This window comes from Sardina pilchardus, chromosome 8, assembly GCF_963854185.1.
Source record: "Sardina pilchardus chromosome 8, fSarPil1.1, whole genome shotgun sequence".
Taxonomy (NCBI): Eukaryota; Metazoa; Chordata; class Actinopteri; order Clupeiformes; family Clupeidae; genus Sardina; species Sardina pilchardus.
Genome location: NC_085001.1, coordinates 35005731 through 35115930, shown reverse-complemented (window position 1 = coordinate 35115930; position 110200 = coordinate 35005731). Strand labels below are relative to the sequence as shown.

Sequence of the window (110200 nt, the reverse complement as noted above, 5' to 3'; positions counted from 1 at the left end):
GTAAGCCTATATTTTTTTGTTGATAACTTTGCATGTAAATATGTAGCATGTAAGTGTAAACATTACAATGACTAACCTTCCAGTCTCTCAATTCAACAGCTGAAAAAGAAATAGTCCCACCCAAAAAGATTTATAAGGGCATCCCTGCACCGCGTGGTAAGTCACTGATCTGCATTGAGCTGCTCTGGTTTGAGCGATGCCAAGCCTTGGTTTAACCAATGGCAGTAACCTATAGCCTTTAACGACAGTAGCCTATAGCCTATATTTGTGATGATAATGCATGCATCCAAACATGTAGCCAGTGTACATTACAATAACCTGCCTTTCTCAAATCAGCAGCTGAGAAAGTCCCACCCCAAAAAAATAAATAAGGCCATCCCTGCACCACGTAGTAAGTCGCTGATCTTCCCTCTTACATTCATGTCATTGAGCTGCTCTGTTTTGAGCGATGCCAAGCCTTGATTAACCAATGGCAGCCTATAGCATATAGCCTCGGCTATATTTGTGATGATAACAATGCATGCAAACATGTAACCTGTGTACATTATGACTAACCTGCCTCTCTCAAATCAACAGCTGACAAAGAAATAGCCCCACCCCCAAAACTGACCAAGAGTTTCCCTGTAGCACCACTTTGTAAGTCAATAATGCTGTCCTCTTCATGTGATTAAAGACCTACCATACATTTATACAGCCTAACTCAATTTTCCCATTGCCAGATGCACAGAACAACATCCCAGATACTCCCGAAATGGCCGAGTTGCAACCTTCTTCAGATGGTATGGCTAATGTCTGCATATTTTCTTAGCGAATGAGTGCTGTTGAATAATCTTAAAACACAAAAAATACTGAAATGCATACAGTATCTATATAACTAAATGTGTAACTCACAGAATTATCCAGCACTGATGAAGAAATTGTCCCATCCAAAGAGATAAACAGCCCTGCACCACGTAGTAAGTCACTGATGTCCTCTTATGTTCATGTCACTGATACCTGCTCTGTTTTGAGCGATGCCAAACCTTAGTTTAACAAATGAGATATAGCCTGACAGTAGCCTGAGGCTGACCTATATTTTTGATCATACGTAACCTAACGATATTACTACATGTGTCACTAACAGAAATGGCCAGCACTGATGAAGAGGAGGTAGTAAATTATGGTAAACATTGTCCATGTCTACATTTTCCATGAACTCAAAGTTCACCAAGTCCATTGCAAATGAACATTCCATTTTTTCCCTGTAAATTTTCACAGCTGTTAAAAGCCTTATCCTCCAGTCCGAAAATCGCATTTTATTGGCCATTGAGAGAATGCAGGCCGATATTGGCAACTCCATAAATCGGCTGGTTCAAGCCTTGCAGAACCTTCCTCCACCACAAGGACAACCTACTCAGCCCCACGACAAAATTGAGAGGCCTTGCCAGTCTGTGCAGGAGCTAGAGGAGCTGCGGCTTCAACTGGAGGACCACCATTTCAAAAAAGGAGTAGTATGTTGATCTGTCTACAGTTTTTAACTATTTGTGTTTGTGATGCAAAAGATGTAGGCTTATTTAGAGTATCTGTTTCAAAGCATTTGTTTATAAATCTTTGCAATATCTAAGTTAGTTAATTCATTATTAAGTTAATTAATGTAACTAAATCTCACATAGATACAGTTCCTCAGTCTAATGGGAGGAAGTTCCCTTGGTGATGCGGTCAGAAGGATCCTACGAAAACTGGCCATCAATGCAGTGTGGGACCACTACAGCCTACGGGGAAGGAAAGGGAAGCGGGCCTTGGGAAACACCCTGCACCATGTCATTTTAGGTAAGTCCTATATAGAAAACATGTGAACGCATTTCAGTCATCTTTTTGTGTTTTTACAGCCTGTGGGTTATTACCATAAGGAGCTATTGATCCCAGTTACGCCAATTAACTCTTATGACCCGACCCACCTCCTCGTGCGCTATAACGTAACGTTACTTTGCACAAACATGCATAACTTTGTTCGACTGTCATACATTATTAAAATGTCCATTTACATTAATTACAAACTAGAAATTCAATTCCAAGGAATTACCAGTGCACGAAAATGCAAAAAAAATGTATAGATAGATAATGTAGATATGGTTACTAAGGTGTAGCTAGGGTAAACATGGTGGTTGCATAGTTTAAAGAAAGCTGATAGTGTGAAGGTAGACAGTTGAAAGCTTAAACATTCCAGTTCTAACCTAACTAATGATTTCTAACAAATGTTAGAAACAGATGCTGTAAACAGATGTTAACTATGCTAACAATGATAACCAGGTCGATTGGTTAACTTAGCTAATGATTTCTAGCAGTTATGGTAAAAATGCTAACAATGTCAGCACTGCTAACTATGTTAACAATGCTAACCAGGTTGATTAGCTGACTTAGTTGATGATTTCTAGCAGTTATGCTAAAATGCTAACTATGTTAACAATGCTAACTATGTTAACAATGCTAACTATGTTAACAATGTTAACTAGGTTGATTAGCTAACTTAGCTAATCATTTCTGGCAGCTATGCTAAAAATGCTAACCATGCTAACTAGCTAACTTGCTACTGAGGACTTCTATTTTGAAACATTTGTTGATGGGGTTTCCATGGCTGCCACTATCAGGAATAAAGAAGTTACTATAGTAAAATCATGTTGGTTGCTATGGAAACGGTCATCAATGCTTAATTTTAATGGTTGCTATGTTGGTTGCTAGGTACATGGAGGTCTCATGTAGTTGACTAGAGGCATAGTTGATAACTGACAGTTGGAATGGTTGAACAGTTAAATAGTTGAGTAGTTTCAATGGTTAAATGATTTAATAGTGTATTATTGCAGTGAGGACTTTTATTTTGAAACAGTTGTGGAAAGAGGAACCAGTTAACAGGATATGTAGTCTTCACAGAGAGATTGTATGCTTAAAGCCTGAGAGAGAGAGAGAGGGCTGCTGCAGGTGGGGCTGGCCACCTGGCATAAGATTCTAATTGCTTAACGACCCGATTGTGATGTCATAGAGGCCAATGTTAAGCAGTGTTGGGAAAGTTACTTTTAAAAAGTAACTAGTTACAGTTACTAGTTACTACTTTCAAAAAGTAACTAAATTAGTTACTCAGTTACAAATGATAAAAGTAACTAGTTACTTCAGAAAGTAACTGGTGCGTTACTTTCAAGTAAATGTTTAAATGCGAACCCACCTCTTTAACGGAACTTAAAATACAGGTGTATGTTCTATTGTTAATAATAAATCTCAATATTGTAATGAAATGGGCAAATGGACATTTCATACAGTACATTATAAAGAGAAACAATGTACACACATATTTCTAATGTTGCTGAGGGAGTGAGACTCCAATCAAATGGCATGTACCGGGTATGTAGATATTATGTTTGTATAGTGGATCGATACAAATAACACAATAGATGTCTTTTTTGATATTTATTGCCCCTCAACAGGCCAGAACCGGGCAGAATTAAAGTAGGCTATGCCTCTAAAACGGATGGTTCCAGTCCTTGATTATGATTGGCTGAATCGCGTCCGATGCTGTTGTTTATTCCACCATAACCTTACACCTTGACCGCATTTCGTTAGTAGGCTAATGCGCTACCACAACCAGCACAAAAGTTCGTGGCTTATTCTTAATTGTTAAGCTTCTGTTGCTTTGGTTTTGTAGCCGTCTCCTTCGCTTTCGGCAGTCTTGCCACTAATTTTGTGGAGGCATGCGATGTTGAGAGATGTTTGAGTGAGTTTGAATTAGGCTACTCGACACTGATGTTTACAAGGCACTTTTGACTAGGGCATAATGTGCATTTGACGATTACATTCGTTCTTTTCATTTCATGGAAGAAAAAATAATGACTGTACTTCCATTTAGCGAATGCTGTTTTTGGAGTAGCCTATTTGCGTTCGCCATACCGATTTCACTTTGACCAACTCGCTTGTGATGCGCCGCGCTGTGTGTCGAACTAGGCTACTATGCAAGTTTAGGAACACCCGCCCAACTCTACCTGTGATTGGCTTACCATGAAATTTTACTCAACCTCAGCCAATCGTCAGTATGTATGCGCTTGTCTCGTGCGCACTACCCAAGGAAGAACAGTAAAATTAATCTGCCCCGCCCTCGGCTCTGAGATCTAGCTGGTCTGATGGAGAGAAAAAAAATAATATAGCCTATAGTAACGCACCGCATTTTTTGGCAGTAACGGTAACGGCGTTATCAAGATGGGAAAAGTACTCAATTAGATTACTCGTTACTGAAAAAACTAACGCCGTTAGTAACGCCGTTATTAATAACGCCGTTATTCCCATCACTGATGTTAAGTCTATGGGGACATTTTTAATAGTTTTTAATTTGTAGTTTAAAAAGTATAAAAGTTACAAAGTTGAAAAATACATAGCAGCATTCCCCTATTGAAGACCTACGTTACAACGTTTGAATGAAGTTTCTAGGTTAAACGGTTCAACCTGAATAGAAAAAATGAATTTGATCAGCGGAATAATAATAAGAAGCCTAGGAAGAACAGTACAGTGCATTTTCATGCACTGTAATAAGTCAGCCAAAGATAGATGAATCTTACCTGTCCAGGTGAAAATTAGCAACGTTGGCGTCTGTCTTCAAATTCTTCTCCGCTTCAGTCGTCTCCATCTCCATTTGGCTTATTTTGAGGGCCACGCAAAAACAATGTGTGCCGAAGGTATCAATCTTTAAGTGCAGGCCCCTTGCCAGACACACGGGGCCCATAGCCTAGACCATAGACTACATATACAGTATAAACATGTGGTATTGTAGTTGAAATTCATATTAAGTTTACATTATTTATGATCTGCGTAATTAGCTCAAATATAGTAAGTTGACTATTTCATATTGATTTTTTGATTTTGACATATTACACAATTGTCATATTCACTAGCTTACACTCATTAACTGACTTGACTTGACTTTTGGAATCAAAATAAATATTAAAAAGTAATTATTGCCTATGTTTTAAGTGTATCCTAGCGTAGACGGAAGGTGTAGCTTAGGCTGTCTCATGAAATTATTTGTAGGCTATCCTTTCACTAGCCTAAAAAATTTTCCCACCACAATAACATGTAGCCTAGCCTACTGGGTGTGATTACCAAACAAATATGGCATTGTCTGTTCAATCCCATTATGTTATCAGGGGACGTTCTGGACATTTAAAAGACGAAATGGGGACGTTATATTAATAGTTCCCAAAACGTCCCCAAGACGTCCCCAACGTCCCCTAAAAGTTCCCAAAATAACGTCCCCTGGCCATTTAAAGAACTCCGCATCGGAACCGTCTGGGGACGTCTTTAGAACGACACAACGTTACGTTCGGTCAGTGTTGTGCACGTTCACACTCTTCAGTAACTAGTTCAAAGTTCAGTTCACACACGTGCAAAGTGAACTGTTCACGTTCATAGTTCACCATTTTTAATTTTGAACTAGTTCAAATTCAGTTCATTTGAATGAAAATCTGTTTCTGACGGAATATAGGCTACAGCCACCTGTTGTTCTCATCTAATTGAGAATATCCGTAAATTGGGCTTTATTTCGCTGGGCAGATACATTTCTTTTAGGTCTATGGCAGATACCGACGCCTAATAAATGCGGCCGCGCATTTATTAATAATTAATAATAAATGCGTCAGCTGTGCATGCCTGACGGCAGAAGAGTGTAGTTTTTACACCGGGGGTATGGAGGAGGCTGCCTTGCTGCATTACCTTACCAGATGGATCAGTGACATACTGTAGGGCTCTTTGAACACGTTATGCATCCCTCTATCATCACTGACAAGTGCAGAATCTTTCCGCGATTGCATTCATATAGGCCTAGCAGCGGTTCTGTGTACAATGCATCATGCGTAACGTGATCATGGGTAATGTAGTAAGGTAGTGCAAAGCTGTAGTTTAGGAGTGGCGCCCGTGGGCAGTGAGTGTGACAACGACATACTGTTTCTGAATTGCCAGCAGATAGTGTCACTCGACTTCTCAGGACAAAATAAATTCTGTAGGCCTAACGTTTAATTGGACATCAACAGTGACGTTCGTCGTTCATTTCCCAAAATCTGAGCGAATTCACGTTCAAATTCATTATTTACAAATGTGTTGCGTTCAGTTCAGCGTTCACAGAAAAATGAGCGTGTTCAATGAACACGTTCTTTTGAACTCGTTCATGCACAACACTGCGTTCGGTGCACCACAGGGGACGTTCTAAGAACGTCCCGGGAACCTAACATTTCTAGCTGGGCCTCTCTCTCTCGTGCGCGCTCAATGGACACCCGCCCCTCGACATGCTCATTAACAATCGTGAAAGCAATGACGCATAGAAGACGACTAGCTAAATTATAATAAAATTCGGTTAGCATCATAGCATACTGCACAAACTTGATTAAAAGATTGCATTCAAGTTGACTGATCATCTCAATGTTTTCCAACTCCAAGACTGGAAAGGGGCTGTCCCAAGGAGAAAAAGAATTAGCCTACCTTGAAACTTAAACACACGTGGGGAAACTGAATTCAAGTCCAACCAGTAGACTATGATAAGCTAGCCAACTATGCTAGGCTACTTTGTTTACAATATTTTGAGGCTTCAAACCGACAGCTGGATTAAAGAGGCGGAGTTGTAATATGAATAGGCCTAGTCATGAATGTAATGAATATCAGAAATTTCAATATAGCATATGTAAAGAATTATATGATACACACACACACACACACACACACACTATAGTATACTGTATGTGTGTATACACAGGCGCGTAGGAACGTAGTAAGCATTGGGGGGGACAAGAATCTGCGCGCGCCGAAATTTTTTTATATTAATAAATATTTTTTTTATATTAATAAATATTGCTGAAGTTTTAATGGCCCTCTGTAAGATGCCGCTTTGAAAATATGTATTTCAGTCTTTTTATACTTAACCTATTTGGAACTGGGAAGAACATCTGCACATAGGCTGTTCAGAACACATTTCTTCCCTGAAAACGCACACAGCTAGTCTGTAGGACAACTGACTCCCCCAATGCTTCCCTTTACGTGGTTGCATAAACGTTGCTTAAATGAAAATATGTTTCTTCTTCTTGACTTTTCATATGCCATCTAAGTAAATTTTATGTCAGCTGACAGATGGATGCGCGTTTTGGGCACAATGAATGGGTTTGCCCTTAGTTTAAATGGAGACGCAGGGAGAGCGCGCTGTGGCTATTGTTACCTGTATGCAGCCAGCTCAACAAAGTAACGTGGTTAGAAGATTCCTGTATGCTGCATTGCCGTGACCATTTCCTTGTGGATTTTTCTCATTGGAATACAGTTAACGAACACGAAAGCTGAGATTGCCTTGCGCATCAGTGTTGGAACGATACTCAACAAACTGTGAGATAAACATTGTTTTTCGTGTCTGGGAGATCTCGTTTTTGACTGTCGGCTTCTTATGTTTATTGTTTGGACGTATGGACACTGAACTTTGAGGGGGTGTTTGTTTGTGCATTATGAAGCTTTGTGTTAATTAGTATGTGTCGGGCCTTCACCTCAGCGCGTAAGTTGCGCGCTAGGTGGCCACGAACGAACTCATTGCTTAATTTGTGACAAAATACAGTGAGTAGCCTATTCATCTTTCATTTGTGTTTTTTCATTTGTTAGATAATGTTGCATGTTTGACGTAGTTTGTAAACAGGCATTCTGCCCGTTTATCTTAAGTCAACCGAGGCCTTCGGTTGCTCATATCCGCCCGTAACCTTATGTGCGTCGTGACAGTGTGTAGATTATAATAAGGGGCAAATTGTTACACATTTAATTTTAAAAGCATAGCCTATAATAGGATGAATAAAGTGTATGGACTTGCTAAATCCAGGTAACCAGATAATTAGGCTATGTGCCGCGTCAGATTTCGCAAGTGATAAGCCTACATTTAAAAGCGACAGCCATAAGACTATATTTAGGCTATCGTAGACTACTGTATTCACCCACAATAGGCTATCCTCTTAACTATTTCGAAAAGAATGAAAGAAGGCCGTACACTAGCCTAAATATTTGGACTGAGAGAGGAGCCTACATTAGCTTTCAGACACTCAAGGTGAGGAAGTGCTCCATGCTGCATTATTGAGACGGGCTTCGTTTCGGGAAACATTCTTAAAACACAATGTAAAAGACCTCCGATGCGCAGCGATAGCTATAGTTATGGGGCCGTAACTCAGGAGGATATAATTGAGCTAAGTAATCAACAACATCTGTACTTTGCAGCGTTTTTCTTTCGGGAGGGGGTCCAACATTGGGGGTGTCCCGACCCCCGCGGTGTATACATAGCCTATGTATAAATCTTTAGGCCTATACTTTATAAAGAATAGGCCTATGTATATTTCTTTGTATGAAGACAAGCTTTTTCTATGCCTTATTGTAAAATAATCATTCACACTATGAAGGAGAGCGATAAACGTTAGAAAGCGTTAAAGGCGATGCAAAAATGTGGGTGCACCTACATTTTGTGCTGGTGCACCTAAAAAAAAAACCTAGGCGCACCAGTGCAACCAACACAAAAAATTAGTCTGGAGCCCTGCCTAACTGTGCGTTCAGACCAAAACCGTCAAAACCGTCAAAGTCGCTGGTGAAGCTCATTCTCGATGTCAAGTTCCTACGTCACAGCCCTCCGCCATATTGGAATGGGGGAAAGAACATCGTCTCTGCCATAGGAACCCATTCAATTCAGCGTCAAAAGGTAGTAGTCAAACTTTTAATTAATGTGTCATTTTTTTAACTTTGAGTCATTATCTGGAGAGACTAAGGCCTGATATATGCACAAATCAATGTCAGGTTCATGGCCGCAGCCAAATTGAAATGGGGGAAACAAAACATCTCCGCCATGCAGCGCCACAGGAACCCATTCATTTTTGTAGTGAAGATCCACCGGTCTTCACGTACCTCGTACGGGCATCTCGTATAATCCAAACCGACCTAATTTGATTTGTGTATATCAGGCCTTAGTCTCTCCAGCTAATGACTCAAACTATAAAAATGACACGTTAATTAAAAGTTTGACTACTACCTTTTGACGCTAAATTGAATGGGTTCCTATGGCGGAGATGATGTTCTTTCCCCCATTCCAATATGGCGGAGGACTATGACGTAGGAACCTGACATCGAGAATAGCCCGACGCTCAACCCAGTTCGGCGCCGAAAGCGTCAAAGCCATGACGTGAAACATTTGAACAAACCACAAGCAGCAATCCTGCGAGTTTGACATTCTGATTAGTTGACGCCGAACCGTGTCATAGCTTATCACCATAAAGTTAACTGAGGTTCAACCTTTTTTTGACGCCCGTGAAGCTCATGAAGCCACGCTCACGCCCAGAATGCTTTTGACGCCGGTAACGCCGACTCTCCATAGAAAATGAATAATTTCCGGCGCTCTTGACACTTTTGACGGTCTTGGTCTGAACGCACAGTAATGCATGTCTACATCGACTAATGAACTAATTGGCTGCATCTGAAAACAAACACTTGCTGTTCCAGAATGGACGCGACCGAATTAAGTCTGCTCTTCGCATTCAAAACCCTGCGACGTCCTATTACCAAAATTCTAAAACAGAGAAGGAAGAAATGGGCAATCATATCAGCATACACTTACGCTGCAATTATTGCTGCCACCACAATTGAGAGGGAGATTTGGGTCCTCGAAAGGACGCAGGACTGGTGGGAGCTAGTTGCCGCTGGCGGCTAACATCATTAACAGGCGCAAAATTGTCACAGATTAATGACGTGTGGGACGCATTGTACTGGAATATCCGATTTGTCTGTTTAGACTGTAGACACATGAACAAATATCCGATTCATATCTGATTTCAAACCACATAGAAAAGGGGCCTGTATCCGATCTGAGGAAATCGGAATTCATGTGTGTTTTTACTGTTTACACTGTCGTGGCACAGATCGGATACGTGCCACATGAGGGCAAAAAATCGGATTTGGGTCACTTCAAACTGTCAGTGTAAGTGCAGCCTTAGATACACTGGTTCCATGAGGCCTCAATGAAGAATTTGATCTCAGACCATTTCTTTAGTAATGTGTGAACTTTTATATCTTACCTCTTTCCTGCATACCTCAGCCATTATGTAACAGGGTGAGACCTTTCCGAGATACTCCGATGAAAGTTGAGGGGACATTTGAGTGTGGACCTTGCTAAAAACAGCATAAGTTGATGCTATGTTTAAATGTAAATTATGTAAATGTGTGGATGGTCACCTGACATAACATAAGAATGGTGTGCAACATGTAGACTGGTGGACTCAGTGTTACACAAAGTCTAGGGGGTGTTGGGGAAGCAAAGGAGACAACAAACTACAATGACTAAAGACAAGTGGGCATGGTGTGTGTGTGTGTGTGTGTGTGTGTGCATACAAAAATTGAAGAGGTAGATTAATTAATAATTCAATTTAATTAATATAACAAAGCCATCCAAGTTCAAGACTCAATCCATTTTTTTCCGGGGTTTGGTGGAGGATCATGGCAATAACTGCCATCCTGAGAGAGAGAGAGCATTTTATGAGACACGCTACCTGTGTGTGTGTGTGTGTGTGTGTGTGTGTGTGTGTGTCTCAACCTCACTGAGATTGACGATGGTCAGGTTCATACAAACCAGCTGCTTCCACATCTTTCCCAAACTCTGGTTAAGAAATGCATCACTGGCCCCTCCTGGACAGATTATGTTAATCGGAAATCCTTCCACAGTCTCAATATCCAGGTGTGCATCAAGGCCACTTAAGCATACAGTGCAGCCACAAGAAATTTACTTTTGATTTATCTTGTCACTCAAGCAGTTATTCATACGGTAAGCCCTTTTTAAAATTAGCTTTAGGCAAAGTAGTTTGTGCAGTTAATGTTGCATAATTAAAAAATAGTACTGGTCACTGGAAAGGCAATAACAATAACAATGAACAATAATAACAATAAGAATATTCCACAAAGGAACAGTGACACTAAGAAAAAAATGTAGAAGACGTGTGGGTGAGAGAGAGTGATGCAGTCTGTTATGAGGGATGAGGTTAAGACAGTCTATGTGGCATGTCTATGTGAATTAAAGAAATGTGTGAGGGAGGCCGAGGGGAATGGAAAGAAGAGTGGGGGGTGGGGGGAGTAGGTTGTCGGAGTAGCCCTGAGGAACTCCATGCAAAGAATCACCCCCCCCCCCCTCTACCTTGAAACTAGAGCAAAATGCAACTGTCCAACACAACTGCTTTGTTAACTCATGAGGAGAAGCAATAAAATAAGCGTACAAAAGTGTACAATGCGTGTGAATTGGGTGTACTCATTTCAGTGAGATACATATTGTTCATATTGATTGAGATGAGTGTGCAACAATCAACTTAATAGCCCTGTGTCTATTCTATGAATTAAAAGAAAGGATCCATTTATAAACTCTAGGCAATTACCCAAAGTCACTACTGTCAGTTACAGTAAATGTAATGGTTGTATTTTACAGAACAAAACCTTATATCATGATCAACTGCACAGCCTTTGGATGCTCCAATCGATCTGAGGGGGACTTCCGCATGTATGGCTTTCCTCGGGACCCTGAAAGGAGGAAAAGGCAGTCAGTGATGGTCAGTAGGAGGAGCTTCAATTTAACAGCAACAACAAGTAACAACAAGAAACTGTATTAGGTATGTTACGTTTACAGAAATCACAGAACTCTCAGGTGCTGAAAAGACTGTACTCCCAATGACATTAAACTCATGAGCCTCTTTACAGGAACACTTTGAAGAAGACCAAATGAAGGTTTTCATTTTCAAAGAAAGGTGGATTGTGCTTGAAACCTGATGCATTACCAACCATCTTTAAGCATCGGGCACCACCAAAGAGGAGGAAAGGGCCAGCAACAAGAGTCTCTCTAGGAGAGCCTCCACCAGGGTTTGCTGGAACATTTGATCACTCCTATTGCAAACAACACATTGGTACGAAGCAAGAACACAATATTCCCCCATTGCAAAAATGACGACAAAAACAAATGCACAGGCAGATTACAGTTCTAATACAACCATTACTTAGTGGATAGTGCCTATTGCAAACTCGGACATGTGAAGTCTGAGTTAAATATGGGGTATGGAATTCTCAAACACGTGGTCCCATCCACGTTTCTGACCCTTACCTCCAATGGTTGAGTACGACCATTTGATTGACATGCAACTGTCCAATGGGGAATGTTGGTCTTTCAAATGATCGGATATAGTTTTTCAAGCTCTCGCCATTCCACAGATAATTGAAGTTTAATTTTTATATCAGTGTTTCCAGCTCAGTGGCTGTGAGTGGGTGATGAAGAGGATTTCAAGTAATTTCACAAAAATGGACAAAAATAAAATTCCGTACTCCACCTTTATTGCCAAGTCCTATAGAGGTTCTAATCCAAGTTAAATCCAACATTTCAGTCATATTATAACATTAGGGCTACTCAATATATTGATAATACTGTAATATCGCCTCCATATGCTATATGAGGCTGCACTAGGCAAGTCAACTGTCAACATGATAATGCAAGAGCAACAATACATGCTGTTATTACAGAGTCTGAGGGACAAAGCGAGGTAGGAAGGGAGGGTACCTCTTTGTCAGGGTCTTTTGAGCCAACGATGCTTGTGCAAGGACCAGATCAGGATGTTGAGGCCTCTTTCTCAGGAGCAAGACAGTCAGTGCTCCCAGATCAGGGTGTGGAAGACCAGTTAGGGTCAGGTCAGAGGAGCCTAGAAATCAATTAAAGAGGAAGAGGTACAACAAGAGAAAGGCTGTTAACAACCTGGCTCAACAGAAAATGAAAAATTTGAGGTTACAAAGGAAAAATACCAGTCTTGAACGCAAGATCGCCCCAATTTTGAATATGGACCAAATAAGGGCTTTGCAGGTAAAAAAAACATTCGATGGGGGAACGCATCAGTAAAAAAAGGGCATTAAACTTTTGCTGCTGCTCAACCAGGTACAAGGCTGTACATGACATGGGAATTTGAAGGCCAAGCCTGCGCACGCTACAATGGAGGATGCAGCACCTGAAGTTTGAGCCGGGCATATTGGGGGAGGTATTTGAAATGTTACGTCTTAAGGCTGAGGGCATGAACATCATGGAAAGGGAATGCACACTTACCCTTGATGAGATGGCCATTTCAGAGGGAGTGGAACTGCATATGGGGACTGGGGGACTCTTTGGGGATGTAACATTACCCAAGGGCGTAACTTTGGTTCTACCATTGGGGGGTTAAACTTGCGGCATATTTATCAATTTATTTATTTATTGAATCATTTTCTTGTGCAAAAGCATACTAATTTGCCGTTCCTGTATTAGAAATACATCATGATACTTTTACTGATTTAGGCTACACTTTACGGTATCCGCCGTTCATTCCGACATACCAGCACTCCGACATTGACGTCCAATTGTCCTAGTGGAGGCATGTCTCTTTATGGGAAAAAGTCCCACCACTCCGACATTTTTTTTTTTCATGGTCGCAGTGGCGGTATTTAACTTTTTTTTTCAAACAACGTGCCATTCCGACATGAGGCTATTAATAGGCTATTAATGTCATAACTATATCCAATTGTGTAAAATATAGATTCACATTTAAAATGTCATTGTGAATAGGCCTACTTCTTGATATGGTTACCGGTATGTGTCTGTTGCGTGCGCGACTCGGGGAAGTGAGAGCAGTTCTGTAGGCTATGGCAAGTTGTCATTATTCGCGGACTAAGTGGAGCTGAATTAATTAAGTTATTATTTTGATGTCACTTCGTCTGTTTTATGGCCTAGAAGGTTGTATTTGGTATCTGTGGATAGCTCTAGCTCTCCTCTTTTATCTGACATGCAAGCCATATCTTTTTGACCACAGTTTCACGAGTAAATCAAACGAAAGTAGCGGTAGCCGAAATATGACATTCTTATTTGTTTGTCACTTCGTCTGTTTGTAGGCCTATAACACAAAAGGATCGATGTGTTTGGTATCGATGGAAAGCTCTGTTTCTCCTCTTTCATTTGATATGCGTGTCATGTCTGTACGATGCCTAGTCCCGGAGTAATTTAAGCGAGAGCAGTGGCTGCGTGGGTGAACGCAGAGCAATATAGACTGTAAATATGATATTTGATTTAAATTCATGATTATATTTTATTTTCATACTTGATCGTACAGACACGTGTCTAGTCTCGTTGGAAAGCCCCGGTTCTGCCCTTTCATGCAATATAGGTCATCTCGATGTGACTAATAATCGCAGAGCATGTAACAGAAGAATGGGTGTGTTTTTTGATGCACTTTGCGTCCGTCGGGCTCATAGGGTCCGTTAAATTGAGTTGGAAAAAAATAGGATTTGTAAACTGTCGGAATGGGGGTACTAAAATGTGTCGGATTGGCAGCATGTCGAAATAGCAGCATGTCGAAATAGAGGCATGTCTAAATGGAAGCATGTCGTAGTGGTGGCATGTCTGAGTGGCAGCATGTAACCACACTTTACGTAAATGCAGCTGTTCACTTGACTATTTGTGCCACAATGACACAGTAGTTAAATTCAGTGTTTAATAAGCACTAGCCAGCAGTGGCAGATTCCATTTAATTGATTGTGCGTGTGTGTTCGCTATCTCAATTGCTGTAGGCTACCTCCTGTCACCACCTTCTCTCTCTCTCTCTCCTTCTTTGATTACTGTACCTCCTCTGTCGCCTTCTCCCTCTGGTCACCTCTCTCTTATCACCTCCTTGGCCATTTCCCTCTCTTTCCCTCTTCTCCTGATATATAAAAATCTAAGTTAGGCCTAATGGTCAAATGGTTTGAGAGAGGTGGTATATCCTAATCAGTTTTGGAGAATGTGTCCAAAATGTATAACTATATATTTCCTATGGAATTACTTTAGCAATATGTTCCCCTGTCCTTCCTGTTCGTTCGTGCTCGTCAGTGAGAGAGGAAACTCATCCATATCCGCCTTATATTCAACACATTGGACAAGAAAGGCTTAATATACAAAATTGCCCAAGGGATATCACCGGGCACCCTCTTAAATCTTAGAGGTACACCTACTGTGTTCCTTTAAGGTACTCGTGAGCTTTTGGCAGACCAGACCAGTCACTAAGCCAGGGATGGGCAACTGGAGGCCCGCGGGCCACATGCGGCCCGCCTCCTCACTCAGTGCGGCCCGCGGATGATCATTTTTACTGTGATTAAAAATGCGTGTGTTTTTTTTTTTTTTTTACCGCACCGTCATTGTAATTATACTGTTCGCCGATAGATAGCGCCTCCTATGCAAACCATCTCGGGCCCTCGGACCTTTACAATCGCTGCGGAAAAACAGTGCACACATAGAAGAAAAGTAGAAAACTCATTTAGAAAACCGTAGGCTACTTTTCAGTCAAAATCGGAAGCAGTGTCACTCTGTTCATAGAATGGAAAGGCAAACCCATGTCAAGTTTTGCTAGAAACTATATCAGCCATGAAAGATTTAAACTTCAGTCGCCACTACACTACAACACCTTGCGAAAAGTTATCAGAAGTAGGCTGCCCTACACACAGGAGCTTCTCGGCCGCTGTCGTAGCCGACCTCAAATCAAAAGTAGGCTAGCCTACACTAACAATAGCGACTAATTGCCAGAACTACACAGGAATCCGTCTTTTGCTGTTTCGCTTGAGCTTGGAGGGAAAGTAATCTCATCGCCATCTGGTGGTTGCGTTCCTAGAGGCTAGCGGGAGTGGATGGGATTTTCTTTTAGAAAAAATATATCTCGGCCCACGATGGGAAGTTAGTTAAATGCCTTCAATATGCTATGCATGTAGGACAGCTCTATTGCTTCGAGTGGTCATACTTTATTTTTTAGGATCAGTTAAATCGTTTTGAGTTTGTTTGTAACATGGTGATAACGAACTACAGTAGCTAGCTACAGTAGCATTTGACGTCACCAGTTTGGGCGCTTCATCTCCAACTGATCAAAACGGCAATTTGCTTAACTGGCTTATCATATTTTTGTAATAACAGAGAGTGATGTAAACCGCGTGGTAATTACCTTTATGTTGGGATAACTTGTGTTGTGCTCCTACTCACACAAGAGCTGGCAGTAAGTGTGATTGTCTACTAACTAACCAACTAGCTAACAGGCTAATAAACAAACCATGCTAGGCGAGTAACGTCGTGGAAGGGTGTCATGTCACGTCACTTGAAGTTGTAGTCCATTTATGAAATGAAACGAGCAATTACGTTTTTTTTAAATAAGGCGAAATAGGGTCTGATATTTTCACAGTTAGTAGATTATTACAGTATGCAGACTGAAAAATATTTTTGGTGGATAAGATTGCTGGTATAGCTGCGTAGTATTTTTTTGAAAAGTCGGTCTATGGGACTTAACATTGGAGCTGCTCTTCGATAGGAACGCAACCACTTGGGGCGCTGGTTTTCACTTTCCCTCCCTATATCAGATGGCGAAATTGTTTGGGTGCGTAGTGGAGGTAAAAACTTCGAAACGGTATATTTGTCCCGACGCACGGTGACGCGCATAATTGTTGACATTCTGATAATGTCGAGGGGGGGAGCTGAGACAAATCATGCATGACTGCAAGTAGGCCTACTGTAGCTTACTTTTTGGCGTTGGATGAGAGTACAGATGTGATGGATGTTACAGTACATGTTACATCTGTAGGCCTACTCATTATGGACGTTAGGGAATGTCTATAAATTCTTAAAAATGGAGTGGGAGCATAAATGCATTGAATATGAGGCTTGTTGCACTTCATGATGGGCCATTGTTTTTCAATTCTGTGCCATCATTGAATGGTGATTTATGTGAGCCCTTTGCACTGAAAATAATACTTATCACTGGCTGTAAAATATTTGTATTTGTTGTTAGGGAGTCTATGTAAAAAATGCATTTGAGCATGAAAATGACATATTTCGTTCTTATTCAGAATTATTTTGCAGCATCAGATGTGCGGAAGTGCGCGGCCACATTTGGCCCTCTGATGGTGATGATAAAAAAATGTGGCCCTCTTAGTCATGAAAGTTGCCCATCCCTGCACTAAGCCATGGGGTCAGTTTGCAACCAACCCAGGTCAGACCTGGTTTTGTTGGTTAAAGTTTTTTTTTTTGCTGAATCTAGTAGAGTAGGTGTACCTCTTTAAGATTTAAGAGGGTGCCCGGTGATATCCCTTAGGCAATTTTGTATATTAAGCCTTTCTTGTCCAATGTGTTGAATATAAGGCGGATATGGATGAGTTTCCTCTCTCACTCGGAGAACAAAATCTCCACTTCACAAGCATCTACATACACCAAACTTTTCAGTCTTATACCTAACCATGTTTAAAAGGATTTTGCAGAGGGGTTTGTTGATATATGATTCTTAGCCTGATTTACATGACATTTTATTCCAAAAAACATGGCGAAAATGGATTTTTTAAAGGCTGGTATAGTATTTTCTGATTTACTGAATAACTAAATGAGATCCATAATTCCCTCTCTAAAATACTTTTAATCTCTTATGTCAACAAAATGAAAAGAAAAAAATTGAAACTGGCTTTATCCAATGTTCAGATTTGATCAGCACATATTTAATTACATCATACCTAATTTGCATATTCAAACATTACATTTCAGAAAACTTGTAATACATTTATTTTTCATATTGATCTAAGTAATCAACTGGTGAAGTTTCATAGTGATATCTGCTTGTTAATTCTTTTACCCTATTCACCTGTATCCGCCTTATAGTCAACACATTGGACAAGAAAGGCTTAATAAACGAAATTGCCCAAGGGATATCACCGGGCACCCTCTTAAATCTTAAAGAGGTACCCCTAGTCTACTAGATTCTGCAAAAAAAAAAACTTTAACCGACAAAACCAGGTTCACCTAAAAATTATGGCATTTGGCTCCCGGACTAGCCTCCGCCATTCATTTGAATGGAGGGCGGGACTTAGTCACACTCTTCAGTTATATAATACCTCCATGGCCTCACTTCACCTCGCCTCGTCCTGCGTTTGAGTCCAACTCTCCCAGCTAACCGTGACAAAACCCTAGGAAATGAATAGCATTCAAGCTTACCCGTAATTTCCCGACTATTAGCCGCGGCTTATACATTGATTTTGCAACAGTTCTTCAGCTATGAGGTTAATAAAGGAGGGCAGTTAATATGGTGTTTATATGGTTTTAATCCTCTTAACTTGCATAAAACACTGTCCTGCGGCTTATACACAATGTGGCTTATATGCAGGAAATTACTGTACCAATTGTGTAGAAGGGGTAATATTGGTCTGTTCAGGGATAAAGCTGTTCTGAACTTTCCTTAAACTTCATCTATGTCAAGACTAAGCTAATATGCACATACATGTGCCCTCTAATGGTTGATTTGAAACTTTTGAAGACAGCAATTGAGATCAAGGTAAAACGTTGTAGCAGATTAAACCAGTCATGTGACATTTGTCTAAAGGGATATTCACACCAAGAACGATAAAGATAAGAATAAGCATCCACACTGACCAACGATATGCAAAATCTTTCCTCGTGTTAAAGGTGGGGTAGGAGATGTTTGGAGCATGCTCTCTGGAGCATTTTTTTTTTTTAAACATATTGCTTGAAATACTCTTCACACCCCCATTGCAACCAATTAATTAAAAGTTTGGACACAAAAATTGAAAGTTTTACCGTAGTGGCCTCTAAAACAAACAATCCAGGAAAAACCCTACCCAATCATACTGAATGGACTCCCGCTCGTGCATAAGCATTGCACGTTCCTGTACTCTGGAGGTGTGACTTCGGGGGAAGTCTGAAGAAAGGGGTTGGGACTTTTGACATGTGTATTTTCAAAATGCAGCATTGCTGGAATCGTTTTCTCGGATCTTCTACCAGGGGGTCAGGATTTGACTGATTAGCTTCGCCGATTAGCAAGGCACTTCCTCGTCGCCATTTTCCAGAAATACATCATGTCCGGTGCCGTTTTCCTCATGCTGATTGGTGGCTGTTCCACTCTCAGCTCATGCACGAGCTTAGTGTGGGCACGAGCTCTCCTTCTGTACCTTACGTCAATCAGTAACCTGGGGCCTCATTTATAAAGACTGCTACACACTAAAAAGTTCCGTGAACGGGGCTGAAATGTGCATACGCGCCTTTCACCGTCAACGTCGGGATTTATAAAGAAAATATATGCGTGAAAAGATGCGCAATTCTACGCATCCCTTGGACTGTCCGTAAAGCTTACGAAAAGTTTTTCACGCATGAAAATAAGCGACATCTAATGGCTGAAATCACAAAATAAAGCTCAGAGGGCATTGAAAAGATCTTAACACTTCAACATTTTATTATGTTACTACCTTTGTGATCACTATCATTCATTCACATGATAGGCTATGAGGTTTGTAGCCAAGGTTGCCGACAAATAGGCCCAAGTCTAAACTAAACTGCAAACGTTTTCATTAAATCACGTTTAGTAATATTGATATTGATATTCCTTAATAATAGTAATATAGCCTAAATGCCTCTCCCGACAGTGCGAGGCTACTTGCGCTGCTAGTCTAGAAAAGTAGGCTACTCCGAGAGCGCCGATATCTTGCAAACAAACAGGCAAACATGACGCACAATTCAACTCAGGTTGGTATTTATAAACAGCCGCCTGCGTAAACTTGTGCGCCGCACGGTTTTATAAATCAGAATATTTTTTTGCGTACGCAAATTGAAAGGTTTGTGCGTACGCACTGTTTTAGGGTGGAATCTACGCACACCTTTATAAATGAGGCCCCTGGCACTGGAAACAAGCCCCTTGGAAACGCCATGTTGAAGCCTGAAAAAATCGTTCAATTTTGGCAATTTTCACTAGCCTAGCATTCCCATTGAAATGAATGGGGGCGGGACTTGTTCACTTTCCCCAGTTCTTATAATACCTCCATGTCTTCTACCCTACCTTTAATGAATGTGATGGCTAAATTGTGATGGGTTCTGATTGGCTGTAAGCTCTTTATCATTTTCAAAATAGCTCCGAGAGTGATCCCCAACAATATTGTTTTTCATATCGTTATCATTATAGTTTATGTGTGATTGGTGTCAGTCATATTAATGAGAGCAATAATTCTTTATTGTTATTGTTCTTATCATTCTTGGTGTTAAAGGTATACTATGCAGGATTGGCGATTTCATCGCCGGTTTCGCTTTCACTTTTAATTTTCGCTCGTTTTATGCTTGCATATTTCTCTGCAGAGCTTCCCCTACAGCTTTAGCGTGTATATTTGACAAAACTCCTCAATCGGTCAGTCTGCCGTGCCTTTTCATGAGACTTTACATGACACTTCCTGGAGTAGAGCATGGGTGCGTGCCCGGTGTCTCCTGAAGTTGCAAGTGTGGTTTTACCGCTACAGACCACTAGAGCGGCCAAAAAAAACACTGTTCGATCGGTAATGACTCATTTAATCATATATAACAGTATGGAACGAATTGATTAACTGAAAAACGTTGCATAGTATACCTTTAATGAAGTTTAAAACCATGTTAAACTCTGAAAAGTGTCTAAGCTAGCAACAGAGCAATTGCCCCATAATGACCTATGGTCTGTGAGGACAAGGCGGACACACATTCAACATTTTGCATCAGGTTTATTTGAATTTTTACATGCAGTGGTTGGGATTACATAAAATTACTGCATCTAAGATTTTTTGCAGCATACTACATTATACAGAATATCAGAAGTAAAAAAGTTAGATGTACAGTTCCTAAATAGCCTATACCTAAATAGTATTTGACCTCAGACCAATAAAATAAATATTATATAGTCTCGAAATTGAAGAAAATTGATGTCAACACACTTCAAAACAATAGTGTCAGTGATCATTTGAGTTAACTGTTAAACTAATGTTAATTAATTGAAGTGTAAATGTAGAGCTTGTCCCTGCCAGAATCACCATAGCTCACAATTAAAATGCCAGACAGAAAAACACTGTCACAATCATATAGCATCACATAGTTTTGCAAAAGACACACTTTTTAGTATACAAATATTTTCTAATCAAGAAATCAATATCAAATCAATATCAATAATCAATATCCTGAAATAACACCAGAGCTGTAAATCACAATTCCCTGAAGATCAATTTGCTTGCAAAATAACTAAGACATTTTTCAAATCAACATGCAGAAAAGCATGACACATATCATATGGCTCATTAATAGAAAGGAAATAAACCACTGAAGGCCTAATGGAAAGTGCACCCATTAGAGACGTTTATGTTTCTGAGTAAAATGTATTGATTTCTCCCTGATGTTTCTCAGAGACATATGGCCTCTTCAGCTTCAATGTGGGACCTGAAAGATAATAGAGAAAATTGTCAATTTCTCAATGAAATTACTAACACTATTCTTTTCTGAGTTTTTATTATTATTATATTTGGGGGCCAAGCAGAAAGCTGCCAAGTCACCTATTGTGACTCCTTTCCTTATAAAAATAAAATAAAATATAATATAAAATATAAAATAAAACAGTGCTAAAGAGCCATCAGTGCATAAGTCCATTTACTAGTATGTCCAATTTTGAATATCAGATATAATTGGAATCCTTGGATGAGGCCGAACTCGATATCAATTTCCTCAGGACCGAATTAGGAGGAGGCTCAATAAATTTGATGACTTTTGACCACTATGGGGGCACTATAATAACAGGAAGTAGGCTCATATTTCAGCAACGCTTTCACATATAGTAACCAAACTTGGTATATGGACCCATCCTAAGGACAGAAAAAAAATTGACCTTCAACCTCATATCTCGGCAATGCTTTCATGGACTCGTGATCACATCCTGAGAACGCACACTAAACACTAAACCTTTGACCACTTGGGACACTGTAATTAGCAACACTCTCATGTATCATACTCGGGGCCAAATTCTGAGGATGTACAAGGGGGTAATGGGGAGTGTGGGGGAGGAAGTCTGTGTGTGGAGGGCTGTATGATGTTTGTGTCTGGTGGCAGGGGGGTTAGGGGTAATGGGGTGTGTGTGGGAAGAGGTCTATCTGTGTGTGTGTGTGTGCGCGCATGTAGGGGGGTGCAGGGTAAAAAGGTAAAAAGAGAGGAAAAATACAGAAAAACCCTGATGAAGTGTGAGCTTGATGAAATTGGGTATGAGAAAGAGTAGTTCAGCATCATGATGGGTTGTAGTTAGAAACTGTCTCTGTGATACCGCCACCGGTCTAACTCTGGAACGTCTGGCCGGAAATTGAAGATGGCATCACCGACCCTTGTTGTTCTTCCGCCATATTGGATTTAATAGACATTTGCGCAGGTCACAAATTGTATCCAATTCTCGCAAAAAAATATGTACCTGATTTTCAGTCCAAAGCCTCACACAAATTAAAAGAAAGATGTTTGATGATGATTTTGATCGAAAGCATTTGCCCGTTACAGCCAAACAAAATCAGTGGCGTAGCCGCCAGACAGGAAATAGATCATGTATCAGGAACTCTTTCACATATTGAAACCGAACTTGGCACACAGACTCGAGACTCCATTGTGAGAATGCACAAGAAATCTGATGCTGTTTAACCCCTAGGGGGCGCTGCAATTAGCCAAGGCGTTTTTTTTTTGCATTTTGGTCGTTGTGTTGATGCATGTAACTTTTGACCTGTATGCCTGATTTTGAAAAACGAGATACCGTTGGAATAATTGGATCAAGTTAAGAAAACAGAACAAAACCGAACAAAACCCCATGCCAATCTCTAGGTATGGTGAAGGGTGTGTGATGATGTGGGGCTATTTTAGTTCCAAAGGTTAAAGGAACTTTATCAGGATGCATAGTATCCTGAATCCATGAAATAAGTGGCCTTTAAAAATAATTTTAAAAAACCCTGCCTGCCGCTATGTTAACCCTATGTGTTAAATTCCCATAGGGTTACACAGGGGTGCCAATATTTTTTACCCCAGTATTTTGGGAAGAACAATTATTTATTTATGATACATTATTCATTAACAAAGAAAATGTCCTTAAATGTTGGATTTTTCCTCATTTTATTACTTAAGCCATTAAAATCAATTTCCAAAAGATTTTATATTCCTCTTTTTAGTCAACTTTAGCATGAGTGCCAACAATTTCAGCAATACAGTAAGACAGGTCTGTAGTTATTCACATCAGTTGGATTAAATTGACTTTTCTTTAGCAAAGGTATAACCCTCGCTTACTTAACACTAGAAGCGCCGCGCCCCTCTGACCCACTTATACCTAGAAGCGCCGCGCCCCGGTCATTTGACCGCTTTGACGACCTACTAGAAGCGCCGTGCTGTTGGATCTCGAGATCCGTAACCCGCAGTTCGGGTTTGGGCAGATAATCTAAGCTCTAAAATGAATGGGTGGCTAGTTCTAATTCACTCCCCAAATACACTTCTATTCATTTAATAGGTAGCTATGTTCGCGCCGCCGAAAATGACCGGACCGAACAAAGAGCCTAACCTAGTCTGGTTTCAATTACACAGTAGCCAGGATTTCATGCCGCATTTTACAGGCTACCGCGGCTACTTTCTAAGACAATGACATAAAATGACATAAAATGTCATTTATGTTACATAACTCATTTAGATACATGTCTGTGCCATGCGTTTCTTTAGGAATTCACCGTCTTGGTTTGTATAGAAATGAATATTAGCCTAAGTGACATACAAATGGACAATACATGACTGACTGCACAGCATAGGAAAGCCTACGCGACTTTCTGCTTATCCTGCTTGAAAAGGTGTGGTAATGGTGACGTTTTCACAAGCGAGGGCGTGTCGAGGTGTAATGCGGAGAGGCTAATGGCCTGACAGTCTGAACGCAAAGGTGAGGCTTGTGGACCCGGGCTATTAGCACCAGTTTGGCCCGAAGTTAGCCTGGCCCAAGCTGGCCCGATGGTCTGAAGCCGGCTAATGTTCATTCATTTAGGGAGAAGCATCTAGGGTCTACCTCGGAGGGAGGGAGATAGAGAGAGCAGAAATGCTGAGCAGGCAGGCGCGAGAAAAGTAGCCTAGGCTAATTAAAAATGATGAGTGAAAAAGATATTCTCCGTTTTGCGAATGTGTAGGCTATGTTTCGATGTCTGCTGAAAAACAGCTATAGGTCTATTGTTTCTACAATTTAAGCTAACTTCTATGTGAATTCGTGATTATGGATTGAGACACAGATTAACGTCAAGAAGGGACAAAGCCGTGGCCCACTGGTTAGAGCCTCAGCCCTTACTCCCAAGAGTTGCTGGTTCGATCCCCGACCTGTGTGGACTATGGCAGAAGTACTTTTGAGCAAGGCATCAATAAAGTATATTCTGTTCTTTTCTATTCACACAACTAGGCGTAGGCTACACGCACGCTGGCGAATTCGAACATTCTAAAACGCGCATATAGGCCTACGATGAAACATGATTGCGCATTCTTCCACGAGTTGCATGTAAACAACAAACAGCCAGCCTACAGCCATGCAGTGGGGGTGGGGAGGCATTTGCCAATGCCACAGTGATGTCTGTAGCCTAAAATCATGTCCACACGTAGCAAAACGACCCCCACCCCCTCCATGAACTGGTTAGACGTGTAGGCTATGGGGGAGGGGGAATGATCGGTTTCAAATAGGCTATGTTTGCAATGTGTGTTATGTAGCCTATAGACCCCGAAGCCATTTGCTTTGAGAATAACGGCTGGCTGAAGTTTTCATGGCTGATGATGGCTTTAGTTGCCACTTCATGTCTACAGAACATGCAACTGAGTCCTGTGTAGCCTATCGTAGCAACGAGCACAATACTGATATGGTGTATCCAGTGGGAATCGTTTATAGGCTCGCGTTTATTTTTCGCGTGTGTCTGCTATAATTATTTTTAGATGCAAAAAGTCTAACTGGCTTAGCCAAAGTTTGTCAGATGGCGGCTCAATTTGGCTTAGAAAATTATTGGCTGGCGAAATTATTTTTCGTTAATGGTAAACAAATTTCAGAGAGTTATTAAAAAACATTAACAAAAAATAATTATTCGTCGACGTTCAAAATCGGTCAGTGAATTCAGTCAATGAACTATAATATCCCGTCCCTGCCAGGATGTGAACACGGGTCTTCTGCGTCGCAGTCAGGGAAGTTACCGCTGCGCCACTTGCCGTTCTAATATCAGAGTGATGTAACTCAGTAATTCCAGCAAACAAGTAATGTCTCAGTTTTGCTCTCAGCAAAATCTGGAGTATAAAAGAGGGCCGTGTGTTGCTCTTTACATCCACCAACGACAATGAGAGTGGTTGTGTGGCGATGACGTATTTTGACAGTTCAGTCATTTGTGCGAAGTCGTACTCAGAAATGAAAGCCTGTAAAGTTTGATTTCGTAGCCTACTTGTAATTTTTGAATTCGTTTTTTTTCCCATCCGTATTCTGATGGATAAAATACACACAATATATTTTATGCACGACTGGACTCATTTGAGAACTCACAAATATTTATTTTATGCACGACTACAGACAAATACGAACCTGCATCAAATCTATGACACGAATATATTGACAGCTATCTCACTCCATACAAATACAAGATAAGATATACAACTATGAATGTACGTAAGCATACGCGCCCTACGTACATAAATAGGCTACGACGGACGAATTTCAGCTGAAAATATGTTTTACACATGTAGGCCTGCCTAATAGAACGTCGCAACATTTTCAAAACAAACTCGCATTTTACCACTGTAAATCGCCTCCATAGACTATGCCATGTAAATGAAAAATAGTTATTAAAATAAATCACATATAATACATATTGCACATATATAAACTATATGTTTTATGGTAAAATATTATTCTCATGCCCGACTGTCAGGAAACCCTTGCGACATCTGCTGTGAGAAAAGAGAATAGCAGCCTGGACAAACATGGCCGAACGCGAGACAACCTAGTGTTGTCACATAATGAGCGCAAAATATCTCTAAACTAGCTTGTACCGGTGTGCTTTCGATCATGTAAAAATTCTGGGTGACAAAACACGCGTATTTAGGAAAAGTCGTGAACGTAGGGTCCTGGAATTTAATCGAGTGAAAAGATTTATTTTTTTTTGTAATCGCTGCGGTCAAATGACCGCAGCCCGGCAGTTCTAGGTATATCTAGGTCAAACCCACACGGCGCTTCTAGGAATACACGTCAGCGGTCAAATGACCGGCGCTTGGCGCTTCTAGTGTTAAAAGAAGAAGGAAGTATTCCAGAACTGAGTGTTACCCACATGTAGCCTGGATGCCAGACCGAAGTTTAGCCCCGCCTACATCCTTTTTCTGCAGGGAACTTCGGTCTGGCACTTCTCCTTTTAGCTGCTACTATAGAGCTCGACAGTCCCGCCCACAGCCTTGTCCGGAAGTAAGAATCCAATACAATTTCTCCATTGACAACTGGAGAATAAGCCATAAAACCAGCTACGATGTGACTAAGCGATTATACCTGCTCATATAGATGTCAAAAGTTAATGGGGCATCAACCTTGTTTTGAGAAAAAAATGTTTTATTCATGATTTAACGAGAGAGTACTACACTACCCAACACCCTAACGTGTAAAACTGGTGAAAGCAGAGCCTTTGATTGGTAGAGATCACCGTTGCCATGGCAATCCCAAATAAACTGTCTCAACTTTTCCAGTGCCTATCGTCCAGCTATCGTCTCGCTGGAACTTCAAAACTTAATATAGCCGCAAGCGGCGATGGCGGGCCCGAGCACCTGCGGTGCGGACCCGTGACATTTGGTGGAATCTAACAAAGCAACACATACTTGTTGGTGGGCATGTGCATGAGCAACACACATGCCCACCAAATTTGGTTAATTTCCATCAATGTATGTGTCAACCACAACAGACAGCAAGCTAGGTGGCGCTATAGAGTCCCAAAGCCACACCCAAGGCAAGAGCTCTGTCTATGACTAGTGGCAGCAATAACACACAAGTGTACCTAATTGTTGTGAATGTATGTGTCAACAATAATAGGCAATGTGCTAGGTGGCGCTATAGAGTCTCTAAGCCACACCCTAGGCCAGAGCTCTATCCCTGACTAGCTGTAGCAATAACACTCATGCCCACCAAATGTGGTTCATTTTCGTGAATGTGTCAACCATAATAGACAATGTGCTAGGTGGTGCTATAGAGTCCCTAAACCACACCCTAGGCCAGAGCTCTATCCCTGACTAGCAGTAGTAATAACACACATGCCCACCAAATGTGGTTCATTTTCGTGGATGTATCAACCACAACAGACAATGCGATAGGTGGCGCTATAGAGTCCCTAAGCCACACTCTAGGCCAGAGCTCTGTTTCTGACTTCCGGCAGTAATAACACACAAGCTCACCAAATTTTATTCATTTTCGTGAATGTATATGTCAACCACAACAGGAAACACACTAGGTGGCGCTATAGAGTCCCTAAGCCACACCCTCGGCCAGAGTTCTGTCTCTGAATAGCTATAGCAAAACACATGCTCACCAAATTTTGTTAATTTTCGTGAATGTACGTGTCAACCACAACAGACAATGCGCTATAGAGTCCCTAAGCCAAACCCGAGGCCAGAGCTCTGTCTTTGACTAGCAGCAGCAATAACACACAAGCCCACCAAATTTGGTTCATTTTTTGTGAATGTTTGTGTCACCCACAACAAACAACGCTCTAGGTGGCGCTATAGAGTTCCTAAGACACACCCTAGGCCAGAGCTCTGTCTCTGACTAGCAATAGGAATAACACACAAGCCCACCAAGTTTGGTTCATTTTCGTGAATGTATGTGTCAACCACAACAGACAATGCACTAGGCGCTATAGAGTCCCTACGCCACACCCTAGGCCAAAGCTCTGTCTCTGACTAGCCATAGCAATAACACACAAGTCCACCAAATTTGGTTCATTTTCGTGAATGTTTGTGTCAACCACAACAGATAACGTGCTGCTAGGTGGCGCTATAGAGTCCCAAAGCCACACCTTAGGCCAGAGCTCTGTCTCTGACCAGCAGAAGCAATTCCACATGTAGCTGCCAAATTACATCCAATTCATAACCTTTTTTCTGCCTATAACACCAACTTCCTGTTTCTTAATAAAACGCCATAATTCAAACCCTCGCCATTTCAATATACTTCCAAAATTCAAAAATCTGGTCGCAATTCCTCTCGGGCAACCCCTCAATTTCATATTAATGCTTATATGACATGATTTTGATAAACCGTCTAGGAGAAGTGTTTCAAAATACGTGATGTGCAAAAATCATAATCATAACTCAAATTCTTTTAAGATTCACTATGTAGTTCAATTGTAAAACTTGTTCAGATTCATACAACACACATGTCCACCAAATTTGGTTCATTTCCGTGAATGTATGTGTCAACCACAACAGACAGTGCGCTAGGTGGCGCTATAGAGTCCCTGAGCCACACCCTAGGCCAGAGGTCTGTCTCTCAGTAGAGGTATCAATTCCACAGGTAGCAGTGCAGAGCACTCCATACTGCCAGACGTTTTACAGCATTTTGACTGTTTTTCCAAGATCCACCGAACGGTGAGCTTTATGACTATGTAAACACCAAAGGTACCAAATGAAAGAGTAGACACTCTTCTTTCACCAGGAAAAAACGGTTTGTTTCTACCGTTTTCCGGTCTTTAGTAATCGCCAGTAGAACATGGGTTGGTTTTGCTAAAAACACCTGGAGAAAACGATCTTTTTGTGAAAATCAACTTTTTAACGTTAGCGTTTCAGTAGTATGTCAACCACAATTGCACTGTTATCTCATCAGTCTTGTCAAGGTTGCTAGGGACTATGATGGTCGCTATAGACTCTGAACAGGACGGTAGACTTAGCAAGCTAGCACTAGCAAAGTTGTTGTTGGTAGCACTTTATAATAACCATCCGTTATAGATGGTTAATTGATGCTTTATTTTGCAACTATAATTAAACATTTAATAACTTAATAATCATAAATTAATCATTTGTAGATAACAATCAATGATTACTAAACACATAACTTACACATACTTTATTATCAGCTTATGAAAAAAGAAACAATTTATTTATATACAACATACTAAAAGATATCTGTTTAGTGATAACTTGGTTTCAGTTTATTTTATATTAGTAAGCTACATTATTATTGCAAATATCATGTTATTAATAGTGATATATTGAGTTATTGTTAATGATTATAATGTTGATTGTAGGCCTTTCCATAGCCATATACACAACGCCTATGCATATTACATAGGTCGATTAACTATTGAACTATTAATGATGTTCTATGGATTAACAGCTGGTTAGAAAAACAATTACAATATCTGTTTTTCAGATGGCTATGATAAAGTTGGGCCTTAGTCTTTTATTTGTTAGTAAATCATTTGCAAACTATCTAAAAATGTAAATATCATTCATTGATGGGAAATGACTTGCATCAAACCTTTTTTGGAGAATAATTTGGATGGCTATTATAAAGTTGCATCTTAGTCTTTTACATGTTAATAAACAATTTGTAAATGATCTAAAAATGGCAATCAATAACTGGAATGCAAACCATCTATGAACACAATGTTTATTTGAAGTTTCACCAAAACATTTATGAAAGTTGACAAAACAATGATCATGAATCAAATCAAAATGGACAACTTCTGTTTACATTTCTTGGCAATGTCGTGGAGTAGGCGACCCATTGCTATGTTTTCTGGCTAGCCATTCATTCAGGCTAACAAGTCTTCTCCTCTGCAACCGCCATCGTCGTCGATAGGGTTACAGGCGATTTAGTTTCACCATCTAGTTTCCTGATCTTCCCCGACCTTGTAAAATGTCTACTTTTTCTTTTTAATATTTCGTGTCTCAGATAAATGACAATGAAATGTAATTATATGCTTATTTTCTTCTTATAAGTCCACATACTTCGAGATCATGTCACTAGCGACTTGTTAACAACAACATAACCTGACGAAAAAAGAAAGTTTAGTCACCCTCAGACGTAGTTTCCTGAATTCATTGACTTCAAAATAAGAGTTTGAGATCCCTCTCTTTGGGGTCGCAACTTGCTAGGTTGATTTATGATTTGTACATTTTATAATTCATAGCATATTACTGGAAACCAACCATGGTAAATGGAGGCTGATAAAATTATGGCAAGACAATATCATCGGTCAATGCTTGTATTTTGTATATTGACGTTTCCCTCCAATCCATTGCTGCTAGCTTCACAGCTACCAATGCACTTCTGTTCTGGTGTGTATTTTATGGCACAAACGCAGAGAAATGATATTTCCTTATGGAATCAAAATGCCTGGTTTAGCAAGGGAGGTGCAACTAATTGAAAGTAAAAAGAATTTAAAGAAGTTTATGAAATAGTTGCAGAGGAGAAGACTGATTTAGAAAGATTAAATGCAACTGGCTTGAAAAGGAAACAGGTGCGTGTTTTTGGGATGCTTTGGGATGATGTCGTTTGTTCTAGTGCCATAACGGACAAGACAAGCTGGTACCTCTCATCGTCCACAATATTAGAACAGGGACCTTATAAGTTTTGAGTGATGAATGGCGGTGAGCCTATCGTCAGCTACTGCCTGCACTTGGGTAGGAGTACGTGAACCTGACACAGTCAAGCATTCGTCAATGCAGATAGGCTGCAGGTTGCCACACAGCACAACGAGAGGGCCTGGCAGAGTTAGCCTACAAGGAGAACATCTCAAGAGGAGGAATCGGATAGCTGACTTGCTACAGATCACCTTAATTGAGTGGAATGATCGCAATGGTCCACTCTGGGTCGCCTAGCCTACTCCACCACATTGCCAAGAAATGTAAAAATAAATTGTTCATTTTGATGTAGGCTAATGTTTTCCATTATCAAATTGTCCTGATCATTTTGTTTTGTCAACTTTCAAAACAGTTTTTTGGTGAAACTTCAAATAAACATTAGCCTATGTTAGATGGTTTTCTCTCCAGTTGTTGATTGACATTTTTAGATCATTTACAAATTGTTTATTAACATGTAAAAGACTGAGATGCAACTTTATAATAGCCATCCAAAAAAGGTTTGATGCCATCATTTCCCATCCATTAGGCTAGTGATATGGACATTTTTAGATAGTTAACAAATGATTTACTAACAAATAAAAGACTAAGGCCCAACTTTATCATAGCCATCTGAAAAACAGATATTGTAATTGTTTTTCTAACTAGCTGTTAATCCATAGAACACCATTTATAGTTCAATAGTTAATCGATCTATGTAATATGCATAGGTGTTGTGTATATGGCTATGTAAAGGCCTACAATCAACATTATAATCATTAACAATAACTCAATAAATCATTATTAATAATATGATATTTGCAATAATAATGTAGCTTACTAATATAAAATAAACTGAAATAAAGTTATCACTAAACAGATATCTTTTAGTATGTTATATATAAATAAATTGTTTCTTTTTTCATAAGCTGATAGTAAAGTATGTGTAAGTTATGTGTTTAGTAATCATTGATTGTTATCTACAAATGATTAATTTATGATTATTAAGTTATTAAATGTTTAATTATAGTTGCAAAATAAAGCATCAATTAACCATTTATAACGGATGGTTATTATAAAGTGCTACCAGTAAGGATATTTATCTCCCTCAACAATGGAATTCTCTTCTCTGATTGGCTAATGGGGTGGCCATTAACTTCGTATAACCTGCTACCTTCGAAGTAGTTCCCGTTTCACACTTGAATATTAATTCGCCAAACTCGTTGCGAAGTTTAAATGAACTGTCACGTTGCATCCAAGCTGAAATACAGACGTGCAGAACCATAGTAACATTGTAGCATATGACGGAGGTGGATTGTAGCTAGTTGGATGCCATGTAGGCTATAAAAGTAGCGATCTTTCAAAGTTAAAGTTAATCAGAATCCTGGGAAATGCCCGCTTGACAACGGCAGAGATAGAACTAACGACTGGCTTTTGGCCGTAGCAACCAGCCATTTAGAACTAACGACTGGCTTTTGGCCATAGCAACCATCCATTTAGAACTAGTAACGGCAGTTTTGTCCTGCAAGTAGAAAGTTGATATGTGGCGGAAAGTAGTCCCACAGTCAAGGCAGTTTTAGCGATGTTAACGGACGCAACGGTGGAATAAAACTATGTTCTAAATATACAGGTTATGGATACAAACGGGAGATAAGCGGGATAACGGCCTTCGAGGTCGACCGGTTCGATGGAAATAATGGCACGGCGGAGGTAACTCCGTCTCCGTGCTTCACACGTCGCCGGAGTTCTAGACCTCCACCTAGCCATTATTTCCATCGAACCGGTCACCTCGTCGGCCGTTCTCCCTTACTTATTCGCTGGACCACGTGCAAACTAGATCCACTGTGGTCAATCTTCAGTATGTTAGCTTGCTGCATGTCTCTGCATGTTGGCTCTACAGGCAGATACTAATCATCCAAATGGCACTGCTGCCATCTAGCGGTTCGGATCGCTAGTACAGTCTGTTTACAAGCCTGAAACTCTGCCAGATCGTTCCCAAGCCCACTCATGAGCCCTCCCCATTGAAAAACGCAATGGCAGTCAAGGTATGCGTCTAAATTGACATTTAAAGACGTCAATGGCAGTGAATGAGTTAAAGATATGTACACAGTCTTGTACCTTTGCCTTTTTTTTTTCATTTTTCTTTTTTGCTTGAAATGATGTGTTGTATAAGTATGAGTCACGCCGTAGCTGTTTAGCCTAAGGCATGGTCTAAAACTCTTTACACACAGATTTTTCCAGACGTCAATGGGAGAAATGAATGAGAAATTTACATCCGGACAATCAGCTCTCTCGGAGGAGGGGCGGGACTGTCGAGCTCTATTCGCGATACAGATCTGTTCGGACCAATCAAATTGTCAATTTGTCAAATTTCTGTGTTGATTGACAAATGAACAGCAGTGACGTTCACGGCTGCATGCTTCTGCATGCGTCCTCGTTCGACGAGTTGGGTGTGAGACCGTGTTGGGTGTGAGACCATGTTGATTTTGATTGCAACAGAAACGCTATGGCTATGAATACATCATTTTTTCATGCAGTTTGGCCTTTCGTTTAGTTTAGCTATGGAAACGTGGATATGAGGGAAAACTTTCACTTTCACCAAGTTAAAACGGCATGTTTGCATGATGTTGTTCCCCTTTGTTTGAAATGTCTGTTTACTTGTTGGATAAACGACACACTTCCCCAGCTGTTCATTCACTCTAAAAAATGCTGGGTTAAAAACAACCCAAATTTAGTTATTTTCAACCCAACTGCTGAGTAAAATGGGGTCCAACACAGCATTGGGTTATCTTAACCCAGCAAATTGGGTTATTAAATTTAACCCAGCGGATGGGTTGATATTTTAACCAATGTGTTGGGTTATTTTGACACGAATGTTTAGTTAAATTTACATAATGTTTGGGTTATATTTGAAACCAAATCCCAAAAAAATCCACTGGTTCATTTTTAAAACACTTCACTTAAATAGCCAAACTTAAAGTCACACATTTTGTTGACAGCTTGGATACAGACAATATATTATATGAGAAATGGGCAAGAATAGCCATGCAATGAAATAAAACAGACATGATTATTTATTTTATACTTTTCTTTATTTTTGAACAGTCTGTGATAGGCTACTTCCATGAAGGCAGGCAGATTCCACGGTCCGTTTCGGGGGTCAGCCCTGTCAATCAAAGAAAAAAAAAGAATCAATCAGTTATTTACAGAGCTTTATATCAAGACTTCCATGAACCATTATCAATGAATGATGTTGACAAACATTAAAAATCCACCAGGAGACCTAATATTATGGCGTTGTTTTAATCCTAATACAGGTCATACAAAACGTGCGTTTGGAGATGAGCTGGATGCAGGCTAATAAACGTAATTTCAGTAGTGGCGATGCTAACGTTAGCTAGCCAATGTTAGCACGTTATTCAGTCAGTGGATCCAAGGTGTTTGTAACGCTACTACCAAAATACACCCAATAAGTAACATGGCTATAACATGAAGCTACCCTAAATTAGTTATATTATATGTTGTTTGCCATGATTATTACCGTCAGTTACGTGTGTTGGGCAGAGACTACTTCGCTGTAGCCTAGCTAACATTAGCTGATAAACCTCAGCTGCACCACAAAGCATAATTTTGTTACTTGTCTGCTAACATTACCTACAGCTGTTATGCTAATTTTAGTTCGTTGTAAAAGGTTGTTTTGTTTCTGTTCAGCGGTTCATACCCAGTGAACACAGAACTGTGTTTTTTATGAGTCTGTCTTTGTGTAGATTTAACATGAACAGATATTGTAAGTTAATGTTAACTTAGCTTAACTGCTAGCTAATATAGCTGTCATGCTTGAGGCTGAATGAAATCGTCAGGCAGAATATTCATTCATATCACAAAGGGTATGTCTCTGGGTGGACTTTTAAAATCCGTCTGGATTTCTTTTTAAAATGCAGAAGTTAAAAACAGATACATACCTTCCGAAAATCGCCTGATTTCCATTGCATTTGTTGGCAGCAGCTGCTGGACTGGACGGTTGAAAGAATATGTCTACCGATTTTTTTCTTCAACCTCTCAAATAACTATGCAGCTGTGTTAAATTCACCCAGGTGCTGGGCAGTGTGCTCCACATCAGGTGGGGGAGAGGAGGGGCACAGTCCTAAATGGTCAACCCAGCAGCGCTGTACTATCAACCCAACAAGTTGGGTTACAGAAATGACCCAATACGAGTTAAAACAACCCAATGAAATGACCCAGCAGCCTCAACCCAGCGGTTTGGTTGAAAAAATAACCCAGCATTTTCTAGAGTTTAGAGATTGCATGTTTGTACAGTTTGAAGGAATTATTTTAAAAAACGAAGGAGGGGAAATGTTTTCCATATGGCCTACCCTGCTAGGCTACATATTTCTTTGTCTTAGATTTCGCTATAGGTGTTGTAGTACAAGATAGATACTGACAGCGCAATAACTTGTTCTGTTTGGTTTGGTCCATCCAATGAGTGCAGAGCTATCCCCCCCGCCCTGTATCGGTTGAATGACGTCCTCAGGCTAACCGACATGTGTGAGTGCCAGTAGAATAGCAGGTGCAATAATAGATTATAGAAGAGTAGAAGGGACAGGATCCAAAGGGCATGATGTTGAACAACTTCACTGAAGCAGTTGAGAAATTGCTTCCTCATCAAGAGGAGAGTGGGGCTGTTTCTCAAAGTCAAGGACGGGTCCTTCAAAGTCAGTTTTTCAAGGACATTACGTAATCGAATCTCGCCAAGCATTGTTCCAATTTCAAGAGTGCTTTAAAATTCTATCAAGTACTGAGTCCTTCATTCTGAGAATTTATGCATTGATGGACCCCTGGCACTCAGAAAACACCCACAATCCTTTGTGTACGGACAAGGCATATTTTAAATTCTCTGGTGGTGTGCTTTTCTTTAGAAAAAGAGAGTGAGATGGAAGATGCAAAGAAGCAGTACGTGTTTAAATGTAGGCTAAATACGATTTCTGAAGTGTTTTGTTATGTCGCTTTCTGCGCATAGAAAAAACTTGGTATTAACCCTTTCTTTGCTTATCCGGCCCTCAGTGTCAGAGTGGACATGTAAGGAGCAGAATATAGCAGACGAAGGGATTACAACCCAGCTCCACTGAAAATAAAACAGTGCTAAAGAGCCATCAGTGCATAAGTCCATTCCTTAAAGGGGACATATCATACCTCTTTTTAAACTAGGTTAGAATTGTTCTCTCCCAAATTGAGCCGTTTCTGGGCTGGCCACGCCTCCGGCTGCATGTATTGATTACGCTGCTCCTTTCACAGGTGAAAATGACTAAAACAGAGCTGGCATCCAACCACATATGTTAGACCCTGGTGCTAGGGTTGGTCTATGCAAATTCCCTTAGTATGACATCAGAATAAGGGAGCCATCCAAATGGCTCAGAGCATACTTTCTTGATACCAAAGTCTTTCTACTGATCTACAGAAAACGGATGGATGGGTTTTTTTCGCGCTTGGAGTGTTTATAAGAACAGTAGAGGCCTAAATATGAACACGAAGGCCCGCAAAAAGTGAGTTTTGCATGATATGTCCCCTTTAAGGTAAATGGTATAATGAGATTCCCATTCTATATCCATGAATATAATAATATGGCTTTTACATGTTTCATGCAAATCTTAATGCAAAAGAGTACCGCACGCACATCCAAAAAGCAATAAAAACTGGGTGCTGGACAGACAAGCGTATGTCAGGAAAGAGAACAAGAAGTCTGCACACCAGGATATGCTCCTCAGTTATTTTTTATGACAAATCACCTCGTGTAACATGAATGTGACACGTGATGATTTACCATTGAAAATAACTGAGGAGCATATTCTGGTGTGCGGACTTCTTGTTCTCAGTCGAATCTTAAAGCTTTTTACCCACCCAGTTCTCCTCCTGGTATAGAAAAGTCTTGCAGTAGAATAGTCCACTTCTGAACCCTCTGAGCATTGGAAGTGGCTTTACTGTTTACACGTTCCATTCCCTCTTGAATGGCTTTGTAAATAGCATGCTCCTTGTTCCTGACAATCTCTGAGACTTTAGTAGCACTAACACCATGCTGTTGACAGAACTCAATCACTAACGGGCTTAGTTCGTCTGTAGGCTCTCCTTCATCATTCATGACACACTGAGGAAGTGTATGGCAGTGGGTTAATACAATATCATATTTTGACACAAAAACAAATCAAGAGGAAAAATATGACTAGCAAGCCTTAAAGCTCTCTTACTTTCATTGTGAGAAGCATGGAAAGGAACTTTTTCTTGTCACCTATTAGCATTGCATTGCTAATGATTGGAATTTCCTCCTTTACAAAATCTTCAATTGGCACGGGAGGAATGTTTTCTCCTCCAGCAGTGATAATTATCTCTGTAAAGCAAAATGTCATGGTAGTCAGATTTTTTAACCGTTTAAGATGGGCATACACTGCGCGATTTTTTTCAATCGCGGTATTCAGCTGCTGCTCATACTGTACGAGTGAATTCGCAGGGGCAGCTCACGATTCCTGTTCTCACACTACACGATCCGATGGTCGGATGCGATCTGACTGCTCACACTGTACGTCCATACACAACTCGTCGGACTCTTCTATCCGGAACTTTATCCACTGTGCTGCCATGCGGTTCTGTGTTGTCTACTTGCTTTTAGGGTTGACAGGTCACGTGAGGAGAAATAAGAAGCGAAAATAAGCCCTAAGCAATCCCAAAAAGTTAGCATCCCCTCCCTGAACCCCTGTTGCATTTCTGGGGTGGTCATGTTAGAGAAGACTACAGTTAGGCCTACAGCGTAGAGTCGACACAGAGACGTAGGGGGTATTCACACCTGCCTTGTTTAGTTCGATTAAAACGAACTCAAGTTCGTTTCTTGCTTGGTTCGGACCTTTTTGACTGGTGTGAATACAATCACTCGAACTCTAGTGCGGACCAAACAAGCGGACCGAGACCCAGCTGAGGAGGTGGTCTCGGAGCGGTTTCTATCGAACCCTGGTGCGGTTCGTTTATGATGTGAAAGCAGACCGACCTCGATCCGACCCAGTTACAGAAATCTACCTTTTTTGGATTTGACGAGCCCCCCCCTAGGCTAGTTTTTGCGCATTATGGGAAATGTAGGATAGCTCCGTGACGCACAACAGCTGTACGCAGCAGTGGGCTAACGCTTTTTTGCCAACAATAATTTGATTTTGCATCTCCTACCCGTTCCGTCTTCCGTAGGCCTGCTGTTAGCATGTTGGACACACATGAGAGCTCTTCTCAGCTGTTTTGTTGCATGTCTTTGTCGTTGCAAAATTACGAGCATGATATTGTTAAACTTGCATCAAACGGTCTTGACGCTCAAGCACTTCTGCAAAGCTGTAACTGTATAAACTATATTGCTAAGATAATAACGAGTACAGTCACAAACATAGTATTTACGTGGGCCACCTTTGACTTTGGTTTCCTATTCTTCACCCCACCTACACGTTTACCAGCCAATGGTTGAACGACCTTAGCACATGTGCTTTTGTTTATAAATTCTGGTCCGGTTGCAATTAATCACGGTGTGAAAGCGAACCGCACTAAAGAAGAAAAAAAGAAAAAAAAATTGGTCCGGACCAAATAAGTGAACTAACGGACCTTCCTGGTGTGAATACGCCCATAGGTTCAAAATGCTCTCTGTATGTGTAACCTAGACGCTGCGTGCAACTCGTAACTTCGCGCCCAAAATCAAGCCCAAGTCACTTAGGCTATAATAAGCGGACTATGGAAACACTGTTTGTTTTGTCATCCGTATCTGTGTTCACGCATGTGTAGTGTGACAGGTTGAGGTAAATCGGCTCGTAGCCTCACAAGGGGCGACCAGGATTTCAAACAAGTTTGATTTTCATCCGATCGATCGGGAGGTGGTCGTGAGGTGGTAATCGCTTCTCGTTACCCCATGTAACAAAATGGGCCAAAAATCGTACAGTGTATGCCCAGCTTTAGGTTTTCAGGATTGTCTTTCAACCATTATACTTGTTAAATACAACATTATTGCACATTATCTCAAGCTGAGGAATTGATAGACTGACCATTTCAGACAAGGAGGGCAGTGTGTGTCAGACCCGGCTGCAGAGTGCAGCGATAAAGGGGGCATTTGAGATTTTCAGGGGGGCACTATTTTCAATCCTAAAATTAAACGTGATTATTCAGGCCCTGCAGCGGGTTCACAAGTGAGGCGGTCCGTTATTTCAGGGTAGCCACAGGGTTTATGTCTGATAAAAAAAAAACCTGGACATATCGATGACCCGACCAACCACTTTGCTCACAAGTGAAAATGTCCATTAGATATTACACCCACAAGACAGAATCGACCTTTGTGCAGTAAAATTGTGCATAGCCCTGATCATTTTAAACATCTCAAGTATTCTCATAAGAGGAAACTTATCCTACTGGCCTGTCAGTCTTCTGAACGTGCTGTCATCTTCGTCCTCCACCTGGTCACCCATATTAACGATAACGAAAGACGTTGAGTAGGCTATTTGACGCTAGGTAGACTATTCAATCTTCACTGCTTCTACCACCTGAAGTACAATAGCTGCCAAGACAGACACGCTAGATAGGCTATCCACGTCCCTACAGAGCCAATGATAGCGCATTCTACACATAAGAAACACCGACCGCAGTGAGCACAATGCATAAGCTAATTCAAGTAGGGAGAAAACACTGCTAGTAAATTGAACTATTGACTATTAAGCCCACTGTAAAAAGATTGTCAACCCCGGTAAAACTGGAATGGGTGGAAACTAGAGCCGGGACTTTAACGCGTTAATTACGATTAATTAATTACACAAACCTTAATGCGTTAAAAAAATTGACGCATTTTAATCGTATGCATATTTATTTTTGCACCGCGGAACGTTTCTCACGGGATGAGTTTCAGACGGACCGATTATACTGGAGCACCAAGTAACGCGAATGAGTTCGGTCAGTTCAGACAAAACAAACCACAGTGGCACAGTGAACATGAACAAAGAAGCTGATGTGACTGCGTTGGTTGGCCCCGTGGATGGGAATGTTGTTACAAAAAACGAACGGATGGAAGCGTCGATAAGAGCATGGTTGTGTGCAACCTATGCAACAAGGAATTCGCGTATCACCGCAGGTATCTAGCGTGGACAAAGTATTGTGATACTCCAGACACTTTAGGGAAACCTCTGAGCTTTATTTATTAAACAAATAGCAACCGAGTTGCTGTTACAGCCACAACTCACGCTTATAACAGTAATCCACCGCACCTAATTCCATGTCCAACTTCCATAGACCTAAAAGAAACTTCACACTCAGAACCGCATACAAGCACACACGCACACACGTAAACTCCACCCCCAGTTACCCTTAAAGGGACACACACAACAATTTCATGAACTCAACTCAAGGTAACAGGTGACACACAATTAACAGGATATCACAGTATTATAGTTTACAGAAGGTCTACCTATCTATAGGCTACCTGAATTTCTGAAAATGTAATATTTCTAAATATGGTATTGCTACACTTTATGGCAAAAATTGCACTGGTCTGTTGGACTTATTAATAAACAATATTTTTGTTGCTTAAGCTTAGGCCTATGTATTCAGTCATTATCCAATAGTAGGCTATAGCCTACTAAAAATCCATGTGAAAAAAAAAATGCTTCTCACTGTTCTCAGGTTATATATTTATATGCGATTTAAAATGCGATTAATTTCGATTAATTAATTACAAAACCTCTAATTAATTAGATTAATTTTTTTAATCGAGTCCCAGCCCTAGTGGAAACCCTAAACTTTATTTTATTTTCGAACGTATGGTAGCCTATGCGCCACCATCACGTTTGGTGTAGCCAGTTCCATCAGTTACATTATAAGCTAATTGTTGCTGCAGAGTCGAAAGCGCGAGCAGAATTTTTTAGTTGCATGCCTGGTGTGTTTTCACGTCATGGTCTGACTTACCTTTAATTCTTCCTGTGATGAACAGGAAACCATCTTTGTCATGTTTACCCAGGTCCCCAGAGTGTAGCCAGCCCTCATTGTCCAAAGCCTCTTCTGTCTTCTCAGGCATGTTCAAATAGCCCATGAACACATGTCGTCCATAGAAGCATATCTCCCCATTTCCATCCTTATCAGGGTTATCTAGCTTGGTATTGCAACCAGGCACCTCTTTACCGCAACTGGGTCAATATAAAGACACAACACTCAAACGCAATATCAAACACAATGACAATATCAAGACACTCCATGGGCTACTTTTGACACTACACAATTTAAAGTTAAGAATTAACAATGACACTTTTTAAATGTTTTACATTTACATTTACCATATCCTCACAGACACACATGGGCGCATGAACAAGTCTGTCTACCAGTTTCCAAAGGTTGACTTGTTTGCTGCCCTTCCATACCTTTGCAAAGATTGCCTACAGCATTTGAGATGGCTAAACTTGTTCACCTCCATGCCTTTTGAGTTTTTGGCCTCCCCAGGACATAGGCACAGGTTGAGCGTGTACTGAGATCACCTACTCATGCTTGTGTGAGTTGCCTTTGGAAAGCTTGTGTGTGTGTGTGTGTGTGTGTGTGTGTGTGTGTGTGTGTGTGTGTGTGTGTGTGTGTGTGTGTGTGTGTGTGTGTGTGTGGTTGTAGATCACTTCTGGCTGGGCAGCCATCTGAGGGTTAAGCTAACTGTATCTGTGTTAGGTCTGGCTGCAGAGCAGTCACCAACTTACGGGGCATCTCAATTTATTGTTTTATGTATTACATTTTGTTTTTGGTTATTTTGTGATGTATATTGTGACTGTTTCTGTCTTGTGCACCCCTGCCATCCATTTTGAACAAAGAAAAGAGATAATAATACATTGTTTATATCACTGTCTGTATCAATTTGGTTGGATAAACCTGAGGGTCCTGTCACAGTTATATCTCTCTGCACCAGATAGTTCGATTGCATGTTGTGAATGAATTAGCCAAAGGAGGTCAAATAGTACTCATTGCATGGTGTATTGAATGTATTGAATTGAATTGAAACTGAGCAGGACCTATAGCTTACCTTGTGATGCGGACGCCCTCCTGGCAGGAGATGGTGTGGGGGCCATCTCAAAAAGGGGAATGTGCAGGCTCATAAAATACTCAAGGGTGTCCCTGGTGATGGGAGCTGCCCCTGTATAACATGCCTTGCAATTGCCAAGGCCCAAGGCAAAACGCACCTTTTTGAAAACCAGGTTGTTGGCAACAGAGAAACCCCAAGGCACCACATTAGTCCTGGAATGAACACAGACACAAACTAAAGATTGGATGGATTGATAGAAATTCAGATTATAATTTTAGCCTGATATCTTATTTTGTTGCTTTCATCAGTATTTCATTGACTGAAAAAAAAAATGTTTCATGGTTCATCGTGCAAATGGTGAAAAGGTGTAGTATGCCACCCTGTAGATGGCTTAAAAGGGATATCTCTAATTTGTGTTATTTTACTGTAATCTAATATCCTGACGAGTCAGATTCATATCAAGATGTAGGGTCTGGGAACTCACTAAGCAGGGCTCAATCAGAGGGGTGGGAAAAACGGTTGTCTTTCAAACTCCCTCTCCACGCAATAGGTTAGCGCTACAACCAATCAACCAACCATTCTTATTTTCAAGTAGCAGCAATACACCTCTGAAGTTCGCCCACAGAAAAAGCTACCATCTTTGCCCAAATAAGGAGATCCTGTATCTTGAGATTTTTTCTATGGGAAAGGAACATGAGGATTTTCAATTATCGCACTTGACTCTCGCGGGGATGATGACATTGTAAATGCAGACGTGTCTCACTAAACAGTTTTGTCCACTGCCGTCTAGTGGATACTGTGATCTTCGATCTTTGCTACCCCAGAGCTAACTTACAATGAAACTAGGCAGTTAGCTTCAAATAACTCCCGGATCTCCTTACATGGGCAAAGGTGGCAGCTTTGGGTCCTTTTTGTAGGCGAACTTCAGAGGTCTGCAGCAGGATGGGGAAATCACGCAGTTTAAATGATAAATGTGCAGGTTTATTTACTGTGTGCAGGTGCTCTAGATGAAACAAACAGAATACTTTGAAAAAAGTAAACAAAACCAGCCATCTTAGGCAATATAAACTGACACTATAGACTATAGACTTAAAACATATCTCTTTAGTGCTTCCTATAGTTAGGTATGGTGCAGTGTGGAACTTCAACCACCTCAGGGTCTTATTGGAACGGACCTCTGCTGTGGGCTTGTGTGACTGGTGCCCCAGTCATGCGTCCCATGGTGGCTACTGACCACACCTGTGCTGCTGCTGACTACCCTCCACCATGCCTTAGTTATGCTGCTTTAGCATTGCGCTGCGAGCAGGGTCAATTGTGAACAGGTGTAACTAACTAAATCAGAATGAACTGGCAATAGAGGCTGTTCTATCAAAAATAACAATGTTATTAATACACATGGATGGCAGTCCATGAAAATAAACACAATGAAATGACTAATGAGAATGGGTTTGTACTACGCTAGGGAGATCATGGAGGCAAACTCTCTCAAGACAGGCAAATCACTCCAAAAGGTTTTTAGCACATCACCAGTATCATGGCTATTCAGCCCACAGCAACAGTAACACACTTGAAGGGCCACAGCAGGCCAAGGTGACTCAATGCAAGCACACGTGGACTAACCTACCAGATCCCCGTTATTGTAAGCACAGTACCCACCTACACCTAAAGAAATAAAACCAAAATGGCCCATGCACACTATACAAACAATCTTCTTAATTAACCATAAAAGTTGACAATGGGAAAAACAGTGGTTGGCTCCTTCTCTGGTGAGACTTTTGTTTGCGGGTAGGACAGTTCCCTTCCCTGGCCACATGCAGGTGACTGGCATCAACTCGACTGCAAACAATAGACCTCTGAAGTTCGCCTACAAAAAAGCTACCATCTTTGCCCATATAAGGAGTTACGGTATCTGACGATTTTTCCTATGGGAAATTAACATGGGGATTTGGAATTATCACACCTGTTAAACTCTCGCGGGGATGACAAAATCGGAAATTCAGGTGTTTTCCTGAACACACTTTTGTCCTCTGCCTTCGAGAGGAATCTGTGATCTCCGGTACGCGAAGGCGGCAGACTTTGATTTTCGCTACCCCAGAGCTAACTTGCAATGCAACTTGCCATTAAGATAGTTAGCCAGTTAGCTCTGGGGTAGCAAAAATGAAAGTGTGCCGACTTCACGTACCGGAGATCAAAGTATGCACAAGAAGGCAGAGGACAAAAGTGTGTTCAGGAAAACGTCTTTATTTAAGACTATATCGTCCCCGCGAAAGTTTAACAGGTGCGTTAATTCAAAATCCCCATGTTATTTTCCCATAGGAAAAATCGCCAGATACCGAATCTCAAAGATGGCAGCTTTTTTGTAGGCGAACTTCAGAGGTCTATAGCAGGCCTCAGGTGCTCAAAGCTCAGGTGTATTCAGGAAGAGAGAGAGAGAGGCCCAGGTAAATCCCCACCCCTCTATATAGACACTGTTCCTCCCCTGGGTCCTAGTGCCATACCCATTACCTTCCCTGTCACATCAGTGAAATTAAATTGAATTGAATTGACACTGAAAATGCAGTCTCATACACGCGACGGAGCCATTATACAAATTGGTAGTTTAGACCCCCCAGACTATTTCTGTTAAGCACTGCCTTCATTGTCCACCTACAAACCTTCCTATTATGTCAATATGTACCTGATTTAATTTATTATTGTTGTTGTATTACTGTTTATAAATAAAGGTTGAATGAATGAATGAATGAAATCAATGAATGAAATCAATCAATCAATCAATCAATGTCAACAAGCCTTATCAGAATTCACATTTTGTACTGGTTTAGTTCAAGTTAGTTAAGTAAGTTTGTAAATGCTTTCACTCACCTATTCATTTCATTTTGACTGGCCTGAGAGCCTATTGCTTTGGCCCAATCAACCACTCGTTTTTGTAAAACTGAGGACTTGGCACCAACTTCTTTCATCCTCTCATGCATCTTCTCCCACACTCGTGGTACCCCCAGAAAACTTGTTGGCTGTACTTCTCGTAGAGTCTCCACTAAAGAGCCCTCGGGATCAAGACAAGATGACAGTAAAATTTGCTGCAATTTTCTTTCAAGGATTCTAATGTTTATGACTAAAATGAACAAACAAACCTTCAGAGCATCTGGCTGAGCAAAACTGGTTGTTGCTGCAAAGCGCATAGTAATCCATATGTCGTTGACCTGAGCGGCCACATGACTGAGGGGCAGGTAACTGACAACCTCTTCCTCAGACATCTTCAAATTAGTCATGGTTCCTACAGCATTAGCAATCCATGTGATCTACATGAATGTTTCAACAAAAGACAAGAGTAGAGCATAAAGCTTGGCTCTGCCTTTGGAATAAGAACAGCTCTGCCATCGTAATTACATTAGGCATGGGGTTCATTCTAGGCCAAACACTACAGTAGCAGTCAATAACGTAATAATGGACAATAACATAACAACCAATCGCGTAATAATTTTAATGTAATAACTTAATACATTATTGACTGATTATTATGTTATCGGCTGGGTTAAAAAAAAAGCTTTGCAACTGCAGCTAATGTAATAATCACCTTATTAGAGGCTAAGCTGCTTCCATAATGTTTCTACCTTTTCTTTCTATTGTTATTATTATTACTATTATTATTATCCATCTTTACATAGACAGAATATTTTGGATTGAAAAACGAGTGCAGTCTGTTTGGATGGGGCACGTTCTATTCCGGCCAGGAGCTCTCAACCGCTTTAGAATCTTTAATCAGAATATCCATTGTTGCCTGCTTTTCCCTGAGAAGATACAGCAGTCAATCTGAATGACCATACATGGCTGTTCATTCAGAATAGGTGCGGACTACACCACCTCCTTCATTCTGGTTAAAATTATGATAGGATCAGGAATTTTCATTCCGATTGAGGTGTTTATATGAACAATTTTTATTCCAATTGAGCCGTTATTCCGTTTCTAATCGGAATAAAAGTGTCCATGTAAATGTGGGTTATGGCAGCCAATAGAACTGTCTGGTAAACATTTTGAAATTGGGCCAGAGGTGGTAAAAGTACACACTTTCCATACTTCAGTAAAAGTGTAAGTGGTGATTCAACTTCTTTACTCAACTAAAGGTAACAGACGCTCTAAAATGTAGGCCTACTTAAAGTATAAAAGTAATGAGTATCCTTGTCTTTTTGAAAGACTATTTTACAATTTCTTTACAGTGTTATCCGTGTTGCAGTCCAGTTGTTTTTATCAAGTGGACTGCAGCCTACCAGTGGTGGAAGAAGTACTGTAACTCAATACTTAAGTACAAACAAGAGAAATATTTTCTGTAGTAAAAGTAGAAGTACCGGACTGACAACCAAGTAAAAGTAAAAAAGTAATGTACTTAAGTAAAAGAACTTGCATAATGATTTATTCTTTTAATGTCTATTCTGATCATTTTTTAAAAAGGTATTTGTTAGATATTCCATGAGAGGAGGGAAGATACATTTTAGTGATTTTCTAGGACTTTTCAGATCTGGGGTTATTACCTAACAGTAGGCCTAAAATTAATTATAACTGGTCTACACTTCTCCCAATGAAAAAAAAGCGTAAAATCCAACCTTTAATACAAGTGCATTTATTTAGAAGGAAAAAAATCCCACATTAAGAAATAATTATTCTTCATAAAATCACCTGTTCCACAATTATTGGCACCCCTAACAATTCCTAGGAAATAAATGTAATTAAAGTATTTCTGTCATTTCTGTCATTTCTACAGTAGTTTACAAAGTCAATCAGAGTATGTACTGAACATTTAATTAGTAATTCTTAACATCCTGTTTCCCTGGGCTATCAATATGACGTGACACAGAGGCCATTTCTCTTCAACATGGGAAAGACAAAGGAACACACTGTTCAAGTAAGGCAGATGTGTGTCGACCTTCACAACTAAGGCAATGGCTATAGAGAATGGGAACGGAAGTTAGCGGCGCAGTGCATTCTGGGACAAAAAGGGCGTTTTCCTCCATTAGGTGAGGCCGCGGCGCGAATTATAAACAAGAAACCTATGGAAACCTATGATATTTCGAACAAGATCGGCTAGCCAAAACAGTAACACTAGATGTAAACATTTAGGCTACTATGCTAAAAACTAGTAGTAGAAGTAGTAATGGACCGTACAGAGACAAGCTCCTGCCAGACGCGAGGAAACGTTATATAGAAAAGATATCTTTGATCGGTAACATGGATCCCTATGACAGACCGTCTGAAGAGTGGACGTGAGACCCTGAAAGTAATACAAAGACACTCCGTTGTTGATTTTTTTTACCTGACGATCGTGGGCACGGACGTTACATCCAACAACACAACAGGTTCGTCCCATGATGTGTGAAAAACAGTGTTAGAAACAGCGAGTTAGCAATGTTTTACGATGTTTACAATGGTACAGCATTGGCAGCAGCGTACAAGTGGCCTCACGTATGTATCCCAGACGCCACCGCGGCGCAACCGCGAAATGTCCGCGACGTCACATTCCCATTCTCTATAAGAAAATAGCCACTCGCACACCTGCCCATATCTATGGTCAGAGGAATCGTTAAGAAGTTTAAAACAACTGGAACAGTGGTAAACAAGCCTGGGAGAGGATGCATGTTTATTTTGCCACCACGCACAGTGAGGAGGATGGTAAGAGAAATAAAAAAATCTCCAAAACTCACTGTTACAGAAGTGGGTCTGGCGTAACAAAAAGATGAGTATGCAGAACAGCACCTCATGCCCACTGTGAAGTATGGGGGAGGATCGGTGATGCTGTGGGCCTGTTTATCTTCCAAAGGGCCTGGGAACCTTGTTAGGGTGCATGGCATCATGAATGCTTTGAAATACCAGGACATTTTAAATCAAAATCTGGTGGCCTCTACCCGAAAGCTGAAGATGGATCGTCACTGGGTCTTTCAGCAAGATAATGACCCTAAACATATGGCCAAGTCTACACAGAAATGGTTCACCAGACACTGTATCAAGCTCCTACCATGGCCATCTCAGTTCCCAGACCTCAACCCCATTGAAAACCTGTGTGGTGAGTTGAAGAGGAGAGTGCAGAGGAGAGAACCCAGGTCGTTGGATGATTTGGAGATTTTGTGCAAAGAGGAATGGTCGAAGATCCCTCTTTCTGTTTTCTCTAATCTTGTGAAACATTATAAGACAAGATTAGGTGCTGTTTTATTAGCAAAAGGGGGTTGTACAAAGCATTTACATCAGGGGTGCCAATAATTGTGGCACACATGATTTGATGTAAAATAATTATTTCTTAATGTGGGATTTTTTTTCCTTCTAAATAAATGCACTTGTATTAAAGGTTGGTTTTTACGCTTTTTTTCATTGTGGTCCTGCATTATTTGGAAAAAAAATGAATTTATCAGAAGCTAAAGAACACATCTTAACCAGGGGTGCCAATAATTGTGGAGGGCGCTGTAGGCCTATACTTGTTTGTGACTTCCGAGCAGTTTTTGTGAGTGCTATTTTGTTAATATTTGGGAAACCGGGGCTGCTACCGCACAGCCAAGGCTGGTTCCACGAGGGTATATAGCCTGCCACTAAAAACAGTCTTATACGCTCCACAGTACAATACCCTCAGCAAGTCAATTTGCCAGACTATCAATGTAAACATGTTAGAAATAAAACTACAGCCTAAGCACACTGGCAGAATAGGCCAAGTAGAAAAATGACACATTTTTAAGATGGAAAAGCAAACAAAGAGTATGATTTTGCATCTGTACACATTCTTATAAAGCACTCAAATTTACTATGTTTCCATTATCATCTGTTCTGAATGTAATCTGTGAATTGCCCTAAAAATGCTCACATTATCATGACTCAGCATGACACCCTTTGGGTTTCCTGTGGTCCCGGAGGTGTAAATAAGAGTGCAGCATTCATTTGGTGCCTGCTTTTTAATCACATCATCCAGATCCCCATCCGGCACCTCCTCACCCAACTTCATAAACTCTGTCCACTGAGAAAACAGCAAGATGTTTAAATGCTGTGAAATGCTGTATGAAATGTTTTATAACACCCTCTTATTGTATTCAAACTTACCGTGTACACGTTTGGAAGCTTCTTTTCTAGATCACCTTTGTATTGAACAATGGCTTTCAAATGCGGCAGTTGATCTTTCACCTAATAGGGCAAAAAAAGCAGATACAATATACAGATAATAATGATTTATTAAGATTTCTGTCGACCAGGTATGTATTTGCATTAATCCCCGTGTCATGTTAGGCAATCTGTTGCACGGAACCTGGCTGTGTCTTCATACACACCTCTACAAATTAACTTAGCCTAAATTAGCAAAAGGGAGACAGACTTAAGGCAGAGGAAGGGGCCAGTCAAAGGAACTCTGAATGTTTCAGCATTAACCAAGAGATTTTGGACAATTCATGCTCCCAACTTTGTGGGATGTTTGGGGATGGTCACTTCCTCTTCCAACATGACTATGTACCAGAGCACCAAGCAAGGTCCATACATAAATGGATGACAGAGTTTGGTGTGGATGAACTTGGCTCCCTGAGTCCCTGATCTCAACCCAATAGAACACATTTGAGATGAATTAGAGCACAGACTGAGAGCCAGTCTCCTCGTCCAATATCAGTGTGTAACCCCACAAATAAGCATCTGGAAGAATGGTAAAAAAAATCCCATAAACACACTCCTAAACCAACTCCAGAAGGGTTGTAATAGCTGCAAAGGGTGGACAGACGTCATATTAAGCCCTATGGATTAAGAATAGGATGTGACTGAAATGTGTGACCGTGTGTGACTGTGTGGACAAATGAAAGTGCAATCAATTTGTGGATGTAATTAAATATTTACCTGAAGAACTTTGATGAGCTGCTTCTGGTTTTCTACCACCAGTACATTAGCTTCACAGTTGTTAGCCACATACTGACATGCTTCAGGAGTGTTGGTGGTATAAATTCCTGTGGCAAGGCCCCTTTTCACCCAAATGAAAATGTTATTACAGTATTTGCCAATTTGTGGATAACAAATGTACATTTTTGTTTTGGACAAAATGACATCAATCGGTGCAGTTCTGAGTAAGACCAGTAGGTAGGCTAGCATAGACCTCTAAAGTTCGCCTACAAAAATGCCACCATCTTTGCCCAAATAAGGAGATCCGGTATCTTGAGATTTTTTCTATGGGAAAATAACAGTATTTTGAATTTTCGCACCTGTTAAACACTCACGGGGACGAAGAAATTGGACATGTAGACGTTTTGCGCAACAAAGTTTTGTCCTCTGCCTTCAAGTGGATACTGTGATCTTCGGTAGGTGAGCATGGCACACTTTGGTCTTTGCTACCCCAGAGCTAACTTACAATGCAACTTGACATAGGCTTGACATTAGCTTCAATTAACACCCGGAACTCCTTATATGGGCAAAGATGGCAGCTTTGGATCCTATTTGTAGGCGAACTTCAGAGGTCTGCAGTAGCCTGAAAAGTTGTTGGTTCAAAGATTGCTAAGGCGGAGCAAGATACTTTGTCATAGTTTGTGTCTATGGCCGCAAAATGGGGATCGCTTCCTCTGCATCTGGAGGCCTGTCAGTGACATATTCATGGGTATCATCAGGTCCATTTCCACAGATGTATAAAATCAAGCACCTTGATTATCAACGCAATTGCTATCAATTGCTTGATTAAAGAGGAACTATGCAGGATTGGCTATTTCATCTCTGGTTTCGGTTTCGTTTTTCGTTTTCGCTCGTTTTATGCTTGCATTTTCTCTGCAGAGCTTCCCCGACAGCTTTAGCGTGTATATTTATACATGTATAGGCTATATTTAAATATATAAATTGCAAGCGTGGTTCTTCGTCTCAGACTTCCAGATGTAAACAAGGAGCGATCGTCTCCTGCAGAAAGTTGCATAGAGTCTCTTTAATACATCTGTGGAAAGGGTGAATTGATAATGTTCCAAAATAATCTTGCCGCTCTTTCACACCTTCTAATAACATTTACTAATTCTAATATGGAAAATAACACACACAAAGCATGTATACTTTCAAGGAATTGAATAAAAACACCAATAGAATAATAGAAATATGTCACTGCTCTCATGAAGTTACCCCAGCGCCACCTGATCATTGTTTGTTTACATAGCAGGATTTGGTTCAGCTGGCCGGCGAATATGTTGTCAAGGTAGAGTGTACATAGCAACTGGCCAACAGCTGAATAAATAACAGGGTGCGCTTGATATAAAGTTGATTTTCTCCAGACAGGAATGCTCAAAAATGCTAAAAATGTATCTGAAATGGTCAGAAGGGTCTGAGGGTCATGAGTCCGTGCCCAAATTCACATTCTTAACTCTAGAGAACCAAGATTTTATATGTGGTGAAATTCTGATCTATGCCCATAGACTGATCTGCATAAAGGAGGATTTTTTTGGCGATTTGGGTTCCAGGAAGTGGCTTCTGATGAAGTACCTTGGCTCTGCCTTAACTTATCTTTGGTTCAATTCAGTGCTTCAACCGTTGTGCCCTTAAGGCACTTAACCTCAAGTTAATTCCAGGGACAATGTAATCCCTTGTTATTCATATAGGGGGGGAATTCTCCCATGCGCGTAAGGGTGCGTAAGTCCAAAAAAAACGCGCATTTCCCTCTAAGCGGATTCTGCCATCCACTTAAGTCGGCTATTTACGCGTGGTAGAGAGAGTTGCGCGTTTTGGGTGGAGCAACCCCAAAATCTGGGCGTTTCTTATATATACAACTCTTGCGCGCATTCTGCCATGGCTTAAGCACTTTTCCCGCTTGCGCACTCTGGAGGGCTGGAAGAAGGTCGAGCGCCACTACAAGGTGAAACAGCATATTGCTCATGTCGACAGAAGGCCTAGTTCTAAATACATGTAGGCAACACGGAATTTACAAATTGACATTACAGTATCAAATGTGATGCTTATACGCTGATACAGCTTCATGTTTTCCGCATTACAGTGTCACACGGTGCCATATTGCGCCATTACCTTCACTGGCTTCATAGGCTACATTGTTAAATAGTGAAAATCCCGTTATAATCACCCACTTTCTGTATTGGATCTTACCGATTATGTATCTTCAGTTTTAACTTGACGAGAAGTCATTATCCCATAGCATACTTCGTTCGACTCTGTCCGTTTCTTTCCAACTTCACGATGCTATGGGATTATGACTTCATGTCAAGTTAAAGCTGAAGATACATAATCGGTAAGATCCAATACTGAAAGTGGGTGATTATAACGGGATTTTCACTATTTAACAATGTAGCCTATGAAGCCAGTGAAGGTAATGACGCGATATATCCCTGCTGGAAAAAACAGCCTGACCAGCTAAAGGTGGTTTGCTGGTTGACCAGCTTGTTAACCAGCTTATTTGACCACCCTATGATGGTTGACCAGCTAGACCAGCAAAACTCTCGCGAAAACACACCTTCAGCTGGTTTACCCAGCTTACGATGGTCATTCAGCTGGTTTTGATTGTCGTACCACCTCAAGCTGGTCATTTTAGTTGGTGTTGCTGGTCTACATTGCTGGTTTTTACTGGCCATGCCAGCTTATGTTGGTCATTCTAGAAAACCAGCTTGACCATCTTTGTCAAGCTTGACAGGCTGGTCACCAGCATGACCATCTCAAACCAGCTGTATCCCAAACGACAGGCTGGTCACACCAGCACGACCAGCTTCCTCAGATGGTCATGCCAGCATGTCTAGCTGGTGGCCTAACCAGCTACACCAGCAAAGACCAGCAATAGCTGGAAGAAAACCAGCAAAGACCAGCTAAAACCAACTAAAACCAGCTACCAGCCTAAGCTGGTTTCTTGCTGTTTTTTTCAGCAGGGATGCCACTGTGTGACACTGTAATGCGGAAAACATGAAGCTGTATCAGCTTATAAGCATCACATTTGATACTGTAATGTCAATTTGTAAATTCCGTGTTGCCTACATGTATTTAGAACTAGACTAAGAATTTGTGATCAAGACAAGGTTTTTGAAAATAAATCTAAAGAAACAATGTCAAGATTTGTAGAATGGGGATATAAGAACACTACTCTCCAAAAAGCCTACTAGAGCTAAGCACACTGACAGAACATCACTACTGAAAAGAAATAGGGAGAAACAGACAAAAGACAGATCAATATTTGTCACTACATGTAGGTACAGTACAGAGGCTGAACAAATTAAACAAATCATAAGAAAGAACTGGGGTATTATTGAGAGTGACGATCTTTTAAGCCAGTTTTTTCCTGATCCACCTCTGGTAAGCTTTAGAAGATGTCCTACTCTACAAGATAAACTGGTCCACAGTTATCTAAAACCAGATTCCCAACAAACATGGTTGACCCCCAACCCAGGGGTTGTTATAAATGCCACCACTGCAATCATTGTACAAATGTTGTGCAAACCAAAAGGATGTTGTCTCCCAAAAACATTTTACGATCAATCACTTCATGTAAAACTACTTTTGTTATCTATAGATTAGAGTGTCCTATGTGCAAAGTGGTATATGTCAGAAGAACTAAACAACGCCTACAAGACAGACTGGCTGAACACAATATGCAATTCGCATAGGCAACATGAATTACCCAATGGCAAGACACTTCATGGAATACCATAACAGTGACCCGTCCACTTTACAGGTTTGTGAGATTGAAAATGGAATGTTCGGGCAGTCAACAAAGGGTTAATGTGACCAAGCCGCTACAACAAAGGCTTTTTAACTTTTGTTTTGTGAGAGTGCCTTGGAGTTCCTCTTGCTTTTTCAATACAAATGCATTGCTTTGCTAGCATAATAAAAATAAGACACACAAGGATAACAGTGCATTGCATGTACATCATTGCAATAATTTCTTCATGTCAACAAATGTATGAATATATTTTATTAAAGTTGCAGTCAGCGATTGTGCAGGAAGTCATGTTTGTTTGTGTTTATATTTAAATGTATTAGCACATACTTTTATCTAAAAGAATGTACGTTATATTATCACCCCTACCTTCAATATTCTGAGAAACTCCAGGCAGAGTTTCATTTTCACGCAGAGCCTGGCCTGCACACAGACTGCTATTTTTGAATGAGCTGCTAGTGGTAGTGAGGAGATGATTGCTGAATGTGACAAAAATGTTATGGGCTTGACATCGTATACAATCGCTGACTGCACTATTAATGAAATGTAACACTTGTAACTCCCAATTCTATATACAGTGCCAAGAAAAAGTGTTCTTCCCCCTTAAATTGAATCTTTGCAATAATTTCCAAAAATCCCCTTGCTTATTTTGCATTATATATTTTGAATGAATTAAAATTACTTTGTATAAAATGTACTTTCACTACAAAAAAGGGATTTTAGCAGAAAGGCTTACCCTGCCATGATGCAACCAATGTCAGCAATAAACCACTCAGGGGAGTTGAACCCTAAAATTCCTACGCCATGGTAACGTTCTAGCCCCAACTGGTAGAGGGGGGGACAAAAATCATAATTAATGTACACCCAATTACTGTTGACCTACATATCTTTTTGTAGACTGTGTTCATGGTGTAGGTCTACAAACTTTGCGAAGAAAGAAGAGATGTAACTCAAGCTCCATGACAAGTTTCCTGTTGCTGAAGTGTGTGTAAAGCAGTTACGTTTGTGTACAGTAGGCCTATGTCACTGGACAAAAATATCGTGAGCTGAGAATTATAAGGTTCTATCTCCATTTTGGTCGAAATTGAGTTTTTGACATCATCTGATCCATTAGGTGCTTATTGATGCCTGTGTGGTGTTATGTTCTTATAATTCTAAGCTCACGATATGTTGTTTTGTCATGCTCAAATGACTACATTGAAAATTACATTGACACATCATATTCAAACATCTGTGAAATAATATGTAACAGGCATATTACAGGTTACATATCAAGTGACCAAAGACTAACGACCAAATCCCATACAACCATTTCTATTTTGTCTATACTTTAATGACAACACATTTCAAATAATGTGTTTTGCATTACACAGAAAGCAAAATCACTCACTTTGATGAAGCTCTTGGCAGCAGACCTGCACTGAAGCAGGTATTCGTTATAAGTCATAGTCATCCATTTTCCATCTTCTTTCCACTTCAACGCAGGCTTATTTCCGTGGCAATCCACCGACCTCTGAAACATCTGATGGATAGTTATTGGTGTCTCAGAACCAGGGCCTGATTCAGACATGCGAAGTTTTACAGGCTTATGCTTTTCTGTACTCCAGAAGAGCTCTGCTGGCTTCAGGGAGACATTGTGTTGTTGGTATATTGGTATTGGCTCTCCTTCAGAACCAGGGCAACAAGATCCACAAGTACGCGACATTGATTCCTCAGGTTAGTCAAGTGTTTTGATCTCCGTTATTAATGTGTTATGTGCGTTGGCTCAGGCGTAAAGCATTTCTTCTCCCACTTCTGTGCATGGACACACACAACACAAATGTGAGAGCTGCTTCCGATTTCAAAGAAGGAACCTCTCAGATTACTGCCAAGACAAAGCCTATGGAATGTCATGATCCACCCACCAGTCAGGTGTCTAGATCATCAACACAGATCAACACACACAAAAGATAATGTAAAAATGAGAAGAATTCAAACAAGTTAAACTTCCTCATGTTAGATCTATCTGTCTGAATCGAGGACATGGCACAGTCAAAACAAGAACAGAATCTATCTAAAAAAAAGTACTCCAATAGCAAATAAGTTATTTCTACTTCTTGCAGATTCTAACCTGTTTCTCCACGGAACAGCTATATTGACGGCAAAACCCTGAATTATATAATGTCACATATTAAATAATCTCAATTTCTCGGTTAGCGGTTTATTTATTTATCCTACAGATCTATGCTTGATTCCGATTTCTCTCGCACACCAAGCTCAGTTTGAGGCTGCGCAGTACAACATGTAAAACTGGTCCTACGGGGTCCATTTCTAGGATCTGCACAGCACTGCATGAAGTTGAATGAGCCTTGGTTATGGTTATGTTTATAGGATTTTTGGTCAAAATCAGACACTTTTATTCAAAGCGACATACCAATAAAAACAATAGGGCCTACAATAATTCATTTAACAGTGAAAAATGTAAACAGTTGGTCATTAGGGCAATTTGGCCTAATTAGGCTAGCAATAATAAATAGTAAAATGTCAATTCAATCAATAGCCAAATAAAAACTAGAATGCATTTCCGGAAGAAAATTTCAAGTGTGCTTGCTCCGACACGCCGCGACAGCGCCCCGGCAGGAGACGCTCATTGCCTGTATGTTTAGGGTGGAAATGTGTGTAGCATAGCCTACTCGCGCGAATTGATAATAAGCTAATTTTCATTGATTGTTGACATGGAGGCTCAGGCAGCTCCGGGACCTGATGAACATGCCGCTAAAAAGCACAAACGAGTGCACAACTTGCAGCTGTGAGGACAGGGAGCAGCCACGAGAAGTGATTGTTGGTCGTATAAAATGAAAGTTGGTGATGTCTGGGTTACACAAACAACAACTCATTTGTTATGTTTTCTTACATTATATGACATTATAGGTTACCATGCTAGGCTTATTACAACAAGTATTATGGAAAGATCTGACAACACACACTGTTAAAGGCTTTACCAAAAAAGTGTGTGTAGCCTACAATAAGCTTTACATTTGTATTTGTTTTGATCACATTGCTTTAAGTTGAGATTTAGGCTACACTAAATGATTCATTTAACTGCTACTGTATAAACAAAATGCTGATGGTAAATGTTTGCAGAAAAGATGCTATGGCACTTTCATTCATATGGCAGCTCATTTCAAATAAAAATGTGCTATATACTACTTTTGAATTCATTATTGAGTTTTGCGTAATAATAATGCAATTAATCATGATTAATCAGGGTAATCATGCAATTAATCGCAATTAAACATTTTAATCGTTGCCCAGCCCTAGTTGAATTATGTACAGTATGAGTTGTTCACGTGTAGCCAGCATGAAACATGTAACACTGAAGGAAGGAAGGAGCCTAAGGAACTAGGCACTAGAGTAATTGCACTAGAGTAATTGCACGTGTGTACTGAGAGTTGCTTGCTGTGGAGAGCTGCACACTGCTTGAAACACTTTCATTGTAGACTTGCTGTGTTTGGTATTAACTTGTCAAATTTGATATTAGCCTGCCCCCTCAGGCAAGCTCTGCCTGCCTCAGTTGATGTCTGTCTTTTGTGTTCAATAAATGTTTTGTTTAAGGAATTCATGTTTTGTTATGCTTATAGAACCTGTGCAGCTCTGTTCCAATAAAGGTCTCCATCTCCTAAAGATTCCCTGAGGCGCTAGGCCCCAGGGTGGCGTAGTCAGGCTATAGACATGGGGTGTTTGGGCGTTTGCCCTGACCACCCTGTTATATGAATATGAAATCGATTTTGGATCGGTTGCATGTGATAAAAGCTATGCCATTTCCTGTCCAGACAGCATTCATATTCAGAAATACTGTAGGCTACACCTTTTAGCACAGCACAGCAGAGCACACACAGGTAGGCTACAGGAATAATAATAGGTTCTTTGAAAATCGAGCTTGAGCAAGCACACTAATAAACAATGAAAAAGAATAGCAAATAAAAAATAATGTCCATTCAATCATAACAACTTTTATTTTGAAGGCATGTCGAACGGCACCATTTAGTTTCTTGTTATTGTCGCGGGCTCTACGCAGCTAAATAGGAGCTGAAGTAGGCTAAGAATTTCAAAGTTGACGATCAGAATCTTTGGACTGATCTGCTTTGAAGATGTTACGAGGCATTCGATTTCTGACATTGAATTCAGTACGGCATAACGGAGCGCTTTCTATCCAGGTAGGCTTATGTGATGCATGTGGACAAGATTTTTTTTTAAATGGGCATATGATTCATGATTATTCATGTTTAATAACATTTTATCAGGATCCTTTCTTCAGTGAAGGCCTAGGCTACTAATGCACTTGTGCACGTTAAAATGCGCTATACAAATAAACATTACTGAGGCTACTTAGGCTACTTTACTTACTAACTAATCACGCACCATGCAGTTTGCATAATCTAGGTGCTTGACTTTACACACCTGGAATGGACAGGAAACCCATGACATCTGTCACCCAACACAGAACGAGATATCCAAGATAAGCGATTTGTAAAGCGACGTTTAAAATCAGTCTGCGCTGGATGATTTAGCCTACCAGTTTTGCACAGGTGAGCTAAACTTAGCACACAAGTGAAAAGTCTTCTGAGGTCACACACTGTCGCATAATTACTTTTCAAGAGATGGCGATTTCAAAGGGAGTTGGACCTTATAGCCTGGATAAAACCAAACTGTGAACGAGTTATAGGTGGCCATGGCCAGCGTAATTTCTTTCCCCGGTTGCTGACATATTATATATTATATATCTCAAAAACAAGGAGGGAATAGCAACAGGAGTTAACTGGCTGTATTCGGATGGCATATCGTAGCCAGCTAACTGTGATCAGTTGAAGAACTGTCACTGTAGCTAACGGTCGTTTGCAGACATTACCATTGAATGCATCATTATTGCACTTCATGAATGAGCTTGTTAAACGTATGAACCCTAGACTATTTTCAGGGCATTCTTTGTGACTCTCAGTGACACCCTTGCATTGACTTCCATTATATTAAAAGAGCACTACATGTGGTGCAAAGTGGTACTGCAGATCCAGTACAAAGTCATATCTCAACAAGGAAACACAATAAGCCCAAGTTTTGGACAGATGATCATCCCCATAGAATGATATGGTAAAAAACAACAACTGTTTTTTGAATGAGAAGCCCTCAAAGGTGATGCAAATTATCGATTAATTCATGAATCATTTGTTGATTGACCTTATCGATTGATTAACGATTGACTGATAAGTGCCTTTTTTCCTGAGAATGTACATTTCTCATAGTATCAATAGTGTCTTACCATAAAATGCAAAATATTCCTTTTAAACGGAATACAAATGCAGGGGGTGGGGGGTAGTAATGTTGGTATAGTGCAGGGGTGGCCAACCAGTCTAGCATGAAGAGCCAAAAAAAAATCTACAAAAGTCAAGAGAGCCGCACAACAAAAAAAAGGCGTCCATACTACAACAGCACAACATTAGGCCTACAGTTATAGCTCCTTTGTTTTTCATTTAAAGTAAGACACTTGGCAGATGCTCAATGATCATTGATAAATGATCATTGGAAAATGTAAAAAGATCAGACACACATCAAATCCCCCCTCACTGAATGACTTATTGGCATGAGCAATGCTCCAACACCTGATAATGCAATGTCAAGTGTTCAGTTAACTTTTAAAAAGAAAATAAACAAAAAGAAAACGAGTGACTGACGTCTATAGCCATTACCAGCCTACTTGCAAAAGTATGTAGGAAATGTTCAGGTTTGAAGCTTTATGAATCAGTGGCATACCAAGAACCAAACGAATGTGTAGGCTAGAAACATATCACCTCCGCAAATGAGGTTATGTTTTCATCGGGGTTTGTCTGTTTGTTAAGCAAGATGTTAAGCGGAGGCGCGAGATGTTAAGCAGGATGCGCGAGGCGGAGGTTTGCGATCTCAGAGTGCTTTCGTTTTGATTAGGCTACCGTACTTTGACATATTAACCAGAGGGGTTATGCTACAAAACGATAAATGGCCCTTTTCAATGGCACATGTTCCTTCTATTTACGATTAGCTTCAGGGTATTCCTGATTGCAACAGTAGCATTAAACCTGGCTGAAGAATAAACACGTCTGCTTCGTTTTGGCCAATTCCTATCCATATGACGGTAAAATGATTATTGTTAACTATTAAATTACTTTTGGCAATAGGCTACTATCAAATTCTGAAATTAGTTTTTATTTACCGGAAATAAAGGCTATTTCAAAAGGAAAACGTTTAGGTCCGAGGAGAAGTCAGAACAGCAGTTGAGCAGCCGCGAGCCGCACGAGAAGAAGCAAAGAGCCGCATGTGGCTCGCGAGCCGCGGGTTGGCCACCGCTGGTATAGTGTATAGGTGTAATTGAGTGCCTGTCACTTTAAGACGATGTTTGGGAACCCTTGCCATTTTAAAACAGTTAAAAGGCTGGTGTGTGCACCATGCAGGATAATGTTTTCTGCGTAGTTACACTGTAGTTAAAATAAAGGTTCACTCTAAAAAATGCTGGGTTATTTTTCTCAACCCAAGCATTGTGTTTAGGCTGTTGGGTCATTTTGTGGGGTTGTTTTTACTCACGTTGGTTGATTTTCAGTTTAGAACAGTGGCCCCCACTACATACCCAGCACCAGGGTGACTTTTAGGGCACTTTTACACCTGGCTATTTGAATCGGAATGGGGAGCATATCGCCCAAAGATCTGTTCAATTGGGTATGTGAAAGCAGCGATCGCACTCTGTTTCGGAACAAAATAAATGGTCCGAGACGCCTAGAGGAGGTGGTCTCGACTCATTTCCAATCGAACCCGATTGGAAGCGGTTCATTTGCAGTGAGAAAGCAATTGGGCCGGTGTAGCGGAACAACTCTCCCGTGCTTGCATTTTTGTCCACATTATATAACAAGTTTTTTTTTCTTATTGTAATTTGTTGCCTTTGTATGCTCAAATAAACCACCATGATACATTTTGAAGCTTTTTCAAAGCCATGCCCAAAAGCTCACCAGAGAAATTGAATGCATTTAGAATAAAAGCAGCATAAACAGTTTGCTGACAGCTATTTGGTAGGCTAGTAGCCTACTAACCTGTGGCTATAAATGTGTTAAAACCATATAATAATAATAATAATGATAATAATAATAATAATAATAATAATAATAATAATAATAATGTGCTGAACTGGGGCCTGTTGCACAAAAGCAGAATTAAGATATCCGGGATAAGTTACTGAGCTGCGCTCAATGAATCCAAAACAAGAGCATACCGGCTTAATTGGTTGCACAAAGACCAATTCAGGATGAGCAGACACAGATTCATCAAGCCAGGTGTAAGTTATCCGGTATGTGTGCGCGTTCTCGTTTCTCTCCCAAATAACTCACGGTTGGAATAAAAAAGACGCGAAAAATAGCGTCTTGCACACAAAGTGAACAACCGCTTTTGATATAGACTAACAACGAGGTAAAGTTTTACTTTTTTGGATGGGGGATCATGGTTATTTCTGTTACATAGCGGGAGTAGGTGTGGCAGATCAACTGAATGCAAATTTACGTATGCACCCACGTGTGAGAGCTTCCTTGTCTCGGCACGCAACGTCATTAAGGAAGCGCTTTGCCACCGCAAAGATGCACAAAGTATCTTAATTTGTCTTAAAAGCCGAATTAGTTGAAAACACCTTCGAAAAATGTCCCCTCCACTTCCAATCAACTACTACAGCAGCCTATTCATCAAACTGTCAAAAAAGAAGCAAACAACGAGTAGGCTATGTTATTAATTATAAGGCCACCATAATTTAAATTACATCCATATGGTATTAGGCAGACATTCTGCTGTGTTTTGCGAGTGAATGCATGTAGCAAATAATATATAAATGGAATCTACAGCTCTTTAAAAAAAATCACGTGGAGGTCTCATTTAAATGACAGCTAGCTGAACCAATCAGATAATGTAATTACCATTAGAATCACCTTATCTTGGCTGTTAGCCTGGTCAGGAGCAGGCTAGCTCCACAGAATAAATCGCCATGGTAACTTATACCATAACATATCCTGCTGCCCCCTATCCCGCTTTTGTGCAACTGGATCACAGATAACTTGAGCCAGGATAACCAAGATATCCCGGGTTAATCCCTTATCCTAGTTTTGTGCAATAGGCCCCTGGGCAAATTGTGGCATAACGTAAACAGCCAAAGTGCAGCCAAAGAGTGTAACAGCTAGCACTAGCCTACCTGTAATTAACTAAACTTTCGCTATAGCTACCAAGGTGGCAAACCTGGAGCTCCGGAGAGGTTAGACACTTAATTGACATCTGGGCCAATGAGGTGATATCCTCTATGTTGGATAACACTCGCAAAAATAGTGTTGTCTTTAAAGTCTTTAGCGATGGCCTACGAGACTGTGGCTTCAACCGCTCTGTGGACCAGTGCAGGGCTAAGGTTAAAAAACGTAGGCAGCTTTATGTGAAGACGCCAGTTGTTCAGCCCGTGGATGTCGTAGAGTCCACCGGAGGGGATGACAGCCTGGTAACCAACGCCATTTACACCACCAGCGACGAAAGTAAGCCGGCTAACAGTCCTAGATAAGATAGGCGTGTCATTGTAATTATAAAATTAAGACCATCCTCTGTTGCTGGAAATCAATACAACATTTTTTTTACTTTGCTCAACAGAGACTGATCCTGAGTCAGTCAACAATGTAGCTGCACCAAGGCCTTCCAGTACTGAGGAACAGGCTGAACAAAGACAATTTATGAGAGACATGATGGAAGCAGACAGAGTTCATCAGGCAGAGGAGACCTGATTCCTGAGACCTGGTTCTTGAAAACCTGATAGAGGCTGAGTAGAGGCGCTTTTTGGCCAAGCCCAACAACAGGCTACAAACATGTTTATGCAACTCATGAGCGGTCTCATTGGAGCTTTACAGCCACAACCCCAGTACCCCTTTCCCATGCCGACTCCACCGGCCCTGGCACCAAGGCCTACTCTGTCCTCTACCCAACCCGGTGATGACAGAGGAGGAATTTCTTCCATCTTACATAATATAAGAGAACAGCAGTTCTTTTGAAATGGATTTTTTATTTTAATGTATTTTTTTTTAATTGTTTGTGAAGAATGCAATAATAGTAATAATAGTAATAATATAACAACAACAACAACAATAAATTACAATATTATATCACAACAGTTGTTATCCGTCTTTTCTTTAGAAAGTGATTTAGATTCTTGAAAAATACTGACAGAGAGCATGTCTGATCTCACCCGCCCTTCCATTATCCTGCTGATATCCTATATTTCATTTTCTTCATCCCCTTTTGTCTCTAGCCAGAAATGTCTCCTTTTGTATTTCAAGTTGTGAAGGACACAGCAAGCTGACACTATTTGGCTGATGAATGTAATGTGTGACTAATTTTTTTTTTCCGCCACCACCCCCCCTACGTTATTTTTAATAAAGAAACAAAAAAAAGGATACATTATTTTGTACTGTAACTATACAACCCTTTTAGTGGAACCCTGGATACATAACGGGAGGGGGGATTAAAGCACCACTTACAGTGAGATACAATTAAGATACACAACACAGAAATACATATAAGTATACAATGGAGAAAGTGTAAAGTGGTGTCTAGATGGGAAGATTGAAAAAGAAAAAGAAATAAACTTACATGTAATACGTAACGGAAGAGAAAGGTATGTGGTTTATTCTGTATCCTGAATACCGGGTCTTGCCAGAGTGGGGTGAACTTGTTTAATTCTAGTGATGACTTTGTGAATTGGATCGTTTTCCACCAGGCTGTCAGAGTTGAATGGATGGCAATGCTATGGCAGAAGTTGGATTTCTTGATTGATTGTGGATGGAAGGGGAGGGCTTCAATTGGGATATTTGTGCATTGGTTTTGTTCCAGTTCCAGCCATGGGTAATTCTGATTGTGTATGTTGATCCATTTGACTAGGTACTGTAATTGATTTGCCAGGAAGTAGTGATGGAAGTTTGGTGCCTCAAGCCCCCCATGTGATTTTTTATTTTGTAGGGTTGAGAGTGATATTCTGTTTTTTTTGTTTTTCCAATAACATTGTGTTGTTAATGAATTGAGAGTTTTGAACCATTTATCTGTATGAGTGATGGGGATCATAGAGGAAAGGTAGTTCATTTGGGTTAGGGTTTTCATTTTGACAGCAGCTATTCTTCCAATGAGTGTAAGTGTGTGACTCATTTAATTTGCTCAGACACCTCCAATGTCCTTTCAGGTGCAAAGGCGCACTCTACTGTCATTCTAGCTTGACTGAGGCGATGGTTGAAATGTCCTTGATCTGGTCCTACTCCTCACTGGCTTCATTAACCAAGAGAGTAGAGGATATAAGCCAAATCACCCAGAATCAATAATGGCACCTCCACTCCCTCGAACTCTTCAGATATCCTTGGCAGGAGTGTGCCTCTATATGAGAGCGCAAAGACAAGGGCATCGTGCACTTTTCCAGGCCGCCCAACATTAATGACCCAGAACCTCAACCTGTGGTCCACAACCCTCTGATGGAGCTCTGATGGAGCTCTGATGTTTATTTGAGTACCATCTATAGCACCAACAGCCTGAGGGAATCCTTTGTCCTGGAAGCTTTGCACTATCAATCTGAACTCTACCACAGATGGTGTTTTAATATATTTAGGCTTCATGATCACATATTGGCAGTCACTACTTCCTGAGCTAAAGCACAACATGTGGACAAGCCAACGCCAAAAAAATGATAGATGGAGCGGTACTTTAGTGTGGTAGATAGATAGATAGATAGATAGATAGATACTTTATTGATCCCCAAGGGGAAATTCAAGGAATTGGTTGCCAGTCTCCAGATGCAGATAGCCACCTGAACCTCTACTGGAACTGGCTTTCTGTACCTGGTTTTGTCACGTATCAACCACGGCCTGAGGGTTACTTAAAAGTTCTGCAACCATTTTTTGTCGGTCCATGTATACAGGATGTGTGCATGGTACATGGATATACCCATATATCTCTGTAAGGAAAGAAAAAGACAGATTGTTTTTGTCAATAACAATGTTAATTTCCATAGATAGTACGTAATTGTTTTAGGGCGTGTTCACACTAGGAGGTTTTTTCTCCGGTTGCGGGTGGATGTTTTACATTATATTCCTATGATACAGAGAACTTTTTTTAAAAAGGTCTTGGGCACTTTTTAAACCACCGCCACCGGCGTTTTTGTACACCTACCCTGGGTGGTTTTCAAGTTGAGAAATTTCTACTCCAAGAAAAAACACCCCGCGTCAAGTGGTTTTTTGACAGCTGACCAATGAAAAAACCACAGGGACAGCGGATGAAAATTACAGTAGCAGTCATGCTAACTCCGGCGTTTTTTACATTTGTATTTATACTCATGTCCATGAAAAATGCATTGTCCCTACCAAATAAATTGAATAAATAAACGAGAGTTTGCGTCATAGTGAAACTTTATTGAAAGTTATTTTTTCAGAAAAAAAAATGCCGACCAAAACAAAGAAAAAAGATGCCAGCCGAACAAAGTTGTTCTTGAGTGAACACGTAGAGCTATACGACATGACCAACAAGTTATACCACAACATTTACCATAAGGAGACCATCTGGAGGTCGATTGGTGGGATTTTGGGCCATAATAATAAATATTAATTTTCAGTTTTCGTCCGCTCACCTGGCAAGCTAATGCTAACCAGTCGCAATGAATGTAACGTAACTGTAACGTACGCTACCGGTACTTGTGCTCTAGAACGGCACTTGTCATGGGAATTGAAATTAACGTTCGGTGCTGTTTTGGGGGAATAAAAAAACCCTGTCGGCTTTTTATCTTTTGAAAAAAAACACCGAGGTCAGGTGTTTTCTGTAAATAAAAACCTCCTAGTGTGAACACGCCCTTAATCATGTAAAACAAATAATATCAAATACTTTATTTTTTATTTCAATGTTGAGTTAGTTATTGAAAAGATTTGTACTTCTACTGACGAAGTTAGAAAAAAAAGTGTCTGTTTTAAAAGTGTATTTGTTTTATTTCTATTACTGCAAACAAAGTGTTGTGATGATGCATGCATCAGACAGATGCTTTCAGTTTGACTTTCACTTGGGTACAAAAATGAGTTTAGACCCTCAATATGGCATTTTGTTCCAAATCTTGGGCCTATAGAAAAACTGACATGCAGTAGGCTACTAGCCTGATTGCCATCGGCTTGAAAGGCTCTGCGAGACTTTAGTCTGACCAAGAGCCTGTGCTACACGGTTTCTCCAAGCGCTTGGTTGACCCGCCTCCTTTAAGTGCTTCGATTTGCTACTGGTCGATGTCAGAAAGGGGTTTGCCGAGTTTAAACCAATAACAACACTCTTTCCTCTGCCTTGAACACGCCTCTACCCAGAGCCGTTGGAGCTGCTCAAAGTTGATTGGTTCTCGACCAAAGGGGGCAGTTCCGCAGTTTTGGGGAATTCAGAAATCCTGCCCGATGAGCAGTTGGCCAGACCAGCGACAGCAACGCCGAAGGTGTTAGGCTACATCACTGGGAGGGCGTGCCAGGCTAGTAGGCTACACACTTCCAGTCCTACTGAGAACATGTTTGTCTTCCATCACAAAGTTTGGGCAGGCCATGAATAAAGCTTTTAAATATATTAACGTTAAAAAACGGCCTCTATGATGACACATTTTTGAGAGTGTAATATTTATGAAAAATCGATTGTAAAAAAAGGTACAAAAACATTGGAATGGAACAAATATATTTTACAGGTTTGTTGGGACCTTAAACATTTCACTGATGTAGATGTAGCCTCAGATTACTGCTAAGACAAAGACTATGGAATGTCATGATCCACTCACCAGTCAGGTTTCTATATAACCAGCACACATCAACACAAAAGATAATGTAGAAATGAGAAGAATTCAAAGAGGTTAAACGTTCAACTTTCGCATGTTAGGTCTATCTGTTGCCTGAGTCAGGGACATGGCACATTGGGAGCAAAACAAGAACAAACTCTATTTGAAGCCCCCTTTTGGAGAAAAAATCAGACCACAAGTTTAACTCAAAATTAGAGAAAGGCTATTCTTAGGAGAAATATGAGACAATGATAAATGGGAATGATTCTTTTACTTATGGCCCACCACTTCTTGGAGGAATATTTTGTTGTCGTTTTTGTTGTGTAAAAAGAAAGTCTTGCTGAAAAAAAGCTTAAAATCAGCTTTTGCTGGTAGCTATTTGTTGGTTTTCTTCCAGGTCTTTGCTGGTTGGATCACCAGGTGGATACATCTGTGTAAAATGGTCATGCTGATGACCAGCCTACCTAGCTTGACATTGTTTGTGTAAGATGATCATTTTGGTTAAGCTGGCATGGCCAGTTAAACCAGCAATGTAAGACCAGCTGGTCTAGCAGGTCAACCATCGGGTGGTCAAACAAGCCAACCCCAAAGTTAAACCCACTTTAGGAGAAATAAAGAGCAAACAAATTAGATAAACATTGCAGTGAGTATTTTAAGATCTGAAGTTGAATCAAGAGAAAGGCTCTTCTTAGGAGACATATGAGACAATGACCAAAGGCTTACATTGATGGTACAGTATATATGGCAAGAAGACATGGGATTTTCAGATTTTCACCCAGACATTTCTTGCTAGCATGCTTTTCTCCATGTCTGACACCCTGCACGTTGTGGGTTTGAGTCCAGTCTATGTTTATACGATATCGCCGGGTGTATATTTATTTTTTTGTACCACTTTCACACCTTTCACGATACCAGTGGGAAAAAACACGTTTATAAACAGGTGCGTGTAACCGGCCTGAAGAAGCACGCCTAGGTGATCCCGGTAGCTATGCAAATGCCTTTCCTTGTCGATGCCTGAGCTTATGGATAAAACCCAAACAGCAATGGAGCCTATGCATAACCATTGAGAGCTAATGCGCAGTATTGCTTTTCAGTTTTGGCCGTGTAATGTAATGTTTTATTCCCCCCTAGATAATATCTATCAGAATTATGCTATCAGAACTGTTCCACTGGTATTTTGCATGCATTGCGAACAGATACAAATTAGATACCATGTCTGCCATTTATTTGATAATGTGTGTGTGTGTGTGTGTGTCTGAGTCTGAAAGAGAGACGGTGTAGACCAGGGGTGGTTAACCAGTCCAGCACGAGGAGCCAAAAACAAATAAAATAAATAAATCCACACAACTCATAAAGCAGCACAACAAAAATATGCCCACACTACAATAGCAATAGTGACTTAGGGCTACAGTTTAAACAGCTCTTCTTTTTTTCATTTAAAGTGAGACACTTGGTAGATGCTACAAATTATCATTCTCAGGAATGTGTTGCAAGCATCAAAGATATCTGACACACGTCACAAATTCCCCCTCACTGAATAACTTGGCATGAGCAATGCTCCAGTGTTGTGTAACAACTGATATAATGCCACGCCAATGTGACCGTCAAACGTTCCGTCAAGTGTTCAGTTTATTTATTTACTTACTTATTTAAATTATATTTTCATATTCCTTTTTCAGTGAACATATTTGTGTGAGCTGGGTTGCAGTGCAATTTAGAATGAATGTAATGTTATCTTCTGAGAAAACACAAATTATAAATAGGAATAACACCAATGTATATTACACGGCGCTGTCTAAACATTCAGTAAACAGAGTAGGCTACATCAGTGTTTTTCAACCGTTTTTGAGCCACGGGACATTTTTTACATAAAAAGCACACCACCAACCAAAAATTTGGCTTAACAAAAACTGATAGATTAAGGTGGTCTTTATATGGTTCTTTATAATTGCTCCTCTCGCGCTTGTTGTGTTCTACATCTTGTCTTTGTGTTCTTAGTTACTTTTGCTGTAATTGCTCAATCTTCTGGATTCTTCTTTCTCTTGAAGTCTCCATCTTCTGGATTCTTGAGAAGAACTGTATATATAGTTATTATTATAATATTTCGAAGCCATTTGGTCTATCCATTCATCCCAATGCGTGAATTAGTGAAATACACACATACATACAGTGAGGTGAAGCACACGACACATTAACCCGGAGCAGTATCTGCCACAGCGGCGCTCGGGGTGAGGGGTTAGGTGGCATTTCAGCCATGTGGGAGAGCTGTACTCAAACACTGCTCCGCCCACGTTTTTTGATACTGTCGGGGCTTCGAACCGGCAACCCTCCGGTTACAAGCCTGAAGCCCTAACCAGTAAGCCACGGCTGCCCCTAATGTTGCATGTTAAGAATGAGTGCATATAAAACAGGTCTCCCACATGCTCTACGAAGACCTCTACATTGGACTGATAAGTCTCGTTTTTTTGCCACATTTCCTCTTTTTCTCTTTCTCTTGCCACTTCAGCTTCTGCCATTTGTCATATTTGTCAAGTGTTTCCAGTTGCTTTAAGGTGTATCACATAATACATGAATGTGTTAAACTTTAAAGGTCTTGAGCAACCTCTAAATATTGATTGATATTGATTACATTTTGCCCATTTATTTTTTATATATTCAAACAAATTGGTGGGCTGAGAGCATGAACTTTTAAAAGTTGAAAAATAAGGACCACCCTAGGGTAGATAAGGGAAACATCCGGTGGATCTTAATCCCAGTTCTGCTGCTGGTCCAGATTGAACAGACAAGTTGTTGAGAAAGGTGTCTTTATGATAATGTTCGGTTTCACGTGCGCAGACGCGCACAAATTCAATCAGCACTCACATTACTATCCCAATTGCAGGCTATGCCTCATTATTTGACCTCACACAATTAAGAAATATTTCTTAATTTGGAAAACGTTTCCTTTCCTTTCGGCCACCGATTTGAGTCCACTACCTCACGTGAGAGTTCGGGGTTCGACTTCCACTTGAAGCGCTCTAGCTTCTGAGATGGAGAGAAAACGCAAATGATGAATAGTAATAACTGTCAATTTATGTAGCCTGTTAGTCTAATTCTCTGTACAGCACTGTCTAAGCATTCAGCATTCACTGTTCAGATGGAAGCCATCATGTGTTGGAACGTACTGCACCATCCCCCTCTGTGGGCTGACTTAGATTACTGTACATGTACAAAAAACACGTTACACCCCTCCCCCCAAGACCAGCTTCACACATCAGATCAGCTTGCAGGCCATTAGCAATCTTTTGTATAGGTTAAAGGCATATCACCTGCCATAGACATTCTCACTCACAAGAATAGCCTAGAACTACTCAACAATGTTTTTCTCCCGCCAGTAAAACCTTTTGTCACGATTCATTCCAACCTACAAATTCAATAAAAAGTAAGTCACGTATTTAATTGTAAAATAACTCAATTTAGTCTACTTGGCTATACAATATAGCCTAACATTTCCATTCCATCAATGAATGAATGCGGCTTGTCTCGTAGCGGGTGGAAATCCTATCCCCACACTCTTTCAACTACATGACACTTAATAGTGAACCGTCAAATACCCCCCAGATTTCAGTGCCCATCAGTCCCAACATTTAACAATAGAATGAAATTGTCCAAGAGTAAATAAGATCCCAAACCAAACCGAAAGTATTATGCTTTTGTAGGCTATGCCACTCCAAACGAAACACATGTCTTACAATAAAACGCACATAGGCCTACAACTAGAAAAGCACTGAGAGCACAAACTTCGGCCAAGAGAACACATAACCGCCTCCTGCGTCCATACGGATCACTCCCAAAATGTAATAGTTTCTTCCGTGGGTCATTTCAGACCTTCCCTGGAAATTTCACCGAAATCCATCCATAACTTTTTGAGTCATCCTGCGAAGAAAAAGAGACAGACAAAGCAACAAACAAAGCAACAAACCCCGATGAAAGCATAACCTCCTTGACGGAGGCAATAAAGACCTGTCTAAAATCAAAACGTCATGTTGGGGGAGAAATAGTTGGACATCCATCAGGCCTACTTTATTATTCAGCACCCCTGGTCAAAAATATGTTTCCGTGCACCTGGTCCGTACTGAAATCTTTAAATATATATTATATATTTATAAAATATATAATATAGGCAAGAGGTTTGTGGTGCGTCAGAAAGTGGGACATTTTATTTTTTATTATTTACCGCATTTAGAATCAAGAATAACATTCATCAACCATTTTGTTTTGTTGCCAGCATAAAAACAAGCGTACCATCGGCCTATCCTCAAATTGTATATAAAAGGTATGAATTGACTCAAAAACGACAACACGGACTAGTGGCGCTTCGGACATAGACCTTTTAAATGGAAGTTTGACACTGGCATCGTGACAGCAAAAAAACGAAACGAAAAACCTATCCGTAAAATTATTTTACTTTAAACATTGCAGCCTAACTATTGCCAGTAGCCTACTATCAAATTATGAAATTCATTTTCATTTACCAGAATTATAGGCCATTTCAAAATAATAATAATAATAATAATAATAATAAAAACTCTGGGCCAGATGTATTAAGACAGCGCTAACACCGAGTTTTCGTATGCGCAGAATGCGAACGCTGTGCTTTACTATATTGCATGGAATTTACTAAGCTGTCAATTCACTACGTTAACAGCTTCTTCACCACCCGTCCCCGCCCCCTCTACAACGCCAATAGCGTGTGCAGAGCTGAACCACAAGCACAGTTGAATATTGCAACATTAAAAAGAATCAAAGTTTAGCGATCTTACATGATACAAAGATGTCAACGAACAGCGACAGCGAGTAGGCCTAGTTCTACTAATCCACTTTAAAAAAAAATACTTCAACTATTTACTGCACATAGACTAGAGGGCTATGACTTAATACTTAGCCCACACTTCTCAATCTGTTAGACTATGTCGTGAAAGAGACAATACGATATTAGAGAGGCAAACGAAAGTTAAGGTTGATTTTGACATAGTGCAATGAAGAAAACTGATGCTTTGAATACTCTGGGCCAGATGTACTAACGTTTTGCGCCCATTTCAGGCGTAACGTGCGCGTATAAACATGGGGATGGTATGTACAAACACGCCGCAATGAGAGAAACGCGCAGACTGCCTGCCGTGGGAGCTGAGAATGGCTATTTGCTCTTTTCCGTGTCATGCATATTAATTCCTGGGCGGATCAGCTGAAAATGGGTGTAACGCGCAAGTACAGGGGAGGAGAGGTGCTCATAGCGATTGATTAAGTATTCCGCCTTATGTATGAAAACAGCGCACGTCTACTTTGCGTTGAAAAACTTCCGCCTTCTGAAAGCAGGTGTAATCCAAATTGCGGTTAAATGCGTCTATTAGAAAAACGTTTAGAGTCAGCTGAATCAATATTCAGAGCATCAGTTTTCTTCATTATACTGTACTATGTCAAAAGCAACCTTAACTTTTGTTTGCCTCTCTAAAATCGTATGTTCTCTTTCACGACATAGCCTACACTTCCCAATCTGTTAGACAGGCATTACTGTAAGTATCCGTATAGTCTACCTGCAGTAAATAGTTCACAAGTATTTTTTTAAGTGGATTAGTAGAACTTCTAGGCCTACTCTGTCTGTCGCTGCTCATTGACATCTCTTTGTATCATGTATGATCGCTAAACTTGGATTCTTTTTAATATTGCAATATTCAACTGCGCTTGTGGTTCAGCAGCTCTGCACACGCAACTAGCGTTGTAGAGGGGGCGGGAACGGGCGGGGATGACCGCAGTTAACGTAATGAAGTGACAGCTTAGTAAATTCCACGCAATATAGCCAAGCACAGCGTTCGCATTCTGCGTTTACAAAAACTCGCTGTTAGCGCTGTGTTAGTACATCTGGCCCTCTGTCTCTAAAAGCTTTTCTAAGAGACGCAGTCAACCGCAATTTGGATTACACCTGCTTTTAGCAGGCGGAAGTTTTTCAACGCAAAATAGATGTGCGCTGTTTTCAAACATCTGGCGGAATACTTAATCAAACGCTATTAGCACCTCTGCTCCCCTGTACTTGCGCGTTACACCCATTTTCAGCTGATCCGCCCAGGAATTAATATGCATGACACGGAAAAGCGCAAATAGCCATTCTCAGCTCCCACGGCAGGCAGTCTGCGCGTTTCTCTCATTGCGGCCTGTTTGTACATATCCTCCCCATGTTTATACGCGCACGTTACGCCTGAAACGGGCGCAAAATGTTACATCTGGCCCTCTATGTCTGAGGAGAAGTGAGAACATTGAGCAGCCACGCACGAGAGGAGGCAAAGAGCCGCATGAAAAAAGTAACGATAAAAGCACATGGATTTGTTTACTATCTAGCGAAACGGTTAGCATAAATTCAGCAGAACAATGTGGATGTTACAAGGTAAGAAACACGATTTAAAACAAGTTTCCTGTTTCTCACTTCTCTTACCGGGACAATAAATCCCAATGTTGCAAGGTTGGTTTTGGGCCTGGGGATGGTAGGGGAAACGGGGAAAGTCACCATTTTCACCGGAAATGCCAAGTTCCCCTTTAAGGTTCATGTTAGGCTCTTGTTAATTGTCTCCACTGTTACATGTCTCCTCCATTAGGCTACATCAGATAGTAGATGGGTAACTTTTGTGTTTTTTTTTTTTGTAGAGAAGATTGTACAGCGGTGGAGATGAAGTACGGCTGGCAGAGGATGCTCAGAGGAGAGTCAAAAGTCATGCCCCAACCATTTTCTCGAAAGTAATAGAGAGAAAAATTCCTGCTGATATCATATTTGAGGATGATAAGGTAAAACAGTCGTCAATAATTGATAACACTGTAATTTATACTTTATACTATGTAATTTATACTTTATACTTACACAATACTTTTTACCAACAAGATGAAGGATTGTATCCCCAATAAGTTGAAGATGACTACAGTGTACATGTGCAGGCATTGAACTGTTCCCATATAGATTTTCAGGATCTTAGTAGCTACTCCATGCGCCATTTTTGTTCTATGAAAATGACCAAAATTGTAACCATACTGTGGATGCCTCAAATAATTGCATGTATTTGATAACGCGTTGTATTTCCTGATATAATCAGTGGACTTGGGAAGGTAGGAATAATTGTGATGATATTAATGTCCAAACATGGCGCTCAATAAAAGACATTTTTAGAATGTAAAAATCCAAGCTCAAAGAAAATATGAAAACATTGGAATGTAACAAATATATTTGACATCCCTTTGTTTTCAGACCTACATAAACATTACACATTAGACAAACTTGTCTGATTTGACACAGAATGACCCTTCTTTGTGTTCATTAATGGATTCCAACAACATACAGTAACAAGACACAATCCTATGTAATGCTGTAATCCAGTAGTGTTGATTTGCAACAAATTATTCTAATATCTCCCTGATTAACACTTCAAAGATGATTTTGGCTTTTGCATGTTCTGATGTTTAAATTTATGTTTTTCCACATTGAAATGTCTATATTCATTCATGGTCAACACTAGCACAATAATATTTCATTTCAATATAACACCAGACCAATGCTGATTTGAGATACACATTAATTTATATGAATCCTGTCAGAAGTACAGCAAATACATGTCAACAAAGGCTTTACATATTTATTTAACTATTTAACAAAACTGCCCATGGGCCTAATTAATAAATTATGCTACGCTTAAAAAACGTTGCATAAATACGAATGTAGAATATCAGGGTCCCCGCGGATCCTTAAAGTCTTAAAAAGTCTTTTTTTTTTTTTTTTTTTTTTCAAGGTCTTAAAATGTCTTGAATTTTAGAATTTCCGATGAGGAGGTCTTAAATTTCATGTCGTGCCGAGTCCGTTTCGTCAGCTTTGAGAATGTGGACAGTGACACACTCAAAGCCGAAATTTTGTGGGTGTTACAATGTAACAACACAGTAAAAAGTAGCGTGTGCATTCCCGTTGGCCTGAAACAGAAGGAGATAGTGTTTCAGAGTGGCAGATGCAAAGATTTTTAAGAATGCGACTGAAAAATATTCGAGGTCGCAATGGCTCGGCTTGGCTCTCTCTCTCTCTCTCTCTCTCTCTCTCTCTCTCTCTCTCTCTCTCTTTCTCGTGCGCGCTCAATGGACACCCACCCCTTGACATGCACATTTAGTCCAAATAAAACATTCACAATCGTGAAAAATCAATGACGACTAGCAAAGACGACTAGCTAAATTATTATGAAATCCGGTTAGCATCATAGCATGCTGCACATTTGATTAAAACTCTTGCATTCAAGTTGAGTGATCATCTCATCACCAATGTTTTCCAACTCCAAGACTAAAAGGACCTGTCCCAAGGAGAAAAAGTATCAGCCGTACAAGGCGTATTCACACCTGCCTTGTTTAGTTCGATTAAAACGAACTCAAGTTTGTTTCTTGCTTGGTTCGGACCTTTTTGACTGGTGTGAATACAATCACTCGAACTCTGGTGCGGACCAAACAAGCGGACCGAGACCCAGCTGAGGAGGTGGTCTCGGAGCGCTTCCTATCGAACCCTGGTGCGGTTCGTTTATGGAGTGAAAGCAGCCCGACCTCGATCCAACCCAGTTGCAGAAATCTACCTTTTTTGGATTTCACGAGCTCCCGTAGTTTTTGCGCATTATGGGAAATGTAGGATAGCTCTGTGACGCACAACAGCTGTAAGCAACAGTGGGCTAACGCTTTTTTGGCAACAATAATTTGATTTTGCATCTCCTACCTGTTCCGTCTTCCGTAGGCCTGCTGTTAGCATGTTGGACACACATGAGAGCTCTTTTCAGCTGTTTTGCTGCACGTCTTCGTCGTTGCAAAATAAGAGCATGATATTGTTAAACTCATGTTGCATCAAACGGTCTTGACGCTCAAGCACTTCTGCAAAGCTGTAACTGTATAAACTATATTGCTAGGATGATAACGAGTACAGTACGGAAATATAGTATTTACGTGGGTTGACTTTGGCTTCCTATTCTTCACCCCGCCTACACGTTTACCAGCCAATGGTTGAACGACCTTAGCACATGTGCTTTTGTTTATAAATTCTGGTCCGGTTGCAATTAATCACAGTGTGAAAGCGAACCATACTAAAAAAAATAATAATAATTGGTCCGGACCAAAGCAAGTGAACTAACGGACCTTCCTGGTGTGAATACGCCCTTAAACACATGTGGGGGAAACTGAACAGTCCAACCAGTAGACTATGATAAGCTAGCCAACTATGCTACTTTGTTTACAATATTTTGAGGCATCAATCAGACAGCTGAATTGAAGAGGTAGGCCTGAGTTGTAATGCAAATAGTAGGCTATATATAATCTACATAAAGTGTGCAGTCATGAATATCAGAAATTTCAGTATATAGAAAATAAAGGGGGAAAAAGGGGGGTTATATAATTTGAATGATTATATATATATTGTGAATGATTTTTTTATCAAATATAAAAAATCATTCACATTATATGAAAGGAGTGCGATAAAAATGTGACCTTTTGCTGTTAGAAAGCTATGCAATGAAAAATGTGGGTGCACCTAAATTTTGTGCTGGTGCACCTGGAAAAAAAAGTTAGGCGCACCAGTGCAACCAACGCAAAAAGTTAGTCGGGAGCCTTGTCCATTTTTTAACTGTGTTTAACTTGTCATTTGCAACTTGATTTGTTTACACACTGTTTCTACATTATTTACAGCAGTATTGTTGTAGTATTGAGAAGGCAGTTGCCTGACATGCACCATTTGCACTGTCGCTCAAATACAAATGTGCTTTGATAAACTAAATAGCCTAGAGCGTACTTTTTATATATATTTTTTTTTTTGCCGTGGTAATGGTCTTAATTTTTCTTCTTAAAGGTCTTAAAAAGGTCTTAACAGTCATTAAATTTGTTGATAAAAAATGTACAGATACCCTGAATATGCAAAGGTTAATCTGCTTGAACTTGACTAGTGACACTGACACACCAGAAGCCATTGCTTTAGTAAACAGAATATAATGCAAAATGCTAATAGTAGGTAATGATAGCTAACGGCGTCCCTTAGTTGAAGATGTATCTTATCACATAGCACACCTTTCAAGCATCACTAGACACTGGACACTCCGCTCCCATCATTCCAGGGCTACAATAACTAGACTGCAAAGTGTTTCTTCCAAGGCAATATGAAAATTCAGTATACTATAAAGTAATATCTCAATTCAATTCAATTTAATGTCGCTTATAGAGCGCCAATACATTACACATGTCTCATGGCGCTTTACAGAGTGTTAGACATTCAAAGAGAGCCCATGAGTAACAGGGGCAAGGAAAAACTCCCTAGAATTGGAGATACATATAGGAAGAAACCTCAGACAGATCCACGACTCAAGGGCCCAACCCATCTGCCTTGGGTCAGTTACAGTACAGTCATTTGTAGTTTGAAAGTTACAATGACAATGAAAGTTGAAATAGTCCAGTGTAGGGAATAAACTGTCCATTAGTAATCCATTAGTTATTTCGGAAAGTGATGGGTCGCTGGGATGCGTGGGCCAAAGATTCGGGCAGGGAATCACAGCAGGCGTTGGTAGGGCAGTCATAGGGATGGCGAATGCAATGGCGATGGTAGGGCAGTCAGAGGGATGTGACTTCAGGTGTGATGAGGGACAGGCACAGAGATGGTTGATGGCTGGTAATGGTTTACCTCACAGGTGAGGTATAGGGGAAAGGGAAGAGAAATAGAGTGTGTTAGTATTACTGTAAGTCATGATGGTTGGTATTAATAAGTATATCAATGGTGATATAAATGATTATACTATAGAGGGTTTACAAAACGCTTTTACACACCTCTTTTGTGGGGACAGGTGCGTAGGAATAGGTTACCCAGTTAAACCCGAAGAGAGAATCCCGCACATCGTCCACCACGCATGCAAACATCCACCCACCCACAATGCCCCCCCCCCCCCCCAGGCGAACCCACACACCACCCCTGAACCGCGCGCCCAAGCAGCATGGCCGAGCATGGCCAGCCAGAGTCCGCCCACAGGCGGTGCCACCAATCCACAAATAACCCCCCACCACCATCTGCGAGCAGAGAGAACGGGGCCCGCGCCAGCCCCACCCCAACCACAACACCGCACGAACACACACCATATCTCCATGCATTACATTAGCCATATATTTGTTGAGGTAATTCAGAGCTCAGTACTTTTTTCATGTAGGTGCACTTGCATGTTTTAGACTCTCTCGCTCTCTGCATACTTTGATTTCCTATAAATTATAGCATTTTCATAATTAATCAACAATTTTGCATCGACTGTTTATGGTATATTGTGGGACGACAGTTCAAGGAGTAATGGATGTTATGGAACACACAGATTTCACAGCGGGTTGGTATTTATAACTATGGGTGCCAGCCGAACTTAGCCCTGCCCACAACATTTTAGGTTGGGAAGTTCAGTCTGGCATTTCTCCGTTGTGGTGCAACTATGCTCGAACCAAAGCTGTTCCGACCAATCAGATTGTCAGGGCGGATGATGTAAACAAATTCAACCCAAGCACTCTTTGGTGACCTGGGGCCTGTACTACGAAACGGGGTTACTGGCTTAGCTGGGTAACTTCGAGAGTAAGTTGATCACGTGTGGCGTAACTTCCCGGTTAACCCGTACTACGAAAGGTGGATAGGTTTTAACCTAGGTATGCTGCCATGGCAATTTACGCTGCATCTCAAACCTGCTCCGAGCAGGTTATGATCTTGGTTAACCCGAGGTTTGCGGTTAACCACACCCCACAATGTCGACGTAGGCTACTTGGAAGATACATTATTGGAGCGCAAATTGTAAGCGCCTCTTCGCAAGGCGAGAGTTTTTAAAGACCGCCAGAATCTTTCTCCATATAATATTCTCTATGAAAGATAGCCTATACATTCGCAGCCGAGGGAATTCGTTGCATTTGTCAGCTGATCGAGGCAAAGTGGAGGCTATAAGCATTGGCAATATAACATATTTTCATAATTAAGAAATATTAATGCAAGCTATAACTAGGCCTATAAACCTTCTGAATGTTCTTGAGTTTCATTTTCACCTGCTGCCAGCGGCACTGCCGTTGCATCTAAAATGTTCACAGGATAGGCATACACTAAATCAGTCAATGGGGCTGAACATTCAATTATCCTTTATTAATATTTATTAATATACATGGCATGAATTGTGTTGCATCTGTAGGACTCTTATGAACTCAAAATGTATTTATTTCAACACATTTCAGACATTCCGCAAGCTATTAATCCTCCGTAACACATAGGCTATTTAAGGAACATGAAATAAAACTTTACTTTCATATATCCGATCTGCAATAGCCTAAGTTGCCAACAGCATTGTCTTGCTTTGTTTGCTGCTGACGTATTTGATGTATCGTAAAGTGGGTTTTAATTCCTCGCAACTTTTTTATAATCATTGCTCATTCCTTATGCGTAAAATAGCGTGATCGTGTCATCATTAAAAGTGATGATTTGCGCTGCAACCCGCCCATTTTATGTGAACGCGCACCAACTCCGATGAGGTTAACCCCAGTTCAACAAATCAACTTCTTACTCAGCGTCGTAGTACCGATTAACACCAATGAAGATAACCAGGTTTTGTCAACCCCGGTTTAGCAAAGTAACCCTGGGTTACATGTGGGTAGGTTGAGCTCCCTTCGTAGTACAGGCCCCTGGTTGATTATCTGTCCAACAAAGATGCTGCTCTGATTAGTTGTAGGTCTGTCCAATTGAGTGAAGAGGCCTTTTTTCCCTAGTTCAGTTGAAACACGCCCCATAATCAGCCCAGTGGAGCAGTAGCAGACTCAGATTCTGACTAGAATTTTGAGTATGACAACGTCAGGCTAATTTGTAACCAGCCGCCTGCTTAAAGGAGTGCACCACACCTTTTGTTTTATCTGAATATTTTTCTACTTTTTATAAATGAGGCCCCTGGCCATTTGATGCTGACATGATCTGTGACTACATGCTTGTTTTCCTAATTGGATGCTTGTCTTGATAGTGCTTAGCATTCCGAGATGTAAATCCACAAGCCCCTGTACATTTCTTGGTTATCCCCAAAAAAATAATTCCGAGGATCAGCGAAGCTGAAGATGATGACGCACCAGTATGTATATTACTCTTTTTAAATAATATAGTGCTCTCTGTTAGCTGCTCTTATAATATTGAATCATATTTAATATTCTGTATCCACACAATCTAATCACAGATCCTTGGCCATCTCTTAACTATTGCTAAAAATCTGGCACATAAAGAAGGACTACAGGAAGGGTATAGACTGGGTAAGGTTCATATACAAGCACATACTGTTAACAGTTGGGTCATGTAATGTTAATGTATGTTTTGTATATTCTTTCATATTTAACTAATGATACTATTTTTTATTTAAACATCCTATTTTTGACAGTGATAAATGATGGAAAGAATGGTGCACAGTCTGTGTACCATCTTCATATTCACGTGCTTGGAGGGAGACAAATGAATTGGCCTCCAGGCTGACCTGGTTCTTTCTCGACAGATTCACCTGTATTATGGAAATAAAGGACAGCTGTGTAACTGTCAAATATAAACATCTTGAGAATTGTCAAAGCTGTGTTTTGCATCAATTCAAACTGTGTGTCCTTCCTTGAGAGTTAATGAATGTTGATGAAATCCTTACTTAATTAAACATATCTATTTTATTGTGTTTTTCAAAACGGCACTGTTCATTCGGAGGGTAAGTGGTTTAGTCAGGGGGCCAAAACTGATACTAAAACTTTGTCGGACATGTTTTGGTACAAGCATACAACCTATCCAGTATTAATATTTAACCCTCAACATGAGTTCTAGCCAGGTTGTCAGCTTAGATTTTGTTTTTTGTCCATTTTAACACTATATTCTTAAAAATGGAAAAGCGGATTTCTTTCCCTAAAGTGCTTCCATTTTCTTCCATGTTACCTACTGTAATTTAACTCCAACTTGTGTGCAAGCATGATCATTAAAAAATAATGATCAATAAATACCACAACAGTATCACACCACAAGGGCCACTGTTGTGTCACTGTTGTCATCAATTAGAATCAATCAAACAATTAGTCTCTTTAAATGTGCAAAACCTGTTTGAACCTGCTCTATTACTTGGGGTGTGGCTAACTGACAGACGTGGCTAATTGTTTGATTGATTCTAATTGATGTGAATTGATGTGTATCTGGCTGAACAATTAAGTCCTAACTTATAAACTGTGCCTGAAACTCTGTTACAGTTTTTGCCTATTGCTTACACACGTTTTGCAGGATTTGGCTCATTACTGTATGTCAAAACTCTACACACAGCTATATAAGACATAGCACTTGGGGATAAACAACTCACATCTATGCCAAAATGAAACACTGCAATAACACTCCTTTCTAAAAACTATATTCTTGCAACAAAACTAAACATACAAGCACCATTTGAATTATCCTACATATCACCAGTAACACACTGATGTGCTTTACATGAAACACTGCCGTCTTTGTATTGTTTTTTTCTAGCTTTTTTGGTCATTTTCTCAGACCTCGTCTTCTGTAAAACTCAAAAGTTGTAATCAATCAAGAGTTTTTACAAAAAACAAACATTCTTACAGAAATAAAGAGAAATAGAAACGTCAAATATAGCAACAAAACAAAAGGGAAAAAAAACAATTACTAGATAATTTGCGATTGAAAAAAAAAACAACATACATATTTGTTTTGTGTGTGTGCGTGTGTGTGTGTGTATGTGCATGTGAGTGTGTGTGTGTGTGTCTGTGAGTGTGTATATAGTATGTGCAAGTTAGTGTGTATGTGGTGGGGGCTGGGGGGGGATTGATCCCCAATGTCTTCACATGAACTTTCCACCGCCATGCAGAAAATACTGTAATACCTCGATTGCATTTAGAAATGGGCTGTAAGGGGGCAGGTATACAACTTTTGATATATGAAATTGATATGGTTGTTGAACCAATCTCAGACCAGAGCAGCCCTGATGTCATCTGAGACACATCTCTGCACTGGTCCTTGTCTTTGTCCTTGTCCTGTTCCACGTCCGACAGCTCTCTCTCCTTGTCCTCCTATACTTCTTACTCTCATTGGGTGCCTCTCATTTGGTCTTTTATACACCCTCCCTTCCTTCCTCGATCCTCGTCCTCACTGATCTAGATAAAGAATGACAGGGTGACAACAATGGGATAGTCTATCCAGTGCTAGTTATAGATCAGTGGGAACGCCCCTCGAGGATCAAGCATCGAGGATCGAGGAGAGATTTTGAGAGGCACCCATAGTTCTCAAAATGGCTTACCTGAGGCCTATTTGTAGTGCTAAGGTTCAGACCAAATGGTGTTATGTTTTCTGTGCACGTGTTTTCAGGTGTATAAGTAAGTGCTTGCAATTGCCAGATGAGTTTAGCATTTTGAACAAAGTGTTTTCCCAATGATACCAGGGGATTTTGTTTTTACACAAAGTGTTTAATGTAAGAAAAAGTGTGTAGTGTTTTGCAAAAAGGGTTTTGCAGAAAGAAAATGTGTGTAGTGTTTCGCAAAAAGTGTTTTGCAGAATTGCAAACAATGTGCAAAGCAGAGAATGTGTTTAAGCTATGGTTACACTGTGTGTAAAGTATAATACAATAAGGTTAGGTATTGAGGCTTTGGTGTAAGCATTTGATTTTAGTGTGTAAGCAATAGGCAAAAACTGTAACTACTCTGAAGAAGACACAGTAGTGTCGAAACGTCTGTTTATTGTTTGCACCATTAAAGACTGCAGGTGTGATCAGTGTGCTCCAGTCTCCTTCCTAATTGACAAACACTGTGATGTCTGTACGAGCAAGGGGCCCAGGAAGAAGGGCAGGCCAGTGAGAGGAGCAGTGAGAGGTGCAGTGAGAGGTGCAGGAGCAGAGAGAGGAGCAGGGGAAGGGAGAAGAGTAGGCCCAAGGAGAGGGCAAGGTAGAGGTGTAAGAATGTGTGGTGGTGGCATTCCAAGGGCTGCAAGAACAGTAGTCAGTGTTGAAATTTGTGCCACTATCATTGCCCATGTAATCAACCTGGGCCTTTCACTAAGAAAGGCTGGTGAGAATACATGTAAATATCACATGCAATGTTGATGACACAGTAATTTTGTGTTTTTTTTGTCCCCCCCCTTTTTACCTGGGATTTTTGCTTTTGTTTTTTGTTCAGAATGCTCTTGTGTGCTTCATGGATATTTTGTTCACTGTAAGCAATACTGTACAACTTTTTCTGTTCTATCATACTCTCTAAACAGTATAAACAGTAAAATATGCTTTTGAATGTGAACATTACATGTGGATATGCAGTTCCCAACCAAGAATTTTTCCGTAAAAACGGTGGATTACATGTTTTACATGCACATACCTGTAAAACTGAAACATAAAAGTCTATGCAGTCAACAATAGCCAGTATTTTGAAACCTAGTGTACTCTGACTGACTGCATGTATCTTGTGAAGTGAAAACAAGTTTTATTCTTTGACAGAATGATTTCATTTTGAGACAGATTTCCAGTGTTTTGGTAAAGTTAGTGTGTGCAGAGAAATGACAAGTTAGTTAGTGTATATGTAACAAAATGTGGTGTAACAACATGGAATGTGTTTTTGAGAGGAAAATTATCTATTTGGCCATTTGTGTTTTGTAGGTGTGAGTCTGTGTTTAGAGTTTTGAAAATGTGTCAAATGTTTCAAACGCTTGTTAGCGATTGAAAAAAACTGTGAACTGGGGTTAAACTGCCTGGAAGCCGGAAGTAGGCCTACGCTGTTTCGAGTTTTACCCCAGCAGATGCAGTCGTAATTTAACAGTCTTAACGCATTTCAGGATCTTGACAGGATACTTTTTATGACTCTTGTGGCTAAATGCGCTATAATTGCCAGACAACGTTGGAAATGTAAAGTACATTTTAATAAAACATAAATAATGTTGAAATATACAGTATATAGTCTAGGCTACTTTTGTGGAAATCTGAATCTGCCCTCATCTGATCCATTACACTATTTATAACATTAAATCAGTCAGTCAATCAATTGTCACGAATTAAATAGAACATTACACGGAGGAGCAAAAATAATAGCCTATTAATCGCCACACTTCAGCCCAACTATGGACAAACTATGCAGGACACTACGCCCGCATTCCACTCGTTATCCATGGCTCCGTGCGCATTCCAGCCTTTACAAATCGATATAGGTAAGATTACGTAGGCTATTTTGTCTGCCTAAACAGGCCTACACCAGGCAAAATGCATCTGTGCAGTGTAGGCTACATAATGTCACAACTGTCTTTAATGCCTGTGAAATGCATGTTAGTGTGTCAGATAGGGGCAGACGTTTTCAAATCATATTACTAAGTAGGTTAATAACATTCTTTTCTTATATAATATTGACGTTTCTGATGTTAACCTACAGCTCTAAACTCTCAAATGGTTTGCGATAACAACGCATTCGCAATGTTGTAGCGAGATGGCCCGGCTGTATGCATAATTACTCATCGGTGCAGCCACCAGGCTCAATTTGAAGAAGGGGCTTACTATGGAGACTAACCATTAACCGGTTAACTGCAAAGCATGGTCAAATGAGAATTTACCTTTTATGTTTCATAGTAGGCCTACCGATAATTAAAAAAACCCCTCAATCTAGGCTACGCAATAAGGTTTCACAGCGCACAGTCAATGAATGAAAGCTAATCAAAGCGCATCCCGCAAACAGCGGGTGGAAATCCCTTTCAACGACATGAAACTTAATAGTGAACCTTCAAATACCCCCCATATTTCCTTTGCCCATCAGTCTCAACATTTAGCAACATTACCAAACAGTTCAAAAGTAAATTAAATCCCAAACTAAACCGAAAACTGCTTCTAATAGCCTACCGGTGCCGAAAACGAAATGCGTGTCTCTCTGGTCTCACAATAGAGGAAGACAATGGAAGTCTGCCTCAAATAAAGGCCTTTGCTTTGCGCAGCCTATAGTCTAAATAAAGACCATACTTCCAAACTAGTCCAAACTAGCCAACAGTGTGTGTGTGTGTGTGTGTGTGTGTGTGTGTCGGTTTATGAAGCTGTCACCTATCTAGCCATCATGCAAACTATGGTTTAGTCTACTGTAAAACCATGTCCCTTTCGAGATTAGACTAACACGCACTAAATGCGCCATCTAGTGGGTGATTTGAATTTCCTTGAAAAAACAGCAATCGAGATCAAGGTAAAACGCAGAAGCAGGTTAAACCACAGGTGCATATGACACAGCAATGGAGCTTAAGTCGTCACGTGACTTCTTGCGTCACCACCGAGTTTAAAACCGTGTTAAACTCGAAACTAGCGACAGAGCAATTGCCCCGATATCTTTTGTGTTGTGTTGGTGACTTGCCATTTCAGAGCTCGGTGGATGGATGAAGGATGAAGTCCTTGCCCACCAGGTAGTATTTCAGCGACTCCAGGGCCCACTTGATCGCCAGGCATTCCTTCTCCACCATTGAATACCGGTGTTCTTGTGGGAAGAGTTTTCGGCTGAGGTACACTAGCGGCTTTTGCTCTCCTAGCACCCGTGCAGCAACACCGCACCAAGGCCTTCTCTCGTCTGCATGGTGAATGGCTGGCTGAAGTCAGGATTCTGCTAGCCTGGGTGTTCCCATCCTGCCTTGTGCGGTGATTTCAATCACGTAGCTAAGGCAGTCTAGAAACTAACTCCCAAATTTTCGCCTGATGTTGGCGACCAATCACAGAACAGGGGAGAAAGCAAGACCATGATGAGCTATGCACAGACGCATTTGATAAACATCCGTGGCGCCCAATGAACGGATCTAGGCATTTTTTCAAATACGAGAAAATGAATGTCTGGTTGCCAGACCACGTCTCATTTGAGAAGTGGTAGGCGCTAGCCAGGCTAGGATTCTGCAGGATACTCCAAAGATAACTCAAACCATTAAAAGCCTTGTCACAATGTTCAGACCATGGAACTTGATTAGCACTGGACTTACAGGTCAATTCAATGAATGGGGCAAAGTTGGTATAAACCTCCTGTACCAGCCTACACACAGGAAAGAATGCACCTGGTTCTTTGTAGTTGGGGTGTCTAGAACAGCATATACTTTACTCAACGGCGGCTTAATGGTTCCTCCACAAATCACATACCCCGAGTATTATAGGCCCTAAATTGAGCCATAGAACACTTTGGATTCACAGTCAGACCCAAATTGAGCAGTCAATTCCTTAGTGCTATGTGTCCTAGCTGATCTATGAGTTCATCAACCCTGAATATGCAGTAGGATAATTATAATAATAAATTAAAAGCAGATATTAAGTTAAAATGCCTAAAATCCATGCCTTATCATCATTACTTTGTATATCATATGCAAAATGAGCACGGCAGAGTATTGGGTGGGTCGACATATCACGTTCAACCTGAAGTGGAGATTAAAGAGAGTGCAGGGGTCGGAGAGGAACGTATATAGATAGATAGATAGATAGATAGATAGATAGATACTTTATTGATCCCCAAGGGGAAATTCAAGGTCCCAGGCCCAGCAGCTTAAGACACCACACACAACATACAATACAATGTAAACAGGAAAATACAAAGCAAATCAACATGACTAAAGGAGCAGTAAAATACTATGGATAAGATGTGCATGAATGTACTGAGGATTGGTACTGTGATCCAGTATGAGGTATGTGTCAAGTTGGTAGTGCAAATAAGTCCAACAGTGCAAGATTAAATTCTAGTGACCAGCAATAAATATGTACAGTACAAAGTGTAAAATGTAAGCTTAGTAAATAAAAAAAACTCCACAGTGCAACAGTGCAAGATTACATTCTAGTGACCAGCAATCAATATGTACAGTACAAAATGTAAGTAAAGTGATAATCATAACAGTACTAGTATAAATATATGGACAATTAAAATAGACCTAACATAGTAATAATAATATAAGAGTTATAGCAGCAGTGCAAGGATAGTTAGAGACGGGTGCAGACATTAGTCATTGGTCAAAAATGGACAACAAGAGGGTAGACATGTAAGCCATGCCATGTAAGTGTATAAGAGGGTGGAGGTGCAGATATACTATGCATAGAAGTCCAACTCTCCTTTTCCCTTCAGTGAAGCATTGTACATGGCCCTGGGTACAAATGACTTCCTCAGTCTGTCTGTTGTGCATGTCATGGAGCGTAGTCTCCAGCTGATCAAGCTCTTCTGCTGTATGATAGTGCTGTAGAGTGGATGACAGTCATTGTCCAGGATGCTGTGTAGCTTGTTCAGGGTCCTTTTGTCTGATACTGAAGTGATGCACTCCAGATCAGCTCCCACAACAGAGCCAGCCTTCCTTACCAGCCTGTCTAGTCGCCCAGCATCCCTCTTCCTATTGCTTCCTCCCCAGCATGCCACAGCATAGAAGAGGACGCTGGCCACAACAGACTGGTAAAACATCCAGAGGAGCTTGCTGCAGACATTGAAGGACACAATTAAGAATAGCCTACAGGACTCAATCTTTCATTAAATATAATAGAGAAGCATCCAACAAGGACATGTCAATATTTCTGTCATTTAGAAACGTATTTCATTGTACAAAAAAGGAACTTCTCACATACAAAGCCATAAATGGAAGAGCACCCGAATATATTAAAGATCTTCTAGTCCCATATAATCCACCAAGACCCTTACGATCACAAAATACTGGACTTCTTGTAATTCCAAGAATTTCAAAAACTACAGTAGGAGGCAGAGCCTTTTGTTACCGCGCACCCCTCCTCTGGAATAATCTTCCTCCCTCAATTCGATTAGCAGACACCCTCCCTATTTTTAAGTCTAGACTTAAAACATATCTCTTTAGTGCTTCCTATAGTTAGGTATGGTGCAGTGTGGAACTTCAACCACCTCAGGGTCTTACTGGAACGGACCACCTCTGCTGTGGGCTTGTGTGACTGGTGCCCCAGTCATGCATCCCATGGTGGCTACTGACCACACCTGAGCTGGTGCTGACCACCCTCCACCATGCCTTAGTTATGCTGCTTTAGCATTGCGCTGTCATGGACTTCTTATGTGGCATGCCGTACAACTCCTCTTCTCCCCTCTCCCTCTGTCTCTCTCAACTCTCCCTCTTTCCTTCTCTCCCTGTCCTGTCCTCTATAGTGTAGCTTGGGGGGGAGGGTCCCGCGTACTGTCTGTTGCGCGTGCGGGCATTTGTTCATTTACTGCGCATGCGGGCTTTTGTCCATTTGCGCCGTTTCGGTCATGGGCCTTCCCCGGGTGGGCTTGCGCATCATGTCTGGGCTGCGCGCCTGGGTGGTGTGGCTGGGTGCTCTGGGCCGGTCGGGGTCCGTTCGCGGGTGGCGTTGCTCGTCCGCGGGGGGCCTCCCGTCGCCGTCTGTAGATGGGGGGGGGGGGTGGGGTTCGTGTCGGCTCCATTCGCCAGTGGCTCTGCGTGGGCGTATATTGGCGGTCTGGCTGGGGCATGCGGTCTGATCAGATGTGCACGGCTGTGCATTTAGTGGGATGGGGGGGACGGGGGAGGTGGGAATGCTGGGAGTGGATGGCGGAGGGGAGGGCTGTTGCGGCATTGTATTTGGATTGGGCTCGCGGTCCGGGCCTTCTTGGGGTGGTGTTTCTAGAGTGGAAGTCCAATGGTTTTAACGATTTTAATTACATTACACCAATGTCCAATGATTTTAACGTTTTTAATTACACTACATCGCCTCCCTACGCCTCCCGACCCTGTCAACAGGATGACAGGATGACACGTCCAAAGACATGAAGCATTCTGGACTTTTGCTCTGGGGGCGCTGCTTCCGGGGGGCCTGGGCGGCGGGGCGGATCAGACTGTGTGTCCTGGTCGGGCCGTGGTGTGTGTTCGCGTGGTGTTGTGGTTGGGGTGGGGCTGGCGCGGGCCCCGTTCTCTCTGCTCGCGGATGGTGGTGGGGGGTGTCTGCGGATGGGTGGCGCCGCCTGTGGGCGGACTCTGGCTGGCCATGCTCGGCCATGCTGCTCCGACGCGCGGTTCAGAGGTGGTGTGTGGGTTCGCCTGGGGGGGGGGCATTGGGGGGGGGCATTGTGGGTGGGTGGATGTTGCGTGCGTGGTGGGTGGGTGGATGTTTGCATGCGTGGTGGACGATGTGCGGGATGCCTCTTCGGGTTTAACTGGGTAACCTATTCCTACGCACCTGTCCCCACAAAAGAGGTGTGTAAAAGCGTTTTGTAAACCCTCTATAGTATAACCAAAATATCACCATTGATATACTTATTAATACTTAATATGACTTACAGTAATACTAACACACTCTATTTCTCTTCCCTTTCCCCTATACCTCACCTGTGAGGTAAACCATTACCAGCCATCAACCATCTCTGTGCCTGTCCCTCATCACACCTGAAGTCACATCCCTCTGACTGCCCTACCATCGCCATTGCCTTCGCCATCCCTATGACTGCCCTAACATCGCCTGCTGGGGTTCCCTGCCCGAATCTTTGGCCCTCGGATCCCAGCGACCCATCACCTTCCGAAATAACTAATGGATTACTAATGGACAATTTATTCCCTACACTGGACTATTTGAACTTTCATTGTCATTGTAACTTTCAAACTACAAATGACTGTACTGTAACTGACCCAAGGCAGATGGGTTGGGCCCTTGAGTCGTGGGTCTGTCTGAGGTTTCTTCCTATATGCATCTCCAATTCTAGGGAGTTTTTCCTTGCCCCTGTCACTCATGGGCTCTCTTTGAATGTCTAACACTCTGTAAAGCGCCTTGAGACATGTGTAATGTATTGGCGCTCTATAAGCGACATTAAATTGAAATTGAAATTGAATTAGGCCTAGCTCAAAATGGTCAAACAAAATAATTTCACATTGCAAGGTTTATGAGGGAGAACATCTAGCAACATTTATCACTTTGTTCTTAAGTTTGTGAGAGACGCAGACTTAGTCAAAAGGATTTTTAAATTATTACTATTATTATTATTTATTTCCTCCTCACCTTTTTTGATTTAGGCCTATTTATTTAAGTTCCATTCCAGCCCAGTCAGTGGCGGTAATGCACCGTTAAGTTGGTTTGCCAACCGCCATAAAACATTGAAGAAGAAGAAAAAGAAGAAGAAGAAGAAGTAGCTGGAAGCGGAGGTCGCTGATAACATATGTGTTATGGCTGCCATAGTAAGGTTGTTTGCCCGGCGGTTCACTACTGCTGGGGTACCAGTCCGTCAAGGTACCCTAAATGTTATCGACAGTATGCCAAAATATCCTGCTGTTCTTCCGTCATTTACGGCTAAAAGTCGATCCGCAAAACGGCGCCGGGTGGCAGAATTTTTTGACCACCTCCGTGACTGCAGCGTGAAGGATAAGCTGTCATCACTTACAAAACTTCAGCGGATGAAATATGTGGTTTATCCGCAGACGTTCGCTTTGAATGCAGATAGATGGTATCAACATTTCACTAAGACGGCGTATATTACTGGACTTCCTCAACGATACTCAATTTATGAGACAGAAGGATCTGACGTTATTGCAGGTAGCCAGACCACGTTGCCTCAGATTGAAGATGCCTCGTTAGCAGAGATTCGCACCCTTGTCTGCAGTTCACTTCTACAGGAAAACTGTCAAGTGAGGAAAGGACAGGTTGTTCTTCAAAAACCGCTACAGCACACAGCGGTTCCTTTTCTGAAGAATTTGACCTGTGGTATGGCGAGTATCCTGACCAAGCAGAATCCAACGCTACGATCCTCCGCTTTTGGTAAGGTTACAATTACATTTATTATTTTAGCAGATACTGTTATCCAAAGTGACTTCCCAGCTAACAATTTCTGGTTAGGAGAACGTTTTTAGAACGTTTTTTTCCTGGTTAGGAAAACGTTGCCTGAAAGTTGCGAAAGTTGCCACAAGGTTCCCCAGGAAAGTGTTCTTTTGGGGCAGCCGTGGTGTACTGGTTAGCGCATCGGGCTTGTAACCGGAGGGTTGCCGGTGCGATCCCCGACTAGTCCACCACGGCTGAAGTGCCCTTGAGCAAGGCACCTAACCCCTCACTGCTCCCCGAGCGCCGCTGGTTGGGCAGGCAGCTCACTGCTCTGGGTTGTGTGAGTGATTCACCTCACTGTGTGTTCACTGTGTGCTGTGTGTTCACTAATTCGGTTAAATTGGGTTAAATGCAGAGAACTGAATTTCCCTCACGGGATCAAAAAAGGTATATTCTATTCTATTCTATTCTTGACGAAAATACTGCGTTTTTTTCTGGTTGTTTATTTTGGTTAGCAGAACGTTCTCCTACCCTTTAGGGAACTTTACTATATTTGGTTGCATTAACGTTCCCCTAACCTCCCAGCAACAAAGTGTAAAGGGGGAAAAAATATGTAGAATTATCGTGACATCCTTGCATATGGCTCGCTGCACGCTCGCCGTCTGCGACGACAGCCTTTCTGTAACCTGGGAGAGCGAACGTCTCTGATGGCTAACCGTGCAGTCAGACGCTTGCGTCCGCCAACGTATGCCTCATTTTGTCACATTTCCATAAACGCGTACTGATTGGTTTATCAGTGTTCGAAAATTTGCATACACGGAATTTCATTGGCTGGCGCTTGCGCGATCCGTCAAAAGTTGAACATTTCTCAACTTTTTAGCGGAGGCAACGTATCTCAGGCAACGCATCGGACCCACAATTCAGTGCGGCATGAAATGAAGTCCAGCCAATGTAAAGTGAATGGGAAAACAACGGACGAACGTTGGCCGACGCAAGCGTGTGACTGCCCCGTTAGGCAATGACTATATAAAGTCAGTGATCGGCAATAGGCGGCCCGCGGGCCAGATGCGGCCCGCAAGTGAAAAACATCTGGCCCGTGAGATCTTTTGAACCAGAGAATGAAAAAAAAAAAAAAACTTTTTAAAAATCGGACTGCCAGTCTCAAACATGCTCTTTATTTTGAAACGTAACTTTCCAGAACAGAAGAATTTCAATCAATCTAAATGCTTAGATATTTGTCTCATCTGAATACGAGTGAAGCACGCAGCGAGGTGCAGCGTGAACGCACAACATGCAAAATCAAAATGAAGTCAGTGGACAGCGCTGGTTCTCAAATTCCAAGCTAGTCCCTAAAACACATGTTGTCATTCAAACAACGGACATAGGCTTATGGTGATAATTAAAACACGACTTCTTTTAAACAGGCCTGACATCAAACAGACAATTTACGCACATAGAACTGTGAAAAGTAAAACACGAGTTTCAAACATTAATAGCGTGCGTGTTATTTAGGAACGCAACCTTTAAATTAGCATGCTTACTTTCGTGGTGCCGTCTTGTACTCTTTGCATGCAGAGAAACCCTCGTTAGTTGTTACAGATCAGGCATGTGGGCTTTGCATTAATACAATTAGGGAGGATGAAGGCATAGTTCTCTGTCCATTCATCATTAAAGATCCTGTTTTCGCTGTTAACTTTTCTCTTCAGATTTTTTCATTGTGCCATTTTTTGACAGCTAACAGCAACGCGTGGAAATGTTTTTCTGGTGTTTTTTATTATTATTTTTTAAAGACACAGGCATCGACAAATTTAACCTACATCAGCCTGCTTGAATGTCTCTGCTCTGTCATTTCAAGAGCGCCTATCATTTTTACCTCCTCCGATATTAATTAATTAAATTAGCCATTGTTTTGGTTGTGAACTTGTGGCCCGCTATGTAATGGCTCGGAAAATATCTGGCCCGAGGCCAAACTTAATTGCCGACCCCTGATATAAAGTATATGAATCTTCACTTACCATTAGCTACTTGCTGAACTGCGATGAATACGGCCCGTTAATAGGTCTATGTGTCAGCTAAGTATTTAAATGCGGTTAGGTCTAAATACTTTCTTGTCTACGGTGTCTTTTCCTATAATAAACGATTAGTCAGATCAAAACATAAGCAGAGCAGGCGCTAGCCTAACACACTGTTTCAACATTCAAAACTGGCTGTTTTTATTGCATCGTATGCCATTAAAAGTCCTCGGTTCAGAATTATGATGGATTTTGGTTTATTTTGTTTTAAATTGGGACTGGGAATTGTGGGATAGGCTGAGTGAACAGCACAGTAACATAGGCTATAACTTGGACTACGTGTTAATATAAAACAATTCTCCCCCGGGAACAAGGCGTCTGCTAAATAACCATAACCATAACCATAACCATAACCATAACATTGTGCTGTTTAAGATGCAGTCTCAACGTTTGAGAAATAATTCATTGGAGTCCTCATCATCATATTTTCATAACAAATAAAGCTTTAAAAACATGAATGCATTTCAGGTGCCACTCTAATCGATTATGGATTAATCCAAAACTATTCGTCAGATTAGTTAGCATGAAATCGTTGTGTGCCTGCCTGGGACTATGGCTAGCTAGCTCTTCCACCCGGTTTACCCTGTAGCCTACAGTGTTTTTTAAAAGCCTGTTGGACTTAATGGAACAAGTGCATGGAGAACGATGTGAAGAATGTGATCGATACCATACAGCCAGCCTACGTGAGTAACTTTATCTCTGTGTTATCCAAATGTCTTAAAGTTAGCGAGGTTGAGTCTGCTAAAACACCAACACCCCAGAACTCACGGACCCGAGATGAAAGTTTCTCAACCTACCCAGTAAGCACAAGAACGTCTGCAAGGCGTCTTGCAGATGTGTCCGAAAGGTCTGGAAGGCGTCTTGCAGATGTATTCTAGAGAGCGTTTGCTCATCTGGCAGACGTATCTGATACGTCTTGCTAAGTTCTTCAAACAGCGTTTAGCAGCCGTATCCCAGATGCTCATCAATACGTCATAATAGGACATCCATCTCCCTAACGTCTTACAAAGATCTTATAAAGGTATTAAATATGATAAAGTTCTAGAACTACGACACACATTCTCAGTGAGATGCCGCCGCTGTTTGTAAGATCAAAATAAGACGTTCTAAATGGAACGTAGGGATGGGTATTGATAAGTTTTTATCAATATCGATGGCATTATCGATTCTGCCTATCAATCCAATTCCTTATCAATTCTCTTATCGATTCCCAAAATCGATAAGCCACATTTTTCATTGCATCGCCTTTAACGCCAAAAGGTCACCTTTTATCGCTCTCCTTTCATATAATATGAATGATTTTTTAACAATAAGGCGTAGAAAAAGCTTGTCTTTATTTAAAACACAAAGGAATATACATATTCTTTATAAAGAATTATAAAGATGTATATAGCCTACAGTATATATGTAATATAATATAATTCTTTACATATTCTAATCTATACTACTGACATTTCTGATATTCATGACATTCATGACTATTCATATTACAACTCTGCCTCTTTAATTCAGCTGTCGGCTTGAAGCCTCAAATTGTAAACAAAGTAGCATAGTTGGCTAGCTTATTATAGTCTACTGGTTGGACTGTTCAGTTTCCCCACGTGTGTTTAAGTTACAAGGTAGGCTAATACTTTTTCTCCTTGGGACAGGCCCTTTTGAGTCTTAGAGTTGGAAAACATTGAGATGATCAGTCAACTTGAAGAGTTTGAATCAAATTTGTGCAGTAGCCTACGCTATGATGCTAACCGAAATTAATTATAATGTCGCTAGTTGTCTTCTATGCGTCATTGCTTTCACGATTGTGAATGTGCATGTCGAGGGGCGGGTGTCCATTGAGCGCGCACGAGAGAGGGAGAGGGAGAGAGAGCGGGCCAAGGGGGTTGCTTATATACAGTTTGGCAAAGTTGCACGCATAGTCTACAATTAAAACTTGTGAAGGAAACGTATGCTTTCACCCGAGCAGCGTCAGGTGCACCTAGAATTATTTTCAGGCACACTCTTAAACATTTTGGGCGCATATGCACTCTGGAGCCCTGGACAGGGCAACGTTAGCACCCCTCCGTAGGCTGTCGAACACATGACATTCTTGGAGCTTAATCCCATGCTTCACGGACAAATGTTTTAACATATTGCTGGTATTACTACCCTTACACGATAACAATACACTGGTTGCAGACGGCAGAATATTCATCACGTTTAGTGAAATGGGGCCAGGCTTTGGATCTCTTCCTCCTCTCGGGGTTGACTTGTAGTATGAGCCGTCGCAGAGGGCGTGTAGTAACACAAAATTTCAGGAAAACCGGAAAAAGTCTGACGTCATGCAGGCTGAGGGAATTGTTAAGAGAATCGATAACAAAAAAGACGTACGATGTCGATGGAATTGATAAGTTAAACCCGGTTCCAAGACGGAACCGGTTATCGATGCCCAACCCTACTTGCCGTTGAGGTGTAGCCTACAAAAATGAGCATAACATCTGATTATTAAAGTAGGCCTATGTCTGTAGGATATAGGCTACTGGTAAGAGAAGAGCTGGTTTAAAAAGTTTGTGCACATCCCCGGTCAAGGAGCAGAACAAGAGTAAATCATAAAAATTGGAAAAAGGTTCGCACACTTGAAATCCTTCTTTTTTGATTTTATTTTCTTTTCTTTAGCACAAAGGAATGATATTTCGACTGTGTGGTCTTCTTCAGATTAAAATTCAAGTAACGAGCGCTATTTAACCCCTCGAGACCGACTGTATTGCAGTCTGCTGACACAGTCAGGCGACGCTCCCAACCCAGAGAGAAAACCGACAGCCGTCTGTGAGATCCATTTCATGAAGAGCAATTCTGTCTTGTGCGATCATTCCCCCTCCCCCACACTCGTCTAACCAGTTCACTACATTATAGCCTACCTATATGCGGCATTGAGGACGACTGCTACCCTCCCCCCTTCTCTCCCGACAGACACCGACACTATGTAGCCTACATGTAAAAATGTGTGAGCGTGCGCTGAACCAATTCACATATTAACTTTTCTTTTCAGCAGACATCGCAAACATAAAACAAATCGCAAAACTGAGAAAATCTTTAATTTTTTTAATAAATCGATGGCTTTTGTCTAGATGGGTTTCGGAAAGATTTGTAAAGTGAGGTTCGAACCCCGGTCGCTAGCGTACTATACATGTGCTTTAACCAGTTACGCCATTCGCGGCATGCACGTGAACTCCGATCAAAAGTTCTAACATTTCAAACTGACGTTAGTTATTAATTCACCACATGATAAAATGCTGTCATATAGCTTGACGCACAGCAGCCTACGGTACTCTATGTCTATCTCTGAATCAACATGAACATGCATACGATACATAAGTTGCTAGAAACTTATTTTGCGGAGCTAGGCCTACTAGTCGATGGTTACAATGAATCATCCTCACTGCCCATATCTGCATATCTGCATATCTGACCATCCATTGTTACAATGTTACAAAATGCGCGATCTTCTCCATGCATATAGCCTAGGGTTATAAGTAAAGTGACAAGCATAGGCATGTATTAAAGATATTTCTGTTAAATACATTTTATTTTCAGTTGTCAAAAGTGGTGGGGACAAAATCTGTGATACAAATCTGTGCTGGGTAGGCTACATGTAGGCTACCCACGTCGCCGGTTAAAATGAACATGCCTCCGTTTTAAAATAGCCTATACACATTTCCAAGTATTCCTAGCATGTAAATGTTGCCTAAATGTCCATCTTGTCCATCTCTTTCGTCTTCGCCTTGACAATAATAGCCTATTCACGGAAATGCGGTCTTGTAACCGTATGAATTAATGAATTAATCTAAGGTTGCCTATCCAGTCTTTCGTGAATAAGTGAAGGCTATTTCCTTCTGATAGGCCTATAGGCGATTTTCTAAGATAATTTTCATTAATTTCAACAATGGTTTATTGAAACGTCGTTTGATTAATTTCGCCAGTCATCGCCTTCATTTTAATGATTAAATGAGACGGATATGCGGAGCATTTCTCTCCCTCTCCATTGACCAAAACGTTGCTCTGGCATCTCTGCTGGACTGACTGAGTTATAGGCTACGTCGCGTGAGAGAGCTGTGAGGTAGGCTGTAAAACATTCGAAAACTCTGCAACTGCAATCTGACATGCCGAGCGTCATGTCTCTTTTCTCCACTTGTCACCAGCGCAGTGTCTTCGGGTTTTTCTGTGTTTTCCGGGATGAGCCGAACCTTCATGTTATTAGGGCGGTCTTATGTTGCCCCCTTGCGGTTGCAGTTTTAATTACAAAGTCCCGAACCTTTGGGATTCCCGATGTGCGGGAAAGAAGGAGCATTCTCAACCCGTACCATCTGTAAGTGGGTTAGGAATAGGATTTCGCAAAAATGGCCAAAAAAGCTAATTCCATACCCTACCTTTAACCCAAAAAACAATCATGAACATTTTTACACAACATCTACATCAAATATCCAAGTGAGTTTAAAATGTGAGTGCTACCCAAAAACTGTTTATTAGAATACTGAATCGGAGGAAAACGCACTAAGATCTTTCCAAATAACTGATGTTTTCATGGTTAACATTACCAAAGAAGGATAGCAATCTTGCCATTAGCATGTCGCCGGCACCCGAACTCCATCAGACGTTTTCTGTCTGTCATGCCGACCATATCATGTGGCTACCATGGCTGCCCGAATGATTTTTCAATAGTGCCATTTAGTTGATGGAGATAATTATTCTGACAACTACCGAAGTTCCTAGCACATATCTAACTTTACAGTTTTGCTTCTACGTCAAATATTTGGTAGCCTACCATCATGTCTCAATGTCACTTCACCGTTTTTTCATATTAAACTACGTTATTCCCCTAACTAAGACGAGTTGATGCGTACCTCTCACGTTTCAATGCGTGCACTCACTGGCTCTGGCGCGCGGCACAACTTTGATAGCACTTAGCTAGCCCAATGCATTCATTAGGATCCAAACAGAGATGAAGTTAGAAGCGTCCAAACACCTCCATGTTTTCCCTATTAAAATACAGTTACACGAGTAGTCACACGACCAAGTATGGTGAGACAAAATAAAACGTGCCATTTCTAAGCAGGTAAGAGGGATAACTATATTGTGTGGCGCAGTAATATCCTCACTCTTGCACTTTCAGTTTCACTTTGGAGTGAGGATATTACTGTGCAGAGTCTAAGTGCTCCCAATGTTATTCCGCCACACAATATGTTATACCTTTTACCTGCTTAGAAATGCACCACGTTTCTGGAATGGTCTCTTCTCAAGTTATAAAGTGCAATAAGACCAACTGAAAAGGAGACCTGGCGTTTTTCTAGGCTGATTTGACATGGAACTACGCTCTCATCTGGCGTAATAATCAAGGCAACTTGCAAACGTACCGTGGGCGCAGTGATATCACGCAGCATCTGAAAATAGACAACAAGCAGTAATAGTGCCAGTAGTTTGCAAGTTGCCTTGATTATTACGCCAGATGAGAGTGTAGTTCCATGTCAAATCAGCCTAGAAAAACGCCAGGTTTCATTTTCAGGCCTGCCCCTATGTTAACCATAATGTGTTCAATTTCCAAAAGATGATTTTATTTTCCTCTTTTTAGTCAACTTTAGCATGGGGTGGCAACAATTTTGACAATGACTGTACTACTTTGGTTCTACCTACGAATAAAAATGCAGGTGTTTCGTTGTGTGGAGTGTGTTGAGATTTAACTGAAACCTGCATGTTTTTTTTTGTTGTTGTTTTTTTGATCCAAAGACTCAGACCCACAAGTAAATTTCTACTGGTTAAGAGGGAAGAGGATTATCCCCATGGGACATCGCCGAGGTCGACCAGAGCCCATCCGATTTCAGATTGATGACCAGCCTCTGTGTCAGTTAAGGATACCTCATCAACTTCCAGAGGTAAATTTTCACCATTACTGTCCATAACTTAATCCATTAGAATACACCTTAAAGGAATAGTTCGGTATTTTACACTTTAAAGAGACCCTATGCAACTTTTTCATAGTCATAAAATCGCTTAGAAATCTTGACTGACCAGTTTTATCGAAAACAGTAATATTTCCTCCCGCCCCCAGTGTCCCTGTCCGCTATTGCAACCTTGCAGTTTGTTCAGGAGGTGATCGCTCCTTGTTTACATCTGGAAGGCTGAGACGCGTAAGGAACAAGAAGAACCACGCTTGCTATTTATACATTTATATATAGCCTATATATGTATAAATTAGGGCTGGGCAACGATTACATTTTTTAATCGCGATTAATCGCATGATTTCCCTGATTTTTATTTTAAATGTGCTGCCATATGAACGCAAATGCCATAGCATTTTTCTGCAAACATTTAACATCAGCATTTTGTTTATACAGTAGCAGTTAAATAAATGATTTAGTGTAAATCTCAACTTACACAATGTAATCAAAACACATACAAATTTAAAGCTTATTGTAGGCTACACACACTTTTATGGTAAAACCTTTAACAGTAGTCAGATATTTCCATAATACTTGTTGTAATAAGCCTAGCCTGGTATAATGTCAAAATTATTTTTTATTTAGGCCTATAGGGGTGGGTGATATGGGCAAAAAATAATATCTCGATATTTTTTGTGATTTTGACGATAATGATAATAAGTCGATATCTTAAAAATGTTTTTTAAAAGTCTGAGTTACTTTACAGCTCATTATTTCTGAGTAGCAACATTACTATTGTAATCAATTACCAACCTGTGACTTTTTAACCAGATCAACCAATGCATTGTCACTCTATGACACATTTGTGATTCTGCCCCCACTTGTGTGTGTGGTAGGCTAATGATGAACTCTAACCAGCTACATTGGAATAGATGGATATAGGGCTAACCGATTTCCCAAGGGAAACTCTGATGCTGAAATTCTTTTCAAACTTTTACTGTAAAACTAAGCAGAACAACAGAGTACATTTCAGTTATTTCCTTGAATGTTTTGTTAGAGTGCAGTCACGTAGGCTATCATTCCAAGTTACAGAATAGAAACTAACGCGTTAGCTTATGGCCAATGTCTATGAGAAATTCCATAGAAATGCTAACGGTTAGCATAATCGATAAAATTTGATATTTAGAGTGAACTTCAGTCCATTTACAGCTTGGGCTACATAGGAAGATGTCTTTGTTTACAACTGGATATTAAACAGGGTGTCCGCGGGGTCTTAAAAAGTCTAAAAAAGTCTAAAATTACACATTTTCAATTTTAGGCCTAAAAAAGTCTAAAATATAGAGATATTTTGCACTGTAAGTCTAAAATTGAGTTTGAGTAATTTAAGACCTACGTTTCAATTCAAAATATCGACAAAGGATTAATGTTTTTTTGTTTTGTTTTACGTCCTTTTCCACGCTGTTCTGTTTTTTTTTCTTTTTCTGTTATGGTGGCAGTTATGGTCCGTGTAGTTCTACATGACATGTTGCTGTTAGTGGAACGTAATAATAAAACTACAGATGTAAAACGGAAATGTACTGTCGTCCAGGGCTCAAAATTAGTACGGTCCGCCAAGCGCCAACGGTAGATTTCTGTTCTGGCGAGTGAATTATGACAAATAATCCGCCACTTTGGCGTGTGTAAAACGGCCACTAGTCATCAACGAATAGCCTAGCCTACTTAGTTATATGGTTATATTACGTTAACGACAAAACTCTGCTGTAGTGTGTGTGTGTGTGTGTGTGTGTGATTGCCGCTAGCCCCTCCTTGGCTCACCGTCTCTCTCCCGCGGCAGCGGCTGCTAGCTCGCAGGCAGCCGTGTGCTTTAAAAGAGTGGCTGCTCTGTCCAGTGGCAGTGAATGCTAGACAGCGGTCTGATCTGGCCGCTCGAAAACTGCAGAGTTAGTTGAGCTTGTAGCTTCAAGAACTACAAGTGAGCATCACAGATTTGTCAGCTAACCCTGTCCAGCCCTGCCATTTTCTGTTCTGTAGCCTATTAAATTATTGACGCCTTGCCTGGCGTGATATATGATGCAAAATGAATGTAAATAAAACAGACAGCGATCGCATAATGTCTGTGTCAGTGATAGGCTGAGAGCCAGAATTAAACATTGTATCCATAAGTAGGGATGCACCAATCCGACTTTTCTCGATACCGATACCGATGCCTGGGCTCTGCGTATCGGTCGATATCCGATACCGATCCGATACCATTATTAATTAATAAACTGTATACCTCACCATGTGGAAAAGACTAAAAGCATCAGGCTTGACTTAAACATTCTCTCCCTAACTAAACATTACTTTCCTAAGAAAAAATCTAACAAAATAACACTTAAATATAAAGGTAATGTATTAGGTAATTTATTATTATTATTATTATTATCATCATTATTGATTACATTACTAGTATTAAAAGCACCAGCAGCAACTTGGAACAGCATTCAAATTCAAGTTTACAGTTATTACTAAATAATAAATCTAACTAGCTGACATGAAACTCAACAAATGCATAATTTTCTCCCATCAAAACAATTTTGCAGATAAAAATCCCATATTAGTGACATACATTGAAACACCCCTGCCAAAATGGTGTCACCCGCGAAACCCCTCTATTTACTCATAGTGGTACAGCCCCGCAGTTTCCCCACAATAAACTAATTAGTTCACACAGAGTTTGAATGGTGGTAAACGGCACTTGAAGTTGTACGTTTTATCTAATAAATGAGAAGTTTTTAACAGCCAATTTGAACATTTGCATGTCTTGATACCAAGAACAGTGTATACAGATATGAGATGAAAATGACAATGTGTTTAGTTTGAGTAGCCTATTTTGTGTTGACTACACATTAAACGTGTTGCCTAAATGCAACAAAACGCATGAAGATCGTAATTAATCTATGACAAATGGAGGTTAGTATAGACATTCTTTTGATTCTATGACATACATTTGGTATCTGTATTTATCCCATCCGTGAATTTAAACACTCAGAGCACACAGTGAGGTGATGACACTCTAACCCGCAGCAGTGAGCTGTCTACAGCAGCGCTAAATGGCTGGTTGAGCGTCATGGCTCAGCCTTTTTTTAAACTAAATTAAATTCGGATCGGCCCATGGATCGGCTCATTTTTTCCGATCCCCGATCCAGCTATTTTGTTCATATCGGGGCCGATCCGATCCAAATATCGGAGAGTCACGTGAAATGGTGTTTGAATGAAAAGGCCAGACTTCATGGAGGGCATAGTGGATGAAGAACAGACACATGAATTTAGTTAATTTTATTACTTTGCCTCATATGTTCAGTTCTTTCATCCTAATGATTGAACAAGTATGAATGAGATAACCTACACGTAAATGAAATTTAAGGTATTAAAAAATACTGCAGGTATAAAAATGGTTAGTGTAATAATGACTGGAAAGTAAAAAAAAATGGTCTTTGTTAAATCTTTTCCAAATATAGTGTATAATGACCTGAAAACAAGCAATAGTTAAAGGTACTATATCATTAGTACTTAACAATAGCTTTAAATTTTGGCTGGTAAAAAATCTGCTTGGCCGGTAAGTTTTTCCAGTTACTAGCCACATTGGCTGGTAAGCCAAAAAGTTAATTTTGACCCCTGCTGTCGTCACAGGATGCAGGATGATGATCAATTGACTGCAATCTGGCTTGTTATTTCTTTTTTTTAATACTTCGTGATGGTCTTAAATTTAACCCATGATGGTCTAAAATAGGTCTAAAAAAGTCTAAAATTGCACTTGTTAAAACCTGCTTGTTGACACCCTGATTAAAATACTCAAGGCTAATGTTCTCTTTCCATACAACGTTACCGTGTAGGAAAAAACGACTGTTTAACTTATCAATGCCACTTGAACAAAGTAGCCGCAAAACCAGCGCAAAACATAAACATTAGGCGTGCTTGTGACAACGTGCACCGTGAACATGTGACTTGCTCTTGCACTGCTGCAGCCAGTGGCTTCTCTCACTTCTGTTGCACATCTCCTGGTTTCGTGAATGTAGGCTATGGAATTTCAATGCGTGATGAGACGCCTGTGACCAGCCTGTGAGCAACAGACTTTTACAGTATATAATAAAAACTGTGTTAATGCGCGATAAAATAATTATCGACGTTAATTGATTGATGAGTTAACGTGATATTAACGCGTTAACGTGCCCAGCCCTAGTATAAATATACACGCTAAAGCTGTCGGGGAAGCTCTGCAGAGAAATATGCAAGCATAAAACAAGCGAAAATGAAAAACGAAACCGAAACCGGAGATGAAATCGCCAATCCTGCATAGTTTCTCTTTAAAGGAATATTTCAGTATTTTACACGTTTTCTGTATTGCCTAGCATGAAAACGAGTGTTTGACACCGAAATCTCGACGATTGAGCCCGTTTGTTTGTGCATGGTCTATTCTGTCCTTAAAACACCCCTAAACGTTTAAAAAAATGTGCAGCTCACCGAGTGGTTACTGGTCTTCAGATACAGATTTTATTTGTAACATACATATAATGCAGTGAAATGTTAGTTGGCTCCATGCTAGGTAAAAAAAGAGGCATACAGTATAAACTAACATAGAACAGAAACAGAAACAACCCACCAAAACAGTAACAAAAACAACAACAAAAAGAACAATACATTCAAGATGTCTGGGTGGCTGGGGTCTTTGAGTATTTTGATGGTCTTGTCCTTGCACCGCTTGGTATAAATGTCCCTTAGGTTAGGGAGTTGCCCCCATTTGGTGCTCTCTGCAGGGCCTTTTGGTCTTGGATGGTGGTGTTACCATACCAAGCGGTGATGCACCCAGTCAGGATGCTCTCTATGGTGCTGGAGTAGAAGCTCTGCAGGACTGTTTTGGATGCTCTGAATTTCTTCAGCCTCCTTAGATGTTACAGTCTCTGCCTAGCTTTCTTTACCACAGTGTCCAGGTGGGTAGACCATGTCAGATCCTCAGTGATCTGGACACCGAGGTACTTGAATGTGCCCACCCTCTCCACAGGGGTGTGTAGTCTCGCACCTGCTTCCTCCCAAAGTCCACCAGCATCTCTTTAGTTTTGCTGACGTTGAGATGGAGATGTTTCTCTGACACCACTGGGTCAGGCACCTCACTTCCTCTAGGTAGGCCATCTCATCGTTGTTGTGGATTAGGCCTACCACTACGGTGTCGTCAGCAAACTTAATGATGGTATTTGAGTCTGTGGTGGCTGTACAGTCATGCGTGTACAGAGAGTACAGCAGGGGGGACAGAAAACAGCCCTGGGGGGCCGCTGTGCTGAGGGTGAGGGAGGTTGAGGTGTGCCTTCCCGCTTTCACCACCTGAGGTCTCTCTGTCAGGAAGTTCAGGATCCATGTACAGAGGGCGTCATTCAGCCCCAGGCTCCTGAGCTTTGAGATGAGGGTGGAGGGAAGGATCGTATTGAAGGCTGAACTATAGTCAACAAACAACAGTCTCGCATAGTTCAACACTTTCCCCTGGCTCTTGTCCAGGTGTGATAGGACAGTGTGTAGTATGTGAGCAATGGCATCCTCAGTGGATCTATTGGTACGCAAATTGTAGAGGGTCCAGTGTGTTGGGCAGTGAGGAGCAGATGTGGGCCTTGACCAGCTTCTCAAAACACTATCACCACAGAGGTGAGCGCAACTGGGCGATAGTCGTAGTGACAGGCTGGGCTGGGCTTTTTGGGTATGGGGATGATGGTAGACTTTTTAAAGCATGTGGGGATGATGGACTGTGCCAGGGACAGGTTGAATATAGCTGTGAACACTGGTGCCAATTGGTCGGCGCAGACCTTGAGAACTCGTCCAGCTATTTTGTCTTGTCCCGCAGCCTTCCTGGTGTTCATTTGCTTAAATGTCCTCCTGACATTGTGTTCAGAGAGAACGACTGGTCCTCCGTTCCCTCCTACTCCACCAATCTCCTTACTTCACGGCAGGTGTCGAAGCGTGCAAAAAAAGTGTTGAGGCTGTTCACCAACTCCTTACTTGCACCTCCTGAGGAGAGGGGTAGGGCAGTCAAGATTTTTAGCCCCTGCCATACACTTTTTAGGTCTCCTTGCTGGAATTTGGACTCCACCTTCTCTCCATATTCCCTCTTGGCATCCCTTACTGCTTTTCTGACATTGTATGCTGCTGCTATGTAGTCATCCATATTGCCAGTCTCCAGTCCTAATTTATATGCAGATGTACATTGTTTCAGAGCATTCCCTGTATTTTTTATTTATCCATGGTTTCTGGTTTCCATATATTTTGACAGTCTTTTTGGGTACATGCATATCTGTGATTGTGGAAATAATTCCAATGACATTCTCGGTGAGCGCGTTAATGTCAGTGCTGACATCAACAGCGAAGTTCTTGAACTCACCCCAAAGTGCTTTGTGAAGTGGCACTCGCATGCTGTCCTCTGATTGGAGGACGAAATATAGCTTCTGTCATCTTTTATCAGGGATTTTCGAAATCCCGGAAGTACTTTTTCAGATACCTCACAACCGTGTGTGCCTAATATAACACAACAGAATTTGAATTTCACTGCGAAATTTGCTATAGAAGATCGTTGAAGACCAGTTACCACTCGGTGAGCTGCACATTTTTAAAAACGAACGTTTAGGGGTGTTTTAAGGACAGAATAGTCCATGCACATAGCGAGCAATGTTAAAGCCATACAGAGAACATTCTAAAGCTGCCAAATTGCACAAACAGGCTCAATCGTCGAGATTTCGGTGTCAAATACTCGTTTTCATGCTAGGCAATACAGAAAACGGACTTAAAGAGGAACTATGCAGGATTGGCGATTTCATCTCTGGTTTCGGTTTCGTTTTTCGTTTTCGCTCGTTTTATGCTTGCATTTTCTCTGCAGAGCTTCCCCGACAGCTTTAGCGTGTATATTTATACATGTATAGGCTATATTTAAATATATAAATTGCAAGCGTGGTTCTTCGTCTCAGACTTCCAGATGTAAACAAGGAGCGATCGTCTCCTGCAGAAAGTTGCATAGGGTCTCTTTAAAGTGTAAAATACCAAACTATTACTTTAAAGAGAGACTATACAGGATTGGCGATTTCATCTTAAATTTCGGTTTCGTTTTTCATTTTCGCTCATTTTATGCTTGCATATTTCTCTGCAGAGCTTCCCCGACAGCTTTAGTGTGTATATTTATACTTCTATAGGCTATATATAAATATATAAATTGCAAGCGTGGTTCTTCTTGTTCTTTATGCGTCTCAACCTTCCAGATGTAAACAGGGAACGATCGTCTCCTGAACAAACTGCAAGGTTGCAATAGCGGATAGGGACACTGGGGGCGGGAGGAAATATTACTGTTTTCGATAAAACTGGTCAGTCAAGCAAAACAACGATTTCTAAGCGATTTTATGACTATGAAGAAGTTGCATAGGGTCTCTTTAAGGGTCCTTAAAATTCTTGAGTTATGAATTAGCCAAATTTGCTGAACTTTTTTACCATCTGATTCAGAAGTTGGTTTTAGGACGTTGGATATTCGACACATTAAAGAAAAAATCAATTTAGGGACAAATTTGTGTCCAATATGAAACCAATTTTGCCACAGTTCATTATGACTGCATCTCGAGAGATTGGAGAATCGTTTTTCCTGTCTGTGTTTGGTACAGAAAAAAAATCCTCAGGTGACTCAAAATGACAATATTTTTTTATACAGAAATATCTCGTCTAAGGGGGAAATGAGGAAGAGAAGCAAAATAATTTGACAATACTACTGGGTTTCTAATGATGCTTAATGCAAATCTGTGAAGTATCCCTTTAACCACCATTGTCCCAAATTGAAGTTCTTGTTACTAAATGGAAATTGATGGAAAGATATCCATTAGAATCATTGTATAAGTTTAGTTTGGCAGTGCTTTATGTTCATATTAGGGGACATTCAAACAGAAACTCAATTGTTCTCCTATGGAACGTTTTTAAAAAAAAGTTTTAAAAAGCTAGCCACCTTAAAATGCCAAAACCAGCATATTTTATTTGTTGAGCCTTTCCTTTGTATGCCCAAATAAACCAGCTTGATGGACTATTTTATTTGACACAATTCATCTTTCATTTGTTCACTAGTTTGTCCCATTGAGAAGTGAAGTTCCTGCCGAAGTCCCAGTCATGAATCTCCTGCCAGACCGGCTTCCATTGTTTAGGAGGCAGTATGAGAACAATATTTATATAGGTATGTTCACCTAATGGTAAATAACATGTTGTATTGGGTGCACAAATGGTCTTCAGTACTAGTCCTTTCCTGCTCTGAGTATTCTAAATGTATTTTCTGTGTCATAGGTTCAAAGGTCGATGACCCTTGCTGTTACGGACACACACAGTTTCATATAGTACCAGACTGCGTGCACAGAGCACAGCAGAGCAAACAAACATCTGAAGACCAGGTTGAAGTTGCCTTGCGGGCAAATGCCATTGCCAGTCTCTTTGCCTGGACAGGAGCTCAGGCAATGTATCAAGGCAAGTCTTCAATGCAATATTATGCAAGTCAAACGTGACTCTGCAAAATATGGAATGCTTTATGAAGCATTAATGCACTACTAGGTTTGTTTTTAAAACACGATAATTTGTTTTCAGTGACAAGAGAAAATATTTAGGGGAGATAAGAGCATCTTGGCACACCTAAGATTTGTATTTTTCCTCACAGTGACTAAAAAGTAACATGAACAAAAAATAATACTACCAAGTGAAAGATGTAAATCTGTAAGATGTGTTCTTATTTGATTTGATTATTTATTCGTGTTTTTGTTTCATTGCAATATTACTGACCACTGGCAAGTGGCAGGTTTCTTACAGTGCATGGAAATGCACTGTATTGTTATGCCTAGGCTTTTTCTTTTTATTACCACAGTGCATGGAAATGCAGTGCATTGTTATTCCTAATTTTTTTTTTTAATATTTTGAAAATATTTTGTATTATTCTTCCAGGCCCTAATTTGACTCGAACTGCTTATCGTAGGAACTTGGTTCAAACTTTGACACGTAGCTCTTGCACCAAATTTTCATTCTATTACTTTTCATATTCCTACGACTTTTACTTTTTGAGATATTAAATAAAAACTAAACATTTTTGCCATAGACTTAAAGGAACTCTTCACCGTTTTTTCATATTAAACTATGCTATTCCCTTAATTAAGATGAGTTGATGCATACCTTTCACGTTTCAATGCGTGCACTCACTGGCTCTGGCGCGCGGCGCAACTTTGATAGCATTAAGCTAGCCCAATGCATTCATTAGGATCCAAACAGAGATGAAGTTAGAAGCGACTGAACACCTCCATGTTTTCCCTATTAAAATACAGATACACGAGTAGTCACACGACCAAGTATGGTGAGACAAAATAAAACGTGGTGCAGGCCCAAATTTGACTCGAACCGCTTATCGTAGGAACTTGGTTCAAACTTTGACACGTAGCTCTTGGATCAAATTTTCATTCTATTATTTTTCATATTTCTACAACTTTCACTTTTTGAGATGTTAAATGAAAACTAAGCTTTTTTTTAACATTGGCTTTGTGACATCATAATGGGCTTTTAAAGAAATAGAATGGAATCAATAGCCACGTTTACATGGATAGTTTTTCGTCATTCCGATCAAACTATTCCGATTGAACATTTTTGCGCCGTCTGTTTACATGGGCTACATTCTATTCCGATCAGACGTCTGTTAGCGCTTTAGAATCTTTGATCGGAATAGCCGTTGTTTACTACTTTTCATTGGGAAGATATTACAGTCAATCCGAATGACCGTATACATGAGCGTTCATTCGGAATAGGAACGGACTACGCCACCTCTTCTATTCCGATTACAATTCTGATCGGATCAGATTTCATTCCGATTGAGGTGTTTATATGACGATTTTTATTCCGATTGAGCTGTTTTTTCTGTTTCTAATCGGAATAGAAGTGTCCATGTAAACGGGGCTAGTGGAATGGAATCAACTGTGCCTGTGTTCTATCACTGACTGTAGCAATGGAACATCTTCTCTGTGTGTCTCTCCATTGAACTGGATAGCTCACTTGTCCCCACTTTCTTTCACTTCCTCACTTTCTCTTTCGCTCTCTCTATTTCTCCCAATTTCAATAACCTTTTAAAGGGATATTCCGCCATTTTTGGAAATACGCTCATTTTCCACCTCCCCTCAAGCAAAACAATCGATATTTACCTTGTTCTCGTTCATCCAGCCATTCTGTGAGTCTGGCGATACAACTTTTAGCTTCAGCCTAGCATAGATCATTGAATCGGATTAGACCATTAGCTTCTCGCCTGCTAGCTTCATGTTTAAAAGTGACTAAGATTTCTGGTAATTTTCTCATTTAAAACGTGTCTCCTCTCAAGTTAGAAAGTGCAATAAGACCAACTGAAAATGAAACCTGGCGTTTTTCTAGGCTGATTTGACATGGAACTACACTCTCATCTGGCGTAATAATCGAGGCAACTTGCAAACGTACCATAGGCGCAGTGATATCGTACACAGCATCTGAAAATAGTCCCCATAGACAACAAGCAGTAGTAGTGCCAGTAGTGTGCTAGTTGCCTTGATTATTACGCCAGATGAGAGTGTAGTTCCATGTCAAATCAGCCTAGAAAAACGCCAGGTTTCATTTTCAGTTGGTCTTATTGCACTTTCTAACTTGAGAGGAGACACGTTTTAAATGAGAAAATTACCAGAAATCTTAGTCACTTTTAAACATGAAGCTAGCAGGCGAGAAGCTAATGGTCTAATACGATTCAATGATCTATGCTAGGCTGAAGCTAAAAGTTGTATCGCCAGACTCACAGAATGGCTGGATGAACGGGAACAAGGTAAATATCGATTGTTTTGCTCGAGGGGAGGTGGAAAATGAGCGTATTTCCAAAAATGGCGGAATATACCTTTAAGCTATATTTAAAATAACACTTTTTATAGCACAGCAACCACTATAATTACCTAGTAACAACCTAGCAACCAACTCTAGTACCCTAGCAACAACTTAGCAACCCCTTCCATAATGACACCTTAGCAAACGACGTGATGTCCCTAGCAACCAATCTAGCAAGCACTTCTTATAGAATAGTAACCACTTTATTTAGCCTAGCAACACCTTAGTAATCACTTTAAGTACCCTAGCATAATCCTTGCAATGACTTTCCATGCACTGGTATTTCCTTCAGGAAATGCTTTTCTAGTTGTTATTGTTCTCCTATTGTTGAACTTGGTTCAACTTTCAAGCGCAATGCTTGGCTTATCAATGTCAGCTTTAGAATGTTCAGGTATTTTGACCAATCAGATTAGTCTAAGAACTTGGATTATTATTATGGTCAGAGTGTTGCTTGCCGCTGCCGCTTGCTGCTGGCTAATGTGATCCCCGCCTTAGTGCCCACTTATAGGACAAGTTTTTACATTGGAGTATTAAGCAAATAAGAACAATGTATTGGTATTATTATACGGCTCTTCACAAAGTCAGTAGAACGCTCCATCGACTTGAATGGGATTTCCCAAAGTTCTACCGGTCAGGGTGAACTTCCCTCCACTTTGCGTTGGGGTCCGATAATGACCAGCGTGCTACGTTATCCCTTACATGTCGTATGTAAGTGCTGTTGTATGCAACGTGTATACTTCCACCGCCTCCGGGGATAGTAGGTGTTGCAAGTCACTGGCAATTAGTTTTAGTTGTAATTACTTTTGGCCAAAGGTTTGGGAGCCCCTGCTCTAATGCAGTAGTTATGACATTAGTAGACTATAGGTAAATGTTAGTCTTTCGTCATTCCTAACTAAATAATAAATGAGCTGCCCATTGTATATTTGATCTCTATACAATCTTAACTGCTGCATGTTCATTAATTTGTAATGTCTTCCATAAGGTTTCTGGAGCCATGAAGACCTGGATAGGCCTTTTGTGTCTCAGGCAGTAATCACAGATGGAAAGTACTTTTCCTTTTTTTGTTATCAACTGAATACCTTAGCCTTGACAGATGAGGCTGATGTGGACAATCCAAGGAAGAACTTGTGCTGGGGTACAAAGAGAATGCAGCTCTATGACAACATTATTGGCAATGATGTTATTGGACTAGATGACCATGTACTAAGACTCCTGATCCAGTTCCTTTTGAATGGGGCCTAATGCAGAAAAAACAGGATTTACTGGTATTTGTGCTATCTCTGTGTATTCTGTTTGCATAACATTAAACAACATTTTCAGTTATAATCAGGGATTTTCTTTTTGCTTATTTGGATTGAACCATATCAAAATGTGTCAGATTTGTGGGTATGGCCTTTTATGATCATGGTCAATATTTTCTCATTAATGCGCCTTTCTCATGGAAGGCGCTCTGTCAGCACACATTCTTAAACTGTCTTACATAGTCTTAAACTAATGTATAAGCTAAGGAGTAGAGATGGGATTTGAGAGTGTTTAGAGAAGGGACAAGTCTAATGTGTTGGAGGAGATTGTTCCAGAGTTTGGGGGCAATATTAGCAGCAA

The 110200-nt window shown here is 40.7% G+C and overlaps 2 protein-coding genes, 2 long non-coding RNA genes and 1 pseudogene across 4 annotated transcripts; 4 read left to right on the top strand and 1 right to left on the bottom strand.

Moving 5' to 3' along the window:
- Window positions 1–719: 719 nt before the first annotated feature.
- LOC134088690 (uncharacterized) lies at window positions 720–1162 on the top strand. Its single transcript, XR_009939989.1, has 3 exons — window positions 720–779; window positions 894–956; window positions 1124–1162. It is a non-coding gene; the product is annotated as an uncharacterized LOC134088690 (long non-coding RNA).
- A 19398-nt stretch (window positions 1163–20560) lies between these two features.
- LOC134089322 (long-chain-fatty-acid--CoA ligase ACSBG2-like) lies at window positions 20561–54994 on the bottom strand (annotated as a pseudogene).
- A 2169-nt stretch (window positions 54995–57163) lies between these two features.
- hint2 (histidine triad nucleotide binding protein 2) lies at window positions 57164–79583 on the top strand. Its single transcript, XM_062543766.1, has 5 exons — window positions 57164–57320; window positions 72638–72775; window positions 78997–79101; window positions 79204–79276; window positions 79402–79583. Exons 1-5 carry the CDS (start codon window positions 57255–57257, stop codon window positions 79491–79493), a joined length of 474 nt encoding a protein of 157 aa, XP_062399750.1. The 5' UTR covers window positions 57164–57254; the 3' UTR covers window positions 79494–79583.
- Window positions 59284–62306, top strand: LOC134089321 (uncharacterized). Its single transcript, XR_009940041.1, has 2 exons — window positions 59284–61682; window positions 61795–62306. It is a non-coding gene; the product is annotated as an uncharacterized LOC134089321 (long non-coding RNA).
- A 9485-nt stretch (window positions 79584–89068) lies between the features above and the next one.
- On the top strand, window positions 89069–109924 carry mrps30 (mitochondrial ribosomal protein S30). Its single transcript, XM_062543761.1, has 5 exons — window positions 89069–89709; window positions 97539–97684; window positions 105806–105911; window positions 106019–106195; window positions 109581–109924. The coding sequence occupies exons 1-5, from the start codon at window positions 89121–89123 to the stop codon at window positions 109838–109840; spliced, it is 1278 nt and encodes a 425-aa protein (XP_062399745.1). The 5' UTR covers window positions 89069–89120; the 3' UTR covers window positions 109841–109924.
- The last annotated feature ends 276 nt before the right edge of the window (window positions 109925–110200 follow it).

What these genes read in the sequence shown, in the direction of transcription:
- hint2 (XM_062543766.1), top strand. Translation starts at nt 57,255, where the DNA reads ATGTTACGAGGCATTCGATTTCTGACATTGAATTCAGTACGGCATAAC. An exon ending in ACGGAGCGCTTTCTATCCAG is followed by an intron (nt 57,321 to 72,637) that starts GTAGGCTTATGT and finishes TTTTTTTTGTAG; the next exon opens with AGAAGATTGTACAGCGGTGG. An exon ending in ACAGGAAGGGTATAGACTGG is followed by an intron (nt 79,277 to 79,401) that starts GTAAGGTTCATA and finishes TATTTTTGACAG; the next exon opens with TGATAAATGATGGAAAGAAT.
- mrps30 (XM_062543761.1), top strand. Translation starts at nt 89,121, where the DNA reads ATGGCTGCCATAGTAAGGTTGTTTGCCCGGCGGTTCACTACTGCTGGG. An exon ending in TGAGAACAATATTTATATAG is followed by an intron (nt 105,912 to 106,018) that starts GTATGTTCACCT and finishes TCTGTGTCATAG; the next exon opens with GTTCAAAGGTCGATGACCCT. An exon ending in AGCTCAGGCAATGTATCAAG is followed by an intron (nt 106,196 to 109,580) that starts GCAAGTCTTCAA and finishes GTCTTCCATAAG; the next exon opens with GTTTCTGGAGCCATGAAGAC.